Source organism: Buteo buteo, chromosome 3 (genome assembly GCF_964188355.1).
Source record: "Buteo buteo chromosome 3, bButBut1.hap1.1, whole genome shotgun sequence".
In the NCBI taxonomy this organism is placed as follows: Eukaryota; Metazoa; Chordata; class Aves; order Accipitriformes; family Accipitridae; genus Buteo; species Buteo buteo.
In genome coordinates this window covers 51154835-51267038 of record NC_134173.1, presented here as the reverse complement: position 1 = coordinate 51267038, position 112204 = coordinate 51154835, and the positions used below count along the sequence as shown (strand labels likewise).

The 112204-nt window shown below is 39.0% G+C and overlaps 2 protein-coding genes across 7 annotated transcripts; one reads left to right on the top strand and one right to left on the bottom strand.

Moving 5' to 3' along the window:
• Positions 1 to 24153: 24153 nt before the first annotated feature.
• Positions 24154 to 35942, bottom strand: OTUD6B (OTU deubiquitinase 6B). 3 transcript variants are annotated; one of them, XM_075023577.1, is made up of 7 exons: positions 35792 to 35942; positions 33095 to 33249; positions 31045 to 31140; positions 29324 to 29636; positions 27675 to 27736; positions 26876 to 26982; positions 24154 to 26341 (listed from the first exon to the last, which is right to left on the bottom strand). In XM_075023577.1, the coding sequence occupies exons 1-7, from the start codon at positions 35880 to 35882 to the stop codon at positions 26257 to 26259; spliced, it is 909 nt and encodes a 302-aa protein (XP_074879678.1). In that variant the 5' UTR covers positions 35883 to 35942; the 3' UTR covers positions 24154 to 26256. The 3 variants fall into 3 exon arrangements, with proteins under 3 accessions (XP_074879678.1, XP_074879679.1, XP_074879680.1); XM_075023578.1 differs by lacking the exon at positions 35792 to 35942 and adding an exon at positions 35331 to 35350; XM_075023579.1 differs by lacking the exon at positions 35792 to 35942 and adding an exon at positions 34847 to 35305.
• Positions 35943 to 52946: 17004 nt separating this feature from the next.
• Positions 52947 to 110543, top strand: PIP4P2 (phosphatidylinositol-4,5-bisphosphate 4-phosphatase 2). Of its 4 annotated transcripts, none has more exons than XM_075023574.1 (9): positions 52951 to 53122; positions 59240 to 59385; positions 60793 to 60899; positions 62656 to 62779; positions 68499 to 68551; positions 75816 to 75906; positions 101828 to 101912; positions 105484 to 105590; positions 110084 to 110539. In XM_075023574.1, exons 1-9 carry the CDS (start codon positions 53017 to 53019, stop codon positions 110120 to 110122), a joined length of 858 nt encoding a protein of 285 aa, XP_074879675.1. In that variant the 5' UTR covers positions 52951 to 53016; the 3' UTR covers positions 110123 to 110539. The 4 variants fall into 4 exon arrangements, with proteins under 4 accessions (XP_074879677.1, XP_074879675.1, XP_074879674.1 ...); XM_075023573.1 differs by having other exon boundaries at positions 52953 to 53122; positions 59237 to 59385; positions 110084 to 110537; XM_075023576.1 differs by lacking the exons at positions 60793 to 60899; positions 62656 to 62779 and having other exon boundaries at positions 52947 to 53122; positions 59237 to 59385; positions 110084 to 110543.
• Positions 110544 to 112204: the final 1661 nt, after the last annotated feature.

The window sequence follows — 112204 nt, the reverse complement described above, 5'->3', positions numbered from 1 at the left end:
AAAGTGCAGTGAAGGGCTGCAGTGAAGCAAGCGATCAGCTCCACGTGGGAAGTGCCAAAAACGCTTGTGACGATCATTCTTCTTCAGAGCTACTCCTTTCTGCTCTTGGTAGTCCACCCAGCAAAGACTCAACGAAGACAGTTCACCGAGTAACTTTTGATCTTGTAATAACATCATGCACCTTGTGTATGATACAAAGTGCTCAGACACAAAGTGATAAGAGCATGGAAGAGCTTTACATGCCAAGACGTTTAAATGCCTTGTCCGACATGGAGCAAGGACACAGTGGCTTTCCTTTAAGTTTTTTGTTTCTCTGGATGGCAAAGAAATTTAAGTTAAAATGTAAGATCCGTCATATGGTTGAAGTGTCTTCTCAATCACTGTTCTGCTGTAGGCAATAAAAATAAATATTTTTTTAAAATATTTCCATTTGATTTATATAAATTAATTTGCATTTTATTGTTTAGATTAAGACAAACAAAACTAAAGCATTGGCCATCCAAAACAACTTCAGAAAAATGAGACTTTGTTTCCAAATGCAACAGGGAGAAAAGCACAAGGGCAAATGCACCACAGTTCATTCTACTGAATGACATTCAGGTGGTGTCCACTGTTGTGTCCCTTAGAAGTGCAAAAGGAAAAATAAAAGAAATAGCAGGAAAATAGTGCTTAAGACAGACCTACACTTTTAACTATTCCAGGCATACTTTTTCTTTGCCCTGCCCATCCTTTAACCATGTACACTTTTTAAAGAACAGAAGAAACACAAGATGGGTTTAACAGGTTTATCTTACTTCTGTTCACTGGAATAAACCTCTAAGCATCAATTCCTTCTTTCTTTCTTTTTTTTTTTTTTTTTTTGTAATGTGAGGTTTGTGTTTGGGGTTTTGTGTGTGTCCTTGCTTTTAGCTTGAAAGTGCAGTTCAAGGACTTCATAATCAAAGCTGTTAAGGCTGCCAAGTGTTTCACAACACAGTTCTTTCCTTACTTTCAATGATCAGAAGTGGACAGGAATCCTTCTAGCTACAGCAAGAGTTACTCAGCTGTCAGGGGGTGCTTAGTTTTGATAAATTGTTCAGTACCTCTAACTGTCATAGCATTTACTGCAAAGAAAAAAAATCAAAATACATTTCTACACATAGATATGTATGTACAAAAATGTACCCAAAGGGGTACTTGTGTAAAAGAGAGTAGCCCCACGTTTGGGGTTTGCTAGAAGCTCTGAATATTCTGAAACAGTCAAAAAAACCCCAAACCATTATGAAACCAAAGAACCATCACTAAACACACAGGAACATACTCTCCATTCTTCAAACTTCTCGCATCAAAATGCTGAAGCTGTTTGAAAAAGTCTGTAATTGAGATTTTCCCACCTCATATTTGCAGAGTCAGTAAATCTGGACAGTTTGCATCAATCCCAGATTTGTATCTGAACTCCTAGGATTAACTATAACAACAAACTTTTGTCCCTCATAATAACAAGGGATGGTTTCTTTCTATGGGTGTGTGCATGCATGAGTGCAAACACCTTACAACTAATACTTGAAAGTAAGCCCTGTTAGATGCAGACAGAACTGCACATGCAAAGTCTTCAGGATGTCCATGCTGATGTGGAATTTGTAAGGAAGTTTTGTTTTACTCCAGCAATTACTTTGATGAGTAAAAAATTGCATGATCATTAAATCTGGAGTTGATAACATCGACACCAGTCTTGAAAAACACTGTACCTTGTTGTAACACTGAAATTAAGAAAGTACTCTTAGTTAGCAATGACATAACGCAACATATAATTTACAATCGCCCAGACAAAGAAATCAAAATTTTTAAGGGAAAACAAATGTACAGGTATGTATAACAGCAAGCCTATACCTTGCTACACAGTAGTCCAACATTTAAATCTTAAAGAAACATCAAAAAATACTTTCCTAAACCACATCAATATCCTAACTGAAACACATACCGTACCTCACACACACAATGTTTAAGCATTTTCCCATCAGGTGGCTTTCATTAACCTGTAAACCTATAACCTATAAATTCCTAGACCATGCAGACTTGTCATACTTCAAACTGTATCATGATGTACCTGAGTTATCAGGACTATGAGACCTTCTCCTTTCCTTGAACAGGCATATAAAACTTAGTTTTCTGGAACACCAAAGGATAAGTGTGAGGAACCTTTGTTTTTATACATTTAAGTCAGTGTATTCACACACACACTGTTGTAAGGTTAGAATTTTTAGTTAGCTCTTTTGATGATCTTATGTAAGTAAAGCTTATTTTCAAGTGATTAGATGGGGGGGGGTCTGAGAAATATACAAAAGTATGATTCTAGTAGTGTATATATGTACCATGCTAAAATAATAACTACCATAAGTCAAAATTTAGAATACAGATAGTATATAAAAGGAAAGAATTATTGCATCATAGATCAGATCTAGTGGGCTTTTCAAACCTGATTTATAACAGATTCCGTAAAAATGGGGTAACTTCTGTTGGGGCAGTCTGTATTTTCATCAGGTCCTCTAACATTTACATACATTGGATATTTACACACATAGTGGATACGTGGAGGTAGGAAGTTTAATTCTGTAGCTCTGGCCTCAAAGGATTAAAAAAAAAAAAAAAAATCTAACACCTTACTTCACCCTAGACCTCAAAAAAGAAAAATTTCTAGCAAACTCTGAGATAGAAGCCCTAAACCTCACTTCATATGGGAGCAGCTTTTCTAGGAAAACACTGGACTCTTGCATGAGAACTGCTTCTAATCTTCACATAAACTGACAGGAAAGTTCAAGAACGATAGTTGTGCTTATATATGCTCACAGAAGTTAAATGAAGTTATTTGTACCTTAGGCAGGCATAGATGCCATGATGGAAATAATGTGACTTGCTCTTTGTAAGTTTTCTCAGGAAGACAGATCACTTAATAAGTATCTGCAAACTTCCAACATTAAACCAATTTAGACTAACTAAACTTGTATTCCTGCTGATGTACATCATTTGCTCCCCAAGAACACCCAGTGCATGGAAGTTACTTTCCCATGTTCTGCCCTCCACCCCCATGGGGCAAAGGAAAGTAGGTGCTATCATTAATCCAAAGCTACACGCACCTTTCTGGCTGGCTGGCCACTGCTGGAATATATATATGATTGAGCTCTGAATATATAATGATTGAGCTTTCCTTACCTTTTCTTCAATGGGGAAAATAATTTCTGTTCATCCTTGTCCTCTACCCTGACCAACAATTTCTATGAACTCAGTTTTGATACTGCTATCTTTTTGTCAAATACAGATAACTATGGTTAAAGACTTAAGAGGATACTAGATGAAAGACTTAAGGAAAAAAGACAGGCAAAAATCTTGGTCACACAAAGCTTGTGTCTTTATGAAAGGTGGCTAAAATTCCAGAAGAAATCCTATGAAAAATTCCAAGTATGCTTGGCAAAGCACAGCTGGATGGGAATGGAATTCAGATGTAAAATAAGGGGCAATAGGTACTAGTTCAAAGAGACCAAACTTTGCAGCTTGTACATCACAGAACACAGCACATGAGATTATTATACAAGCTACTGGAATGATAATAGAGTGCTGACAAATGGAACAACACAAAAACAGTGACAAAAATCCAGACCTTCAAAAAAGCATTCCTGAATTTTGAGAATTTGTAAAACAAAAAGGTTATTGATCACATATATTACATAAAATATTAAACAAGGCCACAGAAGCAGCATACATTTAAGTATGCAAATTATTTACTACTGAAATTTAAGGAACTTCCCCCTCTGAAATTCTGGTGCATCAAAGCCAAACATAATTCACAAATACCAAAGCTCACCAATGTATCTTCCACAGTTGGATGCAATGTATTTATTTTCAGTAATACCTAACTTTAAAAGTACTCCTGATTTCCATCATCAAATACTTAGATGTGCACCTGAATTGAAAAAGATATGATTCTCGCCATTCTTAAAACAGATCAAGCTAAAATCTCCATCCCTTCATCGTACAGGACTCTTCGGAGCCACTATGGTGACCCTAACACCTCCTTTGCCATAGAGTAATCAGAATTATCACAAGATAAAGGTGAGCATCCCGGCAACACAGAAGTCATGACTCAAATGGCTTGGGGTCGACTTCAACATCTTCTCTGTAAACGGGCTTTTCAGCACTTTTAATGATGCTGTGCTGCGCAAAACTGTGTGAAGCAACACTGACATCGAGCGGCTTCACTTGGTATTTTTCTTCGGTTATTGCAGGGCCCAAGACCACTGTCTAGATCCGATACTGCCTCATGACATGACGGTTTTTGAACTGGATAACATTAACTACATAGTTTAATAACACAGCATATTAAAAATCAAAGAACTGTAGCATCAATAAAAGGCTTCCTCACTACATTTCAAATGTATTTACTGGTCAGAAACTTAAGACAGGAGGTCAACTGATAGATTAGCAAGGTACTGAACCATGGAAGCTCCTAATGCTCAGGTACCATCTGCTCACAGCTCATCTAATGAATGAGAAATGCAAGTGCAGAACAGGCAAAAAAAAAAAAATCTGATAATGCTACCATCCTCTTCAACTCCATTACTGTTGAGATACTTATAGCTGTCTGCTAATAAATTGCCACACAGGTGCTAGTGAAGAAAAAACATTTAAAATTATTGGGCAGTTATGTTAAATAATTTTAACACATCTAAAATGAGCATAAGAAACCCAGTGGTGTCCATCTTTTAGGGAAAACATCTGTAAAGAAAATCTCATGTTTTCGTTCCCTTTTAAGGTTGTTTCTAGCAGCTGTTTGAAGGTTACCTTCAAATTTACCTTCAAATTAGTAAAAAAAGCTTAATTTTTTTTCTTTTTAAACTGGGATAAGTGTCATGAAATGGACTGGAAACTGATATTTACAAACTTGTACATTTGAGAACGCATCTTCATAGCCAGAATACGTAAATATGTATACACATACACTGACATTAAACACAGAAATGTTGTGTGGTAACCTTTAGCCTTGACACAGACTCATCTGTGCAAGAAAGATGCTGTTTAAGGTCTCAACATCAAAAATGCATTTCGAAAAAATGTTTAAATCACAAGCATCAGTCTCTTCATAGTATTTCACTTATCCAAATGTTAAGACAGAGTGCATAAACCAGATTTTCTGATTATTTAGTGCACAAACCAGCCTATAAGACCCACAATGAAAGGAGACCATCTTAACTTTGGAAACCAACAGATCCAAACTTAAGCGACCCCCTTCCCCTGCGTACCTTATGAGCTGGTGGGTGCGCAGCAGCCAGTGGAACGGAGCAGCCACGCTGCAGAAGCAGCTCTTCACTGGTTTCAGTTCTAGCCTTGACCACCAGAGAATGAGGTTCAGAACCTCTGCTCGCTCCAGATCTCCTTTCATTTAAAATCGGTGGGTACTGGGCATTTAAACACATCTTGAAGAAGCACCCATCCTCGTGTCTGAGACCTAACCTGTAAATGATGGTGCTGAGACCGGGCCCACCAAAGGCTGTGGGACACTGAGGCACTGGTGCAGCTGGAAAAACCAAACCTGACCTCCCATGACAGGCCTCCATTTGTCCTGGAATTCAGGTGCAACAGCCTTGCCAGTTAGACAAACAGCAGATAGGTCTAAAATGTAACCATGTTCAAAAAGCGCAACCCACTGTTCCCAAGCCACCAAAGGGTTCATACATCAAGTTACTTTTTACCTGAATGAATATAATGTTCTCGTCAACCACAGAACATTTAGGTGCCCACTGATTACGGTTTGTCTCATGAGAGAATTGTTTGGGAACAACTATCATGAAACAAGCATTCCTGAAGAACTTGATCTCCAGATATCCTTAGAATCATAGAATAATTGAAGAGGAGAGGGACCTCTGAAGGTCATCTCATTCAAACACCTCCTCAGAGAAGAGATAACTTCAAAGCCAGATCAAGTTGCTCAGGAATATTTTGCAAATCTCCAAGCATGGAGGTTCCACAAGTCCTGGGGACAAACTATTCTTGTGCTTCACCCGCCTTGCTGCATATTTTCCCTACTATGTATTCAAACAGAATTTCCCTTGCTACTGCTTGTGAGCATTGCCTCTTGTCCTTCTGCTATTCAACTCTGACAACAGGCTGGTCCTGTTTTCTCTGTTACCTTCCTTTACTTGTTCCTCAGACGTGAGACTCCCTTGCTTCAGTTCACTTTCAAGCAGACTCAAAAAATAAGGCAGTCTTACTAGAAAAATAACCACACATGAAGCTAACCAAAATAGTAATTGCCTTTTATATCAATAGACAACATAAGCTGATTCCAAGCCTTCAGACACAAAAAGTATATTAAAGGTAAGTGCAACAAAATTCACTATAGTGGAGCAGTAGCAATGTGTAACTAAAAAGAAAGCCACCCTTGTGCCACAGTAACCCTACTGCCTGTGAGTATGTTGAAAACAGAAGAACCTTAGCTACCATCAGGATCATGAAAAAGAATAGTTTTAATAGTCATATAACAGATCAATAAAACAAATTTCAAGTAAGAATGCTGAAACGTGGTATTGCTGTCCTTTTCCTTCGAAAGTGGTGCAGAAAGAATCACTTTCCTCTAGCATCTTCTGGGTTACCATTTCTTCCCCAAAACATACACTACATTAAACACTGTGGGCAATGTAGAAAGTTTTTCACTTTCTCCTGAGTGTTACATCATCTTATGGCAGAGGAATGGATACTAAATCAAAGATTATCCCAATTTACATAGCCTTCCTTCAATAGTGAGTTTTTTGTTCTGACACTCCTGCAGAGAGTCTGAATAATCAGTAATACCTTGCCTCCAGACCCTTCAGCAGATAAAATCCCTTCTTTTGCATCCCATGATAATCTTATCACACTCCTTTTCCACTGTGTGAAAACCTCTAAATGGCTCATTTCTACCCACTCTTACAACACACTGTGCTGCTGCTAAGTATTTTGCAAAGACCCATGATTCAGTGCAAGTGTTAGTTAGAAAAACCTGCAATTTTAGAGTGTCCATATAATTTACTCATTGGCTTAATTTCAGCCAGCTGAAATGGATACTTAATCACCTCACTGAGGAAACTAAGTTAACAGTGTATTTAAAAAACAGCACATTAATCCAGATCTGTAGGCTGTCATAATATGAATCGCAGTGGTGATAGATTTTACAACATATGACAGAAAATACGGCTATTCAAAAAGGAAAGCCTATGAAATGTAATAATTAAAATTTAGTATTTAATAGCTAGGATCTTGCTGCTCTCGGAGATGGCAAACCGATGGAACTCCAGGGCCACAGCCAAGCGAATTCCATGAAGCCTGTGGGACAGCTAAAACAGTTCTTGAAAAATCCAATCTAAAAGCATTAACAAATTCACATAGTCCTCTGTTTCCTCATTTTAATTTAAAATATCTGAAAAGATATTTTATTAGACTACTACCTCGTAGTCTGCATACTTTACAGAAAGTTTCACATGAAGAATGCACAGTGCATACTAAATAAAAAAGGGGTTACTTTTCAAACATGAACCCCAAAAGACTTAAATGCTTTCCTTCCCCAAAATTGTTGTTTGCCAAACTGACTTAATCATCATCAGCAAGTACACATGAAAATCCCCTGTATTGTACACAATGCTACTATCATGGCTAAGAAGTTAGAGGGAAGACAAAAACTTCTGTGCTAATAATAATCTGAATTGTAACATCAACTTTTACTGGTTCCAGAAATAAGCCTGAAAGATATATAGAAGCATAAGAACATTATTTTTCTAAACAACTTTACTACTAAAAAGGATAGTAACCTCAGAAAACTCACACAACAGACAGTTGTACTGAAATATCTTGCTTGCTTCAATAAAAAGTCTCATCCTTACTTGTGACTTGGTGAACTAGACACACACAAAATACTTAAGTTTGAAAGAAAGTATTTTAAGCTACCCCATACATGTGTCCACAGCTTATTAAAAAAAAAATAAAAAATAATGCCAATAGTTTAGAAATAAGTAAAACTAAATCTCCTGGTATACTTGCCAAGTGCTCTGGAGTCAGGAACCTTGTTGCTACCTCTCCAGCACTTTCTTCCAAAGTGTCAGGAACAAAAACAACCCAATCTGTGTACAGTAACTCAGAACACAGTGACTCACATGCCAGATCCTTAAGAAGCCATGAAAATATATTAAAAAAAGAGATTGCTCATTCAGAGATGCCCTCCAGACAAGTCCCTATATTTTATTCAAATTCCTGCTACACAGATCTATATTCCCTGATTCCTAAGCCACAGTCCATTTTAATTTGCATACAAAATACAGAATAATTGAGGTGACAACCCAACCAAATGCAGCTACTTACATATTTTATACAATTGATTATGTAAGAAAGTACTTCCATGTACGATCCGACTTGCATGGCCTGGACTCTATCATTTGGACATTTTTGCCCTAATTATTACTGGTCTATAATTACTGCAGAAAAATCTCTTCTAGGTGATCTTGAGCAATGCATTCTGTTTTTATACCTCTGGTTCACATGCTAATGAAGATATACTGTTCTCTTCTGATATGATTGCTAATGACTTCATTGATGAAGAAAAGACTGTCGTTTTGCTGCTTTCTTAAGTGTCGGCTGTTACTCAGATTAGACAATTTAACATCAGATAGGAGTAAATTAGGTAGTCTCAGTAAAGGCCTTATGGCTTTGAAACATATTCCCTCTCCTGGGGTTCTAGGGAAATGATCTACATCGCACAACACAGTATGCCTCTTTTTTCTAGGAATATGAAAATGGCACTGACTAGAGGGTGGAGAACAGCTGATGAAGATGGAACAACGTGCTTGGCGTGGCTGCGGTGTACACCGTTCTGTCCTGCTGGAGGGAGTGGGGAGGAAGGATAAGACCTTCAGCCAGGGTCTGCTAAAAAGAAATGGTTAATTCATTTTCATGACTGAATTGTGCACACTTTACTTAAATCATACTTTTAAGATGTTTGAAAAGTTTGTTTGAAATGTGCTCACCAGGGCAAGAGAAAAACACCACTGCTACTGGACAACTGTTGCAGAACAAAGTTGTTTTCCAAAATAATCAATATCTGCCCTAGACAGCTCCGAATCTTATGAAATTGTCACCCTCCCTGTTACGGTGAGGGAGCACAGACAACTGAGATTGTTCTGTGCCAGTGCTCTCTCCTAAATACTTTAAAACCTGTATTTTTAAGATATATTGCCAAAACAGAACACTGTCGATTGATTATATGCAATTTTTTCAAATACATTTTGGAAGGTAATCAGGAAGACTGTGTTTTTCATTGTATATGCATTTAAGATTTTACACAGAAACTTTAAAAATTTTTTTTTTATCATTTTCCTAATTTTCTGTAATCCCATAAACAATGGGAACACAAGACCTGTGTCTTCCTGAATTTAAAAAAATAAAGATTGAACTAATTCTTATAGCAGTTATGGAAAGAATTCTCCTGACCCCAGTGACTGCTTAATTGACTGTGGAGTGCTTTGTTAAATAAAAATGCACTTGAGCATATGACTGGATAGTTTGCTGATTCGGGTGCTTAGCAGTTGCTTTTGTTTAGTTCCTTATTTTCACAAATGACACAAACCATTTTCTTTTGCTCTTGCCCCTCATAGTTCCTTTTCTGTTGCTACTTTTGAAATTTAGACTTTCTAGCTCTTGTGTTGATTTTGCCTTCTCTTCCACTGGTTTACAGTTCGTTTTCCTCCTCTTACGCAAGATTTCTGCATTCTGACTCTCATACTCCATACAGACATTTCCCTTCCATCCCGTTAAAACCTGTCCCATGTGCTCAAACGTGCTGATACGATTATTTACTGGGGTTTTTTTCTATGACAGATCAGTTTTGCACTTTCCCAGTTTAGAATTACTTCCCTCAAATGAATCTTTCATTCAGAAATTTGCAATATTTGTAAGTTACACTTTAGGCAGAACAGTGCATAAAATAAGGCATATATAGCACAGATTTGTTGTTTCAAACTGTAATTACTTTGAGTTAATTTTGCCAAAGCTGAAATTGTAATAGGGTTTCACTGGAGAGAGGGGAAGCTTTCTCCAAGGTACAATAATTTAAAAAACCCCCGTGCTTTAAAACGCATGTTGGGATAATTTCTACAGAAAACCTAGTTACCAGAATGAGAGGGAGAAACTTAGATTAAATCAGAGAGTGCCTTTTCAGACTTCAAAGAAATCTGGTGTGCTTACTTACGCATTTTAAATGAGAAACAAGACTAATTTCACCTACATGTACTGACACCAGTTTGTCACATTCAACTACCATTTCTGCCTCCATGGACAGAAGAGCTCTTATAAGAGTATATATATTTTCCCGAGGTTTCTAAATTATAAACCTGTATGTGTGGATGTCTTTCTACATATAGACAAAGTTTGTGCAAGTGCCCACATGGACATTTTCTCTGTGACTGCACTTGTGTAAACTTCAGAAATATATTTTTCTCCTCATCATAAATAGATTTTGATTTATGCCCTACCCAAAGGAAAAGCACTATATGGATTACATAAATTAGTTTAATGTAAAAAATAAAATCTGCATAGGTTCTCTTTAAAATTTTTAGGGTCTCTTTAAATTTTTTAAATAATTGGCTTTTATATTATGCGTAATTTTTATCTTAGACTAGGCATCTATGAAAATAGTCTGATTCTGATCTTCTTGTATTTGGAAATACAATCTGATTGCGCATAAAATGTTGCTTTCTAAAGACCTTAAAGGGAAAGCACAACTAAGGTCCCTGACCAGCTCTGGTTTTGTCATTTCCATACGTTTGGGCACCTCCCATAGCCTTCTTAACATCCTCTTAATGTGGTAAGGATACGAACTCAGTATGCTGTGTTTACATTTTTATTCTACCTCAAAATCAGAGAGGAATTAAGTGCTTTTAAACCACCTTCTTGCTGAAATGTTCAGATTCAGGAAGATGTCAGAGTATTTGGAGCATTACCAAAATAACACTCACAGTTTGCACAGCAGTATAAAAGAAGTTCATCGTCTCTCAGCCATCCTCATTGTTTGAAGTGAAAAGATCATGCCAAAAGTCTCCATTGGCTCCATCACGGAGTCAAAAGTCTACAGAAGCACTTGCATTCCAGCAATCCTTTATTCTAAACAGAAAACCTACAGAAAAAAATCTGCACCTGTTTAGGGAACTTTAATTTACGTATTCTTAAGCCTTACAAGTGGCTACTATAGGAGTAGTAGATTTAGTAGAATTATTTCAAAATAAGTAACTTTGGACCACTTGAAGAAGCTTACTAAGCAGATCCTGAAATTCAAGCACATTGAGAATCCCACTGAAATTACTGACTAATTATATCCTTACATTTACAAATATGTTTCCTGAATCAGCTTTGTCTTTGTAACATCATGATCATTTCAAAAGGGTGAGAAATAACAAACAACTGTAACTTCAGGGGAGAGAGAAATGATGTGAATAATCAAATTCTTAGCATAAAAGAAAGTAAAAATAATCTTGCTTCCACATGAAATCATCCATAGGAATAAAAACAAAGGCAGAGTATAAATATAGAATTTCTAAAGATAAGCTAATTCATACTTTCTTAATGTTTTCCATGAGGTACAAGAGCCTTTTTAAGTTTAAAGTTGTTCCAGAAAAAAAAACCAAAAACCTCCAAACCTTTCAAACCTGATCTTTTTTCTCCATTTTTAGGAATGTATCTGTTTCTATATTACAACACATGGAAGAAGCTAGTCAAAAAGCAGTTATATATCAGTTGTTTATGGTTTACCCAATAAAACCCTGAATAATGTTCAAGCAATGTCATCTGCTTGATCTATCTGTTGCTGGAGTTTAAACAGCCAAAACCACCACCATTACAGAGTTACAAGGAATAATTATGTGTATGAATAGATTACTACATCAGAATTCATTTTCTCTCCATCTGGTGTACATTTTATTTTGACCACAAATGAGGTACTATCCTAGGAAACTAATTAACAATTATTGTAAACAATACCAAAGAGAGCAATCTGATTGATCTACCGAGTGCATTCCTTGCTTGCTCTATGGCACAGCAACAGCAACCAGTCCGTGACCACGCTGGGTAGGAGCACAGCACTGTCCCCATAGGTAGCAGTGTACATTTCAGCTTATGTTCAGAAGAAAATGAAAATAGGAGACACTGTACGTACTTTCTGAAGAAAAGCTGTAACACCAATATTACAAAATCACTTTCCACAAATACTGTTGAATTCTTACTCTGTCAAACATCCTGTAAAGTGTTAGTTTTTTTCAAACGGTTTAGAAGGCACAAAGGCTTTCAAGGCCACAATTTAAACTCAAATCTTGTCTTCAAGACTGATATTTAAATGTAAAGATCCTTAGGACAGGGACCACTGTTATCTGCTGTGTCATATGCAACACTGAGTGAGAAGTGGACAATAATGTTGCTGCAGAAAAGACAAGTTTTCTGAGACCAAAAAAGCAACTTAGATTATTTTTAATTTAGGAAGAAGGAATTAATTTATTATTTGTATCACAGTAGAGTACTGACTGGGATGGGACTTCATGGGAAACATCCACACTGATAAATAACTGAGGGCCAGAAAATGAACTTATGCATCGGACCCTTCAGCACCCACGCTGCTTCATTTTTCGCTCGCTCCCCGGATCTTTTGGGCTGTTCCAGGTAATTGAGCAAAGTTTGCAGGAGAGTTCACTTCAAAAAACACAGCCAAAAGGCAGTATGGATAAGGTTACATCAGTTCTGTCTTTTTCTGCATACCTAGTCCTTCAATGCTATATCCCAGAAGTTTTTCCCTCTCCACAAACCTCTAAAAGTCCTCATGCTGCACTCCAAAACATGCCTACATACCTTCACCTCTATCCTCTAAAAACATCGCCCTGGTGAGCTGGACAAAACCCGCTCGATTCGTTTCAGAAACTTTGCAATGAGAGGAGCGCACAAAGAGTAATGTCTGTTTCTGGGAGCCACAGGCACGCCGCGCGGGGGCCGGCAGAGAGCCAAAGGCAACTGCTGCGCCACGCAGCATCGACGGGATGCTGGGACGGGCAGCGCAGCCACCAGCCAGCCTGCCGCACCTGGCTTCACGGCCAGGGGCTGACTACCCACATAACTAGAGGCAGTTTTGATGCCGAACAGCCTCAGGCTAAAGAGACAGGACAGACAAACAGTCAGAGCAGCAAAAGAGAAAGACCACCCCGGCTCCTGGCAGTGGGCTGCAGCAGCCTTCTGCCCTGCTTTCTCTGTCAAGGTCCAGCTGCGTGATGCATCCAGCAGATTAGCAACCCCTCACTTCAAAATTCAAGATACGGTTAATATTACTCTCTATTCAACATTCAGTTTAACGTCTTTAAAAACCTGACTCCATTTCTACCCATAGCCAACATACCAAGAGATTTCAATTGCCTGAGCAGGGGTTTACACTAGGTGATTTCAGGAGATCCCTTCCAACCGGGACGATTCTGCAGTTCTCCAGCTCCATGAAATGGATGACTTGCTGGTAATAATGAGGTAAGTACTACACAGATGCCGTAAACAGACCCTCAGGTTTCTCACTCTTTTTTTATAATGTTAACTCTGTCTACAGAAATGGGAGCAGAAGCAACATCCAGCTGGGAAGTTGTTTAAGCTGTTGTGAAATCCAGCTGTTACTGTTGGCTGGGAGCAGTTCCAATTTCAAACGGCTCCTAAGAGATTCGGTTTTCCAAAGTGTTGACTGTCTTCAACCTTCACTTCCGTCACCTACATTGGGACCCAAAATGCATTCATATTTGATGTCTTAAAAATGCTTTATAAACCTATAAATTATAAAACAGAATAAGGCCTTTGATTAGGCAGCTGTATAAGGAACCAACCAAATATTTAGTCTTTCAAAGAAAAGTACTGTAAGTCCTCTTATCTAGGAACATTCAGAACCAGGAAAACAACAGAGCTTTAAAATCCAAATACCTTGGCCACTTTAAAATTCATTTACTGCCATAGAAATGTATGCTCATGCTGAACAGTACATGTTCAGCATTTCATGTTTCTCAGTATTGCACATCCAAATGCTTCCTAGAGATTTACAATTCCACTTCAATTTCTCATCCCACATCCACGTGTATCCCAATTCTCTTTCCTGTTGTATGATTCATCATATTACAGACAAACCATTTAACCTCTATGACCTTATCTAGCAAATCGGTGGCCTGTATGCCAAGAACAAAGATGCACCTGTGTGCACTCATAGCATAGAAAAAGCAACCATTAATTCACAACACCTCAGAAAAATTAGGCTTGCGTAAGAGCACATCCTTTACAACTCAGTCATAAACAAAAACTAAGTGTAACCACAAATAGGTTGTCAAATCAGGCCTTTGTTTTGAAAAGATTTGTCTTTTCCTATATTCACTGGTGTACGGAACGTAAGTGCTAGTGTACTTAAATGACTGTGTAGCTGTTTGAAATCTTGGACTAAGATATTGCTCCAAGTTGTTACAGAATGTCAAACAATGACAAAAAAAACTTTAAAAACTTATGGATTTTCTTTTCCTCCCAATTTCAGGTTTGAATTACTGCTTCTATTTTTTTAATGAAATTGCTTATCTGATTTCCATTATGGAACGCTTAAAAAAATTTAGTGAACTGACAAGCCTATCTTGCATATTGATGCTACAAAAACTGTCCCGAAGGCCAAATCAAAAAGAAAGATACTGTTGGCTGATGAAATATAATTATCTCATTTTATGCTAAAGTGCTTGAAAACATCCTTATAAGTATAAATGCTGTACATTTGATCTAAATAATAATTATCTTCAAATGGAAAGGGTAGATGAATACACAATTTGATTTTTTTGTTATTACAAAGATTTCCAGTGCCTGTCACCACCACACTGACTTCCCTCAGATGAGAAAAGATAGCAAGAAAAATACCTAAACAAAAATGTCCTCTCCCGAGCAGTACAGACAGAAACATATTTTTTAAAAACCCAACAAACAGTGAAGTTCTCTTGTTTGTTGCTTTGCTTCCATAAGTTATCAGAAGAATTTCAGGGCTGGAGGTATTTCTTAACCTATAATCCTAGCACATTCCAATGCAGCTCTCCAAATGAAATAAAATACTGTGTATTTACTGTTATGAAATATCTGAAATATGTTTTGTTTGAACTCATCCACAGCAGAACCAATCAGCTAAAAGAAAGGAATTTCATGTTGTCCTTTAGCACTTAAATAAATTACAATAACATATATTAAGCAGTAAAAAATCTACTTGCCACTTTGTCTAGCTTCATTACCAAGCTTAGCTGCTTTTCATGGTCTTCATTCTATCTAACCTGGTGAGGTAATATTAGCTTGCATGGCATAAATCTTTGGCAAGATTAACAATACATGTTAAGATGATGTATGTTTTATTGCTGCTCAGCTAAATATGTCAGCTAAAGTAATTATGGCTATGAAGTTGCATTTATTTTTCCATAAAGGGATCCTTTAAATCACACACATTTGGAATGAGGCATATCCACTTCAGTCTCTTTCAAGAGCAGTTTTTAACTGCATTACATCATTTAATATGGGGTTGAAAGTTCATTATCCAACACACAGATCGTTTACTCCCAAAACTCTGTAACTTTAATAGGATCTAGGGAAAAGGTAGGATTATCAGCGCTACGGAAAGTAAATATATATGAAAGTGTGTCTTGAGGACTGGATGGCTGAGGGAGATGGCAATGGAATTCAGGACCTTCCATTTCCAAGTCACTCTTTTCATTATGTACTCTATGAGTAATAATTGAGATTGTTACTACAAAGTATATGACATTAGCTCCCTGGCCTGAGTCCAGATACTCATGGACGAAGTCCAGATTTTGAAAAAAATCATCATATGGTTGGGACTCTTACTGGCAGTCGCAGCAGAGGCGGTAAGAACTGCACATGCAGAGAAATCTTTACCTACTCTGAGATGGAGAAGTCCTTTCAAAAGAGGTGAAAGTCGTATTAAATGAGTGATTTCTGTGTAATAACTGGTGTAGTTTATGTCCAACTAACAAAGTATTAGATGCCACATAAAGTCTGCCAGAAAGACTCCATACTTGTTGGGACTGGTGCTCCGTGATGTAGACAGACTCTGGGTGAATTACAAAAGTTCAAGGCATCTGCCGAGCGAGATAGCTAATGCTGTGTGACAAAGTCCATTACTGCTGTCCAGTCCAGTCCTATATAGCCTTCACTTAATGAGGCTCAAGAAGTAGAAAATGCTTTAATGAGATGTGCAGCGGCTGCTAAATTGGAGGGAGGTGCAATCATAAAAAGATCATTGGAAATACAAACAAAAAATAACAAACTGAAATTCAAGTGGAAAACGAAGGGTGTGTTGCTCACCGTCTGCCTAAAGGTGGTAAGAAGACGTCTTTGCATGGGATCCATTCATAACTGCCGTAGTATACAGGTGAGAGCTCCGGGAGTCTCAAGCAAGGACTGAGGTCAAATGGGTGAAGTTCTTCAGTAATAACTTCAACAGTCCCCAGACCCAGCAGAAACGGACTACAGTCCATCACTGCAATGCTTCAGCTCTTTTCCAAAAAGATGATTTATCTGAAAAGCCCCAAGTCTGATAGCTCATGTGAGAAGTGCACAGCTAAGGGTAAAAATGGAATGGAAGACTTGTCTAAAGGAATAAGCAAAGGTGAGTTAATCCTACTGAATACCACACCCCAGCATCGTCAATAGGCTGAATAACCAGAAATACCTTTAAAGCTGCTCTAGTCTGTCAGCTGGCTCTATCAATCAAAGACAAAGTGAGGAGAAAACCTCAAACAAATGTCTCCCTCACTGTGACCTAGGAGGCTGAACCTGAAGGAGCTGTACATCTCAGCTCAAACTGAGGAAATCCTCAGCTAAAGAATTTCGGAGAGGTGTGGTCCCTTTGACCAGCATGGTCAAAAGCCTGCAGCCTGACGCAAACGCACAGAACAAGCGTTTCTCTTCTGTCTATGTCTACAGAGTTCTCAGTAGCCTTTCCTCACCTTTTTCCACATACAGAAGGACGGTGCTCACAAAGTGAAAGACAGAATAATCCAACCTATATGAAGTTAGTGCCGCTCTGAGCTGGATGTCAGTTTGCAGGACCACCAGAGACCCCTTCAAACCTAAAATATTCTACAAAGATCGTGCTTCATATTTACTCATCTGGTTTGCACTCTGCATTTTAGAAAAGGGTGATCAAATTTTGACATTTTGCAAACCAACTGTTGCGACGTACTTGCTCAGTTTTTTAATGATGTGTGTTATTGAGGTCACCGATAACCTTCTCAAGAATTTCTTGCCCAGCTTCAAGACCCATATTCCAACCCCACATTCCACCACATTGCATTTTGATTTACACTATTTTAAAACCAGGTTATTATACTTGAGAGATAAAAAGGATATTTAATACATATCTCTAATCTTGGTGTACAGTCCTTCAAATACTTGGTTAAAACATCCTTGAAGCTATTAATTGAATGAGCAGGATATTATGTGCTTTGTGTGCCAGTAATATGTTCAGCACTGACCCCAGAAATTTGCTTAAGTATTGTTCTACTTTAGCAAATAAACTGGGAAAAAAAGTACCAAATATGTGGAATATATATTTTTTTAATATGTCTCTATATTATTATATTTCCATGGGTAGATGAGAAACATGCAGGATCAGAGTTTTATAATTTAAAATTTAATTTGAGTTATTTGGTATAGTTGTGGGTTATCCATTCCCTGGCTTCTATATTTCAAAAGCAAATGTTTGTGAGATGTACTATATGCAAAATTAGAAGTGAAGTTTCTTCTGTAATTTTTAAGGCTCTTCAATTAAGATTTACTGACAGTTTTATTCTTGACAATATATAATTAATTTGTACAGTGCTTTAATAAATAATTTATCAAGTTTCATTTGAAAAATTGGAAGTAAGAAGTGTCTCACTGCTGAGACAGTCTACTGTTGAAACTGCTCTGTGATTTGCACTGAAACACAGATAACAAAATTAAAGTACATCTAAAATCAGTCAACTAGAAGACATTTTTATGTGTTAATCTCAGATAGTCTGTCTTTGGGTTTTAAAAGGCCTGAGTTTGACAATTCCTAGCTCTCCAGTTATCTGTCACTCAAGTGGCAAACTTAATCTAGTAGAGCAAGTGAGGATTAGCTGTCTGATTAAAATATGAGAATTATTTATTAGAAGCAGAAGGGGACTATATGCTCCTAAATTTTTGCAAAGGAAGACGAGCTTTAACTTAGCATACTGCATAGAGCATGTCTTTATTTCTTTATCCTTAAATAGCTTTTTAATTTGTAAAACAGTTGATGCAAACTGAAGCAGCAAAACTGCTCAGTTATTAACTGTTGCAAACTTTTCTGTTGAAATAAAGGCAGGACCTTAGGTTAAGGGAATTACACTGTAAGAAAAATGCACTGCTTTCGAAACAACCCATCAGTATCGTTTTGAAAGAGGAGGTTGGTCCTCTGAAGACTAGTAATGTGATAATTCAAATATTCCATGTGCTATAACTAAAGTTATTCAAACCCAACTATTTAAAAGAATTCTTCAATAATACAAAGAATTTTAAGAACTTTCAGATTATCTTTTGTATTGGTGTACTTCTGTGCTATTTTTTCTGATGATGTTGGCTCACCTGATTAGTAGGAAGGCATCCACGAATAGAGCAGTTAAGCGTAGACAACTGGATGGAGGTTCATTTTTTCATCATTCTAAAGGTGCATTTTACTTAATTTTTAATGTACTGTTGTCAGTTATGGATTTTTTTTTTAAACCTATTGGTGTAAATGAAATCAAATATCTTGTGTCAAAGAATAAGTTTCTACAGATGGGCAAATGGCTTTAGAGATCTTTGCAAAGTTTCTTTTAAAATTTAATTATAGAAACTTCAGGAATTACTTTTCTATGTAATATTATATCCTAATTCTGCCTTCCTATTTAAGCTAAGATAACTCTTAGTGCACAAAATATATTTTAGTTAGGCATCTTATGCATAAGCGGTTATGCATAAGAAATTCTGCTACAAAAATTAAGCTTACACATTTACCAGATATCCTGTTTGTTCTCGTCTCGGCCTGTTTACTTAGCTTCTATTACAATAGTAGTCAGCAGTTCTCATCTCTTTGTACGGTGCACAGCACAGGGTTGGATTTTTTCCCCTTACTAAAATGTGTATTTGATTAAAGTCCTTGAAATTATCTTTTATAAGTTCTTTGATCTGGAAAATGTTGCATACTAATGCAGTTGAAATTTATGAAGACTATTTCAAGACTCTTAAATCATGTAACTTTTGTTACCGGTTTTGGAAAGCCCACCCTTTGAAGGTAATACCTTAGTTTGTGCACCTGACAAACTTTGATGTTACATGCATCACTGTGATACATACCATACATTGTGTGAAGCAAGTGAGAATACAAGAAAGCTTCTACTGAGACCTGGTTTCACCTGTTGTACAAATAGGCTATCTTGTGCGTTCTTTTTAAAATACATAAATAAGTCTTGCAAGGGAAAAGACACTGAGTTTCATACACAGGATTTAATAGATACTTCATAATCAAATGTATTTACTAAGCAATAGTTTTCAAATTTAGCCTGCTTTGTCTTATTTTTAGATTAAGGCTCTGGAGTTGGCCAGGGAACTCGAACTGTGCAAAAAACTCACTGTTAGTAAAATTAGTAAAAACATGTTGGTTGGTGTGTGGCCGGCACCCACTACAACATGCCCCACGTAGGTCACCCCTCTGATCCAGACTCATAGGCAGTGAACAGACCTGTCACCTGTCCCACAGCCGAGCGCTAAGCTAAACCTCTTCCTCACCTCCCCAGCCCGCCCTTCCTAAAGAGCGTGTATCCATCCAATGCACCGCTCCAGTCACGCGAGCTATTCCATGTTTCTTTTTATTCCCAGTGATGTCCTAGATCTGCAACAATCCACAGGCTTCCAGTTCGTGTCAAAACTCTGTAGCTAAAAAGTTTTTTCTGAAGGGGCTATCATGTGGGACAAGTCAGCATATGTCCTACAATATAGAAGATACATTGGTATACAGGTTTTAGATGCCTGATTTTCTCAATACACCCACATAGTGCCCAAATGTCTCAGTTCAATTATTACCTAGTTCAGGAAAGCAATCTGTGTCCTTCCTGTCCCCCCTCAAGACCCCAACTGTTAAAGGCACCTTTTTAAATTAAAAAAAACTGAACAGCTCCATTCCTACAGACAGCATCAAGGATGTTTGACAAAAAAATGTTAGAAGCTCAAAATGGTCTAACTAGAAAAAGGCCCTTATCATAACTTTTGTAATGTGTCCTTGCACTAGAAGGGGAATATCACTTATTACGTGGGGCAAAGCTACCATTCTTTTAGAAATAACAGAGTGTGCAAAACCTGAATACACTATCAGAGGTATGACATCCAGTTTCTTCTCTATTAAAAAACAACCAAAAAAAACTTTTACTTGATCGTCACAACTAAAACATAAAAACTAAAATGTAAAGGTTTGGAATATCAGCAGGGTAATTTTCCTTAAGAATCTTCTCATCATTGTTTTTACCAAACAGCACATTTTTTCAAGCTGGATTTAAAACATTCTTTCATTACATTCTCCAGCTTCCTGTCCCATGTAGGTTTTCTCAAAGATCTCCATGTAGACTCTCAGTCTGCAGTTGCCCGCAAGAATTGTGATAAAATGTTCAGAAGCAGATGGATAACACACTCAAGCAGCAGATCAAGCAGACAGCAAATACTGCAACTAAATCAGTGACATAAAACACAGTATGTCAAATACTGATAAATATATCAGAGTTTAAAATAAATTAAAGTTTTTAAAATCCACTGAAGTAATCCACAGTTCTACCAAAAGGCGAAGAAGGTGCAGTGAAGGCTGCCAGTGAAGCTACAGAACAGCTCTCTCCTTCAGGGAGCTCACCGTACCCCAAACGGTTGAGACTGCTGGTTGGTTATATGGTGCAATTCTTCAGAAGCACATGAGGTGTAAAGACACACACAAGACCTGTACAAAGACGTATATTGATATTTTTCGTATTATGAAGTAAATTATGAGCTAGAAAAAGCAGCGAATACTTGCATTCTTTTCCTTCTGCTTCCAGAAGCCTATTTTAGCATAAGAACAAATCCCATGGAGTCACACACAATCCATCCCTGTTTTGTTTCTGGAAAACAGGCTAGTAGCTTAATTTGCCATCTCTCTGCTTGGCTACCCCTATAGCTATTCTAGCCCTCACATTGGTATTCTCTCTCACCTCACCATCCTTAGCCCAGATATTTTTGCACATTTCATTCAGGTATCCCCACTTAGCAACAACTTTCCCTGTTCTGCTTCTGGCTTTTTGTGCTTCAACATTCTGCTTACAGCCAAGAGAGAAATCTTCATTAGATATGCCAGCTTTTGTCCCTCGCTCTTTCCCAACTCAATGGAACCTTATTAGGATTTAACAACGAACTATTGCCTATTTATACTGCTGAGGTTTTATTCATATTTTGAGTTTTATAGGATAAATACATACATAAGGAAGAATTATTAGTTTAAATTCTCTATGTCCTTAGCTTCCTTGAAAGAGTATTCAAATACCTTCCAGAATGAAATTATTAAAGTGCATCTTCATGACTTATGTAATAATTTCAAGAAAAGATACCTTGCTCAAATGTTTTCATAAAATATTATTCTTCAAAAGGAAAAAAAAAAACCTTTAAAAAATAAAACAGCATTACTCACATCTAGAAGGTTTTTAAGTTTGTTTCTGGACAAACACAGCATCTTCAGACTCTTCATGTATCTAATGTCTTCAGGTATCATGACAAAATATTTACAGGACTGATGAAGTTCAGGGAGCCTCTGCAGAAAATGTGGCTCCCTAGGAACATTTTTTATTTTCTTATTATTTAAGCTTATGCACTCCAATTTTTCTAATTTGTAAAGAGGATAAAGCTTTTCAATTGACAATGTATTTATTTAATCTGGAACATAGAGACTACATCAGCTTATTTTGAATTTTACTGAACATTTTTTTGTGCATGAACAATTCTTTTTATGATATAACTGTTTATAACATAGGGAGACAATTGCTAAGGATTTTAGTTGTATTCAAAAGTACTTATATCATATGCTTCTAGTGATTAATCACAACCCATCTGCTGCTTTTATCAGTCTCTCAAAACAAAGGAATTGGTGGGTTAGTGTTCTTACTGAAGCCAAGGAAAGCACAGAAAATGGCTTCTGTATTTCAGATCCTATTTTTAAGTCTGCTCAGCTACTTACATAGATTAAGTAATCAACACAGGCTGCTTGCCATTCATAAATACATCACAGGAGATCGGCTAAGAGATAGAAGGCGGCAGGTTGTGTCTTAAAGACTAAAAATTTGTACTTGCAGCAGTTCCATGACCTATGAAAGATGATGGCCCAGAGTGTTGTTTTCTCTACCCAGATGATGCAGATGGGACATTCTGACCTCCACTCTCACCCCAGCCTTCGGGGTACCTCTGTGGCACTCAGCATTCACTCCTTTGGCATGAAAGCTGTTGCACCCCTAAAGATGCCACTTACCCAGCACACCTATAGCAGTATGTCTGCTCAGGACTTCCCAGAACGTACACCACAATTTGTTTGCACTGCAACCACCTATATCATCTAGGAAAGAGACGCTGCCTATCTCAACTGTCAGCTTACTCAACTGTCCCATCAGTGACTTCACAGGCTGCAAGGTGGGCAGTGCTGGTGAAGGAGGAAGGCTGGAGAACTGGGCAAAACCCATAACCCCAATACCAACAGCAAGATGCAGTGCCCCTACCCCATCTGCTGCCAGCGCATTTCGCTACGGTAATTCTCAATTTTGTAATTCATAACAGTATTACACTGAAGCATAAGACAGCAGGGAGAGACGACCATCCCACAGCATAAGATCTGCCCAGTCAGGCCGCTGCCAGCACCTCTTACTCCTTGAGACAGAGTAGGAACAGAAGGGATGTGCTCTGCCTAGACATAAAATTTCAGCCTTGTTTTTTTCCCGGGGCATGTCACAGCTCCTGTTGACCTGCCTGTTAAAAAGAGGAGACGGGAAGGACAGAGCACGGACAGGAGGCAAAAAGTGCCTTTAGTGATAATTTTGCCTCGAGGCAAGTGGTTGTGAAACAAATTCCCCTCTTCACAGTGTTTTAGCTTTGGTGTAATACTTTAATATACGTAAACACAACAGGTTATGGAATCGTACAAACGCGCACAAGGAACATCAGTGCTTCGTTGCATTTTATATTACTTATTTCTTTTAAAAAATCCTTGAAGTCATGGAACATTTAAATGATTTATGACAGGCCTGCGCTCCCTCCCGCTGCTGCCCACCTCCTGCCTGCTTTCTGGCACCGGCTGCAGCCCACACTACCTGGGACGCAGGGGAGAGCAGAGACCAGGTGCAGACTAAGCGAAGGCGACAGGGATGAAAGCTAAACTCCGTCTGCGGCTCCAAGAGGAGGCCAGTCTTTTCCATGCCCTGACTTGCCCAACTGCACCCATTGCTTTCAACAAGTTCTTCCCTTTAAGAATATTGTACACAATTTATTGCAGACCACTAGACAGTTTCCTTCCCGCTCATGGGAGCATTCCTACCGGAAATTAAACTCTAATCTTGCAAAAAAATTACCTAACAGCCCTTAAAAGAAATAGTGGCTGAATAAACCGATGTCAATGAACTGCAGATAAAAGGAAGAAAAGCTACTTAAATACATGTAAGCTCAAAATAAGTAGTGCTATTTTGCTGAAAAAATGTAGCCTGACAAAGAAGTTAAAAGCTAAATTGTGAAAAAATCCTCTCAGTTTTACTTGATTGTTTTTATGTATGGAGAAGTTCAACAGTATTTTCAAATACAGCTTTATAGAAGAGTTCAAGTTTAACTGCTAAAACACCGAGGATAAATTTTGTTTAGAAACAACTTCATTTCATAAAGAGTAAAGCTTTGTCTACTTCAATAGGGAGTTGTTGGAGAATTCATACTACAATAGGACCCTAAAGCCATAAAAATTAAATGGGTAAACTTATTAATACTAGGAATTAAGACATGAACAATCGAAGTACAAAATAAAAAGTGACCACAACAAGATTTGCCACAAATAAACCGATTTATTACTTTTTGGCAAGTCCCATACAGCATGAACAAGGATCTTTCACTCACTATATTAAAACATTATTTTGCTTTATACAAACTGTAAACATCTTCAACAGGACAAACTGTTGGTACAGACATTCCACAATTCTGGCATCTTTCCTCTGTCAGTTAATCAAACAAGAATGAAAACCCAATAAACTACAGAATATTTTTCACAGGCTATCTATAAAATGCAGCATGTGCATTTCATATCATATCAACTCTAAGCAACACAGAGAAGAGTATTTCTGATTATTATTTTTAGTGAAATTAATAGTGGTATTAGAAATATAAACACTTTTTCCATACTGTTGTATCCAATTCTTTGTTTGAAATTAAAAACATCATTTTATACAAACAAGGTAATAAACCAAATTCTACAGTAAACCAGCTGCTATACAGCTATATTTGTTATACTGTGTCAGATAAATAAGGATGTAAAAACTCCTGATCTGGTTAATACTTTGTTTTTCTGGCAGGCACCAGTCTAAAGAAGTCATAATTCAAGTTCTGCTTGTCCAAAACCTCCTGCTATAATTGCCTGATTTCCCCCCCCCCCCCAAAGTGCTTTAAATCAGACATAATCTGATCCATAAAGTGAACACCTGTCTCCTCCTTCTTAAGTAAGAACAGATTTTTCTTTCTAATTTTTAAGTCCCAGGAGTGTCAATCTGCTTGCTAGCTTTACTGAAGGACTGACTACAAGATGCACAGTTAGCTCATAATCCTCAAATCAGGGCAAAGTTGTTTAAACTTGACATGAACCACTTTTCTCCACACCAACTCATCAGCGCTAAAATACAGACAATTATCATGTTACTGACTAAGGCTTAAAAAGAAAAAATCACTTCTATTGTTAAAAAACAATTGCATTACAACTTTGGTTTCAGTATGCTGCTAATTTTGGAGTCACATTTACAGTGACTTAAAGACAAAAATACATGTTTCTAATGTAAAAAGTCAAGCCATATTAAAAAAAAAAACACTTCAAGTGTCTCTGTGCATCATAAGGAACAATGAAAAGAAACTTAATTCTTCTGCAGATCACCTTTAAAGTTACTCACAAAACCTAAGGTGGTTATTTTCACACCTGTATGCAACCAGCTGTTTTAAGTATTATAAAACATCGCACTTTATTTAGATCACAAAGTGCTTAGATCAGCAGATCCATAAATGACGAGTTCAGGTGAGTTTCACTACCTGAAGTGAAGACACTAAGGAGCTTTTTGTTTGTAAGATTTCTGTATCACTGAAATGCACAGATGAAAGACTATGAAGGATGAACAGCACAGTTAACTTGCATCAACGTTATGATGCACAGTCATTAACAATGCTCTTCCTACAGATTCAGTACGAGGAACAGCATCAAGCATTAGTTCCTACTGTCAACTGCAAAAAAATAAAAGAGAAGTCATCAAAGCTTGGTGAAAAATCCTAGATGGAAAGTCTTTAAAATAAAAAGCTTGTGCAATTCATCCAGCCAAGCAAGATATTCTACTACTGGATTTGCCTCCAGCTCTTCTCTGCCCAAATAAAGGGGATCTCTACTACAGCATTAAAGCTAGATCCTGATAGAATTAAAGAAACACTGTAAAGGTTATTCCATCAATCAAAATAAAATAAATTATTTTAAATGCCTTAACTCTTCCATGATCATCAAAATCTGCCAGAAATAACGTAACAGGAACCTTCAAATAACCTTAATTCTTCAGCAGAAATGCGGATTAACCGAAACACTTACTACTCAGTATTTTCACTGCAGCATGGGATGAAGCTCTATTGAAAAAAAAAAAAAAATCTGCTCTACACAGCCACCAATTTAGAGAAGATCTTCTAAACATAATTAATACCAACAAGTTCAAAATACTGTTGTGTGGTTTTGGTTTGGTTTTGTTTTAAATCAAGAGCTATTTCTGATTTATAGTCAAACCTTGTATGTCTTTTTTTCATTTTTAATCCATTCCATTTAGTTTCACTTTCCAGTCTGTCCGGGAATTGTCTGGAGCCCAACACACCAAGATGCAACTGTTGTCCATGTGGATTTATGACTTTTATATGCTAGCTGCCGTTTTCTGTAGCAGCATCTGTTAGAAGTTTTACCGAATTGTAATGTTCTCCTAATCCATAGGCATGTCTCATATACCTAAAAAAAAAAAAAAAGTAGTTACGGAATTAGTGTTCAGCTTAACTAAAAGTATACATCATGCCAAATATTAACAGCACTGGAAGATAGGTTAAATAAAGTTTTAGCACAGAAAATATATATGGTCATTAAATAGGTCAGTATTAATAAAGACAGTTTTTAAATTCTGGTGACTTCCAAGCACAGTGACATAAACTTTGAAAAGAAAAAAGAAGTTTCCTGTTGCATCTTATATCAATGTCACTATTATTTTGTGATTATGTAACAGGTAAAATGACCTCGGTAGCATTCTAGAAAGCAGTGACTGAATCACACTTCAGACTGTCAGCATTTTAAGAACTCTAATTACAATATCTTTAAACTACGTGTGTCAATCATAAACATAATTTCTGACCTGCAAGATCATTATTCAAGCAGCGTTTCAACATCGGATAGGTAACAGAAAATAAAAGAGCAGGTAAGAATCAAAGCTGAGCCCTCTGCTATAGAAATCAAGTGCACTAATTTTAAAAAGGGATAAAATAACATACTTACACAAGTATTATTGGTTTGCCTGAATATTCTTCACCAACAATAATGGGAGGGGAATCCATTTGCACTACTTCAATAGGTGTTTGCAAAATGTGCGACAAAGCCCTTAGCTTTAAGGCATAAAAACAATTCAATAATACAATTAAATCCAATGTAAGGAGGAGAGACGAAGGCATGGCATTTAGTTTTAGCAGACATGAGTTCAGGCATAACATTTCAAATAGTTAGAAAATAAACTTTATTAAAATAAGCAAAATTATCTTAACTTTTTAAACTTTAATTGAAAACAGGTTGCCTTAAATTAATCATTGTTTTGAGGATACAACACAGGTAACATTGGCCTAGCTTCAGTAATTTGTGACCACTCTTTCATAAAACAATAAATAAGACACAACCTAAAACAAATATGTATTTTCTCAAGCTCAAGTTCTGGTTTACATTACAAAAATCTAAAATTGCTCCACTCTAGTCAGCTTTCCTACCATCTAAGTCTGCATAATAAAACACCTTCTCAGAAAGTCTTCCCCCACTTGTATTGTCAATCCTTCTAATGATATTTAGAACTACTGAATTCATTAACTTGCATGTCGTCAAATACATCAGAATCAGAACAGCAGCACACCATCAAAAAAACTACTAATCTGGGAAAAAAATTTATAACGATAGGACAAAGTTCTTGATAAACTATTTATGACTACGTTCCCTTATGCCTTCAGGTATTCTTTCTCAAGAAGCCCTTTTTTGAAGGTATATTCACCCACTCCAGAATTTCACAAATAAAAATTATCAATACAACACTTACCTCCAGCTGACCACCCCATGCAGCTGTACTTGCTATATCATCACAGTATTTTTCAAATTCCTCTGTGGGGAAAGACAAGACAACTTTTAGTACTTCTCTTACTTGAGAGCAAGCAACTGAGGAAAAATACTGATTGTACAATGAACACCTAGAACCTGAAAAGTCTAAACACATTATACAGGAAAATAGGTATGTTCACTGAAAAGAAGGAAAGGAAACGAAAAACACCAGAGGCCAAAAAAACCCTGCATAACTGTTTTAGAAAGAAAAATTAAGACTGAAGACAAGAATAAAAGCAAGTATGTGAAGAAAAAGAAGTACAGGTTTACATTTTCAACTTTTTGTTCAGGGAACTCTTAATAACAAGCAGGAAATTGCATATAGTTTTCTTCCTGTTAAGTTTCAGAGTATGCTGTTTTGACACCCTAGAAAAGAATGTGATAGCAAGTAGTATGCTTAGCTCTTACTTTAGCTAGGTGTCAGGTATGTTTTTAAAATCTTGTAACTGTATGTAGTTCAACTGTTGTTGTTTTGTTTGTTTTTTTTTTTTTAACTTTCCAAATTAGCTGCCTTGTTTTTAACCTCTGAAGTGTTTATTCCCAATGGTTCCTTTGTCAACCGCTAAATAAACCTCTTGCAGATCATGTTCTACAGAAACCAAGCTTTCAAATTTATAAAATTACAACCCTTCAGGCTTCTGAACCCTATGAATATATTCTGATAAAGAACAAATGGATTTTCTGAAGACTGCTCAGAATACTTTTTCATACATTCCCCTTATAACAGACTTAAAAGACAAAAAAACTCAATTCCCTGCTGCTCTGCAGAACTTAACATTAATTCTTCTCTTATGACACATTTATCCTGTGACAATTTTCTCTGTCAACATGGGAGAGACACCTCCCACTTCACAACAGACCCCAATCACCAAACGAAATCCACAGCAATAACTATTAAATGAACGTGGCAGTAAGTTAAAAAAATTTATACAGTCACTTGCACAGTGTTCCAGATATGCAGTAAGAAATTAATAAACCATGAATTGCTCAAATAAGTACATAAATTCCATTTAACTGCATTTACTCAGCCTACATCATTGCTTCACACTAAATGCCTTTATATTTTTTAGTTAAGTTTTTTAATAAGAAAGGGCGCCAAAAGACCTAGCATGAACAGTGAAAATAAAGGGTAGAATAAGAAAAATCATCTATGCAAACTATTATAAAATGGGTTTGCTTGAATTTCACACTCATTTTTAACGGCCTTCCTATGTAAATTGAAAACACCAATACAAAAGTTGACAAAAAAAAAATCATCCGTAACCTGGTAGACAAGCTATTTATAATACAACTTAAATCACATCCCAGTTTATGATTACCATCTAGTAACCAGCAAGTTCTGATATTTATTTTTTTTTAATGGGGAATAATGTTTGCAAAAAAAAAAAGATACATTGCGAAGATCCAGGTGTACCAAGTTTCACAGCAGATCATAATTCTGTGTTCCATAGTACACAGCAAACCAACAAAGTAACAAAGTTCAGGAACAAACACCATAATGGGTTAGTCCCAATTCAGCTGTAACTGAGAATGAGAATTATCAGAAATAATTTTAACAGTTTTTAAAATCTCTTATGCCATAAGTTTTACCTCTGCTATACATGTCTCCAGTACCAGGGTTTGTAAGAAATGGCAGGAAGTCATCAAAGTGACTTTGCATATACTTTGCTGTCTGGTTCCTCAGAGTTGCAACAGTCCAGGAATTTTGGCGATCCTTGAGCTGATCTTCAATAGCTCTGTACATGCAATGGCCATCTGAAGGGATCTGTTTAATCTCCAAGTGCCTTGCTGCCAATAGGGAGGCAAGTTTCTGACTTTCAAGATGTCTGGCACCCGTTAAATTTTCTATCTCAGCTTCAGCTATCCTTTCTTCTCTTTCTCTCTCCAAGGCAGCTTTTTTTTCCTTAGATTAAAAAACACACAAAAATTACATCAAATGTTATAATTTAGAAGATGTCTGTACAGTTCTTGGCTTAGTGCTTGCTTCCAACTCTTCAAATGTTTCCTCAGTACATTCATATCTGTGAAATGTTCTCCCAAATCAGCACTACCGAATCTTAAGAGACCTCCTAAACCCAAATTTTAGCAAATGGTTAAGTGACCAACATAGCCTAACTGCCTCCGACACCATACCCAAAAGTATGTGACAGGAGAAATCTTAATTATATCAATGTGCAAAATAACACTTTACAACACCTGTTCAAAGGCTATTAATAGTAGTCATTTCTTCAGGATCACCTATTTCACCACAAGTATGGAAATTCTAATTAAACAACAGAAAATATTGCTCTTTCATAATAAGTGTGAGATCTACCACTTACGCATACGATTGCATAATGGCGCTCATGTCATGAAACTGAAACTCCCTCAGGCTAGCTACTATACATCATAAAGGACTGCTCCTAACCTAAAGGATGGATAAGAATGCATACAGAGAATACTAGAAGGGATGTAATAATGCATAATATGGCTTTTATAGAATACATTTTAAGTTTACGCTTAAGTTAACAAGGGACTACGAGTCAAAATAAACAAGAAAAATAAAAAAGGAAGCAGTACGGAGAATGATCTTTTCACTTTCACACTTAAAATTCACCACAAATCAAGACCAGACTGGTTTGGGCGACCGCAATAACAAGAGTTTCTAGTTTGCCTAGACATGGTGCGATGAATTAAGAACATCCTTTTATCATGTTTGTTACAAGGCAGCTCTGCAGTAGTGATTATGTACCAGGGGATGGACTCTGCAATAAAGCAGTGCTCCTCTGGCCCTGAACCAACATTCATGCAGGTACAATGAGAATGTTAATCCATCGCAATTTAGCATCTGAAGTTTAAAAGGATTTAACCTAATGGCCTGGACACCAGGTAGTGTTTCTTAACAACTCAAAAATGTACAAGAATTTCAGTATTAATGTTCTTTTGTTAAATGTGTAAACTTCTACTGCTTGTATATTTTCTATGTGTATTTTACATTATTTTAATTCAATTACTTTATTTCTTTATTAATGTTTTTAGTGAAATTCTTTTAAAAACATTTGCTTTACATCATTTACTTTTTCTGGCTCCCATCTCCTGACCTATTCTGATTCCCAGCTCACGGCTGAGAGTAAAAAAGTACAACTATTTATAAAATGCTTACATATCTCTAGGTAGCAGCTTTATAGATTTCAAGGCACCCAGTAGATACAGCATCAATACTGAATTAGCCAGGTAATGTCCCCTGAAAAATTGTTTAACTTTGGTTATTACAGTTAAGTCAGTATAACTTCAATCAAATATTTGTAAAACTTTTAAATGTTAAGCCATACCCGCCTCTTCTGCGCTTTTGATATTCGAGGATGTTGAATCTGTTGCTCTACTCCTTCAAGCTCTAAATTTGCAACCCCATCAGCTATGGAATCTGTCTGAAAAGAAAAAAAATGTTAAATGTTCTTATTAATATAAATGATAACCAAGATGTGCATCTCCTAAAACAGTTTTAAGTTCTGTTCCTAGGTAATTCCAGGGTATATTTATGAAGTTTAACCACAAAGATCTGTGTACAGCACAGAACCTTTCAAAGCCGAAAGTAAAGCATTTCACATCCTAAACCACTGTCATACATTTTATTACTTTTTCTGTAGTCTCAACAAAGAGACAGTTATGAACTGTGCATCTAAACTTTAATCTGTATGTTCTCTTGTAATCTTCCACACTGAAGTGTGAACACTGTTTACCAGCTGAAAGAGAAAGTTTTCCTCACCATACCAGCCAGCTGAAGAACCCAAACAGCCATTAACAAGTTCTGTGACAATTAAAGCAGGAGAGGGCTCCACCTTCCATACCAAAGCATAACCAGCAGTTGGAAAAGACAGGGAGTTGGCACTTCTCAAGAAAAATGACAAAGCTAACCCCATAACAGAATGAAGCAGATGTCACCCTTGGAAGCATGGACATGTTTCAATCCAAATAAAAAAGCTGAGAAGTGAAAGAAACTACACATCTCAAAACAAAATCCTCTCAGGCAAAGCTACGTCTAGGGCAAAGATTTTCTTGAAAGGTCCTCCATTGTAAAGTTTGGACAGCTCATTTAGCAAAATAAAACAAACTCTTGAAACTAATCTAAGATACAGGTAAATAGAAGCATTACGTTTAATGCTTAAGCATTAATCACCTGCTTAAGCATCTGATTAAAAACTACTACAGAAGATTGTTATAGGGTCATAACTCTTCCAATGTAAACCTTTTTTTTTTTCCCCCCACAAGGATTGTCAACAGATGCTTCTCCATCAAGTCTATTTCCCTAAAAGTCATTCAGAAATGTTTCCATTCTCGTTTTCAAACAAAAGTACTTTCTGCTTAACTCTTTCTTAGGTCACTAATCAGAAAACAGTTAGTCCAGAAAGCATCATGCAGACAGGTCTTTGTGTTTGGTTTCTTTAAAAAGACTTAAACAGCCGAAAGAGACACACTATTCATGAAACACTTAAGGAGATGTATGAGCATGTAGCATTAGCATCATTCACAGACAACTGTATTGCACCAATTTAGCCATAAGCTCTATTCCCATTTAGAAAGGAGAAAGTATATGAACAGGCCTACTTGGACAAACAGTCCTTAAATTCAGGCACATGATACAAATAGAGTTCTTTTCAGTACTGGATATAGAGAACTAAGTCTATGGATTGCAAATTCACTATGACAGGAGTTTGCAACACACTACTTAAGTGCTAAAACAAAGGTGAATTTTTGTATGTCACTCAATTATTTAATAGTATCTAGTTTACTCAGGTGGTCATATTTCCTTCAGCTAAATTTGAATAATGCTAAGCCTCTGTTAAAAATTAAGTGCTTTGCCATCAAACAGCAAACCGGAAGTACTTAATATGTAGCTATGTTGCCAACATGGCAGAACAGCAGCATTTAAGACAACAATTCTCACCATCACAGAAAGTGCTTCTTACAAAAAGGTCAGTTACATTCTTGACAGAATTGCAAAACAAAACACACTACATCAGTCAAATGCCTACTGAAGGCCAACAATACCCTAGAAGTCTACATAAGATAATTAGAGTGACAATGTAACAAGAAATTAAAAAAAAATAAATTCTTTAAGACAACTGAGCTACTAATGTAGCCTTAAGAACAAAACCAAATACTGCTCAACAAAAAAATCCCCACTGTTAAATGCCCCTCCACCCACTGTATGCAATGCGCACCCACCGTAACAGCTGAATCTTTCCAAAGATGAGAAGAGTTACTAATACTGTGAGGAAAAGGAGAAATACTTTTAAAAATTATAATGAAGTAACACTTTAAAGTTAAAGAAGCCCTAACAAATTGTATCTGTACAACTGCAGCTAAAGTTAAGCCGCCTACCTTATTCTGTTCAGGTGAAGCTTCCTTCAGCTGCTTTAATTCCTCCTTGTGCTTCTCTTCAAGTTCTGCCTCTAATTTGGCAACTTCATCAGCCAGCTGTTTTCGTCTCTTTTTATCATTCTTGGGAACAGCATTTTTCATGCCTTGAATTTTTGCTGTTAGAGAAGTAGTGTAATAAAACATTACCTCTAAGTATAGATACTCCACAGTCATTGCAGAAAAGAGAACTGCAAGTCATACAGAAAAACATTTACAAGTATCAACATATCAGTATGCTTTAACAGTTTAGCTATGAGACTGCCCATTATGATCATCACATTTTAAAGCAGCTACATTTTTCTTAAAAGATGCAAACGTTTTATTTGAAGAAGAGAAAAACTTGTGCTAAGTTACTATTATTAATACTTATGAACTTTATCAATGCAGCAGACCTCAGCCTGTTGCCTTCAAAAAAGATTATTGTCACAGGAAAGATGTGTAAATTTTTAATCACACAAGCAGCCGATTAAAAGTAAAAACAGAGTTTACTTGTCCTTAAATAAAGTTTCTAAAAGCAAAATGGGTATTCAAGAAGGAAAAAAACCTTCAACCTGCTGAAATTCCATACATATTTTTAGGCTGTAAGTCAAGGCTCTATTTCCCAAATCATAGAGTAGTTTGATTAGAAAGGATGTCCAGAGGTCATCTAGTTCAACCTCCTGCTCGAAACAGGGCTGAATTCAAAGCTACATCAGGTTATGTTAATTCAGCTTGATCTGGCATTTATTCAGATGACTGTGCAAAGTCTCCAGGGATGGACATTCTGCAACCTTTCTGGTCAGTTTTTTTGCAATGTTTAACCATTCTTATTATGAAAATATTTTCCCTTTTTCCTCCCATGAGGAATTTTCATGTTACATTTTTAGCCATTGTCTCTTGTGCATTCTCTACACTTTACTTTGAAGAGTGGCTCCACCCAATACACAGTGGAAACTACAACCAGATCCCCCAGTCTTCTCTTCTTCTCCAGGCTGAACAAACACAGCTTCCACCGCCTCTGCTCTTACATGAACACACCCTGCTAGCTCTCCTCACTTCTGTATTCACTGTTTTATTTACAGCACCAGTTATTTAACACCCTGCTCACTATTCATCACCTGTACATTTTCCTGTCCTTCACCCTTGACTGACACAATTGAGCTGAAGATGATGGTGATGATAATGAAACTCTTCAAGAGGAGGCAGCAAGAATGCTCATACTGAAAGATTTATGTTAAGCATTCAGCCTCACAGATGAATCAGCTGAGTCTGACAGACAGAAAAGCAGTTTTGTTCATAAAAATTAACATAATGGAGGAAAAGGAAATCCAGGACTTAAGAGGCACACACAAATACACAAGAAGAGTATATGGGGGGTGGTGGAGACAAGGATCATCAGCTGGAGGAGATGCTGGATTTTCAGATGCAGAGATCCATCTGACGCTAATTCTTACGAACAAACTGTTTTGCTCTCTGTCAAACAGTTAATAATTGCACTTACCAGGCACGTATTTTTCAAGTAGGAAAATGTGTGCCTATAGGTCACCTGCCTCTCCTACCTGGGAAGACTGGGGCTCTGTCTTCTGTATACCCCTCCCACCTTTAGGTAGCAGAGGACTGCAATTAGATACCCTCTTACAACCTTCCCTAGGTAGAAAACCCCTCTCTTCCGCAGCCTCTCTCAACCAATGTGCCATGTGCTCCAGCCACCTAACCCCAGTGCTTGATTCCTACCTCTATTCAATTTCAACCAAGTTTGAGGGAGGAAAAGGCATCTCAAAACATTAAGTTCATATAGATTTAATGACAAGATGCAGCCCAATAGTGTCTCTCCTCTTCTTTAACCCTCCAATTGATAGGAGGCTGCAGACTGGCCTATTTCATTACATACCAAAAAAGCCAAAGAAAAAAAAGGCTGTATCAATACGCCAGCAATGAGAAAGGCTTAACAAAAAGGTTATTATCAACTACAAAGCTTAACAGAACCCAGATAACTACTTAATTATATTAATCTACTGTAACAGGGTCATGAACAGCTCATATGCAGCACCGTAAGACCACACAGGTCTTCTACTATAGATGCTTTACTGCGGCTGGACAGAACGTGAAAGTTCATTTCAGATCAACTGCGCTTTGAACGAAGAAACACAGCTGTCTGTCTGGGCAGCAAGGACCCTTATGCGGGCCTTTCAACCTAAAACGCCTTACAAACCCACACCTTCTTTAACTTAAAAACGAAGTAGCAAACCGCTAGCCCAGCGTTAACGGCTCTAGCATTCTGTGGCGGCTCCCAAGATGACAGGGAGGCACGCTCAGCAAGCCGCCGGCGGGACGAGAACCACCGCGCCCGGGAGCGAAGCCCGGCCGTGACACCTCCGCCCAGACGCCACGCTCTCGTCCCCGACGTCCCCGTCCCCTCGCGAAGGCAGCGCAAGGGCTGCTCCCGCCCGTCCCAAAGCCCGGCGCTGCCCAAGGCGCCCGCCCGCCCCCTCCCAGCTTCTCCCGCCACGGCTTCCAGCTTCGCCTCCGCGGAGCGTCCCCCAGGTTCCAGGCTGAGAGCGGCGCACCGGGACGGGCCCGCCCCGCGTCTCCCCGCCACCTCCCCGCGGCGAGGCGGGCGCCTGAGGGATCGCTCTCCCCTCCCCCGCCCGCCCTTCGCCGGGCCGCGCCGCCCCTCACCCTGCAGCTCCCGCTTCTCCTTCCGCTGACGCTTCACCAGCCGCTGCAGCGGCCCGTCGGCCCCCGGCTCCTCGTCCCCGGAGCCCTCCATGGGCGCCCGGAGGCCCGCGCCCGCGGGACGCCCTCACCCCGCGGCGGCGGCGGCACGCATGACCCCCGACCCCGGCGCGAGGCGGGAGCTCGCCAAGCTTCCGGTCGCCCCGCCCCGCCCACCGCCCGCCGTCCTTCGGCCGCCGCCTCCGCCGTGAGGGGGGGACGGGCGGCCCGGGCTTCCCCTCCGGACGGGGCTCCTCCGTCTGCTGCCGGTCTGCCGCCGGTCTGCCGTCTCCTGCGGCCGCTGGCGGGTCAGGCGGCCTCCGCCCCCCGCTCCTCAGCCCGCACGTTACGGGCCGCGAGCTCGGGACGCGGTAGGGAAGGGGCAGCGTTTCTTTTGCCCTCGGGTTGTGAGAGCGCGAGAACGGCGGGGGGGGGGGGGGGGAAGGGCCGTTTTTGCGGGGAAAGAGACCCCCGCCCCCCCCCCCCCGCCACGTTTCGGTCCTCTGGCGTCACGGCGGAGGTAGTTGCTCTTATCTCCTGCTCTGTAAGGGACTTCTGCGGACGCGTCTTCACTGAGAAAAAAATCGTGGCACATTTAGCCCAACTGGAGGCAAATCCTATTAAAGAGGAAGGCTAGAGGCGAGAAGGGAGTTGGTTAGGGGTTTTGCGTGATTTATCACGTTAAGGAAAAAAATGATTTAACCTGTTTGCTTTTGCGCAAAATACACAGTTCCCTGCGTTTGCAAGTTTTTTGCCTGAAGTTACCTAAAGCTAAAAAATACCCAGAAAGACTCCCGATTTTCCAAGTTGTGATGTTCATGATTGTGCCTCCTCACCGCTGTGAAATTAGGGCTCAGAAAGTGTTACGTTTTTATTACAGGAAAATCCAAACTTCCTGGTCAGGGTCAAATCCCCACCTCAAACTGGGAACTACAAATTCTTGTTGAGTGCTAGTGTGGAGTGAGATGCTTTTCTGTTTGGTGCAGTCACCAACATTATTTTGTGCAACATTCAGTTCATCTGGGCAAAATACAATTTATAAACTTTAATATTTTAATTGGGTTTAAAATTACTAAACTGAGAAAATCTTTGGTAATCGAAACCATAAGTTTGTGCTTAACTGTTACAGCATTGCTATTCTACGTTTTTATCAACAGAACCTCTAAAAGAATACCTTGCTGGAAGTATTTAAAAGACATGTAGATGTGGCGCTTAGGAATGTGGTTTAGTGGTGGATTTGGCAGTGTTTGGTTAACTGCTGGACTTGATGATCTCAGAGGTCTTTTCCAACCTAAATGATTCTATGATTCTATGAAGTACGCTCCCAAGTGCAAAGAAAGGAAATGGATCTGAAGCAGAATCATAAGATGATGGATCAAACTCTCTTGCTGTATAGAACCACCCAATTGTAGATCTCCTTTACAGTTCTGTCAAAATGCAAATAACTTTCAGATTTATATATCAACACCTGGAAATACATTCTTCCCTTACCTCCATCTGCTTTTTCCAGCCTGTTAGAATAAAACAGATCACAGACCAGCTAGGAAAAAAAAGTCTCATCCAAAAAGAATGAGAGGGGGACGGTTGGCTTTTAGCTAGGAAAATAGGTTAGCAATGGAATTTACTAGGGTGGCCCTGTAAATATGTCTGTATACTACCAGCAAATCCAGAATAAGGGCAAATCCGGGTTAGATTTGCCTTGGCTAATGTATATATGTGCTCTGTATCTGTTTGTCAGTGACATACATTTGTCCACACATGTATGTATATATGAATATGCTGGTATTTAATACATGTTCTTAAAAATGCTGTATATTTAAAAATAATAAACACTGTTTTATACCTTCTGCATTTTAGTTTCTTTTAGAACTTTATAAAATTAGAGCAAAGAAAAAAAAATTATCTTTTTACCATAACAAGACGCTGTAATTAGATGTTTGGACATATGACCCAATCCATCCTTCAAGCAAGCTGAGCTCTCCAGTGTTTTGGGGGACTACAGGCTTAAATCTTTCACAAAAAAAGGTAGCAGAGGCTCCTTCCCTCTAGCGCAACTATCCCCAGTCAAAGGGGATACATCCAGTGAGGTCCCTTTAGCGACTACTGGTTTTAGTCCAGACTTCTGCCATATCTTTAGCAGTAACCTGAAAGAATATAAAATAAATACCAACAACCAAATAAATAAATACCTCAGGTGACCAAATGTGAAATGCTAAGTGATGATGAAGGTAGGTTGATTAAAATTATCTTAAGATATGCTAGCCTCATTTGAACAACACATATCTTAATGCAGATGAACTCAAGGTTATGCAGGAATGGAGATTTTAGGGCACACCAAGTATGAAGGAGTACATTTTAGAGAGTAGTGGTACGATAAACTCGGGGCTGGGGGCAGTCACACTGCACAGCCGGCTAAAGATGAGTTTCCTCTGCTGCTGTGAAACCTAAAATAAATGAAAGCTATGAAGAAGAGCGCTACCCTTGCTAGCAGCAGGCCACGGGCTCATTGCCAACTTCACGAGGCCCCGGTCCTGGCCTGTGGGGCTTGTTAGCAACCTGTGGTGAGAACCTGCCCTGTGAACTGGAGCTTTGTGCCAGATGGCTATTATGAACTGGAGTTTCACATGGAATAATAGCAAAGGCCTTGAAAATATCATTGAAAACAGAGGACCCAACATCATAAACAGCTAACTGATGGCCAATTACTCCTTGAAAAAACCACAACATCGCGAGTTACGAAGATGACTGCTTTGAGCATAAGCAAAGGAAAGCAGCAGCTGAGCTAGAGAAAAACAGTGAAGCAGCAGGAGGAGGTTATTTGCTGAGACCTGAGAAAGTAATGCTGTTCAGTATCACAAGGTATGCGTATGGCTTAGGAGGTGGAGACCAAAGGCTGCTGGCTGTTCAGAAATCCTCTTATAAAAGGAAAAAATTCTGAATTTGGGGAAACTGTCATCATGGGGACCTGCAGTCATGACGTCTGTGTGTGATTGCCAGGGCTGCAAGCTGCCTGCTCCAGGGGCCCTGCCTCTCCCTGCCTGCTTGCCCCAGGATCCCTGTCTCCTCAGGGGCCTCTTGACCTGCCTGCTTATCAGGACCATGTACATCAGGATTGTGTACATGTGTTCCCCGCCCCCCCCCCCTCAAATTCTGTGTATTTTTCCTCTCTGACACTCTTAAAACACTTAAATAGAGCCTTACTGCATGTAAGCACAGCTGGGCTAATTATGATTCCTGGGTAGAAATGGTAGTTTAATAGATAAGGTTATAATGAAATATAATGGTTAGAAGCTGAAATGAAAAAAAAAAGATAACTGAAATCTGAGGTAACTGTGAAGCACTTTATCTAGGATGTGATAGGTTCACTGTCACACAAGTCTTTAAATCAAGACTGAGAGGCTTTCTATGGATATGTGTTAGCTCAGCTGTAAGTTATAGGCTCCATGCAAGCAACATTTACTGGTGTTCTCTCAGAATTCAGAGAAGTGTGGCTGGATTACCATAACAGCCCTTTGTGGTATTAAAGTTTATGACTTCATTAATCTGTTTTGTAGGAACTTGAACCTCCCATTGAAGTCAATGATAGCTGTAAGATGCTCTGTACTAAGCACAGTCTGTGTCTTACACACTATCAAAGTTGAAACTTTCAGAATTAAGGGGCACTTTTGAAATGTGGCTGAATACTGTCGAGTTAGTCACTGAAGCCAATGACTGAGGGTTACCTTTGATACCAGCTGACTCAGTGAATTAACCAGCTGCTGCGTTCTCTTTCTTGCATTTTTCTTTTCTGGGGAGGAAACCATGCATGGCTATTTAAAGTATTACACTTCAACATCCTTTCTAGTATCTTTCTCCCAGTGGTTTCACAGTGCTTAGTAAGCATGTTGAAAATCAGGAAGGTCATCTGTTCATTGGTATTTTATAAGTAAGTAGAGGCGGAACCCCTGGTACTTCTGTCACTCTAAAAATCTTCATTTTGTTTCTTCAGTTGCAAAACCGGTAATGTTGTGTACCAGACAGTTTTCATGACAGCAGTAAAGAATATCCAAATCTTACTCAACTAAATGATATAAAATATTGGTCAAGCAAAGAAGCTGTCTTACTACTTTTAGGTCAGTGTGTATCTCATTCCCCTTCATTATCTCCAAGATGTTTCTTGCTGAGCCATAGAGTGAATTATAGACTGGTTGTAGCCATACTCAAAACTCTTTTAACGTGGCTTTGTTGTTTCACTGAGGTTTTGTTGAGAGTTTTCTAATTTACATACTACATAACCAGTCAATCTGGGTCACTTGATCACAGATATTGAAGCAAAAGTGGCTAAACTTTCCTTTACTCTATGCCGTGAAGTTGGCTAGCACTAAGATTTGCAATTGTGCTACATGAATTAAGGAGTATACATAACCTTGCAATGAAGCCTCCACAGAACATGAAGATCAATATGGCACGTTCTATTAGGCTCCTCAAATCTCCTAGCATGGCATATGTACTACATATTTTTGTCTGAAAGTTCACTTGTATTGGTAAATGAACTAGCTGAGCTTTTCCTGTTGTTCATTTGTGTTTGCTGGAAACAGTGCTAACAGATTTTCACAGCAGGACATCTGCAGCTAATATTCCTCATCTGTGAAACTGTTTTCTAATAATTTTTCAACACAGATCTATCTGACAAGCGTCAGGACCTGATGCAATTCCAATCACTTAATAAAATCTGTAATGAGTCATATTTATCAGTTAAAATAGTTGGTTTTATTTCTGGATTTGACATTTTGGAGCTCACAAAAAGCAATGTATTTACTTTTTCTATTTGTAGCACCAGAAGGTGTAAAAAGAATCTCAGGTCTCTCTTAATTCAAACAGATTCAGGGTCACTCATTATTCACAGCTCTTACAAACGCTGGGATGCAGAGAAACTGTGGCTGTTACCTGGAGATGTCCTTGATTTCTATGAAGGCTGCTATTGGGAAATGTGTGTGTTAGTGCTAGCACAATTTTGGCAACCTCTGCATGTCTTGTGAGCTTTGCAGTGTTTTGCTTTCTTACATCTCAGCAGCTGGAATGGAGAGATTTCATGAAAACCCATGAGTCTGGATTTTTAAGCAGTTTTCTTCACTATATGACTGAGACATGTGACCTATGGTTGACAAGAGGTGACTTGAATGCATCCTAAATGCTCAGAAACAGTAAGCAAAAAGAAAAATCCCAGCTCCAGCTCTTCACATTGCTTTTCAGTAGAAAAATTGTAAAAAATTGGACACTTGGGATTTCCAGTACTTAAGTACAGTCAATGCATTCAGCAGAGACTGTCAGTCGGGTTTCACAGGGTTAGCACTGAATGTCATTACATTTTGCTGGTGTAGTCTTGGCAAGAATCTTCGCCAATAATCCATGCTCTGCTAAACCCCTTGAAGCTGCTGTCATTTTCACTATGCTCTTTATTTACTTTCTAGACTGTGGAGTTGCCAACTATAGCTTGTCTTATTGCTATAAAACAATGAAAGAGAGTGTCACATGTTAAGCAGACATTTTTTTGCCAGGTAATTTTCCCAGATCTCATGATAATGAAAGAGAAGAAAAGAGGGACCTTAGGTACACCTTAAACTGCTAAAAAATATAACTGAATAGTTACTGTAATCTCTCAGACTCTCAAAGTAGCATTCAATAGTGAGCATTCCAGCTAAAATTGCATTTTACTTGTACATAGACTTCAAGACAAATAAATGACTAAATATTTGAACTGTGATTCGTGCAATATAATTTCTTATACCAATAAAATACAATTACACCTTAGTCCAGACCATTGCTGTCCAGCATACAGACCACTGGTTAATTGTCTCCATCATTGTCACAACTCAACCAAAAATACTTGCCCATGTCAGACAAACTGCTGATGTACTTGGGGAGAGAACCTACACATGCATGCATGCATACTCAACAGCAATGGGGGGATTATAGGAGGGCTCAAGAGTAAACCTGCTGGGTGACAATCCTGAGTAAATCCTGCTGGGTGGTCTGTGAACAGTTTTAAATCCCACCTAGTGTACAGACCCACACACGTTTAGATCTGTAAGTAGGACCTTCATCTACAATACCATGCAAAGAACTTGTAGCTAGGAGTAAGTTTTTTGCCCTACTAATTTAATGTTTGAGCACAAAATGAGGAAGCCACCAAAACAGATCCTTAATTAGCTATGATACCAGAAGCAGCTTTAGTATGGACATGGCAGATAGTACGATTACCAGAAAATTTTTATTCTCAGATTCATTTTTTTCCAAGTTGCTTGTCAGCATGCAAGGTTCCATCAGCAGCCCTGGCACTGCTCCATTGGGTATGACTGGTCCCACAGGCTGGTGGAGCACGGTCTGGCCAGGGATGAAGCACCAAGCTAGACCCATCCTCTAATCCCAACGTGGGGCTGCTGTTACCCTTCATGGGGCTGAGTACTGGAGCCCACCCCTAGTGCTGTTATCTGTTGGGTACCCAGGGAGGGAAGAAAGGAACCTGCCTAACCTAAGTGCCCCAAGGACAAGGAAAAGACAAGCAGAAGATTCAGAAAAGGAGTCTGGAGACCCAGACATGGGGAAGGGAAAGGGAAAACTCTGACTGAGAGCTGTGAAAGGAACATTGGCCTAGAGAGATGATGGTTGGAGAGAGATCATGGCTGTGACAAAGGGAAGGAAAGCCTGGAGCTAGCACAGAAAATGGAATAGGGAATTGGAGAAGGTGTGTTTGACAAAGGGAGGGGAATGTGTGGGACAGACTTTTTAATAGGGCCTGTAGTGATAGGACAAGGGGTAATGGTTTTAAACTGAAAGATGGTAGATTTAGATTGGACATAAGGAAGAAATTTTTTATGATGAGGGTGGTGAAACACAGGAACAGGTTGGTCAGAGAGGTGGTAGTAGATGCCCCATCCCTGGAAACATTCAAGGTCAGGTTGGACTGGGCTCTGAGCAACCTGATCTAGTTGAAGATGTCCCTGGTCTTTGAGGGGGGTTGGACTAGATGACCTTTAAAGGTCCCTTCCAACACGAACTATTCTATGATTCTATGAATTTTAAAATAGGGGATGAACAATGGGACCAGGACTAGTCAGAGAAGGAGACAGAGAATCACTGATCCCTGTCACAGATAGGTGGAGTTGGGAGATAACTCTGGCAAGAAGTAAGGCTGCAAGAGATAATTGGGATAAGCTGAGTGAGAAGCAAGAGAGAATCAAGGAATCGTGCATGTGGAGGACAAAAGCAAGAGGTAAAACAGGGTAAGGACCTGGAGTGGAAAAACATGAGTACTGGGGCAAGGAAATGGTTAAAAGAGATTAACAAAACAGATGGACGAACTCCAAAACTCTGTAGTGCAATCCCAAAATGAGTGGGCAGCACAAATATTTTGATTGACATGCAGAGACATTGCTGCACACGCTCCAAAGAAAACTATCGCACTATGTTCAACATTTACAAACAAAGAGCTGATTAAGTAGTTGATGAGTTTGGCAACAGACTTTTGTTTGCTCTTGCAGCATGTTGGAGTGAACACCCTCTACATGGAATGAATTATGACTGTGTTGTGGAGAAGGATGAGATGGAGTAAGCCAACAAATGATTAGACAACGAGCACAATTGAATTATTTGAAAAGGTGCAGAACATGGAGGATAGAGCGCTTGGTAAATGAAGAGAGTAGGTCAAAGGACTCATAAAGCTGTACATTATAACGATGGGGCTGAAAGTACAAAAGCACTACTTCAAATGTTTCAAGCCAGTGTCAGTACTTAACATCAGCCATCTTTCAGTACTTCTCTCAAACTGCTTCATGAATTTTTATCTCTAGATTCATAGAACCTATTAATAAGCACCTGCCAGAGCTCTTATACCTTTGCAGTCTATCATGCAGGAGAAAAAAGAAAATCCAGCAGTTTCTTCAAAACCAAAGCAATAAATAAAAAAGCTGATGTGTATTTCCATTCATCTTACTAAACATTTCACAAAAATCCTTTTCCATACTTATAAGAAAGTGATACTTACAGAAACAAATGACATTATTCCTGGGGCTTGGGGGTTTTTTTTGGAGGAGGAAAGCTGCTTTTAGGGTTTGAATCTGTGGCAGAACTGAATTTTCCCTTTCCTTGGAAATCCTAAATCAGTGCCTTTGAACTCCAAACTCTTCAGCTTCCAATGGCATGCTCTCAAAAATATGTTGGAGAGTTGTATTCATTCTTACTCTGTCATCTGTTCTAGTAACGTGCCCAGAGATGATGCCATGTCTGATCACTGTTAGATGCTAAGGACATATTGGAAAACATAGATATAAATTTCTTACAGAAGGTGGTTGGGGTTTTTTGTGATCTGTAATAGATAGCATACTAGAGACCTCAAATGGTTATTGCAGGTCATCTGGGAGGGGTTGTGGGAGGAAGGCAGAGCTGGAATTGTAATAGCTGCCTGCGGGAAATTAAGGAAGTGGAAGTTATCCATACTGCTATATGCACATTAAATAGGAGCATGATGCAAGGTCTTCCAGCTCCGCAGGGAGAGAGCAATATATTATAACCTGAGTAACCTGATAGCAAGATCACAAGAAAATTGTGTCATTGGCTCCCAAAGCTGATGCAAATCAAAACAGCTTTTGCAAAGATAGACTAGAGCAACTAAGTCTCTTCCCCCACCCCGATAAAAAGATCACAGGAATCATGGTTTGTGCATAATATGCTGAGTAACAATGTGCAAAGACTCCATATTTATTAGCTCTTCATTAGGAGAACTAACTATAAAGATGCTGCAATGGCATTAAGTACACTCATTTCATTGCACCTTTTTCAATTGTATGGATCTCAAAACTTGTTTGTAGTACTGGTAAAGGGATTTTTTCCATTCAGTTGTTACCTTAATTGCACCATTTTGCATTCTTTCTCCTTGTTATACGTCCTGCATCTTTTCCTGACAATCTTAAGTTGGTCAGTTGATAAGTAGCTCCTGCTCTGTTTTGACCTTTCCCAGGAGGATATTGGATTTTGTATCAAAAAGCTGTAAATTATTATTCTGCTGAAAATCACTCTACTATTGGCATGCTTCTCACATCTTTTCCATCAATGGGAAAATAATGTATGTTTCCACTTTTCCAGTTTCAACCTGTACTGATAAGATCTAAATACAGACAAAAAAAATTATTTCTGTTATTTTTATTCTTATAGCAGGAAATTCAGCTTTCTACTAGCTGGAGTCCCTCCAGACTTCTAATTTGTCTGGTTTCTCATTGCTACTATGTTTTGCAGTTAATTACAGTTTCCTCTTTATTGGTGGCTGTGATTAGGCTAGCTGTTGCCACCCTTGCATCACATGCTGAGACACACAATAGGACTCCGTATCTGTAAAACTAAATTATTTCTTTATGAAAAGAACCAAATAAAGAGGTTCCGCAGGTGCAGCCAATATTTAGATGCAAACATGCAAACAGTTTAATTTCTGGGTATCTACAGAAAACTTATCCCCCCTCGACTTCTTATCTTTCCCATCCGCTTATGTGGAGGGTTTCGAAGACACAGAAGTCTTGCAGAACCCCAAGCCATAGCAGAGCCAAGCTCCAGGCACCTGATGGTCTTTAAGAATTTAATTCAATTGGATTTCCAACATCTGCGCATTCCTTCTGCAGCAACATCTCTTTTGGCAGCTCCCAGTAGTAAAGCTTGTCTTGGAGACGGGCCATCACCAGCACTCTCACTCCCCCAGTCTGATTTCAAATGTTTACTTCCAAAGTGCTGGTGATTCAAAGATCGCCAGTTGAATATGACTAGTCTCAATCGCATTTGAGTACTATGTTAACAAACGCAGTTAAGTTTAAAAAGCAGCACCATGCCACTTCAATCCACACGAACCATATTTATGTGGAACAGTCTTTGCAATACCATTTGCAATGTCGTCATGAATCTACTAAGCATTGGATCATCAGCAAGGCAGCTACTTATCTGAAATAGAGATTGATGTTCACATAGAAATAGCTAGAGTAACAGGCCTTGTTACTCTTTTTTATTCTACTAGACAAATCATGAACTTTGTTAATCGCTTCATCCACTCCTGAAATGGAGCAACACTTTAATGAACGTGTTGCATGAAACAAGTTCTGGCTGAAAGTGAAGAAGGCTGCTCATTGGGACTGAAATGGCAATTCAGGTCAGACAATTAATTATCCAAACTGGAGTTTGACCAAGATGCTGCTATTCTTGTGATACGTGTCATGGGATAGCTCATGATCAAAATCTGTTGTAACCTTGACTTCAATTTTAAGCTCCCTTCTTTATACTTAGTCTCCACCTGGTACCAGGAGGGTACAAGCAGCTCTGTTCTTCCTCAGAGCAAAGGGTGTCATCTACTGAAGCACTAGAAGTAACTTTAGATCTTTACCTATTTTTCTTGGATGTATCTTATCTAGGTATTAACTAAGGCTGATATTGCTTGGTTTCATGACCAAAGACTCAGAGGTGTTTCTGGCTAAAATGTAACTCCAATTGAAACTGAAAAAAATGCTCAAATGAAAGTGTAAGACAACTTTTCCTTGTTGTTCCCCCCCAAACCCCCACCCTCAGAATTAAAAATCAGAGATCAAATTAAAATTGTATATGATGCCAACATTTAGAAGTGTCTACAGATTTAGAGGTATCTAATTATGTCTGTAATATACATTCAAGAATAGAAAAGAAAGTAGAAAAAAGGAATTAAAAGTTGTTCAAAAGCTACTAGTATGATACCATTTGACTGACATTAGTAAACAAATGGAATGATTTTACAGAAGGAAGGGATCTAGATACAGGTATTTATTGAATTGCAGCTTCTGACAAATAATAAAGGAAGGAATCTTGAGTGTATGTAATGTGATTAGGAAGAGATGAATATATTAAATTAAGATTTTTGAATGCAGCTGATGTCTTCAAGATGACCAAGAAAGTGCTTAGAAGTTATGGTAATACACTGATACGGAGCTGGGCTGGAAAGGAATTTAAAACCCATAAACAATTTTCCTGCCAATCAAGATTACATTTCTCAATGTGAACTGCTTCTGAACTGAGACTGAAAATTCCTCTATTATTCTAAAAATAAGGTTAACTAGAAATAGCACCAAGACTGTAAAAGAAATGACAGATGTGCAATCAGGAAAAGATGATAACAAGAATAAGCTTTACAAGAATCACAGTTCCAGTTAGGAATAACAGAAGAGGTCTCCCTTTGTGTAAATGACATCTTTACCATGATAATTTCTGTCTGTCACAATCTACTGTAGTAAAATTAATGCAATCCAGTAAATTGCAGCTTTGTAACTGCAGCCTCCATAGATATATTTGCATGAGCGCTCTGTAGTGACAGGAATAGAATATATGGCATAAAAAGTTACCAAAAATAGACTTGTCGAGTCACTGGCCAAATGCTACCCATTGCTTTTGGGAACAGAGGGTGGCAAGAAGCAGAGGCTGTCAGTGCAGTGAGTGTGACCGTTCCTGCTGCTCTGGTGGGCTGCTCTCCTGCCTTCACAGCCCTGCAGGTGGGAAGGAGTGGGTTGGAAGAACAACCGCTTTCTGCAACATTAGCTGCTGTCAACCTCCTAAGTCATCATCAAATCACGTAATGTTCTTTGTCTGTGCTTTGCCAGTGGGAGGGTGACTTATCACAGAACCGTAACGGGATGAGCAGTGTTGACGGGACTAGAGATAAAATTCTTCTGCACAGAAGAGGTTCATATTTAATTCCTGTGCTCTGTAGACCTACTATCTGATTTCTGCTGTATGGACAGGAATCGGCCCTTTCCCAAGTACAGATATATATGAAATTGTATGACGTTCCCATTTTCATGGTGCTTGTATACTTTTGCAGGTGAATAAATTAAACATCCCAACATACTAAGAGTTCCAGATGCTATCATACGGTTGTGCATATCAATGCCAAGTTACAATCCTATCTTCAGTCAGAAGTCTGCACTAGGTTGTGGCATGGCACAAAGGACAGAAGTGAGAAGTGTTTTCAAAAGTCTTGCACATCTGTCAAAATATGCTCTCAAATACTGTCCTGGATACTGTATCATCATTATGATATTAGATTATGTTGCATTACTTTATCTGAAACCGGATATGCAAACCTATAGTTAGTTATTTTTATAACTGGTGCTAATTATTATATCCTGCATTTCGTACTGTACACAGTAATGTAATTATATTTCTCAGACTATGTACAGTATAAAATTTTATCTTGTCATAGACTTGATTTTCCAGCACGGGATACCTCTGCCAATGAAAATCATGAGAGGATTTTGTGTACACTGTATATGCTGGTCCTATGCAACTTTCTGTATTACAGTTTTAAAAAATAAGCCAGGTGTTGTGTTATCTTACTGTGCCTCTCTCTAATGTAGCGGATCTGGGAAAACGTAAGAATAAGCATTTTCCTTCTATTTTTATTCAATATGCTTGCCAAGTAGCAGCAGAGAAATTAATGTATTTCAGTAACACAGGAAAAGAGACATTAATACAAAGGCACAGAAAACAATCTCAGAAAGCTTTAGTTGCAATTTACCACCTTCTTCCTAGCATGGCCATATTCAGTATCTGACATCTCTAGAAATTCAGATATTTTACCAGTTAGCCATAGACCATAGCCAGATCCTTCAAAAATGATTTGAACTGACAAAAATTATGCAAACTTGTTAAGGCAGGTTTGTATTGTTCTCTTTTACTGTTTTAGTATCAAAACCGGCAGTAGATGGGCTTTTCATTGTTTTCAGCCATTCTTGAGTAAGATTTTACCATCCAAAGGTTTAGGCATATAATACAACTTTAATTTCTGTCTGCTTAGATTATTATACTCTTCCCATAGCATCTGAAAACTGTGCTTAGGCCATGGTGGGGCAGGGAGCAAGGCCATGTGTGAGACAAATGATCCCAAGCTTCTGTTTCCTCTTCCTTCGGCCATTAGGAAGAAACTTGGTTTAGTAAACAGCCCTTTGACTGGACTTGAGAAAAAATGTATCCCATTTCTTACACTACGAGTGAGATGTTACGTGCATTTGGATAACCCATATTATGCCTGAATTTATTTTATTTTTATTTTTTTTTATCTTTTAAATGGTCAGGGTATTCCTCTGTGTCTGTGAACAGCTCCTACCACAACGGATTTAGGCTTGCAGTCTCTAAGCATTATTATGAAAATAAAAATAGTAGACAGATAAAAGGTCATTATTGGAGGTTATTTGCTCTTAAATGTAACACATAAATTTACAAGGTTACCTGAAAAAAGTCTGCAGAACACAGACTCCCTAAGATATTTTTTGCACTTACTACTTATTAAAGAGGCAAGATTAGCAGAGTTGTAGTTGTTTATAGTATTGATACACAAATACTGTTGCACTTGACAATGACCTTCAACATTTGCAGTGGTTTGTCTCATTCTAAACTGATTTGATTCTTTCTCTTACCTAGGGAAAATAAAAAAATAAAATAACCATTGAGGATGATATTTTCAAAATGAAGAAAAAAAAAAGCTTGAGCATTACCAAGCTTCTCAAAAGATCACACTAAGCATGGGAAATTAATAAAAATAGGAGAATATATGTTATACCCTGTTCATTTTACTTCTCTACTTAATGTAAGCCTTGTTAGTAACTGATGTGCTGTCTTGCTCAGCCCTCATTTATTTGGTACAGAAGTTTATATGAAACAACCCAACTTTGGGGCAGGACGGAGAGGCACGTGTGTGGTTCAATTCTGTGACACAGATGAAGATACCTTGAGAAACCTTCTGTAAGGATGTTCTCAGAGGTATAGTTGGTTCATTTGCCTGTGCCATTTTCAAAGCTGTGTAGTAGCATGTTTTCAGTTTACCTGCACTTATGGAGGCATTTTTCATAGAGGCATGTGGTTGGATCCATAGTCTGTATTATTCAGCCTTTACTGTTGGGAACCTGCGAGATGCTTTGGGAGCACGGAGAGGTACCGCAGTACACAAGTGAGGCATACACAGTGTGCGCTGTGACTCACTGGTCAAAGGAGCCCAGGGGCAACGAGGCCAAGTGTAGAAAACCACCGTGATGTGTCATGCACCATGGCTTGTGCTATGGCACTGAACCGAAGTAGTGACGTATCTTCTGGGTGGTTCAGTCACAAGCAGGGCTGCTCAGGGCAGAGCATCCTACCCACTGGTCAAGGCAGGATTTTTACAGAAGGAAAACTGCACAGCAGTGTAATGAAACACATATCATAAGGCATTTGTGTCCAGAGGAAAAAAAAGCAGGAAGAAAGCAGCAAGGTCTCACTGCCTAAATTGTCTTCATCTTGGCATTATTTGACATTTGAATTCTTTCCTTTACAGCCCAAGTACCATCCAAAGAAGGTTTGTTACCAGCCAAGTGCATCGCCTTGTTTCCCAGTACACCTCTTGGTACCCTCTGTTGTTACTAGCTGGGTCCATCCAAATTCACGTGGATACTACAGACAATGCTAGCAGATCTACACATCAGGCTGCAACGTTTGAGTTCGAAAGTCCTGTAGACCTTTTGCTACCTTAAATGCATGGACTCAAAATACTGAAAACAGAGGCAGATAACTGAACTATTACCTATTTTCTGCTATTTAGACTGTTTAGCAGCTCCAGGTGACTATAGGGTTTAAAGGACTCTGACATGTCAAGGCACAGGGGCTGGAGGAATGCTTTTTTTTTTTTTTAAATCCCAAATGGGTACTTATTTAGATGACAATCATATTTCCAAGAATAGGTCAGCATGCTGGGATGCTTAATAACGATAATTCTCAGCTGTATGTGCAGGCTTGAGCTGTCAGACTGAGTTGTGACATAGCTTTCCCTGCGGGCCCCTGGGAGTGATCATAAGGTTTTCAGTCTTCTTCTGAGGCACAGAACAGCAGTTCAGTGGAGAAGGAGGTCCCACGTAGATAATTTGCTGTAATTGCAGTGGGATGGACTGGCATTGGTGAAACTCAGTGCTGCCTAATTGGCAGCTTTAACATGATATGAAATCTTTTCTGTCTTTCCCCAAACAAGAAAATGATAAAGAACCTGGTTGCGAATGCCAGTTCCTGCATTAGGACTCCAAAAGGAAGCCTATGGCTCCTACTTGTTGAAAATGGGGCACGTGATAGCAAGATCATGGGCTTAAGATGAGCTGGAGATATATCCTGACTAGTAATATTAATGATCTGCTTTTGACCTGCCAAGGTCAGCCTCACAGACCTCATTGAGATGAAGGATTTGGGGGCACAAAACACCTTGAGCCCTAAAAATCCTCACAGAAAAAAGCTTTTAAGTATTGATTTGAGCTTGAGAAAGTTCTTTTTAGGCTGACTGAAAACTGAAACCTCAATCTAATTTATACCAAAAAAGCATCTTCCAAATCAGTTACCACATTTTCCAAGGGAAGAGCAGTTTGACATGGCATGACTGCATTTCTTGTGTGATGAAGGCAGTTGGTGTAACACAACCAGCTGCCTTGTAGCATATTATTCCTTATGTGGTAACATCAGAGCTCACTCAAATTCAGAGTTTATTTCTGCAGGAAATAACGTTCAAAACCACAATTTTGTCCCAAATGAGAAAGAACGAACAATATTTCAAAATTTGCTTCAAAATAGAAACATTTTTTCTTGTTTGGAAACATTAAAATAATCTATGAAAACATTGTGTTTTGCCATCACAATATTACCATAGCTTATTAATTCCATATTACAGTTATTAAAGTAAAAATGAATCATTTAAATCTTACAGAAATAAAATACATCAGCCTCCATTTAATTTAATGTTTTGATTATTTCTCATAGACTTTCAAATACATCAGTCTGGTTTTGCAGAACAGTTTGATTTCCTAGATGAAAAATTTTTTGGGTGGAAAACAGCTCCCACAGAAAATTTTCAGCATGATACAGAAAATACTGTTTCATTTTATATAACGTATTATTAACGAAGGAGTATGACCAGCTCGTGAACTCGCAGGCCACAATCTCATCTTTACCCAGTTCTTACGAAAACATCTGCACGCCTTCCACGTAACGCGTTGGAGGAAGTGGCTTGGGTTTGGGCAACCGCGCCGTGGGGATGCCGGCTGGCACTTGGCAGTCACGTCTGCTTGGGTACAAAGTAACTGCTTATCTTCTGGTATTACCACAGCCTGGCAATCTCTGGCCTATGGACAATGGAAGGACACGACACACGGGTGACAAACATCTGTCTTATCTCAACACAGGCTAAAAAATTCATCAGGGAAGGCTATTTTCCCTCTTTGCCAGAGACTTCCAGATGGTGCCTGAGCGGGCTGCCTTAGCAGAAGGAAATTAAGTCCTTGTGTCCTCAGAGAGCTCAGTGACACTAGGGGAGAGTTTTCTCGGTTGAGCAGCAGATTTGATAACGTGTAGGTTTCTCTCCTGACGTTTAGAGGTCCCTTAAAGGTTACCGCCATTTTCACACCCCAGTGGGTACCGCCTCAGCGGAGTCCCTCACTGCCCATCTGCATCCTCAGACTCCTGGAAAAGGCGAGCGGTAGCACTTAAACCACTGACAGCACTTCCCGGGTATTGACATTTACAACCACAGCGTTTCAGAAAAAAAAACCCCACGGAAAAAAACCCCAAAACCCCAAATCAACACCACTTTTTTTGGGGGGAAAAATTTATTCAAAAAAGAAGGCTGTTAACGTTTCTCCTCCAGACACCTTCCTGCAGAACCTGCCCTCGATTTACTGCTCCCGGCTACGGCCAGCGCTGACGTGCCGGGGGTCTTCCCGGTCTTATTTTTTGGGTCTCCCCCCGCTGGGGCCTCGCCGGGGGAGGCGGGAGCCCGCGGACCCTCCTGCGGCGGCACTGCGGCTGCCGGCAGGCTGCGGGGAGGCTCCCCGGCCCGGCAGGCCCCGGCCCGCCGCAGAGGAACGGCCCGACCCGGCCCGGCGCGGCACTCCGCGCTCCGCTCCGCCGGAGGAAGCCCGGCCCTCCCCGGCCTGCCCCGCTCATTAGCCCGTGACGGGGGGACGGAGGGAGGCAGGCCCGGCCGGCCCAGCCCCCGCCCCGCCGTCCCTCCTCCCCGCCCCGCTCCCATTCATTCCCAGCCCCTTCCTCTGCGCTCCTTTCCCTTCCCCGGCGCTGCCGGCCCGGCCGCCTCCCCGCCCTCCCTCCCCGAGAGCCCGGCAGCGGGAAGGGCCCTTCGCGCCGCAGCCATGGCCGCCGAGGGGGTGGACGAGCGCTCCCCGCTGCTCTCCGCGCCCGGCTCCGGCAACGTCACCCCCACCGCGCCGCCCTACCTGCCGGACAGCAGCCCCCGAGGTAAGCCGCCCGCCGCCGCCGAGCCGCCGCCCCCGGAGCTGTGCCGGGCCGGGGAGCGTGGGGGGGACACACACGGGCGGCCGCGGGGCTGGCGGCGGGGCGGGGCGGGCAGGCCCCGAGGGGCTCGGCGCGGCCCTCGGGGCGGGGGGGAGCGGGCCCCTGCGCCCCCGGCTCGGGGACGGGGACGGGACGCGGCGCCTCCGCCCGGTCGCGGGGGCTGCCCCCGCCTTTGTCGGCGGGCGAAGGTACCGCCGCGGCGGGGCCGGGGGCGACGGCGGGGCCGGGCCGGGAGCCGCCGGCGGGGGGGGGGAGCCCTGGCCCTGCCCCGGCGGCGGAGGACGAGCTGGGGCACAACAGGTAACGCCGCGGAGGGCCGGGTAGGCCGTGCTCCGCGCCGCGCTCCGGCGTGAACTCTTCGGAAGGGGGGGGGGATAAAAAAATTAAATAATCGTTTGCAGTGGCAGAACGAGCCCGAACCGGTCTGCTTATTGTAACTCGCTCGCATGTCGGAGCTTGCGAGGTAATTGTTGGACTTCGGTTCCCCCACTAATTAGGAGGAGGATTAAGTAGAAGGTCCTTCGCTGTGCACAGCTGAACTCGGCGCAGCGAGCTGCAGGCAGGCAGGCAGCTCGGAGAGGTGTAAGGCGGGCGCCTGGAAGCAGAACGCAGTGCGCCCATCGCCGGGCCGGCTCCGGGGCCGGCCGGGGGGCGTTCGGCAGGAGGTGCCCGCTGGTCCGCCCCGGCCCCGGCCCCAGCCCCAGCCCCAGCCCCAGCCCCTGCTCTGGCAGCCAGGTTTAAATGACGAGGGGGCTCTGTGCAGTGCGGTAGTTGAAGTCCAAAACCACTAGGCTGTCCTTGCAAACGCGTTTCAAGGCCATAGCTGGTTTTGGCTTTGTTTTTGAAGCGAGTCAGATACTGTGGTTACAAATCCGGAATTGTGGCTTAACAATGCGGTGTTAACTTTCCTGCGCAGATTTAGGAAAATTATCTTGTTGATCAATACGGAATATTTAGTAAGCAGGTGAAAAAATTTTACTTGGAAAATATAAATCAGGAGGTTTACAAAATACCTGAATAGATTCCACCCCCCCACCCCTCCAGTTAAACGTTTTAGAGCAGAAAGCGAGGGGGGAGAAAGCTGAAGGAATCAAGACTAAATGAGATTAGTGCAGCTTTGCTAGCAGTAGCCTTTAAAATGTAAGATTACAGTCCTGATCTCACTGGCTCCAGTGTGTTGGCCCTTTCTTAAGGGTTTTTATGTAATTGTATAGATTTATGACATATGTCATAATAACTAGAGTGCTGTGAGTGAGCATCTGTCTGTTTTGAATAATATTGAACCTTGTGGAAACCTAGTCCTCTTTGCCTTGATAGGAAAATGTATTTCAGTTAGTGCTGTAGCTGGTGTTGATTCTTTACTTTCATTTGAATTGCACGAATCAGTATTGGCCTGTAGAACAGCAGAGGTTAGGTTTTGGGTTTGATGGTTTGGTTTTTTTTTTTTTCAGTCAAATTGTGTAGGATTGGTATCATCCCTTAAGTTTTGTATTTAAAAAAAAAATCCAGAGATCCACCTTAGTTTAAATTCTGGTATTCAATGTTTTTATTCTTAGTAGTCCTTATCCTGTAACTATTACTTTTGCCTATACTTCAATCTGTTTTTAAGAAGGTCTTTATAGACTTAAAGTAATGAAAATGCATTAGAACAGTGACTCTTGCTTGAACTCAGAGTAAGACTCATGACTTGGAAACAAGTTGGACCCCAAATGCTCCTTTCAGTCAGTAGCTGTGTCCTGCCGCGCCTTCAGTCCATGCCTGTAACTCGTGTTAACTAGCTTGGCACTGGTGGTGGGGTATGGTGCCTGAGATAAGTGGCTTGTTCCCAAAAATGAGGTGGGACCATAGAGCCGTCTTAAATGTCAAACATTTCTTCAGAAGTTGAAGATCTCTTGTTTGATCAGTCCACGAGCAAGCATGCTAGGTAGCACTTAAAACTGCTCTACAAAACTTATAAAAAGATATCTGCAGAACAAAATTTTGCAGAGCTGTGACATAGACCCTGTAGCTGTAGTTTCCTTACTCTGTCAGTTATCCTTAGCAAAAGGATCTATGCAAGGTAAACTGCCTTTTCAGTCTTTATCCCTCTCCCCAGTGCAAATCTAGACATAGAGGGAAGAAGCATTCTCATGGGGCGATGGGGTTTGCTTCCAAACCCCTTTCTGCAGAGCTTCCTTGCTTAACATCACCTGACTGGTATGGAGTGGCAGAGGAAGGAGGAAGAAGTCCTTTGCCCTCCAAACTGCCACCTGAATGTACAATAATAGCTTTATCCCTGTAATTATCTGTGGTGCCCAATATGTCATCCTGAGCTTTAAATTAGAGAGGCCATGGTTTGAAAGTAGCCTCCTCTTCTCTTGTTGGGCTGCAGCTGAGACCCAGCTGACCCTTTTCAGTGTAAACTGGTGGGTGGTTGATTCCTGGTAATGGCTCAGTGTTTGTTCCTAAGGATGGTAGTAAGCAAGAAAAATCTTTTCAATGTGGATGCAGGGCACAGTATTTAAGAAACTTTTCACATAGACAGAGGGTGGGACCATCAGCTCTGCTCCCTGTAGTAGGGCTATTCAGTGCTTTTTTTCTTTTTTCTTTTTTTTTTTTTTCTCTCCAGGCTTTCTCAGGTCTTAACTACCTGTCTCTGACAGATCACCAATTCTTTTTCCCTTACCCACCCCTTCCCAGGTCAGGATAAAGATTTTTTTTTTTAATTCTTATATTTTTTTGTAATCAAATAAACAAAACAAATCCCAAAACAAACTCATTTCTGTTTGACCCAGGTAAGCTGCAAGTGGTTCCCTGTGGTTTCTGCCCTTTGAATACCAAGGGAGGAAAGTGCACAAGCATGACAAGGAATTTCTAAGGTTGAATATGTAATATCTTCACTGCATCTCTATCCTGTGGGGCTGAGGAGGGAATCGTAGGTTAGAGTCAGATATACTGCATGGTAGGCACTCTGGTAATTTTGCTGAACTAACTACTGTTGGATTTTTTTTTTTTTTTTTTTAAAGAAAAACTGATAATATAGCTGTAAACCAGTATGTCAGCAGCAGGAGATTCAGTGTCTCATTTAATGTGTCCTGAAACCTCTGGTGTGTACATGAAACTTGCCTACCATCCAGTCACATGCAACATGATGGACCTTTATGAACTGGTTTTAGATGTTGTAGTTAGCCTGAAATTCAAGCTGTCAAAAAAAAAACAAGAAGTCATACCGAAGTATGTTAAAGTGCTTTGAAACCTTTTTATTAAGGGGTAATGAGCAGCGAACTCTGAGACAATGGCTTTATTTTCCTTTTCACTTCTACCCCCAATAGTTTCTTTAAACTTAATTTTGATGGCTTTTGCTGGTTTGTTTTTTGGAGCTCTTCCAAGTGCACTTTTTCTTTAAGCATGAAGGTTGTAGTGCCAAGATACCTCTGGCTTTCTGCTCCATAGCAAGTGTTATTTGCTGCAGTACCACTCTGAAAAGCAGCCATTATTCGTTTGCTATCTGAAATTTGCTGAGCCAGCAGGACAGGAACAGCGAGGCTGCTTACCTGGAAGCTGAGCAGCTCCAGTATGAGGCTGGAGAAGTGGCTGGCAGTGTCTGTAGGTGCTCACACACCTCATCTAGCCAACTTGCAAAATCCCGAGTTGTCACTTACAAGTAGGGTATAGAATATTATAGATGTCTAGAAGGGTGTAGTTGTCAGTTCTTAAAGTATTCCAGGATCGTGGAAAGCTGAAAGGCTGGGGGTGTGCGTGTGTGTCTTTTTACTTCCTAGTACACTTTAAGATACTGTGTGCCTTACCTTAGTACAGCTGCCCTGTGCCCAGCTGTTAAGGGTTGAGAAGTTGCACTTTAAATGGAGAGGACAAAGCAAAGAAGTTCTGTAACATGAGTGTTGCTTTTCAGAAAAGCAACCTCAAAGCTGGGATTGAACTGTAGGGGTGTCTTGACAGAGTTTGGTGTTCAGCCTGCTGGACGTGCCTTTTGTTTTATGGCTACTTATTCTCCTAGCCAGAAAGTGCATCAGCTGCTGGCTGCAGGAGCAGTTGAGCAGCCCGCTTATGGCCAAAACCCCCTTGCAGCAGCCTTGACTTTGCCACTCACAGCTAAGACACAGCTGTTCCCATCATCCAAAACTCAAACCTGGTTTCTGCAGTGGTCTAGTAGGCTTAAGGTTGTTTCCAGTTGCCAAAGTGTGTGTGGCTTGGGGTTTTCTCTTGTGTGTGTTTTTGTTTGTTAGTATCTTGTAACATCTCCTCTCTTGCATGTGGCAGTCTTGTACTGAAAATAGGGTATCACAGTACTGCAAAATATTGGTGCTGTTAAGTTTTTGACTGGATGCTTTATTGTCTCAGAATGTAAATACTTAGAAAGAGGAAAAAAATCAGAACAACACTCTTAAGTTACCTTATGTTTCTTAAGGATGTTGGTTTCTGCAACTGGTGTATCAAAAGCTGAAGGTGTTCACTTGCTCAAGTAACAGAGCATCGGTTTGTATGATTACTTCAGAACTGCATTGTGGTGTATAAGTTAATTTTGTTTCTTGTCTGAAATAATTCAAGTATGTTGGATGGGATTCTGAGACCATGAAGGTGTCTACCTTCCTTCCGCTGCCTCTGAGTTAAAATCAAGTGTGGGTCCAGATTGTTTGTAGGCCAAGTAGCAAAGAGAGCGAGCACTGAACAGCAATGCTACTTCAAAGCTTTGTGATGATTTTTGGATCTGAAGGGCAGGCAGGGTTTCTTACATCCCTCCAGCTTATGACATTCACTTTAAAACAGAGTGAAGGAGTGATGAGTGCTTTCTTATGGGCTTAAATTTAATACTTGGGCTTGTCAGCTTTGATAGCAGCCAATGATTTCCCTTGCCACCACCCAGCAGATACTATGCTGTTCAGTGCTGTTTGTAAACTGAAAGTAGGCTGATCTCCCATTGCTTCTCTGAAGATTTTATTGGCTGCTTGGATATAATTATGAAATAATTTACTGAAGTCCAAGGCTGCAGAGTAATTCAAACTATTAGTATAAAAAAGTTAACTATGAACTACTAAATGTGCCCATTCCTTATTTGCTTACCTGAAGAGCCCTGAACTTCTCGATGAAAGAAAAGCTGGTGCTATTACATGCCAAATAATTGTGGTAATAAGCTTGTGAGAGGTTGCTGTGTTGAATTGTTTTCATTCCATGGATTCTTAAAGAAACCGAGAAGGATCTTGAGTGTTTCCTCCCTGGTTTGTCAGGGGCTCAGGACTGGCAAAGCTGAAATCTGCTCCTCCATGGGGGCCTGAGGCCACTATATTCTCCCTTGTGTTAGCCTGTCCTAAGTGACTAAAGACCTCCTTGTGCATCTGTGCTTTGGCTCTTAGACAAGAAAAATCTCTGGAACCCTTAAAAGCAGAAGCTCTTAGGGTTCAGTTCATCTTTTTTTTCTTCCAGATAGCATACATTTGCTGTTGTTGCACTCAAAAAAGAAGCACTTCATGCCACTTCCCATCTAAGACCTGTTTCCTTAACAGGACTTTTCTGTATTTTTACCTGTAGTATTTGTTACTATATGAGAAACACTTGTCTATGTTTCAGTCTCTCCAGATGTTTGTAAATGCTCGTTCTGGCTCTTCTGTCTACTTGTGTATTGTTTTATCATCTTTGTTTTTTTCTTCAGAAGCCAGTCTCTGGTTGCTACTAATCTGTGGTGGGTTTGGGGTTTGTTTGGTTTTCCCCCTTCCCCCCCCCCCCCCCCCCTTTTCTAAAGACTGTAAAAAGTTGGTTTGAAAATAAAGTTGCATAAATGAGCCTTTTGTCTGATCTGTTTATCTGGGGTGATTTATGGTGTGTTTGTGTTGCTGGTATGCTTTATGTACAACTACGGTTGATGTTTGTGTACATAGAAGTTGTGGGGAAGGGGAAAGCAAACAGGTTTGTCTTGTGTTTATACTAATCATTAACTTTGATTTTTATTTTTTTAATATTTTTTTCTTTTTCGAGGCTGTGACTGTTAGAGACTATTTTTGCTGATGGTGGTTTAGGATCCCTGGTTTGGTTTTTCAACTGAGATTTCCTCATCTCTTGCAGCAGAGCTTCCTCCTCCGTATACTGCTATTGCAAGTCCAGATGCCAGCGGTGTTCCTGTAATAAACTGCCGTGTGTGCCAGTCGCTAATCAATTTGGATGGCAAGCTACACCAACATGTTGTTAAGTGCACAGTTTGCAATGAAGCTACGGTAAAATGGATTTTTAGTGTTTTCTTTTTGTGGAGGGAAGTGGGGGGAGGTTGAAGTATGTTGTTGGTAGAATTTGTGTCCTCACTGACAAAGGGTGAGTCCCTTCCTGCCAGCCCTGCAAAGGACCTGTCAGCACAGCTGACTGCTAGTGTAGCTAGCGTGCAAGTGCAGGGGTTGCTGGCACAAGGATGGTCATAAGCTGTTAAGAATAAATCTTTGTGCTGTTGAGCTGGCTGCACAGGATGTTTCCTTCTGAGGAGGACAAAAAGGAAAGATGTTGTTTAAGTAATTACTTTTGTGTAAAGAAGGGTGAAACTGGTTTTGGTGGGATGAAGAGAAATGAAGAATTATTATAAGAGTGGAAGAAACAAAGTAACTAACCCACACCTTTCCCTGGATGTATGCTTTCCTCCTGCAATAGTATTTAGTCAATTTGTTAGCTTGCTAACAGACCACAACACAATGATTTTGAAATGCATAAATTGTAGGTTCTTTTCCAGTGATCACAGACCTTTTTGTTCTTCCTCCCCTTTTCTTAATTCAAGTCTTCAGTACTTGGCCTCATGCTTCTATTTTTTTTTCCTTCCTTCCAGTTTTAGTTTCAGGATCTGATAATGTAGCACTCCAGAGCTACTGGGGGCATTTGCATGAAAAACACTGGATTGGATTTATTTTATGAAAAGAACTTTAAATGATGTCCAGAAAACAGGAAGCCTTAAAACTGTAGGAAAACTTTTTTTTTTTCACTTAGAGAGTAGAGAACCTGCCATTAATACTTAATTTCCCTGCCAATATATAATGTTTCAAGCCAAACAAAGTATCTTGCAGTTTTTGATTGGCCGTATAACGGGGACCCAGCAACTTGACTCCCAGATTGGAGAAGGATAATTTCAGTACAGTTTAAAATAAGATTACAGTTCAGTGATGTCTACATTTGTAGACTCTTAGTGACTGAGAACCAGACTGTGATTCTTTCACTGTCAAATAAAGCCATTGTACCAGGCGAGGAGGCTTGTTTGATGTTTTCACTGTTTTTTTAAAAAATATACTACTACTGAAGCTCACATTTAAAAAAAACCCAAAAACCAAAAAAACCCCCAAAAAAACAACTAAACTGAGGTCTTGAATTCTTCATTGCTAAAATATGAATGTTTTTTCCATTAGTTTGCAGAATCTCTTGTTTGTTCTAGTGAGGAAACTTGCACTTCTTCCTCTGGGAAGAGAGAGAAAACTTCTAATTTTGTCTTGACTCTCAAGTTTCCTCTGTAAGAGGAACTGTATTTCTCTGTTAGCAAGAACTTGTCACTGAAGTCATTCTGCTTTGTCATACTGTTATGAGGAAAAAAGTGAATTGCTATGACTTCTGATGTGTGTTCCCTGGTGGGGTTTTTTTGTTTGTTTGTTTAGCCAATCAAAAACCCTCCTTCAGGGAAGAAGTATGTTAGATGTCAATGTAACTGTCTCCTTATCTGTAAGGATACATCTCGGAAAATAGGCTGTCCAAGACCAAACTGGTAAGAATAAAAAAACTGTAAGTGCCTTGAGATAGTTTTCTTTAAAGCAATGGTGTTCTTTGTGTTGAGTATTTAAAACTAAAAGACGTTCAAGCCTGGGCCTCTGTATGTGGACGCTTACAGAGCATTACTGAATTACTGTAGAGACAGGTTGTACTAGTGTCAATTTTGAATTTCATTTTTTTTTTCTAAGATTAAAGAGGAAAAACTTTTTTATTTAGTGGTAGTCTCAAATGTGTGTTTCCCATTTTAGCTACTTCATAAAGAAAAAATGGTATAAAGAACAATGGAGAAGAAAATCACTTCTTGTTTCTGGGACTTAACAATCATAATTTCTTGCAAACTTAATTACTGTAAACAAACAGGTTGGTGACTTTGCCTAGTTCAGAGTGGGGACTTCAGAATGAAATGGTAGACAGAGCAGTAGGTTGGCTTCAGTCCTGTCCTGAGTTTTCAATCTCCTCTCAGTTTTTGATTTAATTTACACATTTTTTTATACAAGAAACAAGTGTGATTGCCGTAGTGAGCATTCTTACTGGTGGGCTTAGGGTGTTAAAGATCCCACTGAGGTAGGAGTAATTTGATTGTAAGTGGTGCAGCTCTAACAAGAGGAATTGAGATGAAGGCTAGGTCTGTGGATACATGAATGGGAGCTCTACTACACCAATTGCCTTAGTCACCAGTCTGTTGGCTATTCTGGTTTTGAAACATAGTTTGAGACTTGAGGGGACTTTTTTTTAACTAATGCAGCATTGGGGAAAACTTCAAAACATTCCAAACATTTTCTGGAAGTGAAAAGATGTTCATGGGATACTTCAGTTGTAATACATCATATGGTTGGTAACAAAGCTGAATCGGAACCTCCCTAATTTTATTAAAATAATTTCAAAAGTATGTATCCTGGCAGTTTCCCTAAGATAGCCTATGTATTTGTCTTACTAGAAGATGAGCAAAATAGGGATACTTTGAAGGAGAGAGTTGGGAGTATACCCTAAATGGAAGGCTCCAGATTGAAGGGAGGCCATCCAGAATACAATTTTGGTTGTATATGGAGAGAGATGCAGTGCAAGTTAAATAATGCTTTATTTTTTCCCTTTACTTTTTTCATGCTAGGAAGTCTGATCCTCATTCTGCTTTGAGTTGGTTAATTTGGGTACTATCATTTTGAATGGACAAATTGTATAATTAAACTGGAAACACATTGAACATAAAAGCAAATACTACAAACAGTTTTTTTTAAAGTAAATTGATTGCATTTAGTCAACCTGGGATAGTTTTCTTTTTTAGTTCACTCAATTTGAATGGAATTTGTACTGTACAAATGTGGATATGCTGCTTATATTGACACAGTTGTCAGTAGTGTGGGAAGGAGTATCTGACTTGGGAAGGAGAACTAGGTTATGGAAGAGTCCTTACTCTTCCTACGTGTTTCACATGGGTATGTACATTCCAAGTCATGGGCTTGCTCAGCCTGGGTATTAAGATTTCATTTTCCTGAGGAGTGTTTCTGCCATATGATGGCAAATCTTTGATCTCTACAGGGTTCTGGCTGATCTTATAGTGAAAGAGAATGTTTTCAAAACTGAAAAGGACAACACTTTGGAGAGAGACCAAAACTGGGTGCATCATTTGTTTAAAAAGCAGATTATGGTTTAAAAGTGTAAAATATTCAGTAGTGACTGACCTAATTGCTTAAACGCATCGTCCTTCTCTTTTGCTAGCTTAATTACATGTACATCTAATGTTCTTAACACAGTAGACGCATCATTACTCTTGGTCCAGTAATGCTGATCCCAGAAGAGCAGCCAGCTCAGCCTGCCTTGCCAGTTCAACCAGACGGAACTAGAGTGGTATGTGGGCACTGTGGAAATACGTTCCTTGTAAGTAAAGCGCCAGATTCTCCTTCTCACCTCACTGTGCTGTCCCTCAAGCTATTTGTCGTAAATGCTTTTAAGAGCATATTGCCTCACTCCATGGCATCATTGAGGAACTAAAGCTTCTTCTGTGCTCATACTGCTATGGATGTATGGTCTGTATTTGCTTATCTTTACACATTTCAGGAAACCTCTTAACAGTCTTTCTGTGCATGCATGGATAAAGCCCAAAGTCAGTCATACTGCTTAGTAATGTGAGAGTGGACGGTGCTGGAAAAGGAAGTTATGCTTCCAGGTTCTGTTTAGGCTTGCAATGATGGTTATGTTCTGCAGTGGCTAAGAGACCAGTTCTGCCACTGCTGTATGGACCCCTGAAAGCTGTTTGTTACAGCACTTGCCATTAGAGTATCTGTCAGTTGTTATGGAACTGGAGATTTTGGGTTGTATGTGAGGCTGACAGTTGATCCCATTTCTGAAGTGGAAGAATGCAAGAATACTCTTTTGCTGTTGAACTGTTTGCAGCCTTTTACAGGGATAAGGGGTTGCCATACTTGAATTTTGATTTAGGAAGTGTCTCTGCAATACACACCAGTAAGTTAGCTTTAGCTTCATCAACGAGTGGTGCTAGAATGTCAGGTTTGTGAGTTATGGCAAATGCCTAAGATGGCTGGTACAGCTGAAGGACCTGCATAGTCACCAGGGTGGTGTTAGGTTCCTGAAACAAAGGAGCGTAAGATATGTAAAGGCCAGAGAATACTCAAGGGCACTTCGTGAAAGGAAAAAGGAAGCATAGGGGATGGCACTCCGTGTTGGCTTGTATCAGCAGTGAGAGAAGGGTTTGCTTGTGATGGGCTCTATAATGGAATAGACTTGTTCCTTCACATCTTTACTTTGTGTATATGGATCAGTGAGGTGCACAGTAATGGCTTTACTATAGTAGATGATGAATGCAGGGAGCAGGAGATGGCTCTTATGCTTTTTTTTTTTGCAGGGGATCTAGGGATTTGATTATGAATCTACAAGTAATGTAGTATCTGAGAAACCATTAAGAGCCATGCTTGAGAAATAGTCTCTCTACTAATTTTGCCTATATATTTAAAAAAAACATATATTCCTATTATAATCTTTGCTGAAGAACAGTAGTCTGTAACTGGAGATAGCTGGAGTGGGTTTTCTGTTTGCTTTTTTTTAAATGCAAGTCTACATGTGACCTTAGCTAGTAAGAACATTGTATGCAATATAGAATAATGTTACTAACAGAAAACTGCTGGATCTACGGAAGAAGGCTGTCTCAAGTACATATTCTAAACCAGGAATCTTTTATTAAAGGTTGTCTTTTCTTTTAGCTTTTTTAAAAAATATAGTAGCATGTTGCAAACTGTTAAGTACATGCATGAACACTGAAGTTTGATAGAGTCATAATTTGATTTTGTAATGCAATTATGTTTTCTAGCACAGCTTTGAAACTGCACAGGCAAAAGCAGCGCTGTAGAAGACTTATGGTACTAAGTTTTAATGTGGTCTCTTAACAGGCCATCTCTACTATGTGATTTTATTTTATTTTTAATTAGGGAGAGTCAGTGTTATGGAGTAAAATTTTCATTGCTAAGTTATTGGCCTATCTTTGGGGGCTTTCGTAAGCGTGGGAGTTTTATTTATCTTTATCTCCTATTTACTTTCTGTAAATGCAGCCCAAATGAGTTCTGTAGTTCACGCTATGAACTTCTTCAGGTGAACATAAGGAAAAAAAAAGCTATACCCATAAAGGCTGGTTTTGCCCATAACTACTACTGCCTTAAAAGACTAAGTTTTCTAATTTAGAATTGTGCATGTGACTTCAGATCTGATGGTTGCTTTAGGGAACTGCATTGTTTTTAATTCCCATAGTCCTATCTGCCAGTAAGACGAATTTACCACTTCACAGTACACTGAAAAGAAACCCTTAAAACCATTAGAAATTTGAAGATTGTATTCTTTTATGATGAGTTATCAAGAAACAAACCCTTTTTTCTCACTTTACACAGCTTTCCCGACACTCTTTTGCTTCTGCCTTTTTCTGCTACTAAGTTTGAGATTCTGCAAATAAATTTTTTTAGTTAAGAAAAATCAGAAAATTTGGGGGGTTTGAGAGTGAGCAGAGAAGCAAAAAAATAGAAGTGCTTTAGCCAGCCTGGAAACTCAGGGTATTTCTGCCCTTTGAGATCTCCACATTGTAAAGGAAATACACAATGCTAGATGCATCTCTCAGCAACTTGGTAAGGTACCTCCTTTACTTTACATGGCAGTTAAAAAAAAATAATAAAAAAAATAGACAAGCAAAGCTAGAATCCCTGGGGTGGAAAAATTAAATTGTCAGTTGCTTGTTCTGTGCTCTTTTAAGTGTCAACTTGTTCACCACCTTTCCAAGAATTTTTTTTTTTTTGCTTCCCCCCCCACATGAAAGCATAAGTATGGGCTGTGCTTTCCCTGCCTCTGCACGTGGGGGGTGTGTTCATAAATTATTAGAAGCATGCTCCATGCTATGGAGTGCCTTGAAGTTTTTCTGTCTCAGCTGGGAGAATGACTTAGTACTGAAGTGATACTGTAGCTGAACTTTCACTAGTTACTCACATTTTGTTCATCAGATTATTTTTTTCCTTGGGTAACCTGATAGGGGTCTCTTCTGTGTTAAGGTTTCCACTGTTTCTAGCAGATTTGGAGTTCAGACAAGCGGAAAAAGGGGTAGAATAGAAAAGGAGGGCAGGATGAAGGTTTAACTGTCTTGCTAAATCGCAGTCTGATCCAGTTTGGGCTTTTTAAGAGCTTCTGGACTTGGGCTGTGGCTGTTAACTGTTTCTGTCAGCAGTAAGTCGTTCCCCACAACCCCTCTCCCAGGGGCCTCTGCCTGTGATGATTTGTGGCTGTCAGAGGCTGAGTTGCCTTTGGAAATGGTGGTGGTCAAGGGAGGGCTGTCCCTGTGTTGTCCCCCCCCACCATCCTCCTGCTACCATCCTGCTTTCAGAGAGACCTCAAGGACAAGAAGCCAGGAGCAAGCTATGGAAGCCACAGGCTATGGGCTAAGCACTGTGGTTTGTCAGTTGTGCTCTCTCGATTTTGTTTTTTTAAAAGTAATCAAATATGAGAGGTATTTCTTCTAAAATAATTCAATAGAAAACCCTTTAAATTCTTTAGAAAACTAAGAAATGCTTTAATCCACAGAAGTATTTTGCTTTCCCAAAGGACCTTGGGGGAGCAGAGAGCAAGCTTTTTTTGGCAGAGCACCTGTATGTAGGGATGTGTGTGTACATATGTATATATGTCTTTTTTTTTTTTTCCCCCCTCTGTCTTGTATTGAACACATTGAGAACTATTTTAGGCTCAGAAGGAAGAAAGTTTGACATATTCTTCTGGTAAATCCCTTGATAGATGTCTGGTTTTGTCCACTGTTGAAATATTTAAGAGTGCTCTGAAATCCTCATCTGTGTTTCAGTACATCTAACCAGGGATTTGGGCTATTGTTTATTGTATTGTTTCAATGGGAAAAATACAGTTTGTATTGTCAGCAGGGAGCTAAATTTCATGTAACTGTAGCCTCAAGTTTTCTTAACAACGTGACTCAAGATTAGGTACTTTAAAGCTCTCTGGAATATGGGTAAAAATAGCAGCTTTAAACATGATTTACACTACTTGTTAAACCCACCAAACCTCCAAGAATTAGTATGTGCATGAAAATAACCTTTCCCTACTGTGCTAATGTGATCTGAATTCTTGTAGTTTGAATGTCTTGTCGCATTTTTGCTTTTTTTTTCTGCAAATATTTCCGGTATGTGCAGAAGGCATCATAACAGTTAGTGATTCTCTTACTTCCATGTAACTCTCAATGAAAACAGGTTATCAATGCCTCTGTTTTTTCTGTCAATATTTAGAGCCCAAGCGCATTTCAGTTTGTATCCATTGATAATTAAGGCTAATAATCAGAAATCTTAAAATAAATAAAACTCTAGAAAGATCATTAATGAGTAACTTTGGATACAGAGTTGCCTAGCCTGGAATAAAACTAGTGTACAGGAGTGAAGTTGAATTACAAATACAAAAAATTATAAGCCCTGGATTTAGATTTGCTTCTGTTTCTGGAATTGCCATTTAAAAAGCTGAAACAACAGCTCTGAAGAGGCCTGTCTCCATCCTTGGTACTGACAACCGCACCTTATCCCAATTTTGCTGTGTAGAACTAAGTGAAACTGAGTATTTTTGACAGGGGTGCAGGCAAACAGCTAACTTGCTCCTCTGGCAGGAATGTGGAAGTAGAATTAATGCTCCTAAAATGCATTGCTCAGGTGGGGAGTATTACAGAAGCTTTCCTTTTATTAAAGGATAAAATACAACTGTGCTAAATCAGTTTGGCCAAGTCTGTGTAAACATATAAATTTTAAAGAACAACTATGTAACTGATATTGTAGTTGGATACTTCAGAACCAGGAAAAAAATGATGGCGAATTAGCCCCATTAGAGGTAAATGAAACTGAGGGAGACCTTCAAGAGGCAGGAAAAAGCACTCTAAATGCTACAGATCAGAACCTTGCTCACAGGAAAACCTGCTTATACTGGGAAGGCATTACAAGCCACATCCTCTTTCTTTGCACATAAAATCATAAATTCATTCTCAGTCTTTAAATGGTGCTGTGCTGTAGCTGGGTCCTGTTTTCCATACAAGGATGGGCTCTGATTTTGGTTTGTGTTTGTAGCAGTTATAACAACACTATTCACTTCAGTAGACAGACTTCTGATTTCTCACAGAGATAAAGAGGATCCGAATGGAGGCATTGGTGGTCTGTGCTGTACAGGCTTCTTCCCCTGCTAGTAACTTGCAGTGTGACTTTTGCATAAATTAGGAGCGGAGGGGAGAGGAGAATTATATTTCACCAGGAAACTGTGCTAACTACCTCCAGCTGAGAAATTACAGCTCTCTTCTGCTGCCTTACAATATAACTGCTTACAGAGTGAAGAACAATAATCTTACCCCTTGTTCAAGGTAAACATGTTTAAAACGCTTGTTTAATACTTCTATTATCACAGGATTAAATTTAACAAAACCTGCTGGTTTTAAATGAGTATATGACCGTGTATCCTCTGGTTGAGGTAGTTCTAGGCATTACCTTCACTAAGGCTGTTTCCCACATAGGTTTTAGTCTGTGCATGGAAGGTTATGACCATACCATGTATGGTTTTATATATCACCTTTTTAAAATATCATGTAAGTAGCCAATAGTGTTCTCTATTGATATAAAACTTAAAGACATCTACTTTCTAAAATATTCTTTAGCTAATCTTTCTGTGCACATTTAGTTTTCACAAATGATGCGAGTGTTGGGGAAAGATGGGAAAATGCATCTATCTGTAATTGTGCCAAAGAAAACACATTTGTTTTGATTCAGGGTGTATTCATAGTCGTGGAAGAGAAAAAATTGTATTAATATTACCATGTTGCTTATACTGCGCCTGTGGATGAAACCACATTACGTCAAGTGAATCTTGTAATACTGAGGCAAGTCATGGGAAATGTTCACATGGAAATCCCAGTTCTATGTTGTCACTGACAAAAGGGCATCACATTTATGGAAGAAAGCAAGAAACAAGTCAAAGAAAGCCTGAGAAGCAAAATGTTTTCACAGTGACATTTGGCATGAAGTACAACAAACATTTTCTCAAGCCAGTTTTTCAACCTTTTTATTTTTTCTTTTTACAGTGGATGGAACTGAGGTTTAACACACTAGCAAAATGCCCACACTGCAAAAAAATGTAAGTTCTCTGAAAGCAAGGTTACATAAATTAACTGTTAAATAAGTTGCCAGTGTTTTTTCTGTAAAAGTCTTTTGAGTAAAATCTGTCTGTTGTGCTGATTATTTTGCCGTGCTCATCTGAATTTCAAGGCTAAAGAGCATGTTATGTGCACATGAATTCTCCACTCTTTATGCACAAATTGGTAACTTTGACAAATCTAACCTTCCAACCTGCATTTTGTTAAAATGCTCTGATTGAATTGCTAGAGGCAAAAAATAAGCTGCTAACAACAGACAGGAATGTGTTGCTAAAATTAACAACTTACATCCTTGAAATTTTACCACTTCATGCAGTTAATCAGGTGTCATGTTTAAATGCAGTACTTTGAATTGCCTTATTGTAAAAGGAGGAAAGGAAATAATCTTAATTTGAAAGAGGTTTTACCGATTTCATAAAACTCAACAACTAACTTGTGTTAAGCTTTTTAATGCATAGCTTGTTTAATGTTTATGAATTACTGTGGAATAACTTGTCTATTCATTTGTTATTACTTCAGTAAGAGGGAGAAAAATTAGAATACAAGAGCTGTAAAGGTTTTTTATGTTTTGGTTTTTGTTTGGGGCTTTTTGTTAAGTATTTGTTTGGCCTTTCGTATCTGAGGTCCAGAATACTTAGTTTGAATTGTTAAAAGCTACATTACTAACATACTTTAAATTTGTTTGGAATCTCAACCACAGGGTGTGAAATAAGACTTAAAAATATTACTTCAGAGACTTTCTTGTCCTGCTGATTTATTTAAATATTTGTCTTTCTTTGATAGGCAGGTACGACTTCCAGTTAAAGGAGCAAATGTGTTTTCTACTGGGAATGGAGAGCCACAGCTGTGTTGCATGTTGTAGGAAAACGATCAGGTCCCTTAGGAAGCAGAAGGCTTAGGATAAATGTGCTGTAGGTGTTGGCATGGCCTGGCCTTCAACAGCAATTGAAATCTTTTACTGAGTATTTGATAGAGAAGTCAGTCTTGTGGTGTGTTTAACCTCAGGAGTGTAACTGATGGGGTGTGGAGTAGTGGCTATGTTCTAGTTTGCTTAGGTCAAATAAACTCACGGTCTTGATGAGAAGTTGCTTTGCAGGGGTGTTTTTACTGACTCTAATTGCATTCAGCCTTTTCAATCCTGGGGGGAGGGGCTGGTGTTTTTGTGGTTTGGTTTGTTTGTTTTTAAACTAATTGCCATTATGCTTTATATTTTATCATGTCTGAAAAACTGAACATGACCCAGCAATGTGTGTGTGCAGCCCAGAAAGCCAACCGTATCCTGGGCCGCATCAAAAGAATTGCGGCCAGCAGGTCAAGGGAGGTGATTCTGTCCCTCTACTTTCGTGAGACCCCAGCTGGAGTACTGCGTTCAGCTCTGGAGCCCCAACGTAAGAAGGACACGGACCTGCTTCAGCAGGTCCAGAGGAGGGCCATGAAGATGATCAGAGGGCTGGAGCAGCTCTCCTAAGAGAATAGACTGAGAGAGTTGGGGTTGTTTAGCCTGGAGAAGAGATGGCTCTGGGGGCACCTTATAGCAGCCTTTCAATACTTAAGGGGGCCTACAGGAAAGATGGGGAGGGACTCTTTATCAAGGGTGTAGTGATAGGATGAGGGGTAACAGTTTTAACTGAGAGAGGGTAGATTTAGATTAGGTATTAGGAAGCAGTTCTTCACTGTGAGGGTGGTGAGGCACAGGAACAGGTTGCCCAGAGAGGTTGTGGCTGGCCCATCCCTGGAAGTGTTCAAGGCCAGGTTGGATGGGGCTTTGAGCAACCTGGTCTAGTGGAAGGTGTCCCTGCCCATGGCAGGGGGATTGGAACTAGATGATCTTTAAGGTCCCTTCTAAACCAAACCATTCTATGACTCTATGTAACACTTGATAGCTGACCTCAGCTTTTTTCTTGACTATCCTCAGGTACAAAATTATCTGCCGTTTGGTTTTTTGTTGGTTTTTTTTTTTTTAAGGTTAAACAAAACCCCAACCCCAACAATAACAAAAGAAACCCCACTCCAAGCAACAGACTAAAAGTCATATGATGAGATCTTTTGGTTTGTCTTCTGTTGATTTATGTTGCGTGTATTTTAAAATCCAGCTGGAGTCTAAGGATTTCTTAGTATTTTTTTCTATAAAGTGCAAAGCATGTTATCTGTATGTAATAAAACCAGAGCATCTCTGCAGTGCAATTTGAGAAAATTACAGCTTGTGTGGCAACTGAACTGCAGAATACAAAACAAATTTTAACAAATAGGCATTTCTGTCCTTGGGCTGAGGATGCAAACTATGGAATGTTGTAATTTAGCTTTGAATGAATTGCCTGGTGTCTTCCTGCGTGTCATGGTTTAACGCCAGCCAGCAACTAAGCCCCACACAGCCGCTTGCTCACTCCCCCACAGTGGGATGGAGGAGAGAATCGGAAGGTGAAAGTGAAAAAAAACTTGTGGGTTGAGATAAAGACAGTGTAATAGGTAAAGCAAAAGCCGTGCACGCAAGCAAAGCAAAATAAGGAATTCATTCCCCACTTCCCATGGGCAGGCAGGTGTTCAGCCATCTCCAGGAAAGCAGGGCTCTGTCACCTGTAACAGTTACTTGGGAAGACAAACGCCATCACTCCCAACGTCCCCCCTTCCTTCTTCTTCCCCCAGTTTTATTGGTGAGGATGACGCCATATGGTCTGGAATGTCCCTGTGGTCAGTTGGGGTCAGCTGTCCCGGCTGTGTCCCCCCCAACTCCTTGTGCCCCCCCAGCCTCCTCGCTGCTGGGGTGGGGTGAGAAGCAGAAGAGGCCTTGGCTCTGCGTAAGCACTGCTCAGCAGTAACGAAAACATCCCTGTGTTATCGACGCTGTTTTCAGCACAAACCCAAAACAGCCCCGTTATAGCTACTGTAAAGAAAATTAGCTGTATCCCAGCCAAAACCAGCACACCAGATTTGAGATGTGATGGTCAGGAGTTCTGCGCTTCCAGCAGCATAAACGTTCCTAATGTATGGATTTAGAGCACAGCATAGGTGAGGCAGAGCTTTGAGTCATGATGATGGAATCAATAACTGCAGTAACCTGCTGCTTTCTATCAGCCCTTTGTCAGAGGTCATCGTACCTGTAGCTGAGTAGTCAGAAGGGAATGTAGGGTTCTTTATTTCAGCTTATTAATGCAAAACTACTTTCATTAATAGCTGACTAGTTAGATGCAAAACTATTCATTCCTTCTGTTGACTCAGTTGATGATTGTCACTGAAAAAAGGATAGTGTAGACTGAGGCAAAAGGCACCTTGAATCACTGCAACAGTAGGTTTTTCAAGACAACATCTGCTGAGACTCCTAGATTCTCAAATAATTTTCATGATTTTGTTTCAAACATTTGTTGTTTCTTGTTTGTTTTTTAATCCTATCTACCTGCTACCATTGTGGTCACAAATTTATTGTTTTGTGATATACTTTTTTGTTGACTGTGTCATCGTGTCCCTGCCCCCTCCCGAGTAACTTTTTTTGCAAAATAACTTGGGAAATATAGGACACAAGTTGTGATGTGGAGAATAAAATCACTTATTTGGTAAATGACCAAATCTCTTTAGAAATGGACTACAAACCTGGTCATGCCAGTATAGGTAAGGTATTTGCAGAAGCCCTACTGATGCGTAGTGGTCTGCCTGACATGGGCCCTTAGTTGCACATTATCTACTGCATTGGGACAAGAAATGTAGGTAATAAGGAAATTGTTACAATATGGTTTTATAGTGTAGAGGATGATGCCTGGGAATGTGGGAGAAACGGTTTCTTTTTACTGTTTTAGTGTTCTTTTGTGTTTCAAAATACAAAAGATTAGATGTGTATCAGCCTGTTTCCCAGAAGGGTGAGAGGTTTAAGGAAGGCTTCTGGTATTTTTCTCATTAAATGATGGAGAAGAAGCAGGAACTGTTTTTTTTGGCTGCTACTCTCTTTGCCAAGCTGTATATTAAGTAATCTAGAAATGTCAGGATCATGAATTCAGTTACTAGAAGGAGAATTGAATAGTACAAGTTTTTATTTCAGAATGCCAAATCTCTTCCCCACCCCCACCCGCCTCTTTAGAACCTACTTATTTTTCTTTTCTAAGTTCTGACAAAATGATGGACCCTAATGAATTTATAACACTTTGCCCCATAAAGTCTGCAGGACCTTTAGGAAAGAGAGATATGTTGGAACCCTGTCACTACTGTGGAGGCTAGTTTCAGCAGTGCTATTCACCTTCAGAATACTGGCATTTTGATCTTCCTCTTAAAAACCTTTCTAAAAGCATGTCTGAAATCCTGGCAATAATTCCTATTATTTGGAGCACAAGCAGACCCTGCATTCTTTCCTGTCCTACTCCTTTAATAGTCTCCTTCACTTGTGGCAGTTTTCCCCTCTTCTAATTACTGTCTGATGCTAAATTGGCTTTGGTGTCTTTTATATCTGCTGCCGCTGCCCAAAGGTCTGGCAGGTGCCTTTGCTTCCTTAGCAGCAGCTCAGAAAGAAAGAACTGCTGCCTTCTGCATAGCTCTGTAGTGAGTTCACCCTCATTAGTCCCACAATGGAAACAGCTGCTTCTGTGACTTAAAAATGTTCTTTTAACCCCAGTTTTAATATTTCTGAATGTGCCTGTTAAAGTTGCCACAGTTGGTAGGGTTTGGGTAGGGTTTCAGCTTTCTTTATTCAGAGTTAGTTTGGGGGTTTTATGTGTAATTTGGGGGTGGTAGAGGGAAACCTCACTATTTAGAGTGGCCTAGTGGCTAATATCACTGTTGGGAGATGAAAAATTATGATTTATTGGGATTGCTAAATATTCCCAGGTCTGTTATATGACCATAGAAACTTAATATATTTATTTCATCTTTGCTTTTTGTGGAAAGAGAAAGACAGTTAAATTAAGACATTCTTTACATTTCCTTTTTGTGGTATTTGAGGTGATGGTTTCTACCCCAGCCTTTCTTACTGGATAGGAGAGAACAGAGCTTGAGAGAAATATGGATGGGAAATACACACCGCACCTGCAATATTATGATTACAAAACCAAGATTGTAAGTCAGACAGCTCTGAAAGGGAAGGTCTCTTTCCCAAAATGAACTTTGTCTCAGTGTGAAATACACAGTGCAGTAAATATCATGCATGTTTTAGGTGTATTGAACATGACATTTCTACCAGCTTACCTTAAGGTATCCAGCTCTGTAATAGAATTAACTTTCTGAGTATGTAGCCAGGAAATCCTGCAAAGGAGGGAACCTAAGGTCAGTTTGGCAAGCTCAATGCTCATCAGTTCAGCTTTTTGGAGAAGTCTTCTCCCTGTTCCCTTTTATAAAACTCCTGTTTTGTTTGGGTTTTTTTTCCCCTCGTGTAACTTGGAATCAGACAACATACTCCTCTTCTAGAATGGCTGTAGAAGTATTTAGGGTGGCTTTTGGGGAGAGCGTGGGGGTGTGTGAGAGTGTGGTTAAGATACCAGTATTTCCCCAATTGGGAATTCTTCCACCCTAATCACACCCCCACCCCACCCCCCCCAAATCCCATCCAAAATGTGTATGGTGAGGCTTTCAATAAGAAGTAATTTCCCCTGGGAAACTAATGAGCAGAACAGGTTTGGGACTTTCCCTTTTCTTCTGAAAATGTATAACAGATGGCTTGTGAGTGGTCAACTGTATTCAACCCTTGCCTTGCAAGATGAAGCTCAGCATGTTAGCTTGAGGACTGCGGTTTGGTTTTGGGGGTTTTTGTTGTGGGTTTTTTTTTTTTCCTTTCCTTGGAGCATTTTAGAAATTCCTTGTAAAGAAATAATATTGGAGTAAAGCTGCTTAAACCAATCTATTTGAAGGCTTTCTAAGATGAATGCTTAAAAAATTCTAGTCACATGCTAAGCATGAGGCCTTACTATGTGGTTAATTAACGGGAGCGAGAAATTTGGTCAGTCATATGACAGATGTACTACTTCAATAGTTCAGCAGTGTTTTCTTCTGTTATACATTTATCTTGAATATGCTGAACTATCATGAGATGAAAATTACTTTCCCTTGCATCTTTGAACACAGAGTACAAGCATCCCAGTATTTCCAAAGGCATGTTGATCTCCCAGAATGGGCTGAAGTACTTAACTAATGACAGCATGCTTCAGGATGCTTCAAAACTACCTCTTAGATGGTACATATTTTTTGAAAGCACTTCTGCCTCTAGTCCTTTCAATGGACCTATGTGTTCACTGTGTTTCAATGGAATTAAATCATGTTTCTATTTTCCTCATTAGTATAGCAGTATGTGATTACAAATGTGTGACTCAAGATGTATTTGCTAAACAACGCTGAGCTTCTGGAATAATTTTTCTAACCTGCAGTAAAGAATGTAATGTTTTATTTGCATTTTATATTCTGTTTGACTGAAGCACTGTAATAGCTTAACGTAGCAGGTAGTGACAAAGCTATCTGTCTTGGAGTTCATAGTCTAGATGATGAGTGACAGAACTTCCAGGGGATTTATTTACCGTGGTTGTCAGCAGTGATTTGTGCAGCTCGTGTAACTTGTGGTAGAACTCTAAAAGAAAATTGGAAAGTAAAAAGAACTTGTCATGTTTTTGAAGTTACTGACTTAAACGTGTCTAAAGAATTTCAGTCTTCAGAAATGTTGAACATGAAAAAATTTTCATGTTTGTCACTAAAACGGTTTGGGGTTTTTATCTTCAAGAAATGGGGTAGAGTTTAGCCACTCAACAGTATTGAGTGAACTATTCCAGGAAATAGTGCAGATCATTACTGTTAATGACATTTAGGGGTGGTGGAAGTGATTTCTAGTTACTTAGATGCAGTGAATGTATTAAAGCCATGTACTGATGTATTGAAAGTCTAAAGGGCATCTTACAACCTACATAGAAGCTGCAAAGAAAACTTGAATAGCCTTTGGATTACAAACCCCAAGATCGTTATCTGGGTGCACTGTGGATATAGGAGGTAGACACACTCAAGCTGTAGGTGTGGCACCACTCTCTTTATTGTAAGCACCTAGATTTTTAGATACTAGATAATCTTCACCAATAGTTCCACTTTAAAACAAAGATGTGGACTCTGTCTTTTACTGCTTGGTATAATTCTAGACTTTGCCTACAACTTTATAAACTTAAGGTGGTGTATGTGTATTGCCATTCTCTTCCCCTCCCCCCATTTAGACTGAACAGTTACTGTTTATGTAGTTTGTTTATTATTGGTTGGGGTTTTTTTTTTAAATTTTAAATACCATTTATTTCCTAACAGTTCTTCTGTTGGAAGTGCACTGCCACGGAGACGCTGCTGTGCTTATATTACAATTGGAATGATATGCATCTTCATTGGAGTTGGATTAACTGTGAGTGATGTACTATGATATACTTGCAACTGTGTGCGTGGGTGTGTGTGTGTACAAAGGAGCTCCCTTGGTTGACCAGCTCTTCTTTCCCAGCATTTGAGTAAAACCTCCCAAGTTTGTGTAGTTTTTGTCACCTCTATTAAAACCAGGGACTTAATCATCTGAGTTAGCCAGAAAACTGAAATGTTCCTTAAAAAAGTGTTCTGGCACTTTGAAAGTCTCCTCTTCCTGATGTTAAATTTGACTCTTCATCTCTCTAAAAACTTCAGTTTTATGAAAAATGGTTTTACTTCACTGTAGAAATACTGGAACATCTTGTTCTTGCTAGGGCTCTCAAAATGTCCAGGTTTCCAGAAATACATATTGCTGTATAGCCAGGAATGTAAGTTGCACTGCAGTGGAGGGGAATAGGATTCCAAAAGTTAGAAACATATATATGCCTTTGTAATTTGTACAAGCTATACAGAGTAAAACCAGATAATAAGCTATTATACAATCTGAAGGCTCACGTTGTTGTTACTCTATTACTTGGAAAACTGTCTGGCTTGCTTGGCTCTGAAGTATCTGGAACTGGTTATTAGAGTCAACTTTCTACCCGGCAGTCCCAGTAAAGTACGTATGAGGAAATAACCTGCAGTGGAATTCGTATGTGTGAGTCTCATTATACCTATAACTTGCGTTATAACTTGAATAAAGCTTAAATGAATTATGAAGGATTTTCCAGTTTCCCTAATACAAACAGTGACAGCCAGAAATAAAAACAGCAAGACAGATTTCTTTTTATATTATTTTTTTTTAACAACCTTATTGAGTTTGAAAATGATCAAAATGTTTCTCCACGAGGTGTGTCCAGAGGCTTGTGTAGCTTCCATCCTTGGAGTTTTTTGGGACCCAGCTGGGTTAAAACCCTGAACAGCTTGGTCTGACCTTAGAGTTGACCCTGCTTTGACTGGGAAGTTGGGACTAGAAATGTCCTGATGTCCCTTCCAAGCTCAATTACCCTATGACTGTGTAAAACTAAGCTAATAAAATATCTGATTTTTTCCTTAACAGAGTAAAAAAAGGTGCCAAAATGCCGCTTCTTAATATAATTTGCTCTTCCCTGAAGAGCAGATAGTGCTGTATGTTTGACACTTTCGTTTTCTCTTTTTAGGTTGGTACACAAGATTTCGCCAGGCGGTTTCACGCAACATATGTTTCTTGGGCTATTGCTTATCTTTTAGGTTTAATCTGCCTCATTCGAGCCTGCTATTGGGGAGCCATTAAAGTCAGTTATCCAGAGCACAGTTTTGCGTAGAGAAATTGTTAGATTATAGCAGATGAACATCTAGTAATTCTGGATATTACATCTTGGACACTTTTAAAACCTTTCCTGTAAGGATTCCATTCTGTTTAAAGTAGTTTTAAGACTGGGGGTCTCTTAAGAACAAATGTTCATTGCACTACATAATATGCAAATAGTTTGTTTTGCTGCTAGATTCCCTAGCTCTGAATACTAAAGCTGTGTTTACATGTTCATAACTCTGTCTTTATAGGTGTTGAATTTTATTTCAACAGACAGTATTAAGTTTTACATTTCCTTTGTTATGTTAAAATCCGTCTGCCATTTTTCTAGATGATGAGTAAGAATTCAAAAGCAAGAGTGTTTATAAGTGTTTCTACAGTAGCTTCACATTTGTACTTAACATTTTAACTAAAATTATATTAAAGTGGCTTGCTTTAAAACCTAAGCAATAAGCATTTTGCTTGAACTGCTAACTGTATCTTTTGCCTAAGATCATAGTGACCTTATTCAGGAAATGAAAGTTATGAGTGTACTTCAAAAGACTGACACTGTTGCTAGAGAGACATTTGTAAACACTGTATGCTTTGAGATTTTTCAGGTAGAGAGATGCTATTTTGGTAGTCCAGTAAAATTTCCATTTATCCAGGATTGGATTTCAGTTAGGATAAATGATTTCTTCCCAAGGATCCTGGGACTTAGGTGTTTGGTTTTGGTTTTTTTTAACTGGCAAATCCTAAAAGCCATGCTCGGATTTTGGAACTTAACTCCACTTATTCATACAAGTTCCTTTACAGGGTCTAAGGGAAGCATTTCATATGACTTGTTTCGTAATACTTCAGTGTCACGTAGGTGACAATAAGATGGTGATGGGTTGCCTCTTACTTTCCTCTGATCGTGTCAGGTTTTCCCTGTTTGGGAGAGTTATGCAGTGGTCACTGCAAAGGGAGACACTAAATTCACATTAACTGCTGTAATAAGAAAATGAGTAAACTGTTACTTGGACCATTCCATCAAAGTACATCTAGTCAATTTAGCACTGACTTGCTAAGAGAATACGGAAACAGAAAGTTTTTTCTAATGATGTATTCACAAAGGATTGAGGGACCAGTTCTTGCACTGCCCATCTTTATAGTTTTAAACAAGTTTTTGCTAAATTTGGAAGGAATGTCCTGAGTGATTTAGATGACTGTAGTAATTTAGATAATGGGGTCAGATGGGTAAATTAATGTGGATGTTTCAGGGATACATGTAATTTAAATTATGTTCCTGCTAGGACAAAATGATATTCAGATAAGGATTTTGGAGCACAATAAATGTAAATGATCAAACTGTAAATGATCTGTCTTTGTATGATGCTAAATGTATAAAAGCAGTAGCTCAGGATTACAATGTACCTTTTACAAATAAACTAATAAAGAAATAAAGATTATTATTCAAACTTAATATATTTTGTTACTTATACATAAATAAAAATACCCAAGTGGAAGAGTCTCCTAGTATGATACAGGAACAACAAAGTATTGTGCAGCAGAGGCGGGCTCTGCATTTTTGCCAAATGGCAGCCTCAGGAATGTAAGAGAGCAAGAACAAATTGCTGTTTTTTTGATGTTTTGGGAAGAATGAGGAAGTAAATAAGGGATGAGACCACTGTTGGGATTATGTTGTCTTTAGTCAATGGCTTATTGAGGGAATATGGTAATATACTTTCTTCTTTTCCTAATGCTGTTTACATCCCTTCACTGTAGGGATTTGCTGTGGTCGTTTCCATCTTAAACCTTCGAATACTCTTTCCAGTTGTCTTGTATTTCAAAATACTGCCTGCCCTCCACATCCTGAAATAAAGTAGACTGGGGCTGTACAGAAAATTATCCACTGCTTTTGTAACTTAAAGGATGGGAGAGCCTGGGTATGTTACATTAATGAATCAAAGGAATTTGTACTTTTTTCCCCCCTATGTTAAGCTGTACTTTATTTCCTATCTTGTGTTTCTCCTTTTTTGTCTTGAGCTTTTTGAGCAGAAGGGAAGATACGTGGACAAAGTAATTTATTTTTGTCTGGATCAGGATAATAGCACGATATTTGCTACTGCTTCCTTTTGCAAAGTGAAACATTGTAGTTACTTCTGTAAAATATGAAATGTATTGTGTCATGACATTTCAACCACTTCTGGGTACATAAGAATCATGATATTTTCACCATGTAAGGAAATTAATGGTAGAATCTGAAGGGCCTCTACAAGGGGCTTGAATAGATCTGGCTATTTGTGGAGTAGGCTTGTTTGCAGACAGTCATGATGTTCTGTGCTGAATACGTCTCAATCCATTGAACTTCTCTAAATTTTAAGTTAACAAAAATAAAATAATCCTGTCCTGTGCATACTGACCACTATAATCATAATTGCTCATTTCTTTCATTGGCTTTTAATAGTCTTTTCCTCAATGTATTATTTTTGTGTTAGATGGGGGAGGAAGCTACCCAAATTCACAGTGAAGGGTTTCTGTGCTTTCAGGTTTTATTTTCCTCTTCCCTACTCTCTTTCTACTCCTTCCCACCAAAGAGTTTTTATATAAACTGAGTGATGTTGACTAGGAAACACTTCAGACCTTAAACTGTGTTTTATTTTTTAATTGCAAACCTACTGATGAGTGAGTGTTTTACTGGTTTTATTTGTACTCCTCATACATGTTGATGATAAATACTAGAGGGTAGTGTTTCTGAAAATTAGATGATCAGGAGATCTTTGTTGTGAGTAGCATGTTGAAAGAAGCTAGAGGTTTCAAATCAGCCCAATAAGAAATTTACCACAAAGTGCTTGGAGAAGATGCTGAAGCAACCATGGAGCCATTATTGGTTATTACTGAGAAATGGATGATGAGTAATATTTTCTTTTTCCTAGTCTTTCAGACATACCGTATGTCTTCGCAGACAGGGAAAGCCAAGGCAGCACCTTAATGTGAAGTGGTAGAAAATCCCTGTAACTAACTAGGACTTGAAAAATAAATAGCAAAGCAAAGCAACATAGCAGCAAAGATGACTTGTCATGTTAGATCAATCTAACTGCCTTTTCTGACAAGGCAGAAATACTGCACTGAATGCAATGTGCCCTCTAAAAATATTTGTGAAATGTTCTTCCAAGCAAGCTTGAGAACCACATCAGTAACACTATTCAAACATTGTGATTATCAAACTGGAGGATGTGGCAAATACATGCCAGCTATTTGTAAATACTTAATATTTTTGTAAAGTTAATGTGTTGTTTACTTCATCTATTTAACTCGTAGCTGACAGAAACTGAGAGCAAGCTGAACAACTGGATTAAGTTAACCCATCCTGTTTTCCTATTTATTTTCCTTCTTACGTGTGATTCACATTTACAATGCCAAGGACTGAGCTTTCCCTTTGAAAAAATTTGTTGTGGAGTAGTAGATAATTGTTGAAGAAATTAGTATCACTTAACTACTTGCAATAGAAAATTGTAATCATATCCTTTAGTATACTGTGTAATGTTTGAAAGTTGGACTCTCATTATGTTAAATACCCCTTCATACCAAAGATTATTTTCTTTATAGTGGAGTTATAAACCACATTTGTCTCATTAGCCATATCAGATTGTGTCCCTGTTCCTCAGCGTTCTAGTTGTGTCCATCCCTATACCATGGCTCAGCAGCAGAGCTGTACTGCCATAAGAGTGTCAGTGACTGCACTGTACACCCACCACTGGGGTGGGGGCGGGAAGCCTGCTTGAAAGTTACTTAAAAAGTGCCTCCTTAATTCAGATTTCTTTCAGTGATTTTATTGGTACAGTTGATATGCAGCAGATGGCATGAAGGTGAAGAAACAAAAGGCTGGAGGTTGTGAAGGAGAGGGGAGAGAGGAACTTAACCTGATTTAAGTTATTTGCAAGATTTTGTTATGGTTATTTAAGCCAACAAGAAAAGAATATCTAGGCTCAGTTTCCTACAGATTTAACCACAAAAGGGCTTTTATTTTAGAACAATAAAGCTACTTGTTAGCCTGATTAGCTAGCAACTCATCATGTTACACTTCACTGGAGGATGGAGCAGTCTACCAGGGAGGTATCTCTGTATCACTTTTTCTGCTTTTATACTCATCTGTAGACATGCACTGTTGGTTGCTTTTGGAAAAAAGGACAGAGCTAAACAGACTTTGGATCTGGACCTGTGTAGTGGCTTTTATGGTTCCTTTTTCACAGGTTATTAGCAAGAACTGTGTTCAGCTAAATCTTGTGAACTAAAACAACAGATAGGACAGAGTATGGACTGGAAATTGCAATGATTTAGTAAAATGATTATCAAATGGGTTTAAGAACACTTATAAATAATGGCTAAAAGACAAAACTGGATGGGAAGCATCGGTTAATAAGGACAGTTGCATATTATGGTTTTATCCAATAACAGTGTATCTGTAATGGAGAAGCAATTTATTTCAAAGTAAATGTAATACTAGCTCTGTTGCATAGCTTTATATCAATTTGTAATGACATGGTTATAGTTGCAGCTTACTTGAATTTAAGTGTGCTGCTTAGTGTTTATAAAAAACTGGGGAAGGGACAAAGAGACTGAGGTTAGAAAAACACATGTAAGGGCATGCTGCTTATTTTTCTTGCAGTATTTACTAGGGAAAATGATGTGGCTGATGGAACTTCCAAGACTGATTTCGGTAAAAACTGTGTGAGAAAGAAGTTGCTATCAGGCTTAGGGGTCCAGGCCAAATGACATACAGCATATTACCTTCACAGAAAGATCAGACTGAATTTTTAGTATTTCCAAAGCAATATCTTTAAACTTTCCCTGTTATTTAATTGTCTCATAACCATGTATAATACATCTTTCTTGTCATACTTTCAACTTGTTTAAAAAATTAGCGTAGTTGCCTAGATAGGACATAGGTAGAGAATTTGATTTTTATATTATTTGCCTCCAAAATTTTGCCCAGGTAGTATTACTGGGGTATTTTGGGGTCCTCTTTATTTTGGAATGTGATTATCATGTTTTTCTTCAGATATTTTTTAATTTTGTATCTGTAATTGATACTACTGTGTGTAGTATCTGCCAATTTCTCAAGTTAAACTTTTGAAATACTTTGAATTCTTGCCTATTTATGGGATGCCTTCACAACATACTGAACATGATTTCTAACCGTTTCAAAGAAATAAAACATAAAGCACCTTGAAGAAATGAATGTTTAATAACAGGATTTCTATTGAACATCAATTTGAAAGGTGTAAAAGTTCTGCAAGCTTGTAGCCTCTCACCCTGGGCAGGCTGCGTGGCAAGGAACCCCAAACATCCACCAGAGAGCACACAGGTTTCCACAAAAGTTCTCTGGCTGTATTTCACTGAAAATGCAGTCACCCTAGAAGTCTTCCCTTCAGAAATCTGAGTTTGACAAACTGGCATTCTCTGATTATTACTTCTTTTTCCATCAAAAATTACTCAGCTAGCTCTAATCAGTGCTGAAGAGGGCTGAAAGAGCCTACAGTGCAATTTATAGTTTGTGTACCTTTCTTATTTAGGAGTAAGAAAACAGAACTTTATATTCCTTGTAACTTAAATGCACACTATTGTTATTTTGATGGAAAGGTCAATGAACTAGAAAGTGTGCTTTAAAAAATATTTAACTTGCTTAATGTTTCCATTCTCTGAGCTTTAATTGTCTCTTATTTCTGTTTTGATGCTTATAATGTCAAACATTAACTTTTTAGATCAAAATTTTCCATCCCAGGTGTTTATCTCAGGCATATTTTCTGTGCGGTTTCAGTTTAAATAGTACTGTTTTTCCAGGAATGAGAGCAGGGGAAAAACTTTATTTGTTTATGCTTAAGTAAAACCACATAGCTAGAAAATTTCAGCTATCCATGCCCCATGCTTTGGAGCAGTTTGGCAGGATCAGTTGGCATTATGTCAAGCATGTTTTCAGCTCTCCTGCGGAAGTGAGCTGAAATAATGGCTGAGTTATGAGACTTAAAAAAATTTCACCTGTGGGTTCTTGGTAGACATTTGTTAGAAGTAGTCAGCTAAGAATCTCAGAACAACTGTTTTATACTGGATATCCATTTCCTCTGAACTGGTCAAATTGGTACCTTCATTCTGGAGGTGCAGGAAATATACATGGCTTTCCTATAACTCCTCCTTCTACCATACATGAAAGAAGAAAGGACTGCCTCCTCCAGGGCTGCAGACTATTTTTTTGGCATTTGGGCAACATGAAGGAAGAAAAAAAAAAGTAACAAGGAGTGTCAGGATGGAGAAGCAGCCTAGAGTGGGATAGTGATACAAAACAGAGGCAGAAAACACAATCTGCGAGAGTCAGACCAAGGAATAGGAATAGAGGAAATCACACTATGGAAAATGAGGAAGAAATGCCTAATTCCTTAACAACATTAAAGTCTGCTTACACCAACCTTTACACAGACTGCTACTTTTTTGTGCCTGGTATGCCTTTTGGTATAAAGTCCACAAAGGATTGCAGCATCCCTGAGAAGATGCTTTTAGTACTCCCAGTCATTATCCACCTGACTTCACAGCAGAAGGATGAGGAGGGAGAGAACGGGCTACAAGCTAGTCTTCTGGGCTTACTCTTTGACACTGCCACTGTCTGCATCAGTCTATCCTGTATCAGGTAATGGGAGCTGGAAGACCTGTAGAAGCAAGACATTCCCCTCTGACATTAAGAGCACACTTGTCATCCTCCAAGCTCCCTCCATCAGCACTGTCCTATGTGACCAAGGGACCTTGGGAGTTCCTGGCAGAAATGCCCTGAGCTTGACAGCACCCTGGGGGCATCCTGTATGTGCCAGGAAAAGGGGGAGCCAATATAAACTCGCCAGTTAAATCTACCACCCAAGGGCCAAAACAACTAAGGAACAAGAACTACAAGGGCAATCTTAATTTTTGCCTTTTTTAAATTATAAATGGGTAAATGTCACTTACAAAGCTGTTGTATTTAATGTTATATTTGGATTGTCTAAACTGGACACTAGGAAGCTAATGGAACTAAGCAAAATAGTTAAAAATGCATGCACAGTACAAAACAAAAAGAACCCCAAACTCAGAGCCTGCTATGAAATAGCTTAGATTTTCCTCAGAGATCTGGCTCTCACAAAAAAAATAGAAAAAAAATAAATTATTGTTGTTATGCATTAATCTCTGAGTTGGTTTGCACCAGCCCTGACATGGTTGATGAAACACTCATGACTAAGCATCACTGTGTACCTACTGTCTTATACAGTGCTAACACAAGAACTGTCCCCAAATTAATGAATTCTATTCTGATTAGAAAACCACTAAAGTGGTCTCATTTACATATTGCTGAAGAGAACAGATGCTGTAGGTTTCCTGAAAAATCATTAGAATCTGCATTTCTATTCAAAATACTTCTAGTTTTGTTTAAAATGCCCTGTCACCAGTATCAGAGATGATATGCAATAGACAATTCATTGACTGTAGGCTTGGAGCAAATTAACGCATTTTGTGACTGTTAACAGTGAAAATAAGACAAAACATTACAAATGGGTTTTTCTTTCCAAATTTGGAAAATATAACATAGCAGCTATTATTGATAATAAAACCTCAGATGTACAAACATACTGGAATTTACTTTGCAAAGGCAGAAATGGTGTAGTCAGAAGACACTATATAGTTCTGGTATTACATCTGTGGCAGAAAGCTTAACAACAATGCTTTTTCCAGATTACCAAAGTAAAAATTAGTGAGAATAAACCTTTTTTCTTCATCTTTGTTTTAAAGTCAAAAGTAGAAAACATGATCTGTCAAATACAGTGATCTTAAACCAATGTCATTAAACCAGAACAGAAACACCCTGCAGCCCTTCTGTTTCAATTTAGTTTAAAACGAAAATTTAGTGCAACTGGCTTGAAAAAAAAAAATTAAATGCTTTTTGTTTTTTTTTATTTTAGAGAAATCCAAACTGAAAGCTTGGGATCTATCTTATTTTGGGAGACAGTAAATGAAAGCTTTCCATAGTTTCCTACCTCATGAATTACAGAAAGAATATTGTTGCCTCCTCTAATTCAGGCTTTGTCAAACTATTGAATTCTCCTATGCTTTTAGCATTAAGAAGACAGGGCAGGTTGAGAGTGTGGAGAACTCAGTGTCATGCGTCACTGCATGAGGGAAAAGCAGTGTTTGTCATGCACAGCGTGGCACTGTGTTGGGTGTGACAGTGCCCTTCTCTACACCACAGAAGTAGCCTGGCTGTAACAGTAGCCAGCCATTAGCACAGTGACAGGAGCAAGAATTTCTAGTGCTGACAGAAAAGACAGTATTACCAAAGCACAATTTATAATCTTGTTATGCCCAAAACAGCTCATGTATTTTTAATATAGCATTAAGTGTATTGGACTGTTGCTAATACTGATTTGATTTCTGAGACTAGGCAGAAGAATAATTAAAGGATAAAATTTACAATTTAAATGTTTATATTTGTGAAATTTAATTTACTTCCCTACTAGGATTATCTGCTTTTAGTTTCACACTTGTAAGTGCACAGGCTGGCTGAGCTAGAAAGCTTGAATGGAATTTTCAAATAATAACATCAGATCCTAATCTTGGCTTGAAGGAAAGCCTTGGTGTGAGCTGATTTAATGAGATATTTATGTGAGCTGACTGAACCCTAAGTTTCCTTTTTCATTATTACTTACGGCATCTCTCATTCTTCTTATATTTTCTAAATCAATAAGGAATATATGCTTTAATGAATATAACCTTTCTTTCTCTTTGATACTCTTTGACAAGAGTGATACATTTTCTGTTTAGTACAACTATCTATAATATAGTTTCAACGATGGCTATATTGCTAACTTTGCTTAGATTCAAAACATCAAAAGTTAAGATTTACTTCTCCTGAAAAAAATGGTATTGCTGATAAGATACTGATCCCACTGGAGTCCTTCGAATTTGCTTTCCAGGAGTGAGACCAGACTGAACAACAAATTCCTGACCCAGGGCCACACATGCTTAATGTTCAGAATGGGATACTGATATCCATGTTTAACTTTCAAAATATGTATCTACCTAGTTGCGTGTGGGGTGGAGAGAGGGTTGCAGCAGCTCACAAGCTGTTTTGTTTCTTGCTGAAACTAATTTCTGAAGAATAATAATAGACTTCTGCAAAGAATGGCTGAGAAGACTCCCTTCAAAATCTCAACTTCCTAAATACTTTTGTACTTAATTAAAAACTGGATTAAAAACTAATAAATCTGAAAATGGGTTATATTTGTTGATTAAACTGCAGTTAATATGTTCTTAAAAAGACTATTCCAGAAAAGTTCCAGTTTCTCATAAACCTCGGTTTTAATTGGCAGTGGCAGTTAAAAGACAGCATGAAAAGTGAAATACTTGCCAAAAATATTTTATATATTTACAACCTCTAAGGAAAAATATCTTTTTTTTGCTACATCTCATATAAACAGAGATTTTTTTTTTTTTTTCCCAAATTTCTTTCACTACACTTGTATGATAAACATTAAATCTGGATTAAAGCTCTTTGTAAAAAATATTTATCCAAAAATATTTTTTTAAAAACTAATAATATAAGCTGTGGTAGAAAAATATAAAAATAAAGAGATACAATGTACTGGTATAAATTTGCTCCAGACCAAGGCACGGTATTACTGTAAAACTTTTAAAGCCCTAGAAAATAAGGTTTATAAATGAAAACAAAGAAATACCTGCAACTGTCTTGGGGGGCCAAATGCCTCTGTAAGCATAAGCTTAGAGAAGAGACTGATTAACAAACAGTATTTCCTACATAGAAATGAGAACTTTATCTAATTTTTTTTAATGTTTCCTTTTTATTTTTAGTAAGGTGAATCTAAAATCCTTTTGGTTTTGCCAGTTAGGAGACCACATCCTGTGCTTATTCTCAGTAATGTCAAAGACTTCAACTGTTCATTTTGCAGGCAGTGAATTTATTTTTCAAATTCATATATTGAAGAAGATTCAAAAAATCAAATTAATTTTGATTCCTGTGGTGCTTGTATGGCTTCAGTTCCAGAACAGGATTTCTAGGCACTATTTTTGCTTTGTGTGTTTTTTGGGTTTTTTTTTGTTGTTTTTGTTTTTTTTTTAATATGAATTCTGTGTTTGGTTAATAACAGCAACAATTCTTTTTTTTATGGCCTGGTCTTGTTCATTTTTCTCATTTACTCTTTGGTGACCTTTGCTTTTTCCCTACTTTTGTCAGTGTTTAAGAGGCACACAGTAAATTACAGCATAAGATCCAGTGCATCTGGGCAAGAAAAACAACCTTGGCCAGAACAACCTGCTGTCCTGAGTTACGTAAACACCTGAAATTTGATGGGTCCATTCCTACAATGAAGTGGGAAGCTTAGATAACTGAGTAAGTAAAGGGTGAGTCTACTGGAGCATAAACTGTACAGTTTCTGGCTTCTATTAGGAGGGTAATCTCCAGTAGGCAACGCCAAGCCAAGCCCCACAATGCGTTAATTTTCCCTTAGCGCACCCCAGTGCAAGTCTTCACTTGCCAGAGCCTTCCGGCTTCCAGCAATTAAGTTTCTATTGCAAGGAGTCCCTGCCCAGGCAGAAGTTATTTCATTAACCCTATCAAACTGCTATTTCTGGCAGGGAAAAGGCAGCCACTAAGAGCATAGACAAAACTTCCAGTGCTAGACTTTTTTCTCTATTCCTCTTAACTGCTATTTCTTAGATCACTTCAATGCACTATCTTGGTTCTCTCATGCTAGCTTGCATGGCAAGAGAACGCAGTTCCATGCAGTGAAGCAGAGAATGATATTCCTACACTCTCACTGTCTTCAACAGCAGACACAGCAGCCAGATGATCTCTATGCTGTAGGTAGGTGTGTGCTCCAGACTCTGTTTTAGGACAAGACTAAGGCTCTTGCCCTGCTGCTTCCTTGTCCTGCTTCCAGAGGGAATGGGGACTGTGAACTGCAAAGAAGCTGCAGTAGTTCTCCCTATCCTTTTCCACAATTATAATGTCTGCTGGACATTACATGAAGCATTATCTGTACTGCAGTATATTATACATATATATACATACCGGTGCAAAGACAGAAAGGGCTGGAAAGCACATTTGCTGTAAAAAGCATTTGAAACCCTGATACATGCAAACAGAAGAACACAGAAACGGAGACAATACATTACATAATGCAGAAAGATCAATATGCGCTAAAGTTATACCTACTGCTGTCTTGATAGTTCAGAATTACAAGCTATTGGATATACACTTACCACCTAGAAGAACAGTGAACTGACTTAAGACAGATACTATCTTAAAAGCTATAGAAATACTAATCTCTTTGTCTTGTAAGTAAATTAAATTTTAAATAGCAATATAAGTAAGAAACAAGCCATACCTTGCATCTAGAGAAAGCTGAACAAGGTCAGAATTATGCCATACCAATATGTGGTAATTTTCATTTTGTAATTTTAGAATAATATATTTCAAGGTGACAAAGCAAACCTGATTTCCCAGGGTGCATGACAATGGATTAATTTACATAGGATTAATTTTCAGTTATGTCATTCTTACCCTCATATGTATATGCACACATCTGAACACATAACAGTTTTATTGTCTTGAAATCATACTTCCTATTTGGCATGTAAACTAAAATTGTCAACAGTTTTGATAACCATTTTTCCGCACAGCTGTGATAATAAACAATTATCTCAATCCAGAGAAACACGAATGCGTATTTTTAATATGTGTAATTTTTATAATCACTACTCTTTTTGCACAGCTAATATACGTTTCCTTGTGTCACATTCCAAACTTTGGTCTTTTTTTTCCTGTTATGCTCTTAGTCCTGACTCTTCTATCCCCATTTTACTGTATCTTTATTTATCAGTACAGGTTTTGGTGGCATTTGCTGAATCATGCTGATTTAATCTGAATCTAAAGGTAGCAATGTCTTAGTCATAAGACACTATATATACTCCTGGTATTAAAAGATATGACAACAATCTCAGTCTGCGTAAGAACTAAACACAGTTCCCATGACTGAAATACTGGAAAGCAAAATTCTGCATTCTCTTGGATCATTAGCTGATTTCTCTTGGAAGTTTCTTTTCAGATTCAGAGACTAACTCCAGCATATATAAAGATTTTTAGGTCTTGTAATTCAGCTATGATAGATACATCATATGTAAGAATTCAGAGTAGAGGAATCTATACAAATAACAGGTGAAATTCTGGCCCAAACCCAGAAAAAAAGTGCAAAACTTGCACTAAGTTCATAAAGCCACAATTTCAGAATTCCAGTCTCCCAAATCAAATTGAACTCTTCCAGGATACTATTATCAACTGTTAAATGTATGAGTCTCTTTCCCTGTGCATATATAAAAACACACATGAGAAATATATGTGTTTTGTTTGTTTTTTTTTAAAATGTCTACTACTAAGTGTATGTGTACATAGATTATAAAATGTTGTTGTTCTGAATAATGATAGCTGTGGATGACTTTTTATTGACTGATCCATGTAGGACCACAAATCTTTCCTAACTTCTTTCTCTTATGCTTTTTTTAATACAAAAAAATAAGCAAACAGCAGGTATCTTGATACTTTCTGATACCCTCCTTCATATACAAAGTTAGTTCATCAAGCTATTAGCTGCAGTCTAGCAGTTTTCCTTCTCTAGTGATCAGCTGTCCTGTGGCATCTTCTTCCACTATCCAATGCAATCATAGCAAAATAAAGTTCTGCATCTGAGATGTGCCCTCCACATGCTAGTTCCTTCAACAGAGGCACAGTTTAGCCTACCAAAACCAAAAGGGCAACTCTGAGAAGCGTGCAGCGCCCGTGCTGGTCCAGGCAGTAAGAGCAGACCCTACTACCCAGGTAAAGCCTCTGTGACATAACAGACCCTACAGGTTCCTTGGGCGTTTCTGCCTGTTAATCCTCCTGCCAGTAGCTTTTGGGATCCCCTTCAAGAAGCAGGGCGTGCAGGTGGTTTTTCAGAGCCTACAAAATAAGGTCAGATGAAATTCTGATGTTCAGTGTCTGCAGTTATTCAGAATATTTAGTTCATACATCCTGAATGCACTGTTCAGTTAAGTGCGGTAATTAACCCCTGCAATTCAGCACTGCCATCTCTTAGTGATGAGAGATAAGCAAGGCAGTCCTCCCCCAAAATAATGAACGTTTGATTTTGATATGTCTTTTATATATTTATTTATAAAATTAGTTTTATTTGCCATTTGGGGATTTTTTTGGTACCTGTATGGTGCCTTTGATCCCTGTTATCAAGATTTTTCTCCACATTCACCAAAATCAGAAATTTTGAGGAAAAATGTTGAGAATCTGTTATAATTAATGATCCCAGAAAATGAATTTTAAAGAAAAATACAAAATCCTAATCCAAGAGAAGCATGACAGTTGACAGAAGTGAAAGAAATTTTGTATGTGAAGAAAATATATTTGCATATATTAATGTACATAGTATTATATGCTGATCATAAACATTCAAACCTCTTTTTAGTTACATGTGGTAAGCACTAAGTACAGCAACAGCTTCCCACTTTTAGTTCAACAGTTTCTCTAGTCAAAAAGAACAAGATTAATGCTCATGATTAACATTCTGAATTCTCAAATCAATTGAAAGAACAGCATCAGTATAGTAAATAGTTCAACTTCAGTAACAGGCAGGGGGTAAAAAAGCTTTTGCATTCTTTCCCTGTGCTGCCGTCACAGGACAAGTCACTAGTTTAGCTGAAGTAGCCATTTCACAAACATACAACTAAAATACTCTGTGTGTGCACATATATATTCTTGTCTCTCAGCGTTTGTTCTATTGACTAATAAAGCATACAAGTTGTGATGAAATTACTTTGAAAGTGGCTTTGGAAAAAAAAAAAGAAGTCTCCCCCAAAAGTACTGCTAAATAAATTACAATTACATATGCAAGCAGGCTGATTACATTTCGCTGCAAAACTCAAGGACAAATTACACTGAAGATGGCTTTTTAAACTTGCAACTACAAGTCTGCCCCCAGGCTGACCCAAGAGTCCTTTCATTTCAGCACAAAGCCATTACTTTGCCATTAAGTGCCAACCATTCCAAAACTAAAATCATGTGCAATTACAATTACATGCTCATTTAGATGCGCAATTGCTCATTTTTACACGTTGTCGTGGTTTAACCCCAGCCAGCAACTAAACACCACGCAGCTGCTTGCTCACTGCTCCCCACCCAGTGGGATGGGGGACAGAATCAGGGAAAAAAAAGTAAAACTTGTGGGTTAAGATAAAGACAGTTTAATAGGACAGAAAGGAAGAAAATAACAATGATAATTACAAAAATAAAATGACAATAATAATAATAAAAGAATTGGAATATACAAAACAAGGGGTGCACAATGCAATTGCTCACCACCTGCTGACTGATGTCCAGTTAGTTCCCAAGCAGCGACCTGCCCCCCCCAGCCAACTCCCCCCAGTTTATATACTGGACATGATGTCACATGGTATGGATTATTTCTCGGGCCAGTTTGGGTCATCTGTCCCGGCTGTGTCCCCTCCCATCTTCTTGTGCCCCTCCAGTCTTCTTGCTGGCTGGGCATGAGAGGCTGAAAAATCCTTGACTGGGTATAAACACTACTTAGCAACAACTGAAAACATCAGTGTGTTATCAACATTCTTCTCATACTAAATCCAAAACATAACACTATACCAGCTACCAGAAAGAAAATTAACTCTATCCCAGCCAGAACCAGGACACATGTGCAATATTGATAGTCTTTCATAAATGTTTTATGCTTTCCTGAACTGTATCTAGTAAAGGGAGTAAACGTGACTGTGTGGCTTTCTGCAATCTACAGCCTTTAGGAGCACAAGCAATATGTTAAAAAAAAAGGGAATAATCTCTCTGATTAGTTCACCAAGTAGAAAAAGCCAGTTGGTTTGGGGGTCAGCTTTTTCTACATATATGTGTTTTGTTCACATGGCAATAAAACCTTTAATATTTATATTTTGATATACATATAATAAATGTCTCTTGTCTAGACCTGTCATTGGCTCTTTAAATTAATTATTGTATATATCAGGTATTTGAGAGAACACTAGATTATCATCATGTAATGTAAGAACATAAACAAAACCAAATGAAGTAGAAATTTCCAGTAGGGTAACTACCAGCACCAGGCACACTGTGAGACAATTGATAAAGTGGAAAAAACATTAGCTTATATTTTCATTTCCCACGATCATAAGCAGGATTCTCTCTAGGCACAGGCAAAGTTGCTTAAGACAGCAGGTTGCTGGGATCTGCGAAATGGCTGCAGTCCAGTGCTCCCTCTGCCTACACCAGACTGCTGGAAGGCTGGCCTCGTTGCTACTGCTGGTATTGCCAACTCATGGGCAGCAGTGTGTGAGGTGATAACTATTCCTGCTGGGACAGTCGGCACCTCAAAAAACAGCCATTACCAGCTCTAATATTCCCATCTTCCCAGCAGGCCCTCGAGCAACAAGCTTTCAAAATACCTGGCACACTCCATTTCTTTCCTCTTGCCCTATTTCTGCTCCTGCCCCTTCTCCTTCCCTATATATTAAAAGCAGCAGCCCAGTCTACAGCCCCTATGAAATACACAAGTGGGGTTTTTTACTGTTTAATTCATCCTTAGCATATTTAAATTTGCACAAATACCAGAAGGATATGTAATTTTACATCACTGTACACAATACCATTTTGATAGGTCAACCACAAAAAGAGTTGTGCAAATCTGGTTCGCAGCACCTGACGTGCTTCTTTCAAAAACCACAACAGCGCCCATGAAAAACCATACCTTTATCTTGGTTGCCCCATTGACTTTCTTGTCAGTAACTGTTCTGGAGTAGCAGCAGACATTTAATATTTATGTGCACTTACATATTAATAATTGATAATTAGTTCTAATTTAGCTAAGGGAAATGGTTGACATGAATAGGGGAGTAACTGTTTTACATGATAATCTTATGAGACTAGATGATGGGTCAGAAGGAATATGATATGTCTGAGTATAAACTAATTCACTTGAGAGAAGTTACTTCAAACCAGACTTTAAGTGGCAGCAAGTGGGTTAGTGAGTATGCAGCTGTACTGCATCAGTGTCTGCAAAAAGAACGTGATGGTGCACCATGCACGAACAGTTCAGGAAACTAACTGAAAGATGATGTGTTACATGAGAAGACTATGGGAGCATGACATCTATATATTAGCCTCTATTTCAGGAACAGTATTCAACTCTCCATACCTGACTCGAAGAAAAACAAAATTCAGAGATTGCAGCAAAGAAGAACCAAGATGCTTGGTGGAACAAAAACATCTTTATATATAATAAACCAGGACTGTAAATCTTAACATTGGATAGTAATAATTAAATACCTATTATTTAAGTACTTGCTATTTATCTAAGTTACATACTTGATGTCACCTACCTGTTCTGAACCTCTGGAGTCAGAGTTAGTAGGTGCTATGAAATACTAAAAAAAGAACAAAAAGTTTAACAAAAAAGTTAAGGTCTTTTCATTAACATTGTGTACTGACGTAATTTAAGTAAGGTGACTACCCAGAATCTAGCAAATTAACATCAGGGAATTTTAGTGTGCCCCTTTGGGAGTTAGCAGGGCATATCCATTGTTATTGTTGGTCACACGTTACAAGCAAAAATATATTTTGATTTCCAAAACATGCAGGATGTCATCACTTACATAAATGAAAAGCTGGTGGCCATTCTCTGGTCCCTCATCCCCGTGTAACTGGTTGGTGCAACCGGACAGGCTGGCAACGGCCGTTCCCTGATTCACAAACCACACCTGACAGCCTTCCCAGGCCTGTGGATCTTCCTTTTCTTTCTGGACGAGTCTAGTTGTGGAGGCCTCACAGTTGTGTTCAAAAGTCACTTATTTTCTCCTAAGGCCCTGCCGAAACGTGACTACGCCCTGTGGGACGGAGCAGTAGTTCTAAGGACTACGAACGACACCCCCTCCGCTTCCAGTCTCTCTCAGTCCCGACAGAAGAGGGAGCTGGCGGCAGCACCAAATCTTGCCTTTCCTGCTCCTCGGCGGGGGGCCGACAAAAGCCGCCGCCCCTCACGAGGCACCCTCAAGCCTGCGCCCCCTCCCTAAAACGCAACAGGTAGCGGGAAGAAGCCACGGCAGCCCCGCTAAGGGACGCCGGAGGCCGCCGCTAGGCCTACGGCCGCCACCCGCCGGCGGCGCGACCGTTCAACGGCCGCCGGCGCCCGACCCCGCCCAGCACGCGGCTGTGGCGAAGCCGCCGCGCGAAGGCCGGCCCCGCCCGCCGCTGAGGGAGAGCGGCGCCTCGCAGCCTCTTCGGGGCCGTGGGGCAGAGGCGCGGCCTGCGGCTGAGGACGCTGCCCGGGGAGGCGGTTAGAGGTGGGCTGCGGGCTGCGGCAGCCCCTGGGATCCCTCGGCCCCAAGGAGGGCGGGAGGGGCTGGCGAGCGGCGAGGTGAGCGGCCGGGGAGGGCCGCGCGGCAGGGAGGCGGCTGCTGTCCGGCTGGCTGGCTGGCGGAGAGCCCTTTCGTTTTCCCGTGGGATGTGGTAGGCGTTCGGGGGGCTCCCAGGGAAACAGTGGTGTGCCCCTTTGGGCCAGGGGAGATGGTCAGTTTCTGGTCACTCGTGGGCCTGCTGGGCTCGGGGGATTTTTCACAGAAGTTGTGTTGATTCTCTTTCACGTGTTCAGGAAGGAGTCTTCCAAAGAACATTTCTGGTGGGCCCTTGTAAGCTGTGTGCTGTGAATATCCAGCTTGTTGAGGTGCTCAAAAAAAAAAAAAAAAAAGGTCATACAGAAATCCTGATGGGCCTGTTTGCTCCTGCAGAAGGCTCCCTTTCTAGTGGGCAGGACGCCAGTTGGAGGAACTCCTGAGAAGCAATATGCTCTTTGTGAGGGGGAAGTCTTGGGGTGCAGGAGGTGCCCCTGCAGCAATAGTCTCTCATGGAAGCAGTTTATTTCTTGGCTATTAAAACTAATCTCTCTCCACTTTTCTTGATGCTAGTCAGGTAGAACGCTGTATTAATCCAGAAGGTGGGCTAGATAACTTGTTGAGATCTTTTCTAGCCTCCTTCCTGCTTAAAGGAGGAAATAGAGCTGTTATAACACTGTACTTGATGTCACCTCTGCCCAAATGCCCCCCTCTTGCTCATACTCTTTTCTGTTTTGCTTGCTTTGGGCGTATGTGGTTTCTTAGACATCCTCCTCATGGAAATGGGGGGGGGAGTGGAGGGCAGAGGGGCAGAATATATTGTTTTGCTGTCATCACAAGTCATCTTATTTTCATCATCAGGGGAATGCCTTAAAAAATACAGGTGTGCTACATTCTAGAAGGTACCCAGCTGCTTAACTGTTTTTCCTATTTTTAAAAAGTGTGCATATCATTTGCAGTCAGGGTATGGGAGAAGACTTGCTTTTTTTATCTTCTGATGCAAATACTATTACCGCATTGCTTTATGCAGAAATTTAGTATCTAGTATAAATATGAATTAAACAAGCATTCCCAATATGGATAAAATGAAATATATCTTCCACATCAGTAGTCTCAGTTCATTCATCTGCAGGAATTGTTATTGTTGCTTTTGATTACAGCTTTCAAGTCTTTCTTTTTAAGATGAGAAGATGGGAAAACCAGGGAATCAAACCAGAACTTTTTTCCTAGCTTTAGCTCAACAGCAACCATTTAACAGTTGGTTTCTAGACCTGAATGGGTTCAAACTGGCTATGTTGGAAAACTCTTACTTGAATGTATTAAAAGTTCAGTGTTCAAGTTTGAAAGAAAGTTGTTTCTGCTATTCTTTTTGTCTAAAAGAAGATGAAGTTCCTTCAAATCATGAAATCTCCCAGTTGACAAATGAGATGGGGGTGGTAAGGAGAAGAATTACGATATAGATATTACAAATTAAGGTTTTACGACTGATGGTTTGCTTATAGTGGGGGATTTGTCAGCCCAGCATCACCTTAGCAGTTTTTTGTGCTTCTATAGCAGGTAAACTGAGTGGGAAGATGCAAAACTCTATTAATTTAACTAAAGTAGATATTAAGAAACAATTATGCAATTTTATGTAGAGAGAGAGATATATAAAAGGAACTCCTGTGCAGCCAGTAGACTGTAAAGGGTACACTGATGTTAATTAATTAAAACCCCACTGAATTAAATTGTTAGAAAATACCTTCATTTCCATCACGTGTCTCCATCTTCTTTCTCCAAGTGTACAGACATACGTACAGGAAAAAAAATCTTTTTGAGAAGCAGCTAGGGTAGCTCAATTGGAAGGAGAAATGAGAGAGATGTCTGATTCTGTCTTTATGCAAATTTTATCCGGCATATTCACTCATCTAAGAAAATTTCTGTGTTAGGCCTTTCTTCTTTTTCCTGCCCAGATACTAAAATACAGTGTATCCTCTTGTCAAATGCAACTAACCAGTGGTAGATAGACTGTTCTTCTTACTTAACATCCATATGTGAAACTGAATGCTCTGTATTGACTTCTGCTGCTTTTTTAAAGTGTGATGCTTCAAAATGTTAAAGGAAACTAAAAAGTTTATTGGTAAATCCCTTCAGCCAGCACGACCTGTGCATCATCTGTCTTCTAAACAAGGTGAGTAGCATGGCTAAGATAGTTCACTTTGCCAAAGCTTCAGTTGCTTTTAAGGAAATAACGACTTGTAAGATGACTTGGATTTTAATTACTTTGTTCAAACTACAGTGCTGTATAAATATCTTCCTCTGTGTTGATCTTACTACATCATCTCTGTGAGAAAATCTGAATTTAAACTGCATTAGGTTTATGCAGAACTCTCTTTGGTGGTGTTCTTCTCTACCAAGATGGTAGCTTGGCATCTGAAATTCTGGCTTCAGAAAGCTGGATCAGGATTCTCTATTAAATTTGGATTTCTTGGGTTAGTTGACTCTTGCTATTGAAAACATAAAATACACATAATCTAAGGAATAGATTATTCTTTAGGTTTTATTGCAATTACAATATACTGCACTGTACTATTCTTATCTAGCCTTCATACAAGTTTAAAACAAACAAGCAAGCCTAAGAAAAAAATCATGCAGTATTTATGTCAGGTGTGTATATTTTGGTTTTGTTTTTAAATCTCTGTATGCCTTCTAGATATTGCAGTATTACAGCTCTTATTATTGTTACATTAGAAATTTTTGGTGGCCAGAGAAACAGTGACAGTTGTGCTAATGCGGACAGAAGTGAAGTGACATGATAAATTCTTACTTTGTTTAAAATTCATTGAAGAAATGGAACAATGGTCCTGTGGTGATTTAGAGCTTTTAAGTTGTGAATAAATGTCTGTATAATCTCTTTGCAGTTGGATTTCAGTGATATTCTTGTAGCAAGCATCACGAAATAAAAATGTGGAGTCTATTTAATATACATTTTCTTAATATTTTCTCTTATCTTCACTGGCATCAGCCAGTGCATTAAACTTTCAGGATGAATTACCCAGCAACATTGAAGTATGTTTGCAGAGTAAGGTTGACTGGGTGAGTATTGAGTAAATAGTAGATGACGAAGTTGATGGAGTCTGTTCTGGAGTGCTATAAATTGAAGGTCAGCTGATCCCTTATGTTACCAAATAAAAAGTAAACTCTATTTCCAGCTAGGAGTGTCCTTGAATCTCTATGGTATAAACCAGCAGTGTTAGAAGTGTTAAAAAGAAGTATGAGTTTCAGGAATGCCTTTGCCTGATGTTTGCATGCACTAGTAGCTGAAAAATACATCTTCTGAGTTACTTATTTAAGAGTCTTATGAAAGTCTGTGTGGCATTTCTTTAGTCTTCATTGAATTTAAGACAGCTATTTTAAACTTAAAGTACACATACTCAGTTTTTGCTTATTACGTGTAAAGAGTAACGTTAGACATAATTTTGTTTTGTTTTGTTAGCACGTGCACAAATTCATTTGAGGCAGCAAACGTCACAAAACTGGATAATTAAACAGTTCCAGTGCATTCAGTAGTTCTGTTTCATTGGCTTTGCTGCACTGGGCAATAAATGGGCCTTAGCATTCAAAAAAAACCAAGACACACTCTAATGCTTTATTGCCAGAAATACTTGTTTTTAGACATGGTACAATGTGTCCTTCAAACTTGAAATTGGTTGTAGCTGTTTGCTGCAAAATGAAGTTTGTAGTGTTCAACTGAAATGCTTAATGTTTCATGATTTGAATGTTCTTTAAAGTATATTGAAAGTTTTAAAATTTGTTGTTGTTAGGCCAAGTGTCTGCCTTCATTTTTTATTTTAGAAGAGGTCTAATAATCCTGTAGTCCTTCCTTTATTGTATGAAGCTTCTGGAAGCTGCCTTTGACGTTAAAAAAGGAAAAAAAAAAAAGTCAAGGTGTTGGCAGCCTATCCTTGATCACACATAGGGACATTAACAGTTAATGCTTGTCTCTTGATCAATATGTATTGAGGAGAACAAACTATTACCTTTTAGAATAGGCTTGTGGTCAGCGGTGTTGTAATACTCAGTTTCATTTGGCTACATGTAGATATGTGCTGCATTTCTTTGATGTTAGTATAGCTGCGTTATTTCTTTTTTAAACTTTTTCTTTGGCATAGGATATTGAAAAAGTTTTTAATGCTTTGGACTGTCAGCTGTTGCATGGGTACCTCCAAATACCACCTGATTAGTACCCTGTGAATCCCTACTTGATGGGCAGCATTGGCCTGAAGGCTGGCATAGCAACTTCACAGAATAGTCTTCTATGTAGGAACATTCAGTATCTAGTTCTGAAGATATCTGGACCTGAATCTGATGATACAGAGTTGTGTATTACCAGTCTTTAATGAATCTTGCTGAACATTCTCTGTGCTTCAAAAAGTGTCAGGGATTATATGAGAAAGCTGTACGTTGTTGTCCATTTGCTCTTTGGCTCTGGATATGGTGAAATAATATCCCCATTCCTAGAATAATATATATGTGTGTTTCAGAACTTGTATATGTACTTCAAGAACTTGTTCTTCAAAATTGCAATTGTATTTCAGGTACTTTAAATCTTACTGCCTTTTTGGCAAGACAGTAGTAGTGCTCTGTATCTACAATCATAACACTTTAATTATCCTCATCGCCTTTCCTTCTTCCTCCAATATATTTCATTTTACAGAAGATAAATCAGCACAACACTAAACACACTGTGAGGTGAAAACCAAGAACAACTGTTGACATAACACTTAGTATTGCTAAAGGAAATCAACTTGTTACAACTTTTTTTACCAGTCATAGACTTATGTAGAGACCATCTATTGGAGAGAAATTGCTATAGGTTAGGATAGAGGAAATGCAAGTTAGTTTTTTGAAAGTATGATGAATGGTGAAGATTTGAAAAAGTAAAGCAGATTGTATTTGCCACTAACTTATAAATAGATTTTAAAAAATAAGAGGTGTTAGAAACAGAAAAATCCCCAACTCTGACAAACCAGGTTCTTAAAGCTGTGAAAGAACTGAAGAAGAATCTGGCGACTGAGTTCTCCAAACTGCTTTACTCTGGGATATTTAGTATGCGCACTTAAAGCTGCTTAGACTTCTGCCAGGAAAAGAGAATCATCATTATGGCACATCACAAGTACTGTTCAATGCTAGATTCAGCTCTGAGTATAAAGAACCATGAATTGCAGAATTAAAACTGCTATCTGAGGAACTTCTAGTTATCTTTTAGTCTTAAGCCTTAGAGGAAGTGGAGAAGAGCTACTGTTAATAATGAGCACAGTGATAGTCCTTGTATCTAAGATGTTAGCCTTGATTCTAGGGAATTTCCACCAAACTGGTGTTCAGAGTGAAAGTGCCTGAATACTCACTGTGCCCTAACTGGCTAATTTAAAGCAAAGAATAATTTTTATTACTTCATGGTATGCAAAGAATTTTCAGAAGATCTGAAGAGTGTTGAGTCCACTACCTCAGATCTACTTGAAGTAGCGAGAGTTGAAAAGTCTCTATCAGTCAGTATCAGTTTTAATTTACTGCTTCTTCACTACCATTTAAAAGTTATGTTTAGCTTCAGAAATACATGCCCTGCTCTAGGGATATTCTTTATAGATGGATTCCGTTCTTTGTAGATGAATTTCAGATAGGAACATGTATAAGACTATTGTTGTGAGTGGTGATACTCAAATCAAATGCTAAGTTTTGGACTGAAAACCAAACATAATAGAACTCCTCATTATAAAGCAGTTGACAGGATGATGTGATGGGAAATGGTGCAAGAAAAAATATAAAAATATTGTGGTGACATTGTGTGGCACATTGCTGTAAATTTTGCTTTATCATGCATGTCTTTTTTCTTGTGGATTTGAGAATGTGTTAAATCCTTGTTTGTACTTAGAAAGAGCCTTTGTATAGCTAAGATTTGCAAAGACTAGTTGAACATCACAGAGCAGTTAGAATTTGCTGGGTGGTTCTCTTGTTAATTTCATTCTCTGAAATCTGTAGATTTTTCATATTTTTTTCCCCAGAAGTTTTAGAAAAATCCGGAAAAGATAACTAAATTTCAACCACAGAAAATGGAAGTGCGAGCAGGGTGGATAATATACTAGAAATATTTTGCAATTTCACAATTTGTAGTTTTGGTACACAATGAAAGCTGGTGGTGCAGTTATGGTACAAAGTGTTAACTGCTGTCTCTGTCCAGAAAGTAGGATCTCTTTCACTTTTGACAAATGCTTCCCAAAATTTCAGTTCTGCCTGCCCCCCCCCCCCCCCCCAAAAAAAAAAATCTGTCTCAGAATGAGATTGAAACTCCTCAGCCAAACCTGTGGAGCCTTTTGGGAACCAGGACAAACTGTTGAGGGTAAACTGCTTTCCAAACCACTCACTTCAAGGTTTTGGCATCTGGAAGGAACTCAGTGTTATACTGTAGATGTTGAGTCTTGATGCTTATGAAACCTTTTGCAAAGTGAGAGAATCCAAGTCTCTCTTTTGGTCTTAAGGAAAGTACTTCCTGCTTTTATTATTCCCCAGTGTAGCAGCTTCTGGCTGTGTTCTGGGTGAGATAAGAGAAAAGGAGGAGATAATTGTGTTCTTTTTAAAAACTAGCAATAGCACTGTAAAATTCTGTCTAAAAGATTGCTGTCTCAAATGTGCTTACCTATGCTGCTTTGTCAGTCATTGAACTATTCCTTTATTGTATGTTATCAAGAGTAACAAACATCATACAGGTTCAAATTAAGCTTCTCGGGCATTTTACATTACCAGTATTCCTATTTACAATTTTCTGCAGTTTCTTTGCAGGACCTTCATCCTTCAAGTCAGAGATGCATCAACTGTTATAAATAGATACAGTTCTGACTACAGTGTAATTTGTGCAAGACTGTTTCTTTTCAGACTGTTATTATACTGAAAAGAAGATGGTGATTCAATTGCAAGGAGTAGAAAAAATGAACAGAATCCAGTTTTCTTCATGCAGAGGAAGTATTAATTGTCCAAAATCTTGGTGACTGGTGAAAGCAAAATTGATTACTGAAACTGTACTACAACTGTTATTTTTAACTAAGAAACTTAGAAACATACATCCTTGTTCTAATATGCTTAAAGGAAACAAGCTCCATAACTTAATTTTGTGAAATATATCAAAAAAATTTTAACTCTTTCCTCCCTATTGTAGTTATCTGAAATGACTGAAGTGAAGATCTTAACTCAAACTATGATGTCCTGTCAACCAAAACAGCATGAATCAGAAGCAAAAAAAGGTAAAATATTGCATGGAGATCTGTGTCAGAGTTGTATTTTCTAGATGGAAGACAGTTAAACTTTGAAGAGATGTGGGCTGTGTATCATTTTTTCTGATTAGCCAGTGCTTTGAGAGTTCGGCTTCCTTCCATGACACAATTTGAGAACAATATGAAGCATTTCTGTTTTTCACATACCACTCTAGAGAAAGCGTTAAAACTTGGCCATAACTAAGGTGGGAAACCTCCACTGGTGGACTTGCTTGCATATATAAGGTTTTACCTGTCTCTCTTTTTTTATTTTTTCTTTTCTCTTTTTTTTTTTTTAAAAAAAAGCCAAAACAAAACCAAGAAAAAACAAACTCCAAACATAAAAAAGCTTCTTCACACAAAATCGTGGTTTTGTGTAAATGGCTTCTGTGTGTGGAAGTACAGATGTGAGTTACATCCTTTAGCCTGTTGCAGGGGTCAGCCACGGCATACAGACTATTGCATGCAACCAATTTAAGAACTTAGTAGTTTGGCTTCCTTTTCTACTCTTACTACAGTGCTTCTGAAATACTAATTTTCTGATGGTTAGAAATCACTTAATTTCTTCTATGATTAGTCTTGGACAGTTTGTTCTTGTGTCAACACTGTCCTTAATGTTTGCTCCTTATGCTTTTCTTTCTGTACTGCCTGTCACTCAGTACTCATAAAGCATAATAGTGTTTTTGTCATGGTTTGGTAGTTTAAACAAGCCAAACTGTTACTCTTTTTTTTCATTAATGGATAATGTCGGGTTCCAAATGTATTTTCACAGTCCTCTGCACTGCTTCCTGCCTAATTCTTCATTCTTAAACACATCACAGGAACTGTGACGGTAATACAGGTTAGATCATTGGTTCATTGAGACAATTTTTTCTGTTAATGTCTTCCTGTAATCAGGCATCTCATATCTCCATCTGTAATCTCCAAGCCTGAAGTAATATCAGAAGACTTGGTTTGTTCTGTTGCTAGTAGTACTCAAGAATTGAAAGAATTCTGTTAAGTTCTATTAAGCCTTTCCTATTTTTCCTCTGTATGAGGTTAGCATCACCCAGGTTCTTGAGCAGTAATTCTACACTCTTGTGTGTTACTGACTTGAAAATAAGTCTTCCATGTATCCCCTTTCAGGTTCAGGTTTGTTTCTTCTGTTCTTGATCTTGGTAAGTAGAATAATGTTCTGTGCCTTGGATCTGGTCTGGTGTCAGGCTTGTCAAGTTCTGTCTGTTGGTGGTGGCTTTCAGATCCTTTCATTGATTCTGCTTGTGGTGTGTAGAGAGTATTGTGTTCTACAAGATCTTAAATTGCTTCTCATCAGATCCTGGTCTCTTATATAAGCCATCACTTTGGATCTTTTTTTAGAGGTTAATTGCTCTGTGATGCCTTCCTGAGTCTACTCCACATTTGTCCATAATGCCAAATTTTTTCCAACACTTCATTTTCAAAGGGCTTTTGTTGGCTGATTGTTGTAATCCTTTCCTTCAGAGTAACACAACTTTAGAGGTCCTGTTGTTCAGGTACTACCTACAAATAAGTCTCTCCCCCCACCCCCCTTCTATTGCACTGTGAAATTTCCTTATTTCCAGCTGTACCTTCAGTTCTAGATAATTTCCATTTGATACCTGTTAGGTGGTAGTATGCCTTCAATTATCTGTCTCTACGGTTATTAAGTGCTTTTTATGGCTATCTCAGTCAATTCCTTGCTTTCTCTTAGAATCATAGAATAGTTTGGGTTGGAAGGGACCTTTAAAACTAGTCCAACCCCCCTGCAATGAACAGGGACATCTTCAACTAGACCAGATCACTCAAAGCCCCATCCAACCTGACCTTGATTGTTTCCAGGGATTGGGGCATCTACCACTTCTCCGGGCAACCTGTTCCTGTGCTTTACCACCCACATTGTAAAAAATTTCTTCCTTATATATAGTTTGAATCTACCTTCTTGTAGTTTAAAACCATTACCCCTTGTCCTGTTGCAACAGACCCTACTAAAATGTCTGTCCCCGTCTTTCTTATAAATCCCCTTTAAGTATTGAAAGGTTGCAATAAGGTCTTGCAGAGCCTTCTCTTCTTCAGGCTGAACAACCCCAACTCTCTCAGCCTTTCCTTGTAAGAGAGGTGTTCCATCCCTCTGATCATTTCTGTGGCCCTCCTCTGGACCTGCTCCAACAGGTCCATGTCTTTCCTGTATTGAGGGCTCCAGAGCTGGATGCAGTACTCCAGGTGAGGTCTCATGAGAGTGGAGTAGAGGGGCAGAATCACCTCCCTTGACCTGCTGGCCACGCTTCTTTTGATGCAGCCCAGGATACAGCTGGCTTTCTGGGCTGCAAGCGCACATTGCTGGGTCGTGTCCAGCATTTCATCCACCAGTACTCCCAAGTCCTTCTCTGCAGGGGTGCTCTTAGTCCCTTCATCCCCCAGCCAGTACTGATACCAGGGGTTGCCCTGATCCAGGTGGAGGACCTGGCACTTGGCCTTGTTGAACATGATGAGGTTCACATGGGCTCACTTCCAGGTCTCTCTGGATGGTGTCTGGGCCCCTCTGGATGTCATCCTGTCCCTCAGGCGTGTCAACCGTACCACTCAGCTTGGTGTCATCTGCAAACTTGCTGAGGGTGCACTTGATCCGACTGTCTTAAACAGTACTGGTCCCAATACAGACCCCTGAGGGACACTGCTTGTCACTGATCTCCATCTGAACATTGAACCATTGACCACTACTCTCTGGATGTGACCATCCAGCCAATTCCTCATCCACCAAACAGTCTTACAGGAGGCCCATTATTCCTAAAGGAATAAACTTCTTTGTCACCGAGGATCAGAGATAAAGTTTGTCCCTTCTTTGCCTAATTCCTTTTCTCTTGTTTCTGCTCTTGTTTAAGAATGTCAGCTTAAAATACGGACATGGGTAGACGTATTATATCTGAGGCTATGCTAGAGTAGAGATATTGGTACAAACTTGAGTGATAACATGCACGTTCTAAGCAAAGCCCCTGACTCTTGTTGATTCAGTGTAAAACCGTCAAAACTGTTTCACTGGTATTGATCCATTTGCCAGTTTAAATGCAGAAGATCTCATAATTACTTTTAGCTGTTGAAAGACATCAACTTAATAGGACCAAGAAAAGAGACACTCCGTTTTTTTTTTATCTGTGGCATAGAAATGTGTGCCACTTTGTGTGAGTTATAAACAGATTTTCTTAGGGTTTCAAGACCAGTTTGTGGTGTTTCTGTTAATTAGGACAAGATATAGGGAGTCTGTAGTATAAGGTTGGATTCACCTTTTTTTTGTTCTTTTGTGTTAAAACAACAAACCCTTATTAGCTTGGAATAGTCTTCCATATTTACTAAGTCAATTTGATAAGAGTTAAGGTGAAATGCTCTGTAATTTACTACAAATTATCCTGATGCAAGGTCAGACTTAAATTACTGCTGGTTTGAATATTGATTTTTCTATTCCATATGCAGCATTTCCACCCTTCTATAAGAAACCAAACCAGTTCTCTGAATTCCCAACCTTAATGCCTTAAACAACAATGTTGAACTTAGTGATTTTGTGTATTCACAGAAAGGATCAAATACAGCAGAGATTTCCTTCTGAAACTTTCCAGTGTTTCCCTCTCTCAGAAGAAGCCAGAGTTTCTTCCTGATCATCCAATTGTTCTTGAAAAGCCAGTAAGTGCATTTTTCGTATTAAGTGAAGCTATAAAAACAGTCATGGAGGGTTTGACAACCCATTTGATAGGGAACATTTTTCTTCAGACTACCCTGCCAAATTGATAAAACCTTCAAAAGACAGATTGTGCAGTTTAGCTCTGTTACTTTTATACATAACTTCCTCAGTCAATATTTGGCATCTTACTATGGCAAGTACCATACAAAGGAAAAGGGTTTTTTCTTTGTTTTCAGGCAAAAGATAAGGTATGTTTCCAAATGTAAAGTCAGTATGAAATCATATTAAAGCTTTCTATTATGAAATCACAGTGCATAGCTTTGGTATTCTATGTGAATTCCATATCTGTCTTTTCAAAATAAAAGAGAACAATCTTGATAAATTTCTGGCTTTATGAAAGTCTGATTCCAGTGTTTAAGTTGTCCATACCGTCAGTGTCCACTACAAAACTGTTAATGAGCTTAATGCAGTTTGTGTTATCATCAGCTCTGGTCTGTGTTGTTGAGGAGAAATGAATGATGAATGTGAAGGACGTCCAGGAGTGCCACCTTAACCTCTGAGATGAAATAATCCTCAAACACTTTGTATGCTAAGAGAAAAAAATCTAGTTGTTGGCATTCCACACACCAAGTGTGGGAAAACGGTCTTGGGTATGAACGTTATAATACCAAATCAGGCTACATACTAGACTGCTATTGAGGCCATTGGGGTGTAGTTCTTCTAGAAATAGTATTTCTGTTCTGGAGAAGTATGTCTAGATGACTACTGTGTTGGCTACAATTCAGGGCAGTTTTAAACTTCTTAAATTTCTGTTCTTTGGAAAAGCAAAGTTAAACTAACATATGACAGTAATCAGCCTTCCCTGGTCTTACTGTTTTATTCGTCCTCAAGATGAAAGCTTTACTTGTTTGAAAACCTGCCTGCAGATAGGGAAGTTTCAGCTCTTGAATTTCCTAACTTCTTTTCCCTCCTCTTCTGTTGCTCAGGTTTCTAAGGGAGGCAAATTTTGATAATATATACCCTTTCACATGGTTATGTTCATAGGTAAAGGAGGACCCCCTCAGAAATGGAATCAGTGAACGAGTGAACTCTAAAATTGCTCATGACATGGCTAAATTGCAAATAATTTGGGTAGAGGGAAAGAAGGATAGTAAAAACTGGTGCAAGCCAAGATGGGTTGCATGTGTTTTAAGAGATTGTTTTGGGCTGGAGGATTTATGTCTGTAAGATGATGTCATAAGTGTATCCAGTTATATACAGTCTCATCTTTAGAAATAAGAGTGTCTCACTCTTTGTGAGTCCTGCTCTTAAAGTCTTTCCTCTGCTTTGTGTTAGTCATATATATGTAAGCCCCCACCTGCATATGCTAGTTTATCATACAGATAAAAAAGCAGTGAGTTTTCTGATTCTATTCAGCTGCAGAAGGGGATGGGTAAATTACAGACTTTTATTAGTCAGGATGTTGGGTTAGAATAACAAAGTGTATCACTTAATTATCAGTATTGGTGTCTTAAGCACAAAGTATGGATGGTTGAATAGGAAGCTAAAGGAAAAAAATCCTGTTCTCATTAAAAGAAAGCAAAAGCTGGTGATTTGCTTTGTGATCTTGGAGACAGTGTTGAGAAGGGTATTGCAAGTATACTGGTCTCATTAGTATATAAAGGTGATATTATTAGCTTGCCAGTCCTACTTCAGAAGTTAGTTCCCCATTATAAGCATGGAACTTGATTAGTGATAGTCTGTATTTTTTTTTCTGCATTGACTAGAATGAATGTTTTGCTGTTAATATAAGATAAAACTGTCTGTTGTTGTATTCTACTGTTGAATTTTAGTGTAGACTTTGAATTTTTAGTAGTTTGGGAGTTTGTTTGGAGGCATATTAACATGAATTAAACATGTAAGTTCTTTGGATGTGGACTGTGTTAAGATGTATTTTGCATGTCTGTATGGATATACCAGCTTGTTTTTCACTAAGCAGTTTCCTTGTTGGCAAAGAAAAGCTAAAAATTACCATTGTTTCCAAGAACATTGTAAGATCTCAGTTAAAAGATATGAACCTTGTTAGAAATCCCATTGCCATATACTGAAATAAAAATTTTATTTGTGAGACACATGAACTGTACCTAGCTAGTCAGTTTCTATAAAAAGATTGCAGCACTTGGAGATGTTAAGTTTTTCTGTATAGGAATTCAAATATAAGAATCTGTAAATAGAATAGAAGTTGAATGTTACCCAGGAGTGCCTTAGACTTGACTTGGCCTGTCAACTAATAGATCTTACTTTCAGGTCTCATATATTGGTATGAAAAGATACATGTTGCATTTCAAGAATGAGGAGTGATAAAACACATTTCAAAATTAGAAGAAAAAAAACCCAATAACTACAAACATTTTACGGGACAAAGACCTGCATTATTTCCTCTTCTGAGTTAGCTGCATCTCTTGGAAGACATTGCTAGTGAGATTTTCATGAAATACAGAACTGATTAGTCAACATGGAAACAGGCGAGGCCTCTGTCTGTTCAGAATGTGGAGCTGGGTGTATAGCTCCTCTTAAAACAGTGACACTGAGTAAGCAATTTTTCTTTCCAGGAGAGGGTTTATCTCAAATGAGAATAGCCCAAGCCCAATATCCCATGAAAGAATTGAGCCTGTTACGGATTTTTCTTAATACTACTTATAATATGTAGACTGGAGGAAAAACATTTAATAATTCTTGACCATGTAATCTGAGAAGGCATGTAGAATCAAAGGAAAAGTGAAAATAAATTCAGAACAAATTTATCCAGAAAAAGCAGTGATTTCAGGCTCCTTCTGGTGCTGTATGGTGACATCAGTCTGTCATGTTAAATTGCCTGCTTTGTGTGACACCTTGCTTATTGAGACTGGGTGTCAGGGTTTGAGCATTCTGCACTGAAGTAGAGAACAGGTTGATTAATAGTGGAAAGCCTATAGGACAAGTACAAACAGTTTTAGTTTTGATGCAAACAGTGTTTTCCAGGTGCTGTTTCTTTCTAATCTGTTTAGTGATGAGACAGAATTATAATCTACAGCCTTGGTTTGGGTTTGGGTTGTTGTTTTTTTTTTTCTTGTTTTTCTTTCCTAAGCATGTTTTTGGTAGCTTTTAATGAATTTTCCCAGAATCATTTAGTTTGGAAGGGACCTCCTGAGATCACCTAGTCCAGCTCCTCTGCTCAAGCGGCGTCAGCTAGATCAGGTTGCCCAGGATCACGTCCAGTCAGGTTTTGAATATGTTCGCAGGCAGAGACTTCACAACCTCTCTGTGGAGAGATTGCACAACCTGTTGCAGTGCTTGGTCACCCACACAGTGAAAAAAAAAATAATTGTTTGGGGAGGCTGTGAAAGCTGTGTCTCTTTCATCAGATCTTACTGATGTTCCCATTAGTTGAAAAAAAAAAAAAAATCTTCCTCATAGCCTTTGTGGTTTCTAGAAGAGTGGGAGAGATACAGACTAATTTTAAGGACATCCTGTAGCAGAGCTGACATGATAGTGAGAAATTAACGTTGCTGTTCCCAAGATCTGTAAGGTAAGCTGAGGTGGATTTCTGTGCAGTTTTGCTTGTGGCATCCTGATAACAAGTCACCTAAAGACAGTACTCTTTTCATAGAGCAGTACCAGAAATGATAGTAGAATGTTTGTATCCTGATGATATCATTATTCAGGACTTGTTTTCAGTGGAGTGTGCAAAACCACTTAATTTACTTACACTGAACAGTAAGTGGTATTCAGTTGTTCCATTATCCATCCTCTTTCCTCTGCACTTCAGTTTCCTTCATGCAGCAGATTTCATGGTTACATGGGAAAATTCCAGTGTGTTGACTGATCCCATGTCACCCATTTTTCTGCACAGAAACCAGAGGGATTAATGAGATGCATGTGTAAATTAAATGAATGATGCTTAAAAGGGGCAGAAGGAGGCCTCCAAATAAATTTCTAATGATGAACAGTCAATCCTATAACATGTCAACGAGCTTGTATTTAGGAGCAGGTGGTTGTCAACAGTTTGCCACTGAATTGAGTATTCAGGTGGTTCTTTACCATCTTAAGACTTCCCAAGTTCTGAATTTTTGAAGTTATTGCTGAAGTATATGCCCATCTATGACTGAAAGCTGTATTTCCAGGTGGAGAAAGCTCCCTAGAGTGGCAGGTACAAGGGAGATGCTGCTCTTATGGTTAGTGGGCTATAGGTTGCATTTGTCCCGAAAGACAGTGGGATTTTTTGAGATGTAGGGATCAGGGCTACCTATACATAGCTCAGCATTTGAAACCAAACTGATGTTACTGTGTTGACAAAGTCTTCCAAGAAGATTTCAGATTAAGTCTCTTTGATTAATGAAAGTAGAACTGTTTGCATTAAAAAAAATATCAAGTTGTTAAATGATGGAGTAGAAAAGGGTTATAAGCAGACCCATGAAAACTTTGTTTAAATGACCTCTTGTAACTGAAGTAATTTGAGGGTTTGTTTGTCTTGCAGGAAAAGAGCAACCCTTCTATTGACATATGCAAGAAGTGACAGGTTGTTTGGAAGATGAGAAATCCATCAGTGAAGGAGCAATGTATGATGTAGATCTTAAAGATTTTTGAAGGTACTCGGGTGCCTACAGATGAAAGTAGGACCCTATGAAACTAATGGAAATGCCTGTTTCTTCCTGAATGCTTTAATTTTTAAATGCCTGAATGCTTTAAAAGTCAAAACTTTATTTGTAATGCCTGACATGGTAATACAATTACAGTGAAAATAAATAATTTTACATTTTGCTGTGACAGAATTTGTCTGTGTTATATAGCCATATAGTTTGTCTGACCATAAGTTCTAAACCAATACTTGACTGGGACTTTTTGCTTGCTCCCATCTCCCTTCCTTAGCAGTAATAACGGAACAACAAATATGGCTGTGTCAAATCTCAGATCCTTAGGATATGTAGTCCTCTAGCTTAACTTTTTCTTTTTCTTCCCCGCCTCCCCCCCCCCCCACTTGCCTTGCTTTCTTCCTTAATTTGAAAACTCTGTCTTGACACAAGAGATTCCTTAACATTTTGTGGATACATACCTTCTTTCATGGTATGAAGTCTCTTGTTAATAACCATTTCACTAAAATGAGACATCTTCTCTCATCATGGATCAGAACAAAAGAACTGCCTATGCATTGCATTCCTTGAAGTTCTTTGTAAATAATTGTCCAGTGTTTTTGACTTTGAAAAGTGGAAGTAATGGGCAAAATTGGGGAGCAAGACAGATTTTAATCACATCTTATATGGGTAAATACCAATGCATAGTTAATTCTTAAATTAGTATACTGTAGTATTTAATAGTAAAGTGGAAAGCAGTAGTTTGAGTATTTCCTGAAAGCATCCTTCAGTTGACAAGCATCAATAGTAGTTATTTTGTATGAATATAATTACCTTCAAAACCTGTATTAAGACCTACAATAACATCGTTTGGGCACTGAAAGCAATATTTTAACCTCTGTCACAAATGATAATGGAAGCTAAATGAGAATGTGTTGAACGGTAATTGCAATAGTTGAGAAAACTTTCAAGTTGCATTTAATAAGAGACTAGATTTCTTTCCCTGAACTATGTAAATAAAATTGCTTGCATTCAGTTTCTTTTACATTTAGCAGCAGTTAGTCAATTAAAATAAGCTTGCAAGTATACTCTTATTTGTATGTTGTTTACAAGTAACGTTACAAAGAACTGTAATCTTTGGTTGGTTCGTTGGTTTTTAATCACTGGGAGTTTTTTAGAGGGAGTCCTATGGATCTTTTTCCCCAGTGTGTGTTGAAGGCAATTTCTGTGTGTAGCTCTCAAAACTTTTTAAGTGAAACTTCTCAAACTTGTTCTTGTGTAGGATTCATTAAAGTGTTTGTTTACTAGTAAATATACAAAGGAGAATAACTGTTAGAAGGACATATGGCCTACTAGAACCCTCCCCCCCTTTCGCTCCCCAGCATCTGATTGACATGAAGTTCTAAAGCAGTTATTTTAAGAATAATTTTAATATAGTTTTTCCAGTGAAAAGGAAAAATGTCAGAAACCTCAGTGTAGTGTGTCAGTTTTCACTTAAGGATTTACCCTGCCGCAGTGTCGACATGTCACTGTATTTCCTTTGTTGGTAGATCAGGAGTGACAAAAGAAAACATGGTGTACACTAGACTGACATCTTGGCATAGGAAAAAAGGCAGCCAGATCTTCAGGAGTATAGGTAGTTTTATTTTGCTAAAGACAAGAAACCTTTAAACTTTCACTGATACATAATTTGTGAGTATAATAGGGTTATTTGGGTGCCTTTTTAAGAATGGACATATCTCTAGTTGGATCATGTCAGTATGGGAAAGCTTTGGACTTCAGTATTAAAAGCATTGCCTTTTGCTGAGTTACCGTAAGAAGATTTAAAGGTGAAATTTGTCTCTAACGTGGGCATCTAAATTTAGGTGTGTGGGTATCCCTTTCTGACGTCCACATTTGTGTAGAGAAACTAGGCTCCATTGACTCTATTGGCAAAGGGTTTGATTCAGTTGCCTAATGGTAGGTATCTGGTGTGATCTGAGACATGTAGACTATCTGAAGCAGCTGCCTGGGGCTGGCATAAATGA

Bases quoted from the DNA above. Each gene is read 5' to 3' on its own strand.
- OTUD6B (XM_075023577.1), bottom strand. From the start codon at position 35,882: ATGGAGGGCTCCGGGGACGAGGAGCCGGGGGCCGACGGGCCGCTGCAG. The intron at 33,250-35,791 runs GTGAGGGGCGGC...CTTCTCTAACAG, and splicing joins GGAGAAGCGGGAGCTGCAGG to CAAAAATTCAAGGCATGAAA. The intron at 26,342-26,875 runs GTAAGTATGTTA...TTTTTTTTTTAG, and splicing joins GGCAAACCAATAATACTTGT to GTATATGAGACATGCCTATG.
- PIP4P2 (XM_075023573.1), top strand. From the start codon at position 53,017: ATGGCCGCCGAGGGGGTGGACGAGCGCTCCCCGCTGCTCTCCGCGCCC. The intron at 59,386-60,792 runs GTAAAATGGATT...TTGTTTGTTTAG, and splicing joins CAGTTTGCAATGAAGCTACG to CCAATCAAAAACCCTCCTTC. The intron at 60,900-62,655 runs GTAAGAATAAAA...TTCTTAACACAG, and splicing joins GGCTGTCCAAGACCAAACTG to TAGACGCATCATTACTCTTG.